Source organism: Papaver somniferum, chromosome 2 (assembly GCF_003573695.1).
Source record: "Papaver somniferum cultivar HN1 chromosome 2, ASM357369v1, whole genome shotgun sequence".
Taxonomy (NCBI): Eukaryota; Viridiplantae; Streptophyta; class Magnoliopsida; order Ranunculales; family Papaveraceae; genus Papaver; species Papaver somniferum.
The window spans coordinates 77974173-78117938 of record NC_039359.1 but is presented as its reverse complement, the minus strand read 5'-3'; the positions used below and the strand labels follow the sequence as shown (position 1 = coordinate 78117938).

The 143766-nt window shown below is 38.3% G+C and overlaps 3 protein-coding genes, 4 long non-coding RNA genes and 2 pseudogenes across 8 annotated transcripts; 7 read left to right on the top strand and 2 right to left on the bottom strand.

Moving 5' to 3' along the window:
- Positions 1–10289: 10289 nt before the first annotated feature.
- Positions 10290–11067, top strand: LOC113353590. Its single transcript, XR_003361392.1, has 2 exons — positions 10290–10432; positions 10733–11067. It is a non-coding gene; the product is annotated as an uncharacterized LOC113353590 (long non-coding RNA).
- Positions 11068–42321: 31254 nt separating this feature from the next.
- LOC113351437 lies at positions 42322–43826 on the top strand (annotated as a pseudogene).
- A 7202-nt stretch (positions 43827–51028) lies between these two features.
- Positions 51029–51943, top strand: LOC113351436 (cytochrome P450 76A2-like). Its single transcript, XM_026595422.1, has 3 exons — positions 51029–51168; positions 51384–51711; positions 51794–51943. Exons 1-3 carry the CDS (start codon positions 51029–51031, stop codon positions 51941–51943), a joined length of 618 nt encoding a protein of 205 aa, XP_026451207.1.
- Positions 51944–52013: 70 nt separating this feature from the next.
- Positions 52014–52379, top strand: LOC113351435 (cytochrome P450 76A1-like). The gene has a single exon (XM_026595421.1). It carries the CDS (start codon positions 52014–52016, stop codon positions 52377–52379), a length of 366 nt encoding a protein of 121 aa, XP_026451206.1.
- A 617-nt stretch (positions 52380–52996) lies between these two features.
- LOC113348120 lies at positions 52997–56417 on the top strand (annotated as a pseudogene).
- A 6070-nt stretch (positions 56418–62487) lies between these two features.
- LOC113353589 (WRKY transcription factor 71-like) lies at positions 62488–64369 on the bottom strand. The gene is made up of 3 exons (XM_026597140.1): positions 63748–64369; positions 63512–63655; positions 62488–63118 (listed from the first exon to the last, which is right to left on the bottom strand). The coding sequence occupies exons 1-3, from the start codon at positions 64317–64319 to the stop codon at positions 62695–62697; spliced, it is 1140 nt and encodes a 379-aa protein (XP_026452925.1). The 5' UTR covers positions 64320–64369; the 3' UTR covers positions 62488–62694.
- A 31795-nt stretch (positions 64370–96164) lies between these two features.
- On the top strand, positions 96165–99064 carry LOC113348119. 2 transcript variants are annotated; one of them, XR_003359502.1, is made up of 5 exons: positions 96165–96269; positions 96736–96820; positions 96910–97011; positions 97117–97422; positions 97527–99064. It is a non-coding gene; the product is annotated as an uncharacterized LOC113348119 (long non-coding RNA). The 2 variants fall into 2 exon arrangements; XR_003359501.1 differs by having other exon boundaries at positions 97117–99064.
- A 607-nt stretch (positions 99065–99671) lies between these two features.
- On the bottom strand, positions 99672–102824 carry LOC113353588. The gene is made up of 3 exons (XR_003361391.1): positions 102730–102824; positions 100367–102545; positions 99672–99815 (listed from the first exon to the last, which is right to left on the bottom strand). It is a non-coding gene; the product is annotated as an uncharacterized LOC113353588 (long non-coding RNA).
- Positions 102825–127562: 24738 nt separating this feature from the next.
- On the top strand, positions 127563–129916 carry LOC113348118. The gene is made up of 2 exons (XR_003359500.1): positions 127563–128660; positions 129048–129916. It is a non-coding gene; the product is annotated as an uncharacterized LOC113348118 (long non-coding RNA).
- Positions 129917–143766: the final 13850 nt, after the last annotated feature.

Sequence of the window (143766 nt, the reverse complement as noted above, 5' to 3'; positions counted from 1 at the left end):
TACTTCCTTGTTTTGCCTTTCCATCGAGGTTTCTACTTATCCTTCACTTCCCGAAGCATTTATAATACTCCCTCCGTCCCACTAATAAGTGACCTAGTTACTTTTAGATTTTGTCCCACCATTAAGTGACCTATATCACTAAATAAGGAGATATTTCTAAAATTATCCTTTTAATTGATTATAAGAAATATAAGAAATATGCATAATTTGATAGTCATGTTTATATTCGTTACATAGGTGTTTTAAAATGTTTTTCAATGGTACGAATTTTGCGAACATCCGTGGTGTAGTTTGAGAGATAAATCATTTCAAAATTTCACTATTTATTATCCATAAGGGTATAATTGTAAAAAGTGCTTAAAAATACTTTTCCCCTTGCTTGCCTTAAAAATTGTGCAAACTTGAACTAGGTCACTTAATAGTGGGACGGAGGGAGTATATGTTTTCAGCTGAAATTATAATCTGTTTAATAGAGCACTTTGTAAGTAAGCCATGTGCCTAGCTTTTCAGTGCACTACCCTGTCTCGGCCGGAATTTCGGTTCGTTTCCGCCTCATCTCAGCCGGAATTTCGGTTCGTTTTCGGGTACTTTCCGTCTCAGCGGAAAATTGTGTTTCGTTTTATGTTGGTCCGAAAACGGAAACTCCGCCGGAATTCCGGCCGAGATGTCCGAAATTGACTACATTGCTATAAACATAGTGTAACTATTCCCCCCATCAAACTGTTCAACTGTTTGAAGCTTGTCAAGGATTATAACTTTCATTTTTTTCCTTCAACATTTGATACCGTGGACTATGCAGTCCTTTGTAAAAATGTTTGCCAGTTGATCGGTGGTTGAAATGTAAGAAACATTGAAATTTTTTGCTTGAACCGGCATAAAAAAATGGAAGTCAAGATCCATGTGTTTAATTTTGCTATGAAATACATGGTTTGATGTTAAAGATAGACAACTAATGTTATCACATTAAAGTGTAGGTGGTACAAAAAAAATATAGGTCTTATAAAGCCACACTGCTTTGGTAGAAATTTGAGCAAGTATGCGACATTTAGCTTTAGTGATTGACCTTGTAACGGTAAACTGCTTCCTAGTAGACCATGAAATATGACTGACCAAAAAATATGCCAGGCCCATTAATAGATCTTCTGTCGTCTGGAAAGTCATCCTAATCAATATCATTATAGCCTTGTGGAGTATGAAGACCTTGGGAGAACAATAAACAATGGTGACCAGTCGATTTGACACATCTAATAATTAATAATCTTATAGAACAACAATTATATATGTTGTAGTAGGCTTATGCATAATTAACAAACTTGATTCATTGATAAACTTATCACTAATCTTATCCGAGTGACGTATTTAGAATCCCAACCAAAGAACTATACTATATATGTTGGAGTTTATGTGATAGAACATGTGAAGAACAACATTTTGCACCAACCATATGAGTCTTGTTCAAAAAATCCAAAGTATACAATGATTGACATAAGAACAAACCTGATGCATTTGTTTTGATCTCTAGAAAGTGATTTAATCACCGAGGTTTTTAACGGTAATTTATACCCAATGTAATGTAACGATAATTTCAACACAATATGAGATTGAGTTACCTGTAAGCAGTATGTCATCGTCATATACAAAAAGGACGTGCGAAGCTTACAAAAAAAATTTGGGTATAAAAATATCTATGTATCCTTACGTAACTGAGTGATAAACACATCCTCCTGCAGATCATCACGTAGAAAAGCGTTGCTGACGTCAAGTTCCTAAGTTTTTTTGTTGAAATGCACTACAAGAGACAAGATCAATTCGATAGTTGTTGAATTGGATACAAAACCAAATGTTTTTTTTATAATTAAGTCCTGCACATTGATGAAGTCCTACAACTACTAATCTAACATTGTATTTATCAAGAGATCCATCTGCCTCTTATTTGATTCTACAGACCCACTCACGACCAACTACATTTTGATTAGGAGCATAAGGAACCATATACCAAGTTCAGGTGGAAATAAAAACATTATATTCTGCTGATATTGCATTTCTACAATTTTCATCCTTTTGAGATTGAGTAAAGCATGTAGAATGAGAAATGAAAAAACTTAGAAATGCAATTGGTGGATGTTCAGTAGCAAAACACATCTTGGGTCTAAAAATACCAGATTTGCCTAATTATCATGGTATGTTCATTTTGCACAATAATTGTGATGCTTGTAGTGCTGAGTCTGAATAGGACAAGTAGATAAAACTAAACTTGATCAATGAAGATTCAGATATGACAGGAAGAGAGGGAATAATAGTCTTAGACTGCGTAACAAACCATTTCGCAACCAAAAGATTCTAAATGCATTGAAGGTGTAACCAGAGTAGTTTAACTCGTTCAAGGGTCCTACTCGGTTACGGACCTTAGAGCTTGGAACAATGAGTTTGGGCTTGGAACTCTCCTAATACTCGGATGAATTTTTTAGAGGCTTATTCCCGTTGATCATATATATTTTTACTAACATGACGTATACGTAACTAAAATCAAAATTTTAACGTTATCATGTATTTATTTAGTAACACATTTATAAATAAAATTATATATAAATTCATCATAACATACATCCCGCATTAAGGAAACTCATGAAAAGAAAAGACAAAAAACCGACTTGGAATCGACTAAAATATCGCCTGAAATTGTTCTTGGAGGCCTATTTAATCGCTCAAATTCGGATTTAGGTTGAAATCCGAAATCACCAAGGTCATTTAGCGCATACCGATTAATTGCTTGAAAATCAGCCTTGGAGAATTTGTTAAACTACTCTAGGTTTAACAGAAGATTGTGAAAGAATATTAATAGTATATGAAAAACATTCTTCATTAAACACTACATGTATTAAAATACACAAAATTGGTTAAAAAGATCAAAATCAACAATTCCTGGGTGAAATGGACAGTTAGATTTTGATATTGTTTAAATGGACAAAAATGTAAAAATAGGCAGGATGTAACCAGTTTAATCGTGCCCATTTTCAAATATTTTTTCTTATTTTTAATTTACACAAGATGTATCCAGTTTCATCCTTGCTATTTTTTAAATTTAAGCTAGGATGAATCCAGTTTCATCTTGCTATATTTTTTTGGCCATTTCACCCAAACTATTTTTTACTCGTCCATTTGAATCGTGATTTAAAAATATTTGGACAAATGACCCATTTTCCGATTAAAATATAATCTCCGCCCGAGATATGTTCCAAACACCTATAATTCTCTCGACGTGTACAATAGCCAATAAAGACATATGGAGTACTTTTAGGAGCCAACTTGTCTGAAACATATTGGTAACCAAATCCCTTTAGCATTGTAAAATCTGGTGATTTTCCAAAAGAATATCTAATGAAGATAAACAGTCAATACTTATGACACGTAGTACATTGATAATGTAACTGGAAATCATGAACGATTTTTACCCATAACGGAATCAGGTAAATAAGCCTTAATCGAATGGTTTAAAAATATCAATAATATGTATATGCTTAGATTCTGCAAGTTCATTTTGTTCAGCAGTGTAAGGGCATGTGTGTTTCATGTTTAATACCATGAGAGGTGGTAAAACCATCCAACTCCTTATGAATAAAATTTCAACCATCATCAGTCTTACGAATAGTAATATATTACGTTACATAACGGATTCTCTAATTGAATCTTTAAATTAAGGGGAAATTTGGGTTACCTTCCCTATAAAGATCGGTAATTTGCAGTACCTCCCCTACGGAAATAAAATTAACAAAACATCTCCTCGTTAATAATTTAGTCTATTTCAAGTTAGCTGACTTAATACTAACTTGCACGTGGTTTTTATATTTTTGGAGTAATTTACGTTACTTCCCTTGTAAAAATCAGTAATTTGCATTACCTTCTCTGTGAATATTGGTAATTTACATTACCTCCCTTATAAAAAATCACGTGTAAATTAATACTGAGTAAGCTAACTTGGAATAGAAAAAATTATTGATGAGAGGAGGTTTTGCTAATTTTAATTTTTATAGTGAAGGTAATGAAAATTACCTATCTTTACCATTATCCCTTAAATTAAAGTAAAATGCTTTAAAATTAGACTTCTCATGAAGTAGGAAAAGCTTAAAAAACATAAAAAAATACTTATTATAGTAACATAGCATAAGAATACCACTATTAGATATCATAGGAGACGGTTCCCAATAATCCATGTGCATGCAAGAGTTCATGTGGCTTTGTGAAAGATTTATAAAGGGGATACCATATCTCTAGGGGATGCCAAGTTAGAGATATATTGGTCAGGGTAATTTTATTTATAAGAACGATATCCCTCACAGAGACTTGGTTTCCCCTTTATAATCCCTTGTTGTAGTATAATGAGAAGAAACCGAAAACAGTAATTTGTGAGACCTTCCTAGTTGATAACACTCGGACACAATTGTTTTTTTTTTTTTAATTATAGATTTATCAAAAGAGTTATAGAGACTCTACACAAGGTTTGAAATGAAGGGTGAGCAAGTCTGTGATGCCAAACTGCTGGTAATGCTTTACCGATATGAAAAGCTCGATCAAAATGGAGGAGCAAATGTGACGAGGTCTCTGTAGTAAAATCTTCCCAGTGTGAAGATCTTAAACAGTAAAAACCAGTAGATGAAAAGGTTATAATATTATTTTTATACCTACTTCTATCGACATTTAACTTTATGTAATGTTGTGTATGTTTATCAATCCACTAATAACCTTCTTTTAGTCTATTAGTTTATTTCAAATAACTACTAATCCAATATAATTTTAGTTAATCTTCTCACAAATTATGCTCATATTTTCCAGCGTTCGGGTTCCCTTGATTTTTCCTAGTGAGGATTTTAATAGAGAAATACCCTATGAGAAGCAATTTGGAACCGCCATAATGACGTGGAAAAGTTTTTTTTTTCTTCGATTTTTTAAGGTCTTAGTCTTGCTTTTTTCCATCGACATGATGGCTGTAATCCAGACTAACTCTAGTGTTTCTCAGAGAAGTATTGAACAAATATAAACAAAAAAGGTGGAATCAATACTGGGGGTTAACTGATTTCTCGCTTCTCCATGATTCTTCTGGTGCTAATGGAGGTAATCGTGATAAAGAGATGTATTGACCTTCTGTTCTTTTTCTAAAGACGATCAGTGGAGATTGTTCACTAGATTATCAAGGTTCCACTTTGATTATAAATCCTAGTTATGGACATTTGGGTTTTAATTGAGGTAATCTAGAGAAATAAATGGATCCACATTATGTTTTTCTGCCAAAGACGATCAATGAAAATTGTTTACTAGATTATAAACCCTCTACTTTGATTGAAAGAAAATAAGTGGTCTCACTTTCTTCTATCAGTCTTAAAGAAGCAATCAAAGGTTGTAAGAATTTGGTTATTGGATACTTCATTGGCAAAAATATTTCCTTCCCGGAAGTTCAATATGCAGTTGCCAAAACTTGGAAGACAAAAGCAGAGGTACAAATTAATATCCATGGTAGTAATGATTTTTCTTTAAATTCTTGAATTTGGAAGATAAAGCTGTATCTCTAGATCATGGAGCTTTCTATACTGAAATAAACTGTTTGTGGTTAGACCTTAGACCACTTTGCTGGAAAAAACCACTCAGAGATGAAAACGATATCAATGTGGCTTTTGATTTATCATCTTCCTATTCACTTGTGGAACAAAGTGGGATTACTTCCAAATGCTTGTTTCATTGGTAAGCCCCTGCAGACGGATAAATATGCTCTCAAAAAGACTAGACTTACATATGCGAGAATCTTGGTTGAAATCAGCCTCAATTGCGGGACACGTCCATTTATAAGTTGATAGTAATTTCGTCCTGAATATTTTGGTGGGGTACCAACGGAGACCACCAAAGTGTAGTATTTTGCGTTTTCTATTTTCATTAGCAAATGCGCTACCAAAGGGACAAAGACTAGGGATCGTTAGACTCCAAAGAAAAATCAACAGTTGGGAGGAGTTGGGAAGACGTTATCAACAACGGAGAAGGGTAACGTGCAAGACCCTGTCGTATTAATTACATAAACACGACAACGTAGCTTTCAGTGTAAGATATGATACAAGGGAAATAATCATTACAAATGGCATAAAACCAATCATAACTAACTCCAGGGAAAAGTTAGGTCCGATGACTTCAATGTACAGATTTTGGGTAGAGATGGTGTCTCCAAACAAGAATTCGACCTACTTTAGAAGGAACAAGAAGTCATGGGGACTAGGAAAAGATGAAGCTTTTAATCAAACACATATCAGTTATTTGATTCCTTTTAATATATTAAGATATTCTTTTGAATTACCTTAAACGTTAGAAGAGGTGAGTAATGGGGAGCATGCCAGTGGTTAAACGCGTAGTCCGAAACATATTGATACAGCGGGAAAGGTTGTGAAGGGAGATGTGAATAATACTTCTTAATCTTTATAAGGAGTTTTGACGATCAGTGCAATGAAAAACGTCTGATTTATGCTTGTTTTTACGATGAAGAGTCAGAGTAGAAACTCATGAGGATGCGATGTCCGTGAAGTTTTAGCCTCTTGAGGTGGTATCTCGTAGTAAACCAAAGTCGGAGCAACAACTTATGAATGATCTTATGAACTTTAGTTCCAAAGTGAATCTTCCTGCTAGTAGTAAGAGTTTGGAGATGGAGAAGAGTTTGGAGGCATTGTTGAAAATTACAAGAAATTGGATTTGAGTACGGATTCAGTTCCTAGTAATGAGAAGTTGGGGCGTAGAAAAAAGACTCTTGCCAAGAAGAAATTCTAAGTTTGCTCTTTTTATTTGTGACTTTTAGTCTTTAAGATCTTTGCCTTTATCGTAGTTGTTTGCTCGGATGGGTGATAGGCATAATTATATTTTTTGTAATTATATATTGTAGGAATTACCAATAGGTACCATTATAGTGTTCTTAGTTAGTGGCAGGTCCATCCATCAAAGTCCAGTAATCAGAGGTCCATAATTAAAAGAAAACATGAAAATGGACCAAATTTTTTAAGCCCAGGTCCTGCACACGTGCGAGATCAGGTATACGTAATATGAAAATACCACAAATAACCTTTCCTATTTAATATGTTAAAAGTAGGAGAAATATTATTCACATTTCATATTCATTTTCTTCTTCTCTTTCCTCTCACCATTGCTGCAGATGAAGATGAAGATTTGTCTTTATTCTTTCTCGTTTCTACCGAATCAGATGATGAAGATTTTTCTATTGTAATGTTTCTTTTAAGGTTTTGGCGATCTAATCATTGTTGTGCTTGATTATGTTTTCGATCTCCATGGTTGATTTGTCGACTATATATTAGATCTAGATGAATAATCACATTTTTTGTTCATTTCGTTGCTAGATTCGATTGTGCCACTTCCATTTTAGATGTTTTAGACGTGTTAAAGTTCTTTTTTGTATATGAAGCAACAGTACGTATATCCCGTACTGATAGAAACTTAGTTTATTTTTGAGAAGAAGAAGAAGAAGAAGATGCATCGTTATGATTTACGACGAGAAGATTGTTTGTGTTTCCAGGTATGTATATTAACAATGATTTTCGGTTTCCATTCTATTTTTTTCATAGATTCGTTACTAGTTTTTCACATGCAGCTGAAGTTTAGATTATGAATCAGCAGTACATATATGATGTACTGAAAAATTATGCTTTAATTTTGTTATTTTTGTAGTTTTTGATATTTTTCTTCTTCGATCTAGAAGTATATATATGGAATATTGAAGAAAAAAAAGTGTTTCGATTCTGGTTTTTAGAGATTCATTACTTGGTTTTCACATGCAACTGATTTTAGTTTCATTTTTGTTGTTTTTGATATGCTTTTAAGTTGTTTTTGTGTATTAATCATCGGTACGTATATAATATACTGGTGGATTTTGATGGAACAAGTTCAGATCTAAATAAACAATCATGTTTTGTGTTTATTTCATTAGTAGATCTGATACTTTTATGGTTTGTTTTTCAGTTTTCTTTTGTTATTATCAATTGTTGATAAACATCACTGTCCAGAGTTCGTCCTAAATTTTATACTTCTCTTGCTGTTTTAAAAGTTTGTGGGGATATAATTGATGAAAAGAATGTACACAGTTGGGTTTTGCTTAGATTTTTTTATAGACCTTCTTTGATTCATATGTGTAGTATTTGAATTTTATGTTTGTTAGTGATGATGTGAAGTGTTTGATGAATAAGTGTTCTTGAAATGCATTAGAAGCGTTGGGTATCTTTAGAGAGATGAGAATTGAAGGAGTTAAATTGGAATTGCACGACTGTATCTTACTCATTGCTGGTGCTCCACTTGGTGAAGAATTGAAGGGGATTTTGATTCATGTGTATGTGCTCTTCCTCTTATGTGGTCTTCCTCTTTTCTGTATTTCCTTTTAAGATTCATGATACAATTTGTATCTTATCTATCACGGACAGGTGAAGGTGGGAACCCGTTATGCGTTACTCAACTTTGGATCACCAGTGGATGCATCTCAGCTATATAAATTACTCCATGCCCTTCATCCACATCCTCATCAGAAGAAAAATTAGCAGGCAGAGGTGCACCTGGAACATGTATGTTGCTCGGATTTTGTTGCTTTTGTCATACATACCAAAATAAATAGAATAGTAGCTTGGTGCATCTTCTCGATGTTGTTTACTGCTCTGGAACTGTTATCCTCAACTGGATAGATATACCTCACCCTGTGTAGTTTCTTAAATGCCAAATGGCCTAATGTAGGCTCATGGGCATGCGGATAAGTAAAAGGTTAGCCTAATATTTACAGTAAGATAATGTGATTTTGTTAACTGATACTAGTTTTTGAAAGCTTTATCGTTCTCCCAAAATCATGTAGACCTCTGAGGCAGAACAATTTTTTTTTCTACCACAAGTTTCCTGACTACCTGCTGTTGTGCGATATTGCTGTCTCACTGGAATACCCATTTCTTGCTTCATGCTACAAACAGACACCACCTGATACACAACTGTTTTTTTCACCCTTAGTCACTATGTGGAAATGATAATCTATAGAGTCACAAGACTCATAAATTGTTATTATCAATTTTTTTTCAGTTTTCTTTTGTGTATTACCTATCAGTACATATATGACGTACTGTTTTCTTTTTGTGGTTACTATGAATCTATAGGTTTTCTCTTATTTTTTTGGGTTTGTTATAGTTTGTTTTTGTGTATAAATTGACAGTACATATCTGGTGTACTGATATAAAATTCTTTTGATTCTGTTTGTTCAGTGTTTTGCCACTTTTTTTTGGTTTGATCCATTAGTACATATGGGTAATACTGAAATATGTGTATGAATTGACAGTACATATCTGGTGTAATGAGTTTGTTATGATTATTGAGCATTAAATTACTCGAATTGGTGATTAATTAAGAGTTGATTCTTTATTTTGTCAAAGCTTCAGAGTTGAGGTAATCTTCTAATTCAAATATTTTGGAAATTGATAACGGCAGATGTGATGATGATGATGGTTTACAAGACTGTGCTCTCAAAATTAATGCACCAAATCTAGTGTCATTTACCTATCATGGTTGGGTGGCAAAGGAATATTTTCTTTCCAGTTTTCAAACACTAGAGTCTGCAAGCGTTTGGCTTTGTGTACCAAGGGGGCGAAATATAGGTGCAGCTGTAAGTAAGTTTTTTCAAGCGCTTGCACATGTAAAAAATTTAACAATATGTGTTGCAACCCTACAGGTACTCTTCTTTCTTTTGCTCTCTTTAAATTTTTATGTAATATATGCTCAAGCAGATTCCTAAAAACTAATATACTTGCTAATGTTGCTTTAGTTGTGATGAATAAGCAATATCCGTTGCGGACGAGTTCGTAAACATTGTACCTATATTTCATAATTTGGAGAAGTTGTTACTAGAACTGGAAGTAACTATTGATAAATCAGTATTTCCACTGCTCAAAGCATCACCTAATTTGACTCATCTTGAATTTAATGAGGTAAGTACACAAAACTTGTGATGTTTATTACCCATCTTAGAAAAACAAGTCCTGGGTGTTGTTAAGCATATTTATGCCATTAAAAAATTTACTCTTTTAATGTTTATCTGTTTCTTTTTTTTTTCTAATCCCAGCCCAGAACATTCACGACAAAGTAGAAGATGAAGATTGGGATGGTCTTATGTTGACAACAAGATGTTTGTTTGAACACCTCCATTCTGCTTGTTTCATGTTTTTTAATGGAAATGCGAGGGAGATGAGGTGATTGAAACTAATTCTGAGGAATGCAAAAGTTTTGCATACAGTTACTGTTGGAAGTTACATCAATCCTATAATGCGAAAAACAAACAAGTACTTATGTCAGAGTTCCCAAGTCTTCCTAAAGCCTCCGGCAGATGTATGGTTGAATTCCACTAAGCTTGCTTGATGCTGTTTTTAAGCTGGTTAGTTTTCTATATCCTGGTATTTATTGTCAAATAGGATCTCTTCGGTGCAGATGAATTTGTGTACAATCTACCTAACGGGGATGATATTGAAAAAAAAATATCATCTCCCAAAACTAGGAAACTTATCAAGAATTTCTCGAACTAGTTCATCTACTTTTATGTCCTTGAGAACAGTCGATGGGTCTGTTATTTAGATTAATTCGTATCATCCTACAATATATGTGATGTAATACGTTTTCTAATTTATTTATAATTGATTCTAACATGTATGTACTTTACCTGGAAGCGGTGCAGCAGATAGGTACTCGAATTGTAAGCAGCGGATATATACTCGAATTTGTAAGCAGTGCAACAGATATGTACTCAGATTTGTAAGCAGTGCGGCATATATGTACTCAAATTTGTTAGAAGATATGTGATCGAATTTGTGAGCAGTGTGCCAGATATGTACTCAAATTTGTAAGCAGTGTAGACACACACGTTTGGTAGCAAGGGGTATTATGGTCATTTCTATGTTTTAATTAATTTTGGACCTCCGGATAAAAAAAAATTCGGTTGGACCATACTATAAATAACTATATGGGCCTATGGCCAAACAAGAAATTTTCCTTATATATTTTACCTTTATCGTAGTTGTTTGCCTTTATTTGTGACTACATTTTTAAACTCATAATTATATTAGCTAGTTCTTGTTATTTCTCTAATAATATTTTTTAGCAGTTGGATTTAGAGTAATAATTGTTCTTGAAGGCTGAATTGAGTTAAGGCAGATGCAACTTTCTATTTCCCAGCGATATCAGAGTTTGGGGATTTTAATGGGTTATGTCAATATAGTCTATTATGGGGTGATTTGTATGAGATGTTACAGTTGATAGAGATTGAAGGATGCATGTGTTGCTTCCATGGATAGAGAATTGGGATTTGAATTACAAGAAGATGACGGGAAAAACCTATAAATCTAATTGCAAAGTGGAGATGTATGTTAAGCTGGTTGCAAATAGTTCTTGGATGGTATGGAAATAATAGTTAACTGACAAAGATTGCGACAATCGGTAGTGTGGTGGCTAGACGTTCATAAAGTAGAAAATTGGTTTTGTGGTCGGATTTAGGAAAAAGTTGGGTTTTGGAGTTTGGTGTTGGTGTTTGAATAGGCCTTTGGAAAATTACTTTTCCGATCCAAATAGAAGCTTGAAAAGAACAGAAATGGGGGAAGAGCGGCTACAAACCCGTCAAGAGTAGAAAAGAAGGGTTTGCTGATTTTTTTTTTATTTTCTTGATAGTTTTCTAAGTTGCTTGTTAGGGTTTATAAAAAAGCGAGGGTACCCAAATATACCTCAAGCTAAAACTTTTCCTACCTATAAGTATTTTCTCCGAAAGTGATTGTCTATGGACTGATTTGAGATAATACAACTAATCGGTTCAACTTCGTGTGATCGTCTATCGGTACGAGATCGAGACAATACAACAACGAAGTATGTTTACTTGATACAAAGGTTCGGACTTAACCAAACACAATAGGATTGCTTATCAAGTAAATAGGAATTAACGTTTGTGTAATTTACTTTAATTATAATAAAACAATTATAATGCGGAATATAAAAGTAAATGACACAGCAAGATTTTGTTAACGAGGAAACCGCAAATACAGAAAAACCCCGGGACCTAGTCCAGAATTGAATACTCTCAGGATTAAGCCGCTACACAAAATTACACTAACTTCGTATTGATGAGACCAAGTAACTAACCCTATAGTTCAGTTAGTTCCTTCTGTATTCCCACGCCTCCAACTTATAAATAAGTCATGTACTTGGAACAATTACTTTGGTTCGTATTCCAAACAGTAAAGGAACAACAAATCTGTTTGGTATCAACTCCATTCAACCAAGTGATATGAGTCGGACAAAGGCTCTTCCGTTTATCTCAACATAAACTCCTTCGTCAGGTCCTTAGATCTATCTTATGTTCAATCACCCAAAGGTAATCGTTTAAGATTAAGCCAACAACACCTTTAATCCGAAGAATCGTGTTGATGACGATCTACTCAATTAATCAATCCAATCTACCACAAGGATAAACCGATTATTAATTGGATCCTCTTTTACCGAAAAAAGTATTGTGCACACCAAAGATTATAAAACCCAAGTCAGATCTTCAGTATCTTCTTTGTCTTCAAATCTTCTTAAATCTTCAATAAAAACCTGCACACAATCACTTGAATCTCTTGTGATCAATCATGCACAGAACTGAATCTGTTAACAATGGATTATCACAAGATCTTCTTTAGAACTAACAACAGTCTAAAGATCCCTGTCGAAACTCTGAACTAGTTTGAGTGAATCTTATATCAGAAGAGAAGATTCTCAAGAATCACTAGTACAAAAATGATGTTAGGTAACAATTACAAACCGTTACAGTAGCACTTCTGTAACAGTTTTGATTTTTTCCATGGTGTTACTAAAGCCCCTATTACGGAAAGCTTATAAAAACTGTTACAAAATATCACTTCAGAAATGTTACATAACGACTAAAACTGTCATTGTTCGTGGTTTTTCGTAGCAGTTTACCAAAAATATTTTTACTGAATCAGCACTAACGTAACATAATCTTCACAAAACTATCGCCGTTCACAGTTTATGGTAGAACATTTGGAAATAAACTGTTGCTACTATTAGAGCAGAAGTAACAGTTTTTAGTTAAACTGTATCATAATCCTGGGTTATAGTAACATATTATTATTAAAGTGTCATTAGATTTCCCTTTCAAGCTTCCTAGAGTAACAGTTCCCTCACAAAACTATCACCATAAGCCATTTGTGGTAACATATTTAACCACTGAGTTATCAACGATACGAAGCTAAAATGAACCTAAAATGAAAATCAGTGGTAAACAACATTAAAAGGATGGAACATCAACATCTATTAAATCTTTAATTCAATTACAGTACAACCTGAACTCAGTTGACATATAAAATCACTTGCACATCCTAAGTTAATTCAAAATTCAAATCACTATAATTTTCAAATATTCACAGACAAGTTTAATTCTTCAAAACAGATAAACTGAATCGGAGTTGCATATTCTGAAACGACACCTGCACATGGTATTGTCTATGGCTCACATAGATAAACAATAAAACACCAATATCTACATAAGAAACTTCCATGTCGGCAACCCTGGCCACAAAGATGTCCTTCAGTCTCCAAAGCCGATTAAATTTTGCAGAAGTTACAAAGAAGCATCTAGCCTCCTTGAAAATTAAAGAAATGAAAAGAACCTTTAGTATGAAGAAAAAAAAAACTAAATGTAAAAATCAAATATATATGTACTGAAAGCACAAGCATCTGCAGTTAATCAAGCAAAGAGATTTACTTGACTGGAGGAATTAATTTGACTAGAGAAACCACTGTAGTAAAGGACTTTCATGTACCATAATCCCGAATTAATAACTTACAGATAAGAAATATTTATTACTACATTAACTTCTTCCAAGGTTTTGCATCCCTTTAACCAACTCCTTGGATCCAGTAATATAATAAAATACTTCAGAAAGTTTTAAACAAGTTAGATGCTAAAACCAGGTTAAGCAAAAAGTTTGCAAACAATAAGTATATAAGATGTTTCCAGGACACAAATAGTTGCATACATATACTTTTAGTAAACTAGAACACTAAGAAGTGAGGATTTAGCCATGATATGATATGATTTCCCTTAGGTTGCCAAATCTCATTAGAATCCACCCATATGAAGTGCAAAAACACAAACACGTGCAAAAGTATGCACATGTTTCGGTTTAGATATAAAAGTGATAAATGTTTTTATCTCCTCAACTAAGATACTCCTGAAATGAAAGGAAGTAGACTTACTTGTACAGTAACGTCAGGATTTTAAAGCTTAATTTGAAAAGCCTTGGAGTCTCAATTTATAGAGTATTCTTTGGAAATATCAGGCATTAGATGCAACTTCTTATCAACTACGTGGGGGGTTCGATGATAATTTTTCCTTGAACTGATCACCAAGTAAAATTAAATCATTGGTTTAGTATTAGAAGCTTAATATATTAAACAAAGAAGCATGACTTGTATTAAAAAATGTACAGTGTATCATCATCTCCTGATTCGCAAAGGGTTCAACAACATTCTTATATCTGTCTTTGCTTGAGCTACGTAATTCTGGCAAATATATGAATCTTGCCACAGCAACCCCAGAGAGACACAACCTCTGACTTCTTGCGGACACATTGCAAAAAAGGTATAGTCTTCAAAATCGCATTCATGGGTCACATGAAAGGGGAAAAAAATTAAGAAAAATAACATCAAATAGACGCTATGTACATAATATATCAAGTAAGGTCTATAAACCAGAGTCCAGAGCCTAAACTTAATAATTGAAAAATGAGAAAAGAAGTTTAGGAACCAATTATAAAACTGGAAGTTGCACCAGCGTTCACTTAGATTAAGATGATTGGAATGACGAATACAGTACCTTTGCTTTAGCATTACCGAATGGTTCCTGGGATACTCCAGCAGAATTGTTCTACAAAATCGCTAACTACGAGACCTTCAGCTTGTTAAAAAAGAGAGCAAACCAACCTCAATAGAGAAAATAAGATAAAACCAAATTATAAATTAGGGATTTCACTAAAAACCCCAAAATCACGTACCTAGTAGTATATGAGAATCACATGTTTTAAATCCTTGGAACCAGCTTCAAGAGCACAATCAGGTGACGGAGGACCACAATTTTCCCTCAGAGGAAGAAATCAAGGAATTCTTCAAGGAAAATAAAGATGAAGTTCATGTGGTTTATAATTAGCACAGAGAGAAATCTTTGAACAAGAACAAAATCGAAAAAATTATGGTGTATGATCCAGAGCAATTGAAAACAAAAGATGAACCCTTTATCGAATCCAACTCAAAAAATCTCAGAGAAATAGAGATAGTGAGTGATCGAGATCCCTATGTCGAACCAAAAATAAAGACCTAGAATTTTCTAAGAGAGCGAAGCGTAAAATTAAAGAGATGGGATCTTCCTGTAGATAGATTAGGTTTTTTATTTAACGAGAATAGAAACATGGGTGATGAAATTGAGAGATTGGGTTACAGGTTCTTCTGGAGATTTCAGCGGAGCTGAGAGGCGAAGCCGAGAGGTTAGGGAGAACTGTATTTTTTATGGATGCCCTTGACATACATATCGATTCTCATTTAAATCATAACCGCACAGTAAATGGACGGCCGTAATTATAAGAATAGCTCCTAATTAGATAACAGGTTTATATAAAACCTGTTACAGTATCCCGAGAATAGTAACAGTTTGCAACTGTTATCATACACCGAGATATAGTAACAGGTTTCTTCAAAACCTGTCATTGTACGGCTGTTCAATAACGGTTTGAAAACGGTTACAGTTGTTGGTCATTAACGATGACAGTTTTGATAATAAACTGTTACATATGCTTTACCACTAACTATTTTGTAACAGTTCATTTGTGAACTGTCATCGTTTTTTATACTGAACTGTTACCAAATCCCTTTTTTGTACTAGTGAATAAACAAACTAGGTGCAATCAGATTTCAACCACCGTTGGTCAATCAAATCAATCGAAAACAAAATATAAACCGCAATTATCTAGTTTCCCACCAACGGTACAAGGTAGATTTTCTCAATCCCAAAGAAGACTTTAAACTGAGCGGCCGTAAGATATTTCTACTAATTAGGTTACTCTCCTCTCCGAATAGGCGACTACACTAGTAACAACAACAAAAGAGTAAATCTGTTGTTACGAAGGATTAGTTTGCTAGAAAGGCAAACTTTGAGTATTTATAGACAAGGAAGTTTGGACACCAAGGAATTTCCAAAACCGAAAATATTCTCAAGATATTCATTAAAGCACAGATTCGGTTTTCATAATTCCTGGAAATGCTCTGTCCAAAAATAACGATCGAAATCTCTCGGAAAATCTAATTAGTAAATGCACATTACTAATTGTGCAATTTCCCTACAAAATGAAATTAATAACCTTAATCAAAAGATTCTTAACTTACTTATGTTTCGATCCTGGGATTCTCTTCCCTTAGCCGTTAGGGAATATCTTTGAACAATTAAAGAAATAAACATTCACAACACGCGTTCAAAGTTTGTCGACATATTTACTTTGTAAGTTCTCTTTCACACTTACAACCTTGAAACCTATTTTCCACACTTCCAAATAAGTTTAGAATTGGTTCATCTAAGTTTCAAGAACTATGTGATTGATCAAACCAACATTAAATCACAATCATGGGTTTAAGGTTCTACCAAAACAAGTTTCGGTTCTACCTCCATGTGAGTACTGTGCATATTCACACTAGCTTTCCAAAAATTCAGTTGACTAGGTACTAGGATCGGTACCCCATATATATATGGTATCTAACTTATATGTGTTGCACATGTCCATAGGATCGGTTCCCCTTTGCCTAAAAACGTGTTGCACATGTCCATAGGATCGCTTCCCCTTTCTGCTATAAACCTTGCTGCACCCTATACAAGGATCAGTTCCCTTTGATGTACTGCACCCCTTACAAGGATCGGTTCCCCTTTTCTTTTAATTGTTCAGACATACAAAATCCGATCATACCACATGTGATTACTTAAGATCGGTTTTACTATTAAAAGTTATACCAATACATAAGTCAGGCCTTTGTGAATAGTTCTATCAAGAACACAACAAGTTGTGAGTGGTTATACTCTATCACACATATTGGTTGTTCATAAGATATGCAATGAATAACAAAACCAATAACACCTGGAAATTTCCTTTTCGGTCCACAAACAAGTTTATGAACTTACTTCTTTAGAACACATGTAAACATTATTCCTTAGGATGAAATCCTCACCTCATACCCATACATAATCACAATAGCATTCAAATGATTATGGCGATGTCTTATCTACAAAGTTTAATGGTTACGCAATAAACCTCGTATTGTATTCCTTAATACTATGTCTATCTAGAGTTCAAATATGCTTCGCAGTTATGTTTTCAATATGCACGACTTGAAAGATACGTTAGGGAATGAAACAGTTCAAGTAAAATATCACCAACCTCAAGTGGAAGGATGATTGTTGTCGTTGTAGCTCCTTGCTTCTTCACATCTTCAATACTTGTAATGTCTCATATCCTAATACTTCTATACGAAGTTGACTCTAGTACATAATCAAGCGACTCTTAACATGAGTTTTGATTCACTAAAATATGACAACCAAACTTGACATACCAACGCTTGGTGGGTTCAACCGAGCAATGCTCTAACAGTTTAGATAAAAGACAATTTAATGTATAGACTCTACAATGATATTCCTAATGATATTTGATTGAATAATAATTTCACTTCATATAGATTGGTACTTAATTGTTCATGTGATTTACTTGATTATTTATGCTTTTGATATTGTGTGCTTTGGTTAAGTTCTTTGACATGATATGCTTTAGGATTGACATGTAATGCTTTAAAATTATTATCCATGAAGCGAAGGAAAGTACAACGGAGAAATAATGTCTGAGAATTTAACATACCATCTTCTGAGACATGAGATTAATTTCGATGTTTGTCTCGAGTAATACATAAAGATTATTAGTGTTAATATGCTTGAATTGGTGGAAATCGAAAACTTTAATAACCCACTCTCATATTGTTTATTATTAGGATACTTTATTATTTTATTTTATTTTGAATTTCTAAAAACTCTTTTAAACGTTAGCTTGTTGATTAGTTAGTTTTTGATATTAGTTGGTAGTAAAATGTTATCTTGTTGATTAGTTAGTTTTTGATATTTGTTGGCAGTAGTATTTCACATTCCTGTGGGTTCGACTTATATTTTTCACTTCTACATTGTAGACGCCATGCAATTGCGGTTAATACATATATAACTGTATGGGCTTTACCAATATTGGTATGGAAACCTTAAAGTCAGGATATTTCCATATGTCCGACCAGACAAAATATAACATTTATATGGCAAAGAAACCAATCAAGCTAGAAGATGGTACTAAATACTCTCAGGAAGATATTGTTAGTACCCTACTTTATACCATTGGCCTGCACTTTGTAGGAAGTAATAGACAACAAATGGAAAGATCTAGGGAATTACTTATTAATCTTAAATGTCCTACCCTCTCCCATTATAGATGGTACAAGGATGTATTCTTCTCAAAATTGTTTAGCAGAGAAGATTGTTCCTCTAATTCTGATTTTTGGAAAGAGAAATTCGTCTCAGGATTACCCCCTTTGTTTGCTGAAAGGGTTAGAAATAGACTAAAATCAAAAAATATTCAACAACGTATTGAGTATGGCGAATATACTTTTGGACAACTATCTTCCGAAATTGTATGTGAAGGTTTAGCTTTATGCTCAGACATAAAGCTACATAGACAAATACAAAAGAATAAATTATCTAACAGGCAAGAGTTAGGTGATTTTTGTGAGCAATTTGGATACACTAATACACCATCCGCGTTATTATCTAGGAAGAAAGGTACTCGACCACCTTCCCATAACAATCCTAAGACTACTAGGTATACCAATAGGTATCCATTGAAATCTAAACGACCTAATTTTAGGAAAAACAACAATAAGACACAACAATTAAATAAAAAGACTAATAAGTCACTTTCGGTCTGTTACGAGTGTGGAAAAATTGGGCATTATAGTAATAAGTGTCGTACAAAACAAAAAATAAATGAGCTTAATCTAGACGAAGGTCTCAAACGTCAATTAGAACAAGTCCTCTTAATGGATTCCGATCTATCTGAAGAGGATGAATCATCCTCCTCAGAAAATGATTCAGGGACAATTTCAGGATTGGAGGATGATGAATGTACAGATGGTTGTTCTTGTAAAAATTGTTTTCATAAGCAAATATCTAGTCTAGGAATTAATGTCCTCACCAATGAAGAAAATTTTATATTAGAGTTAATTGATAAAATTGAAAATCCAGAATCAAAGCGAATAGCTTTAGAAAAATATGTTGAAGTAGATAAAAGAGCACCAAAACAAGAGAAAATCGAAACTTCTTACAAACCTTATAGTTTTAAGGAAATAATGGCAAGAGTAGAAAATCATCACATTAAAAAAGAACCATCAGTCAATGATCTTAGGGAAGAAGTTAATCAAGTTAAAGAAGAATTAAGAAGTCTTAAGCAAAGAGTCCAGATATTGGAACTTCATAAACCAGTAGACTGTGAGTACGACTCACAAGAAGAAAACTCTTTTGATGAAATTTTACAAAACTACCAGGCTCATATTACTACACATATAGATAAACCAGAATCACCTACTAATAACCAGGATATCGAAAACATGCAATTCATTAATATAATAGATAAAGTAATCACTCAAAAGTGGTACACCTTAGTCACCCTAATCATAGGAAAGGAATACAGTTTTGAAACTATGGCACTCATAGATTCGGGTGCAGATCTAAACTGCTTAAATGAAGGATTAGTTCCCACAAAGTATTTTAGCAAAACAACCCAAGTTCTTAATACTGCAGATGGAAACAAATTGATAATTAATTACAAATTATCTGATGCTGCGGTGTGTAATAATGGTATTTGTCTAGCGACACCATTTATCATGGTAAAGAATTTATCTCAATCCTGCATATTCGGGACTCCATTCTTGAATATGTTATACCCATTAAATATTAACAATACGGGCATTGAAGCCCTCATTCAGGGACATAAAATATTATTTGAATTTGTCTCTGAACCTAGGCAAAAATTTATTAACCAGGTTCAAGAAAAAATCAAGCACAAAGAAAATTTTTTGTTCTTCTTAAAAGAGGAGATTCAATATAAGCAAATAGAAGAGAAACTAAATTGCCTAAAACTCCCAAAAAAAATCAATGATTTTAATGATCTTCTAGTGAAAGAAGTTTGTGCTGAAATCCCAAATGCATTCTGGGAAAGAAAACAACATATAGTAGAATTACCTTATGAACCAGATTTTTCTGAAAAAATGATTCCAACAAAACCCATACCAATTCAAATGAACAATAGATTATTAGAAATATGTAAATCTGAAATTCAAGATTTACTAGATAAAGGTTTGATTAGAAAAAGTTACTCTCCTTGGAGTTGTCCTGCATTTTATGTAGAAAAAGCAGCTGAATTAGAAAGAGGAGTTCCGAGATTAGTCATCAACTATAAGCCTTTGAATAAAGCATTAAGATGGATTAGGTATCCAATTCCTAATAAAAATGATCTTTTAAATAGATTACATAATGCTGTCATATTTTCAAAATTTGACTTAAAGTCAGGATATTGGCAAATTCAAATCGCAGAAAAAGACAAGTATAAAACTGCATTTACGGTTCCCTTTGGACATTACGAATGGAATGTTATGCCATTTGGTTTAAAAAATGCTCCATCAGAATTTCAACATATTATGAATAACATATTTAATTCTTATTCAACTTTTACAATTGTATACATTGATGATGTATTAATATATTCTGAATCAATTGAGCAACATTTTAAACACTTATCAATATTCCTAAAAATAGTAAAACAGGCTGGATTAGTAGTATCTGCAAAAAAGATGAAAATATTTCAAACCCAAGTTAGATTCCTTGGTCACAATATTAATAAAGGTACTATAATACCTATAGAACGGGAATATCCTTTGCTGATAAATTTCCTGATGAAATCTAGGATAAAAAACAATTACAAAGATTCTTAGGAAGCTTAAATTATATAGCATATTTTATAAGGATTTAGCTAAGGATAGCAAACCTCTATATGCAAGATTACGGAAAAACCCTGCTAATTGGAGCAGTGAGCATACAACTGCTGTTATAAAAATCAAAGCTAAAGCTAAAGAATTTCCATGCCTAACTATAGCGAATCCAACAGCCTACAAAATAGTTGAGACTGATGCTTCAGATGTCGGATATTGAGGAATCCTTAAACAAAGGATTCATAATAAAGAGCAATTAGTAAGATATACCTCAGGTGTATGGAAATCGGCACAACAAAATTACTCAACCATTAAAAAAGAAATATTGGCAATAATTCATTGTGTTACTAAATTTGAAAGTGATTTGTTAAACCAGGAATTTCTTATTAGAGTGGATTGTCAGGCAGCTAATGAAGTATTGGTAAAGGATGTTACATATTTAGCCTCTCGGCAAATTTTTGCAAGATGGCAAGCCATTTTATCAGCGTTTGATTTCAAAATTGAATATATAAAAGGTGAAACTAATTCTCTACCTGATTTCTTGACTCGTGAATTTTTGCAGGGGAAGTATGGACTGCCAGATAACTAGGGGAAAGGATCCTCAATTTTCTTACCCATCTCCTAATAAAAGGAACAAAAGTAATCCTATTATGATTAAAGGAAATCCAAATAAGGGAAAACAATATTCTTCTTCAGAAGAAAAGTCGACATTTATAATGTCCACATCGATACCGCTTTTAGCGGTAGAAACAGAACATGCTAGCAGAGATCCTGCAGAAGTTGCAAGCATGTACTTAAAAGAGCATATTCTACCACATTATGGTAAAACTAGAGAGTTTTATGAAACAATACTCATAGAGACAGGATCTATCCTTTTAACACATAACACGGCCAACAGTAATGGTAATGGTCCTCCTGCGTTCTCCAAGCTTGTTATTCTTAAGGTATTATCATACCAAGATTGGGGAATGAACCCTCATGGGTTAAAAAAATTCAATGATCACCCCCATATCAAACCGAGATCATATTCTTATACTGATTATATTAAAGCATGGACACATATTTTTTGCTATCAAACTCAGAGATTCTCTCATTCCTGGTATATTGGATTTAAACTCAATACAATCAAAGAACTACCAAATTGGTTTAGAGCATGGCTAAGTATCTGGGGGCCATGCCCGGAGATTTTACCTGCATATATTGTAGATATGTTAAATAAGTTTATCAAGGCTAATAGCCAATCTTATGATATAAGAAGATTAATGCAGTGGTTCTTTATACTGTATGAAATCCCATGGATTCTAAGATGAAATTATTCAATTCCACAAGATAATGATCCTGATTGGGATTATATCCCTTATTTAGAAAGGCAATTATATATCAAATGGTGGGATAGATATAATGCAGCACATCTACAACCATCTACATTTAACATGCAGTTTGTTGCAGCTCAGCTTATGGTATCGGCATCAACCACCTCAATGCCGATGGAATTCTCAACCCACATACTCGCACTAAAAGCATAGGCACGGGGACTTGTCAAAGGAAGAATTTAAGAAGCAGATTTTGGAGGCACTTGATAACGAATATTTGGGTTCCCAACCGTCCTCGTCAAAAACCTTTGAGGAAAAAGAGATAAAATCGAAAAATACAGAAGACCTAAATGCAAATGGTGATGATTGCTTTGGAATGATTTAGGGTTTAAATGGTTCGAAGAAGATAGGAAAATTCTAATTATTTTCCGGCAAAAAAAAAAAAAAAAAAATGGTCAACTTTTCATCAACAGGAAGCAGGACCGACTCCACTATTCATCAAGGACACGTATTTGCTTCAAAATAGTAAAAGTGAAAAGTTTAATATTTTCCAAAAAACAAAAAAGGTAAATATTATCTAAGATTTCCACCTTAGGTATGTCTTCCACTTGTCTGCCACTTATAGGTTGTTGTAATTATAGATAGGATTCTCAAAAAAGAAAATCTTATCTCTTTTATTTCTTGCAAACTTTCCTTGTAAAATTTCATCAAAAGAGTTTTCTTCTTGTGAGTCATACTCACAGTCTACTGGTTTTATGAAGTTCCAATATCTGGACTCTTTGCTTAAGACTTCTTAATTCTTCTTTAACCTGATTAACTTCTGCCCTAAGATCATTCACTGATGGTTCTTTTTTAATGTGATGATTTTCTACTCTTGCCATTATTTCTTTAAAACTATAAGGTTTGTAAGAAGTTTCGATTTTCTCTTATTTTGGTGCTCTTTTAGCTACTTCAATATATTTTTCTAAAGCTATTCGCTTTGATTCTGGATTTTCAATTTTATCAATTAACTCTAATATAAAATTTTCTTCATTGGTGAGGACATTAATTCCTAGACTAGATATTTGTTTATGAAAACAATTTTTATAAGAACAACCATCTGTACATTCATCATCCTCCAATCCTGAAATTGTCCCTGAATCATTTTCTGAGGAGGATGATTCATCCTCTTCAGATAGATCGGAGTCCATTAAGAGGACTTGTTCTAATTGATGTTTGAGACCTTCGTCTAGATTAAGCTCATTTATTTTTTGTTTTGTACGACACTTATTACTATAATGCCCAATTTTTCCACACTTGTAACAGACCGGAAGTGACTTATTAGTCTTTTTATTTAATTGTTGTGTCTTATTGTTGTTTTTACTAAAATTGGGTCGTTTAGATTTCAATGGATACCTATTAGGATATCTAGTAGTCTTAGGATTGTTATGGGAAGGTGGTCGAGTACCTTTCTTCCCAGATAATAACGCGGATGGTGTATTAGTGTATCCAAATTGCTCACAAAAATCACCTAACTCTTGCCTGTTAGATAATTTATTCTTTTGTATTTGTCTATGTAGCTTTATGTCTGAGCATAAAGCTAAACCTTCACATACAATTTCGGAAGATAGTTGGCCAAAAGTATATTCGCCATACTCAATACGTTGTTGAATATTTTTTGATTTTAGTCTATTTCTAACCCTTTTAGCAAACAGAGGGGGTAATCCTGAGACGAATTTCTCTTTCCAAAAATCAGAATTAGAGGAACAATCTTCTCTGCTAAACAATTTTGAGAAGAATACATCCTTGTGCCATCTATAATTGGAGAGGGTAGGACATTTAAGATTAATAAGTAATTCCTTAGATCTTTCCATTTGTTGGCTATTACTTCCTACAAAGTGCATGCCAATGGTATAAAGTAGGGTACTAACAATATCTTCCTGAGAGTATTCAGTACCATCTTCTAGCTTGATTGGTTTCTTTGCCATATAAATGCTATATTTTGCCTGGTCGGACATATGGAAATCCCACCATCCTTTAAGTTGGCCAGTAAAGCCAGTAACTATGGATTCAACAACTTGTTTTTCTGGGTTTTTACTATTTTTCTTATGATATTTACTATTTGGTATTCTGTCATACCATCTATGTTCCACTCAACTATGGATCTTCCATCAAACGAAGTCTGATTCCAATTATAATCCTCTTCCAGTTGTAAATCTACCGGTGTTGGTCTAGGGTAATAATTTCTAGTAAGAACTGTCAGTGTAAATTTATTTTTTCCAAAAGATATTTTATTACTGTCATCAGAATTGTTGTTAATATTACCAGAATTTGATGAATGAAAAATTTCTTCAAGTTCTTCTATATCTATATCATTGTATTCTTCGTGTTTGGACAAAACATTTATTCCTTCTTTTGATTGTTTGGATGCTTTAGATGGGCCTGAAGCAGATAAGCTTAATTTTCCTAGCTTTTCTACTAGTTCATCTACAAAGCTATTATCTGGGTTGGACAACATGAAGACATTTGGATCTATTATTGGGTTTGGTTTAAATAATAATCCACTAGATGGTGCCTGATTAAGTTTAAGCTCATTAGGTTGTATATGTTGGATTTTATCCTTGTTTAACAAGCCTTCAATTCTTGTCGTTTGTTTTCCTATTGAATGTAAATATAAATTGGTGTAGTTATTTTGTTGTATTAACTGACCAATATCTTTATGGTTAGCTACTGAATCAGTTCCCTTATGTTCTAATTTGTATGGGGATTCTATAGCACCTTTGATATCAAGGACTACTTCTGGTGGATGGATTGACTGAATAACATTTCCATCTTTTGTCGTATAATATTGAAACTGGGTTTCCAACATATTAAGCGATCTCTTATATTTATTTAAATTGTAAGTTTTGGTAAAATCTGCAAACCAGGTGAAAAATGGGTTTGGATTTTTATCATGACTTAAGTATAGAGCATAAGTTTTATATATTCTTGTTCTTCTATTAGAACTAAAGTTGGATTCAAACCAAGCCCTTTTATTTGTATTTTCTAAATTATGATACTCTTTTCGAAGTTCTTGTAAATCCAATGATGGTTTTTGGATCACATTTATCTCAAATTCTAGATCGGAGAATGTCGGTTCTACTTGTTCAGGAATATTTCTAACCGTAGATTTTGGCGTTTCTACTTTATAATAAGGTTTATTAACCTGATGCACGGTTTGTTTAACTCCTTCTATAATAATATCATTTGGGTCATTTATAAAATTATGAATAGGATCTGTATAAGAAGAAGATGCTACAGATGGCCTTAGTGCACTTCCCTCGCCTTCTGATATCTTAAGCCTAGTTTTCCTGAAAGATGTAAACTGTATTTCCACATCTCCATCTTCATATTCAATTATTTGTTGGAGATTTTGGTTTTGGCAAGGCTTTGCTGGAACTTCTACCTGTAAAGTCCACTTTTCAGGGGCCTGATCCCACTTTATGGTTCTGGGAATAACTGTATGGGCTTTACCAATATTGGTATGAAAAAGAGTAGTCTGACCTTTTGTGTCATAAACTTGAGCATTAGGACATAAGGTATTCAATTCCTAATAAAAAAGATCTTTTAGATGGATTAAATAATGCTGTCATATTTTCAAAATTTGACTTAAAGTCATGATATTGGCAAATTCAAATCGCAGAAAAAGACAAGTATAAAACTGAATACTCTTAGGAAAAGGGGAGAGAAAACTTATATATATATATATATAAGTTTTCCAAAATGTTATGAGCCTATCAACGGCTCTTGTGCCTTTCATTGTTTTGCTTAGGCACCTACTTCTTCGTACTTCATTTTTTCCTTTTCAATAAAAATTTAGCTTTTTACTTGAAAAAAAAACTTCTCCAACGATGATTGTTGAGAGAGAAGAATTCCTACTATATATTTTCGCACTTATTTTCTTTTTTGGTTTTCCTGACAATGATTTTGATAACATAATACAAATTAGATAATATCAATAATGTGTTTTTTTTCTTCTTGTAATTTCTTAATCTTATACTGGGTATGTCAACTTGTATTGCGTATAACTTCTTAAATATAGTTTTCTTTTTCTCAATTTCTACAGTAGGGCCAAATTTTAAGCGTGTAACGATGATTCCTCCAGGTCTACATTTGGTTTATTTATAATTTAGTAATAAAGATGGCAATGCTTTCTCGTTGGTGGTTATTGTTCGTAAATGGGTTCACCAAGAAGAGCGCTTAGTTAGATTATTAGAGGAAGAAGAGGAATAAAGATATTGTATATTGCGAAAAATATGAAGTTTGATCATTTTCATGGTCCTTATGATTTAAAACAATTTAAGAGTAGTGAAAGATAAATGATTTAAGTAGATGTAGTAAAAACGCACACAAGGAAAGGGAGGTAGGGTTTTTTTATATAACATGAAAACCTAAGTACAAAAGAGATAAAATGATAAAGGCACACAGACTAGATAAACGCACCCGAAATTCAAGCAGAGATCAGCATCATCTGTTTGTTTGCAAGTGAATGGAAAATAGTAGAAGATAATCCCTTGGTAAATAGGTCAGATAACTGGGCAGAGGATGAGACATGTTCCACTATGGATTTACCAGAATCAACTAGATCTCTGACGTAGTGATGATCGATCTCAACATGCTTCATACGAGCGTGAAAGGATGGGTTGGAGGCCAGAAACTTTTCACCCATATTGTCGTAGTAAACAAGCATATGAACAGTTGGAGTGATGTGTAAGTCATTTAAAATTCCATAGAACCACATAACTTTTACCCAAAGCTTGGTACTCGGCTTCAGTGGAGCTCTTGGAGACAGTGGGCTGATTTTTGCTAGACCAGGAGATGAGTGTAGAACTTGGGAACAAACAATAGGCTGAAGTTGAACGTCTGATGTCAAGACAGCCTGCCCATTCCGAGTCTGAGTAGCTAGTGACGCAGAAAATATCACCAATTTAAATGGTAATTCTGATGTAATTTCAAAGTTGTTGTAGTAATATAATTCGTTCAAGACTTTTGAAAGCGGATGTTAAGATTTTTTAATAAATAAAAATAGCGACCTAAATTAAAAAGATGTTGTGAAAATTATGGAGAGAGTGGGACTAGGATTCCACCATTGGTTGATATTAGTGATTTAATAAAACAATAATTATGCAACTCAACATTCAAATTGCTTCTAATAGTATTGCCTAGACATGTAGATTTCCAAAAGAATAGATGTTAATCCAAGCATAGAATATCAAAACCCTAAAGCAAGCATATTCTATCAAGAGAAAATACACCTAACTAATCAAAATCATATAAACAATTTTTAGTTCAATGCAAAAATCATAATAGAGTTGTTGTAATTAATTAATAAAAATATATCACTTTTACCGAAACAACGGCTTCCTCCATAGCCCCAAGGATTGAGTTTATCTTATCATTGTGGAAACACGCTCAAAAGTTGATGTCATTGCTCAAAGTGTTCACAAATGATGAATTGGAGAAAAACTATTAAAAATCGGGTGTTTGCAACGTTTTTAATTGTTGCAAAACACTGTTACATAAAACGATAAAAGCGAACTGTCGCTGTTCAGCTTCTACGACCCCCGCCTCTGTGTCGTTATCACTATTGATAAACGTCTGTCTTCGTGAGTCTGTTCTTCGTGTTCTTCAGTTCTGCAGCAGCAGAAATGGTGTTCTCTACAACTCGATTTTTCGGATCTGTGATGCTCTGTAACTCACCCAAACTCTCTATCTCCTCACTGATACCCAAGACACTCTTATTTATATTGTGAAGCCAATCTTAGGTCGACAATCATCTCAATTACTTCAAAAGATCTTTGCAGTTAATGAAAGTATTTCACGAGAATATTTCCTCTCCATTTTCACACGTCTTCTGAGTTGTATGGTATATCCAAATCTTCTCATTTAATTGAGCCAAATAATGAAGAGAATATCTTCAATTAATTCCGTGAATAATTCCTTCCCTGTTTTCGAAAATATCCAAAAGTATACGGTTTCCTTCCATTCAAGACACGTACAAAATCTTACTATCATGGTAAGAAGATAATCATGTCTTAAAGACACAAATATCCCCATAATATCATGACCAGAATCTCACACAGTTGAGATTTCTTTTCCCGCCAAATATCTTTCCTGTGAAGAAGAAGATGGGTGCCCCCTATCCGGTCCTGGGGTGCGAATAGCAGATGCCATGAGGGGTGTCTCTGATCAGCTGCTTGGGTGAAAATATCCTTTGGGTACCCCTTATCATTTGGGCGCCCCTTATCCACAAGTGAGAGTCTGAATAACACGTTCCTTCCGGTGCTTTAGACGACTTTTTGAGCCGATTTTTCCAAGAATGTTTATTTCCAAAAATACCTAAAAACACATAAAATGCCATAATAAGTACAAAAAATCGAGTACCAACAATACATGAAATTAAGGACAACTTAGACACAAAATGTGTCTATCAAATACCCCCAAACTTATTATTTGCTAGTCCTCGAGCAAATCTAGAAAATAAAAATGACTACAGTTAGCACGTGCAACAAGCCGTTAAACCGCTAGGTGGCCCTAGTGGCGGAGTGTTGTCTTCGGAGGGTTTACCAGAGGTGTACCTACAAAACCTTTACTCCAGACCCTAACTATCTACGCAGAACCTTGGAAGGCACTAAAGAATCTCCTTGGTTGGCATACAATCATTGAATATAGGAGGAAGTACCCTGATGCGAAATTCCAATTGTTGTACACGAGTTTGCACTCAACATACTAAAATTCATATATAAGTGACAGAGCTCTACTCAGATAGTTTCTGTACATCATAACCGGAGTCAACCAATCACATGTAAAGATTAAGAAGATGGATAAAGAGATGGTTAAAAGTGAACGGTATTTCCCATATCTGTCTGAAGGCCTCTGCCAAGGTGAACATATCCTAATGGACTGAGATACCGGTCTGGCTAATATCAACACATCTTTCATATACAAGGGGACCAATGGTCGATAAACCTAACTCTAGGTCAACACAACTGGCATATACAAGGGGACCATTGGTCGACTTTATTGAATTTATTCCGGTTGGTCTAATGGTCTGATCTTTTTTTTTTCTCCATTTTTTTTGTTGGTATCTCAATCACTCTATTCCACCCTAGAAAAGGTAACAACTTGAATCGTGTGCCCCACCAAATCACTTAAAAAAATAAAAACAGAAGGATTAGGATTCAACGAGATATGGCGAAACTACCATGTTTGTTTTTTAATTCTAACACCTGAGCTCTGTACTTTTATGAAAAGACTCTTTAGATGTTTCCATCTAATCAGATTGATTCCTCAACTCCTATAACTAAGATGTTCCCATCCACTTAGATTGGTTAGTGCCAACCTTAATAAGCATAAATTTCTAGGCTCTAGAGTTTATTTGTTGCAGCTAAGAGCTAACAAAAAGTTTCTTCCCCACCCCCAAACTTAAATCTAACATTGTCCTCAACGTTCTAAAGATGAAATTAAAAGCATGAACAATAAGAAACTGTTACCACTTGATGGATGGAAAAAGAAATAAGGAAGGATATTACCGTAAGCATGAGTATCTTCCAGGAAATGCTAAATTTAAAGTCTTTAGCTAGACATCAAATACCTCAAAAAGGATTGTCACCTTCCAAAGTCATATATCAATAGTCGAAACAATTGTGGGTCCATAAGACCAAATAGAGCTGACACCAGTATGAGACAACTGCACTGATTCAAAAAAATGAAAAGAAGGAGCACGTCCTCATCTAAGGTTTCTGTCAAGACAACTGGGTTTTATATGTTGCGCGTAATTGAACTTCATATGTGTGTCTCGATAAATAGATTCATCCGAAAAACGGGTCTCTAATACCTGGGTTACCTCCTGGACAGTATCAGGAGGATCGGGTTGCGGAGTCTGAAAAGACTCAAGTAATATCTTAGATGTACAAGGCTCGAGTCCCAAGTTAGGGACTCTAATTAGGGATACGTTACAATCACAAGAACCATCACTACCCCAAAACTTAGGGTTCACAGACAAACCTCTAACTATTTCTTGAATTTCCGGATCTTGAGAGTCCTAAAAATACTCAAGAGATTCTTCTAGTTCTCTACCCCCAAACTTAGGGTCATCATTATTCTCAGAAAAACCTAAAACTATTGCCTGAATTTCTGGGTCCACAGAATCTTTAAAATACTCAAGAGCTTCTTCTAAAGATTGATCACATATCTGATCTAAGAGAATGGTTTCCTCAAAATCATCTAAAGAATCTACCAGTAAAGTGTCAAGCCAATTATCCTGAACTAAAGTGCTAATCATATTCACTTCTTTTTAAATCATCGTTCTCAGAAGGTTGTCTAGTAACATTAAAGACATTTAGTTCAGTGGTCATATTACCAAAGGATATGTTCATAAGCCCAGTCCTACAGTTGATGACAGCGTTAGCTGTGGCTAAAAATGGGCGACCTAAAATCACTGGGATTTGACGACTTGGGTCCTGAACAGGCTGGGTGTCTAGAACAACGAAATCCACAGGATAAATAAACTTATCAACCTCAATCAGAACATCCTCTATGACACCACGAGGGACTTTGACAGACCTATCAGCTAATTGTAGTGTCATTTTAGTCGGTTTCAACTTACCAAGACCTAGCTGGGTGTATACATGATACGGGAGTAAGTTAACACTAGCTCCTAAGTCAAGTAAAGCTTTATCGACCATGTGATTACCAATCGCACAAGATATGGTGGGGCATCCAGGATCCTTATACTTAGGGGGTGTTTGGTTCAGAAGAATGGAACTTACCTGACCAGCTAAAAAAGCTTTCTTATGGACATTAAGCTTACGCTTTCGTGTACAAAGATCTTTAAGGAACTTGGCATAAGCAGGCATCTGCCTAATTGCTTCTAATAGCGGAATGTTGATGTTCACCTGCTTAAATGTTTCCATTATCTCGTTGAAAGTCGACTCCTTCTTTGTTGGGGCTAACAAATGTGGATATGGGGCTCTAGGCACAAAGGTAGACCTATCAGGAATTTCTTGGGAATCCTTAGAGACTGTTTCAGTTTCCTCGTCTACGGGCTCCTCTTGGGAAGTAGAAGGTGGAACTACAGTATGTCCACTAGGCATGGCTACCTTATTGTCTACCGTTTTACCACTCCTAAGGGTTGTTATCGAGTTCACATGGTTTGATGATTTCTCACCAGCTAAAGATATTTGATGGACTCCCCTAGGGTTGGGTTGTGGTTGACTAGGAAACTTTCCTTTTTCTCTCAATGTCTCATTTATCTGACTAACCTGGGTTTTCAACTCGGAAATAGCCTGAGAGTTAGCTTGTACCATCTTTTTATTTTCATCTAATCCTTGTGCAACCGATTGCTGAAATTCTAAAGTGTTCCGAGTTAACAAGGCAAGAGACTCTTCTAAACTCATGATTTCTTATCTGAAGGGATCTGAAACTGTGCCGGAGCTGAAGGATTCTTAGTATAGCCAAAACCTGGGGGAACCTGAGCATTACTAGACTGACCTTGATTCTGGCCCTTGGACCAAGAAAGGTTTGGATGGTTTCTCCAGCCAGGGTTATAGGTTTCTGAATATGGGTCAAACTTCTGTGGTTATCAAACCTAGTGTTGTTATAAAGAGCATTGGCTTGCTCTTCAACACATGGCCTTCCCAAAAAGGCTCATTTCTTCCACTACTACCACTAGAATGACCTAATTCTAAGGCTTCTAACCTTTTGGCTATATGCTATTTTGGCATCTGACTCATAAGATCCTTCTACCCTATTAACATTTCCTCTACTTAGAAGAATTGTTTTCTGGGGTTCCCTACTATTTTCCCATTGTTGGGTCTTATCGGCGATTTCATTCAAAAATGTCATCGCTTCATCAACAGTTTTATTCTCAAACCCACCTGTGCATAAGGACTCAACCATGGTTGTTGTTGAATAATCTAAACCCTCGTAGAGGATCTGAACTAACCTAACCTTCTCCAAACCATGATGAGGACATTGAGATATCAAGTCATTGAACCTTTCTAAGTACCTATATAAAGATTCTCCCTCTTGTTGGGCAAAAGTACATATTTGTGTCCTAATAGACGATGTTTTATGCCTTGGGAAAAACTTATGTATAAAGGCAGAAGTAAGTTGGTCATAGGTTTCAATTGACTCAGAGTCCAAACTATACAGCCAAGATTTGGCTTTATCTTTTAAGGAAAAGGGGAATAACCTAAGTTTCAACGCATCATCACTTAGGTTTTTAATTTTCAGAGTACTACAAACTTCCTCAAATTCCCTAACATGAAAATAGGGGTTCTCATTCTCCTTCCCTAAAAACATTGGGAGCATCTGTAAAGTCCCAGGTTTCAGTTCATAATTTGCCTCGGTTTCAGCTAACTTGATACAAGACGGACGAGAGGTCCTAGTTGGGTTTAGCAAAGCTTTCAAAGTTGCCATTTCTGGCACTACCAAAGGACTAGGAGTACTAGGGGTACTTTCCTCAAAGAGACAGATTCTCAAAACTGAAGTTTCCAAAAACGGGGCTCTCAAAAGAAGAGTCTTCGAGCTCCCCGCCTTCACAAGAAGAACTACTAGGTTTTTCACTAATCAAACGACCTAGAGTGTTTCTTTTCCAAGCCCGTTTAAAAACTTCGGGCATACACTAGAAAAACAAAATCAAAAAGAAAAGTCCTAAAAAGGAAGGGATGTTCTATGCAAACACAATCAAGGCTGACTCCACCACAGCAAACCTACTGATTTCTAGCAAACAAAAAGCATGATGGCTCCACTTAGATTGTTTCTAGACCAGCTTCTAATCCTTCGAACGGGAATTCGTTACAATTTAAGCAAACCCCTCTGGAATCAATCCGAGTTAAAGTAAGTTGAATAGAGGCGAGGGAAGCTCGGTGGAGCTTTGATACCCAAGGCCTCACCGGTATTACAAGGCGGCACAGTCACGCATTCAACTTACAGAAACCTTCAAGAACTTCGAAGTATGCTTAAAAGAGTAACCAATATTTTTCGAATGACTTTCCTGTTAAGCTCGTTACCCTATCGGTCTCGTTCTAGTCAAAATTTTAGGCTTAGGTTCGCGTTTGGTGTCGTTTTCCTAAGGAGGGTAAGAAGAGAACGATGATGAAATCCGAACCCTTATCTTGTATGGCCAGTCCTTGCCCTTTACTAGGATATTAAAGAAGCCGTTTTCAAGTCCTCAACATATATGCATACGAAGGAAGACAGTAACTCGCTGACAGGGAATTCGCGAGTGTTTCGACAAACTTACCTCCCGTACCAGACGGGGGATGAACCTTTGTAGTCGACTCGGGCCATGACTCCTATGTCATGTACGAACCCGAGGGGCCGAGGTGATATCGTAATCACCGTCCTTCTCTGCAAACAGTTTATATTTAAACTACCCTTCCGTAGGGTTTAAAAATAATGTCCCAAAATTTAAAGTCCAAAGTCCAAAAATATAAAGTGCAAAAGAAAAAGAAAGTCTAAAACAATAAAAATCTACAAAAATAAAAATGTCTCTTTTTTTTTTCTCTCTTTTTTTCTATAAAATAAAAAAAATCTTCTTCTTTCGCTCCTTTCGCTTTGCCTTTCACTCGAAGTCTTTAAGTATTCACCAAAAGCTTTGGCAAAATTTTCTTTCGCTCCAAATTCCGAATTCTGTAAGAAAAAGACAAAAACCCAAAAACGTAAAAAAGAACAAATAAAATAAAAACCTAAAAAAAAATCTAAAAACTCTAGCCTAAAGACAAGTCTGCGTCGGCGGCGCCAAAAATTGATGTGATTTTCAATGTTGTTGTAGTAATATGATTCGTTCAAGACTTGTGAAAGCGGATTTTTAGATTTTTTTTAATAAATAAAAATAGCGAACTAAATTAAAAAGATGTTGTGAAGATTATGAAGAGAATGGGGCTAGGATTCCACCATTGGTTGATTTATTGATTTAATAAAACAATAATTATGCAACTCAACATTCAAATTGATTCTAATAGTATTGCCTAGACATGTAGATTTCCAAAAGAATAGATGTTAATCCAAGCATAGAATATCAAAACTCTAAAGCAAGCATATTCTATCAAGAGAAATTACACCTAACTAATCAAAATCATATAAACAATTTTTAGTTCAATTCAAAAATCATAATAGAGTTGTTGTAATTAATTAATATAAATATATCACTTTTACCGAAACAACGGCTTCCTCCATATCCCAAAGGATTGGGTTTAGCTCATCATGATATTGGAAACACGCTCAAAAGTTGATTTCATTGCTCAAAGTAGGTGTACAAATGATGAAATGGAGAAAATGATGAAAATCAGGTGTTTGTAACGTTTATAATTATTTCAAAACACTGTTACAAAGAACGATAAAAAAGAACTGCTGTTGTAGTATCTCTGCGACCCTCGTGTGGCTGTCGTTGTCACTGTTGATAAACGACTGCCTCTGGTGGTCTTTTGTTCTTTGTGTTCTTGGTGCAGCAGCAGAAAAAGAGTTCTAAAAAATCTTGATTCACGCCTCCTGAGCTCTCCTCTCGACCCCAAACTCTCCGTCCTCTCTCTCTGCAACACCATAACTCTTTATATATCCAGTAGCACCAAGAAATCTCGCTATAACTCAAGATAATTCTCTCTTAACTCGGCCTTGATGAAAATTATTCTGGGAATATTTTCTTCCCTGATTTAGCTTCTCACGCTGTTTCCCCACGCCAAATTACTCTCAACGCATCCAGTCATTGTCCAGAAGTGTTCCAACATGCAGCAGCCACGCGAAAATCTCTTGGTCACTCAAACAGGACTCGGAATGGAAAACCAACCCGTGATGCTCTGATTTCATATCTTGGGTTATCTAGCTAAATTTGATCGAAACAAACACCCATACCAGCTCTGTTAGGATATATCACAACTACCCATGAAGTTTCAGCGATTGAATCGCACAAAAACTCCTCCAAAATCCGATCGAAAAATCTTCATGTGAATGGAAATGTTTTCCCGCCAAAATATTATTTTGAAATGTTGAAGATGAAGTGCCCCTATCCTTTTCTGGGTTGCGAATAGCAGATGGGTGCTGAGGACAAATTTGGGTGCTGAGGATGAATTTGGGCTACGCATAACCTTGGGTGTCCCTTAGCCAAATCTAGGGTTGTATAGAAAATGTCCTCCAGGAGTCCAAATATCACTTTTTGAGCAACTTTTTCCGCACAAGTGTATTTCTCCAAAAACACCTAAACAAACATAAAAATACCATAATAAATACAAAATCAAGCACTAGCAATAGAGACACTAAGGACAATTCAGACACAAAAATGTGTCTATCATCAACCTCTTCGTCGATTTATTTGTGTTGTATGGTTTCTCGTTCCATCTTTTTCTCGTAGGTATTACTCGAATCATAGGCTTCGTATATTAGGAACAATCTTAGTGTTTAGTTAGTGGTGTTATAGTAACGTGTTTAGTTAGTGAAGTCATAAAAACGTCTTCAATTAGCCAGATAATAGTAGCTGATTTAGTGGCTCAACTTTTTTAGAGTTTTGTTTATTGTTCATTTGTTTGGTCGGTCGATCAGAATCTTTACATGTAATTTTAGTATGTCGATAATAGTCGGGAGCATACTTAGTTAGTCGCGCCATAGCAGAACGGTCCCAATATTTAATTGGTCGTGTCATATTATAGTGTGTTAGTTAGTCGGGTCAGAGTAGCGTGTTTAATTAGTTGGATCATAGTAGCCGGATGGGGTCGGGGCCGTAGGTCCCGGACGTTGAGAAAATTTAAAGGTAGATGCAGTGCCCACATCAAAATTATTGTGTTAGTTGGTCCTATCTATAATACTCGGGCGCATATTTAGTAAGTTGGGTCATAGCAGAACGGTCCCAATATTTAGTGGGTCGTGTCATATTATATTGCGTTAGCTAGTCGGGTTACAGTAGCGTGTTTAATTAGTTGGATAATAATGTAGGCCCCGGTCGTAGAGAAAATTTAGAGACAAATATAGTACCCACATATTTAGTTGGTCGTATTATATTATAGTGTGTTAGTTAGTCGGATCACAGTAGCGTGTTTAATTAGTTGGATCATAGTAGCCGGATAGGGCCGGGGCCGGGGCCGGGGCCGGGGCCGGAGAAAATTTAAAGAATAATGTAGTGTCCAATTAGTGTGTTAGTTGGTCCTGTCGATAATAGTCTGGAGCATATTTAGTTAGTCGGGTCATAGCAAAACGGTCCCAGTATTTAGTTGGTCGTGTCATATTATAATGTGTTAGTTAGTCAGGTCATAGTAGCGTGTTTAATTTGTTGGATCACAGTAGACGGATAGGGCCAGAACCTACATTCCCGGCCGTGGAGAAAATTAAAAGACAGATGTAGTGCCCATATTAAAATTAGTGTTTTAATTGGACATGTCAATAATAGTCGAGAGTATATTTAGTTAATCGGGTCATATCAGAACGACAAACATAAGGCTATACGTGTTTAGGATAATAGATGGGCTAAGATAAATGACCCCTTAAATTCTTTTGGGACAACGAATAGAAGTAGCCCGTATCGAGGCTCTTAGAAAATTAGGTTAGATTAGGAAACCTAATTATATATTAAGATTAAAGTGACACATCATTTACTCATTAGGAAATTAGGTTAGATTAGGAAATCTAATTATATTAAGATTAAGGTAACACATCATTTACTCATTAATAATGGATGAGTAATCACCGAGTCACAGTCCCATCTCCACAGTGTAAAATTCGTTGTAAACCTTTGCCCCGCTCTCATCTCTTACGGTTGTAAAATTTAGATCGGCATTAATAAGGAAAATCATTTAATAAGGGAAGTGGGGGTATTGAGTTTCAAATTCAGATGACTTCGTTAATATTAAAGATCCTTTTTTCTGTTTTTTTGCTTAGTCCTTGAAAGACCCCGCAATAGCCACGGCTAGGTTTAGTGGTCAGGTAAAAGTTAGCTTCGTTCTGGGCCGCGATATAATCCACGACATAATCCACACCGGAAATACATACCTATATATTGAAAAATCGACCTTAACAGATCAACTATTCCGTGAGACTGACTTCAGGCATGTACATCCTCACATAGTTTTTAATAATTTCCGTTACACAAATACAGGATATATCAGATCGGTCCTGGGGTGATCAGCAGCGTCAGGAGTGTGGTGAGTTACGTACTAACAAAATAATGTTATAGCCCGATATCTTTCAGGAGATGTATTTGGATATTCTCCTAAAAGAATGGCAACACATGTTACAAAGCAAACACTTGAAGCTGGAAGGTGAGGGAAGCATTCTCTTCCAATTCTGAGCACTTGTCCGTCGCAGAAGTAGGTCCAGTCGCTGATGTCGTATTAGCATGTAACCTCAGAGAAAGAGTTACAGGACGTCCTCCCGCAAATCCTGCCATATGCATAAGAGGAGCTTGTTAAAAAAAAAGATGGCCCCCGTAATAAAATTGTCATGCATATGGTGGTTTTAAACTCAATACTAAACATAGATCGAAAATAATACATGAAGATTAACCACCTGTCACCAAATTGCAAACTAAAACTAACATATGCAACAAATGGACAGACCAATATGCCATGTCCTCTTATTAACATACTAAATATCAGCAATTACCCCTTCTTATAGACATTTAAAATTTGCCTCCAGTTAAATAATAATGCTCAGCTAACTCTGTTCATCCATTGTAGTTAAAAGAAGTAAGGAGAATTTGAAAGTACAATTGAGTAACCAACCTTACATGCAATAAAGGAGGTAAAAAATAAGTCCCGAATCTGACCCACTTTAGACTCCAGCTTGCATAAGATGAATTTGATAACACCCCAGCAGAAACCGTGGTACTGTAACCACCTTGATCATTCTTGCCTTCCGCTTCTCAAGCGGAACATCCTCACTACGGAGTCACTATTTTGAAGATTGAACAAAAAGATGATTCACTGATGACTTGGACATCCTGTAAGCATTTATTTTAAATGTTCTACACCTTTCAAAACCCAAACTAACCAGGCTTTGTCCTCATGATTTATATCAACTAAAAGTCACCTTTTGTGTTATTTTTGGAAGAAACCCCCTTCCAAGAGCATTCCTTTATGCTCGAGTTAGTATTTAATTAAGATTCCTTCACATGTTACATGGGTACTTCCTATCAGTAATTTCCATTAGCAAACATGTTGTATAAAACATTTCGAACTTTTGGATGATGATGATTGATCTAGAATAACCCAACATGGTAAATTTCCCCATTATGAGTCAACAGAGTCTAATCCATACCCAGTTCCATGCTCGAGTTACTTTTCGGAATTAAATTAATTTAAAACAAATTCAGGATTTCCAATACCATACTGCGGCAAGGCTCCGTATCTACTACACAACAATCTCAAACATTATGATTTTATTTGTGCCTAAATTAGCAAATACGCAACATTTAAAAAGCGACAACAAAAACAAACATTAGGTATATCCACGAAAGTGAAAGTAATGTCAACTGCAAGATGAAACTTAGCTTATATAAAGACAATTCTCTTTATTGATGTTTAGAAAATCTCTCAAAACTAAACACAAGCTCTAATCTTGCTCATATGATCAACTACAACTTTAGTGATCATATATATAGAACTATGAATTCCTTTTCCTAGTTCTATTACCTTATTATATGTCTTTCCTTTTCTTAGAACTAGATGACTTCTAATTTCCTTAGGATTACATCAATTTCCTAATCTTGTCCTAACCAACTTGTTAGTGACTTCTATGTTGAAGTTAATCCAACATTCTCCCCCTTAAGCTTCAACTGTGCTTGTGAAAAATCTTGTACGTATGATGGTGCTCTCGTCTCCCATGGCTCAGTGTAGACAAGCTCTGATACCAATTAATGGCAACTGCAAGATGAAACTTAGCTTATATAAAGACAACTCTCTTTATTGATGTTTAGAAAATATCTCAAAACTAAACACAACCTCTAATCTTGCTCATATGATCAACCACAACTTTGGTGATCATATATATATAGAACTATGAATTCCTTTTCCTAGTCCTATTACCTTATTACATGTCTTTCCTTTTCTTAGAACTAGATGACTTCTAATTCCCTTAGGATTACATCAATTTCCTAATCTTGTCCTAACCAACTTGTTAGTGACTTCTATGTTGAAGTTAATCCAACAGAAAGCAGCACATTCAAATAATAGACGAATTGGTGATTCGTTACAAATAGTACCTTCAGCTTTGAAATTGAACAAAGAAACGTGTAATCAAAATAAAATATCCACGACCACACTGTTGAGAATAAGAAACATTAGCAAGAATCAAAACACTACAATTCATACAAACCCAAAATCTGTAAATACCAGTTAAGAAACTCATAATCAAAATCTAAACCACCAACACAAATAATTAAGAACATATAAACTTCAAGCAAGCAATGAGAGGAATAAAAAACCTAAAAATATGATTCTAGGGTTTTAATAAATATACCTTGTTCAATCCACGACCACATCTTTTTTCCATATTATTGAGCGAATTAGGATCACCAGATATCGACTGGACAATCTCTTCAGTTGCGTACCCAACCTAAAGAAAACAAATCAATCAATACAGGCACCTGATATAATAAGTCAAATACAACTATATTTACGGAAACCGAGTTATATGAAGAAACGTTAATTGTAAAGAACAAAGAACTGGAGAAGATACAGGAACAAACAACTGGAGAAGATTCCAACCAAACTGTAGTCGTACATGGCGAAGGCATCTTATCTTATATAGAGCGTGCACAAAGACGCCAGAAACACGGATTACGAAATCCAGTTCTATAAACGGAAATCCAGTTAAGAGACGGGATGTTCGATATTTGTTTTGGATAAAGTCGTGTAATTATCTTCTTAATTTTGGCGTTAGGAAAGATACCTATTTTAGGAAACATACTGGAATGGACGTTCAGATATATACCTCATGGAAGGGTCGATTTCGGCCAGAGGATGAGAATTTCGATGGTCAGATTTATCCGGTTATTTATAATATCTGCCGTCATTTGTCTGGTTATAAATTGGCCGATCCTGGCCATCTTTTTGTCTTTTATAGTCGATCTCAGCTGTCCTTGGTATTGTCACAGACACACACCACTTCTTTTTATAATATATATATATATATATTAGATACTTTTTTGTTTTATGAAATTCCTTCACTACCCTACGGTGCGGATAAATCCGCGGTATTACAAACCAATCGTAACAAAACTGCTAAACCTTGCGGATTTGAGAATTCATCCGTGACCGGCCCATAGACTCTTGCGGATTGGTTTTCACCCGTAATTTTACGGACGGTTGCGGATGAAATCCGCGGTTCCGGATTGTATGCACACCCTTATAGGTATGACTTATTATAGAAGTCATTTTTGAGATAGACACAAATCTTGGAAGATAAATATGGATCTTCCAAGGTAGATACACATCTTGAGAGATAGACATGGATATTTCAAGATAGCTACAAATGTTTTGGAGATAGACACATACAAGGATCTTCCAAAATAGATTCAAATCTGGGGAAGATATACAAGGATCTTTCGGGAAGATAGACATGAACCTTCAAAGATACGTACAAATTTAGATTATTATTTTGGATAAACACAAATCTAGATGGTTATTTGGGATAACTACAACAAGATTTAGTATTTACCTGTAAATAGAGGTCAAAATCCAACTCAAAAGTAAAAAATTTATAAGTTAACTAACCGTATATAGTAATTATAATCATCATATTAATAAAATCTCTTCCAACGGGATTCTATCAATGGATGCAGGTGCAACTTGTCGAACCACGTTAAATTCTTATCGACATCATTTATTTTTGTATCATTTTCTAAGCCTTATTCACATCATTAACACCAAACAATCGTGTTTAGTGCCTACAAAAAAAAAATGGGTACAAATAGCAAAAAAGGAAACCCAAAATTTTGGGTACAAGTAACGGAATGGGGCACTTTGATAAGGTTTTTGGGATAATCTCTTCCCTAACGTCCAGGGCATTTTCACAATTTTGGGGTTGATGTTGGGGCATGCCACTTAACCCTATTACTTTGTGAAAACAAAAACATTAAGAGCGCATTATAGTGTGTTTAGAATGCGGCCTCATCTTTAGAACCGGGAGATGAATTAGGGAATTATTACCCAACCAGTTTAGTCCTATTTTGCATGAAGATAATAGTGGTAAAGCATATTGGAGATAGTCTTTTGGGCCTTTCGTATTATAGAACTTCGATAAACTAATCCTTAATAAATTAATTATTTCATTAAAATAATAAAATTTTCTAGTCCGCCTAGACTTGTATAAGCCAAATTTTAACTTAATAAATTAATAATTTCGTTAAAATAATAATTTTTTTCGATCCTAAAACTATTAATTTATCGAAATTTTACTGCAGTGTTTTTATGTTGTGGTTTGAGTTTTCCTTAACCTCATTTTTGGCCTTCCAAAAAACAAAAGGAAGTTTCAATACAAATAAACAAAGGATGTTTTCTTTCTACCTCGCGTAAGAAAAGCCTCGAGAAAACGTTGGAGATGCTCTTACAACAGCAACAATTGATTGTGACCATAATTATTCGGGTGATACAGGTCCCATCCGTGTGATACGGGCGAAAGTGACAGAATTTTTTTTACGCCAGCACATAATATACCAATTCCTTTATTTTTCTTCTTTCTCAATACATCAATTATAATTCCAATCCATACTGATAAGAAACAATCTAACAGCTCGCTGCCAATCCAGATCAAAATCCAAAACACAAACCCCAAAGACTATATACATTCATAACTTTCCTCTTAAACTGCCAATAACAAAACAAAAGAACAGTACTCACGCTCCTCGTAAATTATGGGTTCACAAAATCAAAACCATTTTATTGTCATTTCTTTCCCGTTACAAGGCCATCTTAACCCTACACTTCAATTTGCGAAACGTCTCATCCGCACTGGTGCTCGTGTTACCTATTTCACTACCTTATCGGCTCACAAGCGAATGTTAGAAAGCAGCAGCAGCAGTAATCCTAACGCCTCAAAGATTCACGGCTTAACATATGCACATTTCTCAGATGGTTATGATGACGGCTTCAAACCTGGCTTAGATGACGTTAACCATTTCATATCTGAGATTGAATGCGGTGGTTCACTAGCTTTACGCGAACTCATTCAATCATCGCGTGCTAATGAAGGAAGCGGAAGTGTCACTTGCATAATATACGCCATCGTAGTTCCTTGGGTTGCTGAAGTTGCATGTGATTTGCAAATCCCATCATTTCTTCTTTGGATCCAACCAGCTACGGTCTTCGATATCTACTATTTCTACTACAATGGTTATAAAGAAGTTATCTCTAACAACAACAGTGATCCTTCATATCCCATAGACTTACCTAATTTGCCACTTCTTACTTGCAAAGACATTCCTACATTTTTCCTCCCTACAAATCTTGATACCTCTATACTCCATCTTTTCGGAAAACAGTTTGAAGTTTTTGAGGGAGAAAGTAAACCAATTAAAGTACTTGTCAACACATTTGATGAACTTGAATTAGATGCACTTAGAGCAGTTGATGTCAATAAGATTAATTTGATTGGAATAGGTCCGTTGATTCCTTCAGCTTTCTTAGATGGTCAACATCTTTTGGACAAGTCATTTGGTGGGGATTTAGTCAGTGTTACTACAACTGACGACTATAAAGATTGGCTACAATCTAAAGAAGAAGAATCCGTTATTTATGTTTCATTTGGAAGTGTTTCGGTTTTGAGCATCAACAGATGGAGGAAATTTTTCGTGGGTTAACCGAATGTGGCTTTCCATTTTTATGGGTCTGTCGCGAACTGAAATCAAAACAAGAAGGAAAAAAGAACACAGCAGAAGAAGAAAATTTCTTTAGTCGGATTAGAAGAGAAGGAAGTGAACAAGGGAAGATAATATCTTGGTGTTCACAAGTGGAAGTACTTATGCACCCATCAATTGGTTGTTTTATAACACACTGTGGATGGAACTCGACGTTAGAAAGTTTAGTAGGAGGAGTGCCACTTACAGGTTTTCCACAATGGAGCGAACAAGGAACGACTGCGAAGTTAATCGAAGATGTATGGAAAATAGGAGTAAGAATGCGGAAAAATGAAGAGACAAAGATTGTTGACAGAGAAGAAGTAGTTAGGTGTGTAAAAATGGTAATGGGAAATGAAGAAATGAAAAGAAACGCTAGAAAGTGGAAGGAGTTGCCTAAGGAAGCTGTTAAAAAAGGAGGTTCTTCCGATAGAAATCTTAGAGGGTTTGTGGAGGAGATTGGAGGACTAGAATAGATGGAACAAAATACAAGGTTGTGTTTGATTTTTTTTATTTTTTATCTGGAAGAAACTCTAGCTTTTGCACTCAACTTATCATTTCGATAATAGTATTCCATTAATATTTTAGATTAATTTTTTTCCACCATTATGTTGTCGTAGCTTGCTAAATATCTCTAGTTAATTCTCTTCTCATGCTTTTTGGATTGTAATCTTTTTCTTATTTCTAGTAAGCTTTTTCAAAATGAATGTTACCTTTGCTGATCAAAAAAAAAAAATTGTAAACTTATGCAGTAGTAAATCGATAGTCGGGCCAATGGAGTCACTCACCCCGGCAAATTTTTCGATAAAGTGAATTAACTTTGTGATACCTTGAAATTTACTATAATCGCGTATAAAATGGTTACTGGCAAACTACCTTCATCCTTATTCCACAAACTAAAGAACTACTTTAAAGTTTGACATTAACTACCACATTTAGAAACAATCTTCCTATATTTTCCGAAAACAAAATAATCCTTTTAGGTTAAAAATTCATATATGATCTACAGAAATTTCCATTTTCATTCGAAGTTTCGAACCGCCCATATGGTTTTAATTAGAATTACCATATGATTAAAGTTTCATACATGATTTATAAAATAATCTTTATCTATCTCATACACACTCTAGTTTAGGTATGGACCCATGGTGTTTTGTTCTTATACAAAAAGCTTCCCCTCAAAATCAAATCCCATGTCATATCTTTTTTTCCCCTCTTTATCCAAAGGTTTCCATCGGGCCAGACCAACTATTAGTTAAGACCGAGTCATACAACTTTAATGCATTTGTTAGACTAGTCATATCCGTACAGGTTTATCCGTGCAAGTTTTACGTCATGCAGTGCGGCATTTTACAGCTATTTAACAGAATTGTTTTTTGTTACAGTCTGCCGTAGTTCACCTCCTGTTATTTTCTGTTCTATTGTTTTACTCTTGAGTAGTCCTAGTCTATATAAAGGACTTGTCTTGTATCTTTGTTAATAAATCTAATAATCAGTAGAAACCATTTCTTACATGGTATCAGATACCAAAGGGGAATTTTGACTTCCTCCGATCCTACTTTTTTTACCCTAACTTCAAACCACCATTAAACCTGCAACTTCTTTCTTCAATAATGGTGAGAACCATCCGAAATCAAGTTTCTTCTTCTTCTATTTCCACTGTTCACAACAACCTATTGATCAACAATTCACAATTCTTTCCACCATTAATATCTTCACAACAATCACAATAACCTTTTTCATCTCAACCACCTCCACTACCATTAAATAACATCATCAAACACCACCACCTTCATCATCTACAACATACACCTATTCAGTTTCCACATCATACCTCTGTACCGCTGTTACGAAATCAAACACAACACCAACAACAACATCATCCTCAACATCTTCCACCGTTTATTTTTCTTCCATCATAGTATTCTTCTCAGTTTTATAATACTTTCAGTTTTCAAAGTAGATTTACAATTCCTTTTCAGAATATTTCAATCTTTGTTTCTGCAAAACTTGGTGCTTAAAGTTTTTTGGTGTGGAAAGATCAGATGTCTTCTATCTTGATATGTATAAACCTTTTTGGTTTTGTTGATGGATCTATTCCTCCAGAGTTACCTACGATCTTAATCAACATCACTCATATACCAAATCCACACTATCTTGATTGGTTACATATAGATAAATTTGTTGGTTCCTGCATCAATGCTACTACTTAATAATCTTTATCTTCAGAATTACTTGGCAACATTTCAGCAAGGGAGAAGTGGTTACATCTAGAAAAACTATTTAGTGAACAATTTTTTGCTCGAAAATCAATGCTTAGATCTCATCTTCACTCAATTAAGAAAGGTTCTTCTACAATCAGTGAGTTTTTACATTAAATTAAGACAATTGCTGATTTTCTAGCTGAGATTGGAGAACCTATTCCAGATGCAGATCTGGCAATGTATGCTCTTAAAGGATTATGCAAATACTATATTCATTTTGTGGTCAATGTGCAAAATAGGGAACCTCTTCTTCCTTTCTCAGAGTTGAGATCAAAATTGATTAGTCATGAGCAATTTCCAAAAGAACAAGAATCTGAATCTTATGCTTCACTTGTTACTGATCCAACCAACTCAACTTTCTATGTTAAGAAACAAAATTCTCCTTACAATTCATCTTTTAGAAAACCAAATCCCCAGCAATTCTTTCCTTATGGTTCTTCATTCAATTACAACTCAGCACCACCTTCTCCCTCACCACAATCTGGTTTCAAGAAAGTTGTTTCAATCCTGCTCAAAAACAAGTTTTGGATGAAATTACTTGTCAAATATGTCATAAAGTTGGTCATCTTGATAATAGATGTAGATTCAGATATGTTCCTTCCAAGAATAGTGGACCTCATATGCAGAAAGCCTTTCTAGGTCTCGATTTAAATGCAGGCAGCAGTAGTGATCACAATACTTGGTGGCTACTATCAGGTTGGTTCTCCTTCATTTGAAGTTGGTGGATACTGGGAACATAGTTCTTCTGGTACCATATAGATTCCTGATTCTGGTGCATCTAGTCACATGACAAATGATTCTACATTGCTGAATCCTTTTGCTCTATACTCTGGCTAAGAGAAGGTTATGGTTGGGGATGGTAAGATTCTTCCTATCTCTCTTACAGGTTCTACTATTTTATCTACTTCAACAAAAAACTTTGATTTACATAAAGTTCTTTATATTCCTCATCTTCAACATAATTTACTTTTTGTGGCTCAATTCACTCTGGATAATCATTGTGCATTTATCTTTTATCCATGGGGATATGAAATAAAGTCTCTGAAGAACAATCTTACTCTGGCTAAAGAAAAAGTTCAAAATTTTCTCTACCTTATAATTCCATGTACCAATTCTTCAAATGCTACCTTTTTTGCTATTGTGGCATCTTCAACTTTGTGGCATTCAAGGTTAGGCCATCCTGCTCAGAAGATTTTACAAAAGCTTGTTGCTGCTGAGGATATCAAGCTACCTGGTCATCTAATTAATTCAGTTTGTGGTTCTTGTCAATTAGGAAAAAAATAAATGCTTATCATTTCAGTCTACTGGTTCAGTCTCTAGCTCTTCTTTTTTGTTAGTTCACTGTGATATTTGGGGCCCTGCACCTGTTCAATCTCATCTTGGATTCATATATTATATCTTGTTTGTTAATGATTGTACCAAGTTCAGTTGGATATATCCTATGAAGAATAGAGCAGATAGTCTCAGTTGCATTAAAATGTTCAAGTCTCTTGTTGAGAACTTATTTGATGTAAAAATCAAACATTTTCAATGTGATGGTTCTTTGGAGTTGACAAAAGGTCCTTTTAGAGAATTCATTGATTCATGTAGCATTGCATTAAGAATCTTTTGTCCTTACTTACATCAACAAAGTGGTTCTGCAGAGAGAAAGCACAGACATATCACTGAAATGGGAAATACACTGGCTTTTAATGCTTCTTTGCCAAAGAAATTCTGGTTTGGTTCTTTTCTAGCAGCTACTTTTCTCATCAACAGACTTCCAAGTAAAGTATTGGATTATAAGTCTCCTTATGAAAGGTTATACAACTGCAAGCCAGCTTACTCTATCTTTAAAGTTTTTGGATGTCTCTGCTATCCAAATTTGGTTCCTTACAAGAAAGACAAACTTAGTCCAAAATCTGCACCATATAGATTCATATATGGATCTCAAATCTCTCAGAATTTATGTTACAACTAATATTGTCTTTGATGAAACCAAGTTTCCTTTTGGCAGTTCACTTCCTTCCTCAGATATATTTCCTCCTCAACATGTCTCTACTCATGATACTTTACCTGCTCAACTGCCATCACATACTGAGGTTTCTACACTGCCATCATCCACTGAGTCTTCTAGTACTACATCTCATGTATCTCAGTCACCTAATTCTGCATCAAATGTTTTATCATCTTCTTCTGGGATACAAACCAGATCCAAATCAGGTTTTCATGTTCCTAAACTTTTATCTAAAGATTTTGTAGCCAATAATAGTTTTCTTAAACATCCAGTTCCAAGTGCTCTTCTCAGTACCACTCAATCAGTTGCTGAACCAAAAACTTTTAAAGAAGCTATACATAATGAATATGGGGCTCTTCAAAAAAATGATACTTGGAGACATGTGCCTTATGATCCTTATATGAATGTACTTGGGTGTAAGTGGGTGTTCAAGACTAAGTTAAAGGAATATGACATTGTTGAGAGACAGAAAGCTAGACTAGTTGCCAAAGGCTATCATCAAGTTGATGGCATTTACTTTTATGAAACTTTTAGTCTTGTGGTAAAAGCAGCTACTATTAGATATGTTTTAAGTCTTGCTCTATCCCATAACTGGAGTATTAGACAATTAGATGTGAATAATGCCTTTCTACATGGCAATCTAACTGAGAAAGTCTATATGGAGCAACCACCTGGATTTGTTGATCCTCATCATCCTAATCATGTTTGTCTTCTACGAAATTCTCGTTATGGTCTTAAGCAAGCACCGAGAGCTTGGTTTGATAGGTTCAGTGGTTTTCTTCTCAAATTTATCTTTCAAAATTCTGTATGTGATACTTCTATGTTCATATTTCACAGTAATGGAGAGAGAATGATTCTACTGGTTTACGTAGATGGTATTATTCTGGTTGGTTCTTTTGATTCTTTACTTTCTTTATTCATTACTTCTCTGAAGACTGAATTTGTAATGAAATACTTGGGTTCTCTTCATCATTTTTTGGGTATTGAGCCCACTTTTGATGTTCCTTACAAGAAGCTCCTTTGACTCAGAATAAGTACTCACTGGATCTCTTGAAAAAGCATGATATGATGGGTTGTAAACCTTGTAGAACTCTTGTCACTCAGGGTCCAAGAGCTTCTATTCCAGATGGTGTTCCTCTTCCTGATGCTACTCTTTCTAGAAGCCTTGTTAATGATCTTCAGTATTTGACTCTCACTCATCCTGACATCAGTTTTGCACTTAACTATGTCAGTCAGTTCATGCACTATCCTACTGACATTCACCTTCAGTTAGCCAAGAGGATTTTGCGTTATATAAAAAGTTATTTGGGTCAATGTATTACACTTGGTGCTGGTAATTGTACTGAGCTTACTGCTTTCTGTGATAGTGATTGGACTGGCTGCCCAGATACATGCAAATCCACTTCTGGTTATTGTGTATTCATTGGTGGCATTGTGGCAATTTAGTTTCTTGGTCCTCCAAGAAACAAAAGACTGTCTCGCGCTCTTCTACTGAGACAGAATATAGAGGTCTGGCTAATGCAGCTGCTGAAATTTTATGGCTCTCTTATCTCTTTGAAGATTTATATGTTCACTTATCTCTGCCATATACGTTATATTGTGATAACATGAGTGCAGGAAATCTCACGGCTAATACGATCTTTCATGCTTGTACGAAACATATTAAGGTGGATTACCATATGATTTCGAGACTTAGAGCAACCACAGTCACGACCAAATTTGGGTACTAAACCCAAATGTGGTCCTAGAGAATGCCGCAGTGGTGAGGAGTAAACCCAAATTTGGTCGCCAAATTTAGGGTTTGAGACCAAATGTGGTCGTCTGTCCAGACTAAAGAAGATATAGTGGGACGGAAGTATTAGGAGCGTATGAAACCAGGCGTAAGTTTAATCACCGAATGCAATCAGGCGAGCATATAAACACCGTATGAGTCAGGCGCATGTATAAACTCCGCCCCTTCAAACGCATCTAATACATCCGCTCAATATCAGGCATAGTTTTATTGTGCGTCTGGATGAAACGTAACTTTAAGTTACGTATGAGATGGGCGTTGATTATATGTGCGTCTGGATGAAACGCAACTTTAAGTTACGTATGAGATGTGCAGAAGAATAGTGTGCGCCTGATACCAGTTTTAATTTTCGTTGATTATATGCACCCAGTTAACTTCCTCTTTCACCATAGCTGTGGTTGCTCTAAGCAGTTACGCCCCCCATCCATATCAACATCATAAACTACCCTCTTTGAGGAGGAAGCAAGAAACGAATGTGCAGTGCTCAAATCATTTACTTCTCACGGACATTTTTGATTTTTTTCTTTGGCTACCCAGACGCACCTTCTATGTCTGCCCGAGTCATACGCACTTTCTATCTCCGTATGTATCAGACGCACATAACATCTCCGTCCCAGTAGACGCACTTTCCATCGCCGTCCCATGTTAGGCGTGAACTATACCTGCGCCTCAATCAGGCGCACGTAATACCTCCGTTTCGTTCAGACGCATATTATAAAGACGCTCGGTCAAGAAACGTGAGTATAAGTTCCGTCTCGCACCAAGCGTTCGTATAAGTTACGGTTCACCAAATTTTGTTCGTCCCCCATTACGCTTGAACACCCAGAATACCAAATTTTTTTAGCTTTTAGTCTGGCTTTTGGTATTTGGTCCGTCTCATGACTGTGGTTGCTCTTAGTCAAGTCTGATTTTTCAAGGGTCTCTTACATTCATACTTTGAGTCAAGTGGCTGACTTATTTACAAAAAGATTGTCCAAGGTTCAGTTCACTACTTTTAAAGCCAAACTAATGCCTTATGTGAAAGCTTAGTTTGCGGGGGTTGTTAGACTAGTCATCTGTACAGGTTTATCCGTACAAGTTTTACGTCATGCAGTGCGTCATTTTAGAGCTGTTTAGCAGAACTGTTTTCTGTTACAGTCTGCCGTACTTCACCTCCTGTTATTTTCTGTTCTACTGTTTTAGTCTTGAGTAGTCCTAATCTATATAAAAGACTTGTTATATCCCTAATAATCAATAGAAACCATTTCTATCGTTTTAGTCTTGAGTAGTCCTAGTCTATATAAAGGACTTGTCCTGTATCCTTACATTAATTTATTGCGCCTGCATATTGTCATTTGAGTACTTGGTACGCGTTAGGATCTGCTATATAATTTTGCCTCAAGAGCAAAGAATTAGTTGTCCATGCTGAAATCAATCCTGCAGAATGAAAGATCCCATCTCCACAAATTATATTTTTGTCTGGACAGCAATTTCCCTTTCAGCGCAGCTCCGCTGTTACTCCTACTCCCCCACAGTTTTCTTAGCTGGAAAATTAAAACCCACCCAAGGCGGTTAGCACCGGGTCCTCCAAGTTGGCCATTGATCGGAAACCTCTTAGATTTAGGCTATCACTATAAGGCGCCACACAAAAGATTAGCAGAACTTCAAAAAAGATATGGACCAGTTTTCATGATACGTATGGGCGCTGTAAATACGCTAGTTATTGCTTCTGCAGATGCTGCTCTGGAGTTATTCAAAAGTCATGATCAGGCTTTTATCAATCGTCATCCAATCCAGGCGCTGCAACCATCAAATGAAGATAATCATGGGACTCCATGGTCTCCACATGGACCAATTTGGCGAATAATAGGCGACTATACGCAACTTTTTTCTCTCGTACGACAATGAAGAACACTTTAGGCAAACGAAGAAAATTTGTTGATCAGATAAAACAATGGATACTGGTGGAAGAGAAGGAAGGTAGAAGTGTTGAAATAAAACACTTAACTTTGGTTGCCTTTGCTAATTTATTAGGAAATCTCTTCTTTTCTAGGGATGTTATGGATCTTGAATCTGCAACTGGGAATGAACTCTATCAACTGCTTGAGAAGATTGGAGTGTTATCTACAATGCCTAATATAGCTGATTTCTTTCCATGGTTACGAAATTTAGACCCACAGAATTTGGCCAACCGGACGATGAATGCAGTCAACGCATGTGCAGACATTGTTGATGGCTTTGCAAAGGAGCGAAGGATAACGGATGCTATCCGCAATAACAAGGAGGAGAAGGATTATTGGGATTTGTTGATCGACTTCGAAGGCAATGGCAAAGATGAACCAAGGAAACTGTCTGACAGACACATTAACTGGTTTATAACGGTATGCAAACTCAGGGTGGATCGTACCACTATTGCTCAAATCTTGTATACCATTGCTAATAAACTTTTTTAATTTTATGTAGGAAATTTTTATTGGTGGAACCGATTCACTAATCAATTCCATAGAGTGGGTAATGTCAGAAGTTGTTCGCAATCCTGAGGTAATGAGGAAGGCCAAAGACGAGATTGGCCAAGTTGTTGGTTATCATAGAAAGATCGACGAAAGTGATTAAAGAAACACTGAGATTGCATCCGGCCGCTCCTTTCCTACTACCACGCACTACTGTTGAAGACACAGAATTCATGGGGTATATCATACCTAAGGGCACAGCAGTATTGGTTAATGTTTGGGGTATTGGAAGGGATCCAGCTTTATGGGATAATCCACTCTCGTTCTATCCAGAACGTTTCTTAGGAAATACTACGGATTACCGCGGACAACATTTTCAATATATACCGTTTGGATCTGGAAGACGCATGTGTCCTGGCCTCCCCATGGCGCACCAAGTTCTTCACATTGTGGTTGGATCATTGCTCCAATCATTTGATTGGACTCTTGAAAATGGCGTCACACCTGAATCCATGGACATGAACGAAAAACTAGAGATGTCATTGCAGAAGTCCACTCCTTTAAGATTAATACCAAGAGCATCGGGTCTTGCAGCGTGACTCCAAATACTAGACAACATCCATGAATTTGAAAGTTTAATTTGTCCTTTATCATTTACGTACGTGACTCTCTTTGTGCACGATTGTGTTTGTGAAAAATAATGCATTTTGCAGCTGATATTGTAGCCATGTTGTTCATGTACGTATCTGCAGTGCACCTGCAAGTATACAGCTGCTTAGTTCTTGATACCCACTTTGATTACGTTTCTCGTTATCCTTCATGTTTCACAATCGGATGTATGTTACTCTGATAGTGTTTTCTTGTCATGGTATAAAGAAGTCATTTGAATTGTTTTTTGCGTTTTCTACATGTTGTTCTCTGCTTTAGTAACTCAAACAATAGTAATTGTAAATTGTAATCAATATGGTGTTATGAGCGGACTATACCTCGCTGCTTATGACAGTCGGATGCTGAGGCAATGTTATGAAAGGCGCCCTAGGCTCCCTCTAGGCACACGAGTCGCCCAAAGGGCGCCTAGACAATAAATCGCCTTAGCCAGAAGGACACAGGGTCTCACGTGAGTTTTCCACTAAAATAATTCGCGTGAGATCACGTGCCTCCTAGAAACAAAATCCCTAAAATAGAAAACCAGAACTTTGAGCTTCTACTTTGTCTCTGGCTGGGAGGTGATCCAATTACAAAGGGGTTTTCTTCTTCGTTCCCAAGAATTGAGGTATGGACTTTTTAAACTCTAATCCAGTTTCATCATCTCTCAACTCGTATTGTTATAACTTGTAAAACTCTGGAAACACCGATTTCAAGTTGTTATTCTTTAAGATTTATCCTAAATTAGGGACTGGATTTTTTAACTTGTTATTATCAACTTAGAGATTTTGCTGGATTTATGTTACAACCTTACAAAATACTATTGAAGTCTGAGATGGGGCAGATCAGATGATGATCAATTGTTAGGAATGTTTACACAGATGTTGTCACTATCCGTCTTTTATTAGTGATTTGACTTCCCCATGGATATCCCATTATTCATGATAGTTTATCGTTGAGTGGCGGCTTATCAGCTGTAACAAGAAATTTATGCTTTGGTAGATTCAAATTTTAGCTTTGATAGATTGTAAAATCGTATTGCAATGGAAAATGATGCAGTTTGATTGATTTATTAGAATTTTTGAAAACATAGTAATCGAGAATCACTGTATTTGGAAGAAATAAGAAGAGAGGTGTCATGTGTTTGGAAGTTAAATTTTCGAAAAAGCTGAATTTTTGGTGACAAAAAGCGTGACTGACAGAAAACATTTTTCCATCCTATCGAAGGCCTCCCTTTGGTCTGGCCGATCAGAGAACAGAGAAGAAGAACCTCACACTTCCAACAGTCTGAGGTTGCAGCAGAAGCATAATTAAAAAGATCAGATTTTGGATTTGGGTGTTTGCAAGAATACCAATCAAAATGGCTATTGCTAGAGTTTTAGCTGCTGGTATGTTGCATGAATGCAACACTTAAAGTGCTTCTTTTCTTCTAAATATCAATTTCAGTAGAAGAGCTTCATCTAATCTAATGCAACACTCACACTGCTTCTTTTCTTCTAAATATCAATTTCAGTAGAAGAGCTTCATCTAATCTAATGCAACACTCACACTGCTTCTTTTCTTCTAAATATCAATTTCAGTAGAAGAGCTTCATCTAAAAAAGCTTTTACTTGCAAATCTCTTTACAAACCTGAAATTCAAATCAAACAAGAAAGTAAACATGGAAACCTAGATTACAGAGTCTTCTTTGTGGGGTTTTGTTGAATATTTTTGTTTCCTTTTTTCAATTCAATAGTGCATTGTGTTATGCTGCTTAAGTGATTTAGGGTTTTGATTTTATATTTGAAAAATTTATGTGCAGCTTTCACCTTGGCATGATGTACCATTGCAATTGGGTGATGGAGTGTTCAATTTTGTTGTGGAAATACCAAAAGAGACTAGTGCAAAGATGGAAGTTGCAACTGATGAGCCATACACTCCCATTAAACAGGATACCAAGAAGGGGAAACTTAGATTCTACCCGTAAGGCTCACCTTTTGTTTTTGCATAGTCACTTGTTACAGTTCTTGGGTTATTGCTATCTAATTTGACAAGTTGAGGACTGGTGTGCATTCCCCATTGAGATTGGATTGCAGGCGCTGAACACATTCTTCAAGGCCATTTGGTTCAGGCAATTCATGACTTATGAGTTGCAGAAATGCACAACCAAACAGAACTTTTGATTCATTTTTTCACTCGCCAGTTTATCTTTGCCTAAAAATGATATTCAGGCACAATAATCCAATGTATTTTTTTTTCAACTACAACATCAATTGGAACTATGGATTGCTCCACAGACATGGGAGGACCCAACAGTAGCTAATTCTGAAGTTGATGGGCCATTTGGAGATAATGATCCAGGTATGCTACCGCAGCATCCTTGGTTTACTCTGTTAAGCTGGAGCTTAATATTAAAAAGAAGTTTTGTATATGTGAATATTGGAGCTTCTTGCGAAGCATTTGTTTGACATGTCCTCTAATTTGCAGTTGATGTTGTTGAAATTGGGATAGGCAAGGAAAGATTGGCAAGATTCTTAAAGTGAAGCCTTTAGGTGCTTCGGCTATGATCGACGAGGGAGAATTCGACTTGAAAATTGTTGCATTTTCGTTGAGTGACCCAAGAGCTTCACTCGTCAATGATGTTGGTGATGTTGAGAAACATTTCCCGGTAATTTTCTGCTCATATTTTTTAAAATTGAGTTTTCTATGCATGCTGTATTTTTGGCCAAATTTTGCATGGCAACTTGAATTTGGAGTTTATGATAGAAACATGATAAAAGATCTGGGACAAACACTAGACTATCATTTCAACTTAATATATATTTTGGTTGTTGTGACCCCTATTGGGAAGGATGTTACTTGTAAAATTGTGTAATACATAGAGGTAACGATCAAGTTAAAATCTATCTTTCATCTTTTTAATTTATATGTCGAACACTTGAGTTCTGATAATCTGGACAAAAGAAAATCAGTGGTAATATTGTAAGAGATATATTATTTCATATCTTGCTTGGTCATTTGTGCAGATTTGGTGAGAGACTTAAGAAAAGTGACAGTCTTGGTTTGACATCTGCTGAGTCATATAATCTGCTTTCAAAAGATGAAGTACTAGTGATGTGCACATAGGAAATCATACTATGAAACAGTCTCCTGAGTCATTTAATTTGGTACAATTTTCAGGGCACTCTCACTGCTATAAGAGATTGGTTCAGAGACTACAAGATCCCAGATGGAAAGCCTGCCGATAAGTTTGAACTTGGGAACAAAGCAGCCAACAAGGTACTTCTATATTAATCCACCAGAGTGCTAGAATTATGACTTCTTCTCATATGTTATAGTTGGCTAAGATACTTAAACTATTAATTAACTAGAAATCCACATGCTCATCGTTCCTTTTGCATCGCAGAAGTTGTAAAGTTGTAATGTCTAGCCCGTGTTGGACATTTACGTTAGCTAAAAAGAAGAAGATAAAATGTACTCATTTGTTATCAAACCAGTAATCTGGATATGCTCTAAAACCAAAAACCAACGAAAATTTGTTCACTAATTTACTCTATGATTCCTTTTCAGCTGCATTAAAATTTTCATCCCTTATCCTTTGTGGTTTGATGGTTTAGGATTATGCTCTGAAGGTCATAACTGAGACCAATGAAGCTTGGGCTAAACCTATCAAGAGAACCGTTCCTGCTGGAGACTCTCCCTTCTGTAAATTTTGAATTTTAAAAGTTGAAGATAAGAGGCACCATGGCCCCCATTCTACACCATCTCTCTATTATTTTCTTTTCTACAATTTTTTGGGCGAAGGAATGATATTTTCTGGAATTCTAATGCAGTTTGGTCTATTTTTTCTTCTTGTAACAAATCTCCCAATGGCCTCCTTGTATATGTGTTTGGTTCAGCAGAAAGGTTGGGCTAAACCTATCAAGAGAACCGTTCCTGCTGGAGACTCTCCCTTCTGTAAATTTTGAATTTTAAAAGTTGAAGATAAGAGGCACCATGGCCCCCATTCTACACCATCTCTCTATTATTTTCTTTTCTACAATTTTTTGGGCGAAGGAATGATATTTTCTGGAATTCTAATGCAGTTTGGTCTATTTTTTCTTCTTGTAACAAATCTCCCAATGGCCTCCTTGTATATGTGTTTGGTTCAGCAGAAAGGTAGTGAGGATGCTATGTAATGTTTATGATCACAAGTTTGTCTTTCTCTCTCTCTATTAGCCATCTGTGCTAATCTCACTGTATTTCCAAATTCCAAAAAAGTAAAACTGCGTATATAGATACTGCTCTAGCTCATGTTCGTTACTATTACTACGAGTGCAACTTCATTGGCCAACCCTTTTGATGAGCAATAATTTCATTATAAGTCAAAACAAGTGGGGTTTTAACGAATTCAAATCCTATATAAACCTCACAATCAAAGTACAAAAGTTGAGCTATATTTGATCTTGAATAGTTAATCACATCAAATAATATTAATTGGATGACCCACTAATGCTTAAATATTAAGCTCAATTATAGCCTACTTTTAAGCAATTACATGACTTCCATTATTTACCATTTCTATCTATATATAGTGATGAAAACTTAGGTTTATAATTTATTTATTTTTATCCATAAACCCTATTAAGAAAAGAGCAGTGTGGGTAAGAACAAACATAGATCTAATTAATCTTGTATCTGTAGTCAACAAATGACTATTGCAAGCACTTGGTCACAAGTGACATTTTCTGGCCATGATTAATTAAGGAACCCTGTTTAGGCACAAACTTAAACTTATTTTGAAGCATGTTTACCCTAGATGTTTATAGTCCATCTCTCCATGCATCAAAACCTTAAAAACCTCCGTTTTAGCGTTGAAGTCCTTGTAATTGAGCATTAGAAAGAAAAAAAACCGTGTAAAATTGAAGTAAGACTTTAATCTATAATCTTAATACGCTGCAATGCTTGACTACTGTTGGACACTTCTTTTTTTTTTGTTAAGTTTTGGTAATTCTCTGTCTTTTCATTCATTCATCACGTCTTTACTTATACAAGACCAAACTTGGGTTACAAGACACAAACCCTATACCTACCGACTTGAGACCGATTACTTGGGTCTCAAGTTTGCTACTTACGTAAACAGACCATCTACATGGACTATCCAAGTTGGTCTCAGAATCCAGACCGAATACGTAGGGCTCAAGACACAGTCTTGAGTCCAAACACTACGTATCTCCTAATACCCCCTCAAGACGGAGCATGTAGGTCACAAATGCCCATCTTGGACAAAAGACCTTGAAATTGAGTTTTCCCTAAGGATTTGGTGAAGATATCTGCCAATTGCACCGCCGTAGGAGTGTAAGAAGGTGATATAATCTTCTTCACGATAGCATCTCTAACAACATGACAGTCCACCTCAATATGTTTTGTTCGTTCATGAAAGACTGGATTCTGAGCAATGTATAATGCTGATTGACTATCACACAGGAGCTAAATTCCATGCGTATGACGAACCCCCAAATCACCAAGTAATTGTTTCAACCACTTCAACTCACATGTTGCTGCCGTCATGGACCTGTATTCGGCTTCAGCTGAGCTCCGAGAAACAGTTGGTTGCTTCTTTGTCTTCCAAGACACCGGTGAATTCCAAGACGAACAAACCATCCTGTCAATGAACGTCTAGTCAAAGGACAACTTGCCCAATCTGAGTCACACCACCCTTGCAAACTTAGGGTACTATCAGAGCGCAACAAAATGCCTTGCCCAGGATTCTTTTTCAAGTATCTAACCACTCGAAGTGCAGCTTCCCAATGTTCTATTCTCGGTTTTTGCATAAACTGAGACAGCGTATGCACCGAGTATGTAAGATCAGGTCTAGTCACTGCCAAATAAATCAGTCTACCAATTAGTCTTCTATATTTATCCACATCATCAAACAAATCTCCCTGCGCCAAAGCAAGACGATGATTAGTCTCCATGGGAAACTCAGCAGGTTTAGCTCCTAATAAACCCGTTTCCATGATAATATCCGATGCATATTTCCGCTGGCATATATAAATACCCTGTTTACTGCGAGCTATCTCCAAGCCGAGAAAGTATTTCAATTTTCCCAAATCTTTCATCTTGAAACATTGTCCCAAGTATGATTTAAATTTATGAATCTCCACTAGATTATTCCCTGCAACAATCAAATCATCTACATATACCAAGACATTAAGCTGCATGTCTCCCTTGGTCATAGTAAAAAGAGAGTAGTCTGAGTATGCTTGCCGAAAACCATATTTCTTCAATGTTGTTGATAGTTTGGCAAACCAACAACGAGGAGCCTGTCTTAAACCATATAATGATTTCTTCATTCTACACACCATATTTGTCTGACCTTTGGCAAATCCAGGTGGTATCTTCATATACACCTCTTCCTCCAAGTCTCCATGAAGAAATGCATTATGTACATCCATCTTATGTACTTCCCAATGTTTAACTGCTGCGACATCTAGAAAAGTACGTATCGTTGTCATTTTTGCAACTGGTGCAAATGTCTCTTTGTAATCCAACCCTTCAACCTGATAATTCCCAAAGATCACCAATCGTGCTTTTAATCGTACCAACTTCCCATTTTCATCATACTTCTCCGTGTAAATCCATTTACTCACTAGTGCTCTCTTGCCCGGCGGTAATTCTTGCAATTCCCAGGTACCTTGTTCTTCCAAAGCTCGGATTTCTGCTTCCATGGCTTTCCTCCACCCTGGATGCTTCATGGATTCTTTAAAGTTGCGCGGTTCAGACCCAGCTGTTATAGCTGCAAGATATTTCTTATGCACAGCAGAAAATTTATCACAACTAACATAATATGTCAAAGGATAAGGCGTACCTGAGGATGATGATTGTGTAGAATGAGGATGAGGTAGACTATTTTCTCGAATGATGTGCGTCACAAATCCTTTTAGTCTGTTAGAAGGGATCTTCTGACTCTTCCCTTTACCCATGTCACCCTCAACTACAACATCATTGTGAGAAGCAATATTTTCTTCATGTTGTTTCGGAACATCGTATTGTATTCTCTCACCCATACCCTCGGACTCAACTGAAACACCAGCACCTGCAGTCTCAGTAGAAGCACCAGCATCCTCGGTCTCGGCTGAAGCACAAGCGCTATCTGTCTCAGTTGAAACTCCACCTTGAGGAGCTAATACTGCTTCTTCTCCGTTTTCATCCTCACTCCAGTACTCATCAGGACTGGACTGAACCCTCTCAGACGATACACCTTGCATATCAGTCGCAGATGAAACGTTAAATCTCGACTGCATCATCTCAGTCGCCATCTTACTCGATACACCATCAGTCTTAAACGGAAATTGATGTTCAAAAAACTTGACATCTCTTGACACCCAAAATTGTTTCGTGTCTAAATCATATACTTGCCATGCCTTTTTACCAAACGGATAACCAAGGAAGACACACCTTCTTCCTTTACTCGCAAACTTATCCCCTTTACTACTTTGATCATGCACATAGCACAGGCATCCAAATACCTTCAACTGATGATATGGAGGCTGTTTTCCAAACAAAAATTCATTTGGAGTTTTATGATCTAAAATAGGTGTAGGCGTACGATTGATTAAATACGCAGCCGTCAATGCGCATTCCCCCCAAAACCTTATTGGAAAATTGGCTTGAAATCTCAAAGCCCTTGCCACATTCATTATATGTTGATGTTTTCTCTCAACTCTTCCATTCTGTTGTGGTGTACCTACACAGGATGTCTCAAACACTATCCCATTAGTTCGAAAGTATCCACGCAATATATTGAACTCAGTTCCATTATCACTTCTAACAATTTTGATTTCTTTATTAAACTGACGCTTCACAAGAGCAATGAAGTTAAGAAATGTATGTTCAACTTCAGTTTTGTTTCGAAGCAAATAAATCCACACACCTCTTAAAAAATCATCTACTATTGTCAAAAAATAATGTGCTCCACACGATGACTGAGTCTTATACGGACCCCATAAATCTATATGAACCAACTCAAAAATACAACTGGATTTACTGAGACTACTAGCAAAACTACTCCTATGATGTTTTGCTCGTGGACAAATATCACAAGCATCATTATTCTTCTTTATTAATCTACTCACTCCTTGTAACTTCTGCAAAAATTTTTCTGAAGGATGTCCCATACGCCGATGCCATAGCTCATACGTATCTCCACTAACAGCCATAACTTCAACTTGAGTCACACCACAGAAAATATACAGTCCACCTTGTCTCTCAGCCACTCCAATCATCCTCCTCGTCAACCGGTCCTGTATAAGACATAAAATCTTAGTACATTGGATAATACATCTTTTCTCATCAATAAGTTGTGTAACCGAAATTAAGTTACAAGTTATCTGAGGCACATAAAGCACATTCTCTAGTCTCAAACCCCCAGGAAGGATAACAGTTCCTATCTTCTCAGAAAGTGCATACTTCCCATCTGGAAGTCCAATAGTGCATGCCTTAATATCTTTTATCTCTATCATGTCATACCTTTTATATGTGACATGATTTGTATCTCCCGTGTCTAAAATCCAAACAGTTTTATTCTTCTTACCTTGGAGCTGAGGCGTGGATTTTCTTGAGTTTAAAAACTCAAGCACCTGTTGAAGCTGTGTTGCTGTGACTCCGGTCAAACCTGACGCTTCTGATGAGGGCGCTCCACCTGACTTCCTTGTGTCTGATATATTAAGGTTGTGTGCTCGAACCTGGTTGCCTGCACCTTGTCCTCTACCACCGGTAAAGTTAGTGCCACCACGCCCTCTACCATTGGTTATGCCTCCTCGACCAGATCCTCTTCCGCCTATGGGTCTGTCTCCCCACCATTCTGGGTATCCAATACGTTGAAAATACCCATCCTCTGAGTGTCCATCTCTGGTACAGTACTTGCAATGCTTGTTAGGATCATACGTATTGTTGAGTTGACGTTGATCAGATTGTACTCTGAATTACATCACATTATCATGTACCTCCGTAGACATAGCTACTTCTCCTATACGTAGACGCTCCGAATTCACCATTGTATGGTATGCTACACCTGTTGATGGCAAAGGGTCTCTAGCCAACAGTTGTTCACGCACGGAACTATACATAGAGTCTAATCCAATCAAAAAATAATGCAGAAAGTCTTCTTCTCTCAACATACTTACTTGTGATGCGATATTACAAGTGCACTTACCACACGTGCACTGAGGTACCTTCATGTATGTTTCCATCTCATCCCATATCTTGTTCAATCTCCCAAAGTACTCAGCTACACCTTCTGCTTTCTTTTGTTTGCACTCACTTAACGAAGCTTTCAGCTGACAGATTCTTGTTCCGCTTACAACACAGTATCTTCTCTTCAACTGTGTCCACAGCAAGTTTGCATCATCATAGTCTCCCAAGCTCGATCTAATTGATGAATCTAACGTGTTGCTAATCCATGAAACAAGCATTGACTGGACATCAATCCACTCTTCCAACTGGTCACTATCTTCAGGTTTTGTGATTGTTCCATCAACAAAACCAAACTTCCTTTTAGCTATCAATGATCGTCTTATGGCTCTATCCCATTCATCATAGTTAGTACCCTTTAAAACAATCGGCGTGATGATGATACCTGGACCATCACTCGATCCTAGATGGTAGACTGGATTCTTCTTCTGCATATTACACTCTATATTTTTCCCTTTGGATAACTCTGTTTCACCATCCATCGTTTTCTTTTAGGGTTCTTAACCGGATCGTGATGCCATGTTAAGTTTTGGTAATTCTCTGTCTTTTCATTCATTCATCACGTCTTTACTTATACAAGACCAAACTTGGGTTACAAGACACGAACCCTAAACCTACCGACTTGAGACCGATTACCTGGGTCTCAAGTTTGCTACTTACGTAAACAGACCATTTACATGGACTATCCAAGTTGGTCTCAGAATTCAGACCGAATACATAGGGCTCAAGACACAGTCTTGACTCCAAACACTACGTATCTCCTAATAGACATCTTTCTCTATAACTTTTTTTTTTTTTTGAAGCATTCTCTATCAACGTCTATATAAAGATCAATTTGCAATACGTGAGAGATCAAGAAAATTTTATATAAATGAATTTGTAGAGTACTACTTATTATATCAAGTCAGATATTAAAATTAAACTCATCAACACTACTATATTTTATTATACATACAGCGTATAAGTACAGTAAAATATGTCCGTCGAGGGCAAGAACCGAAGAATGATACTGCATAAAAAGAAACGAGGATATACAAAGAGCTAGCGCCAGAAACTTTACGGATGTTGTTTCTGTTCATCATGATTGAAAGAAGGAACCATGTCTTGTAACAGACCATAATCAGCTGGAAGCTGTTGCTGATGAAGAACAGTAGTGGTAGCAGTAAGGTTATTTTGTGGGTACATATAGTTTGATGATTTATAATCATGAACTTGGTTATTGTCGTTTGTGAATGATGATGAGGGCATGCGAAGCATTAGGTCTTGATGACGAGGAGGAAAGCTGCTGGAACCAACAAATGGTGATGGCGATGTTAACATGGATGGTGCTAATAACCTAGCAGCATTTCCTCGAAGTGTTGCCGGACTTTGATGATTATGTTGGCCCTCATATGTTGTTATAACAACTGCTGGATCTTGATATGATCTTTCAACGCGTTTTTTCACCGTGCATTTCTGCGTGGTACATCGATAATAGCTTCTGCAATATATGAAAACTATTAAAAGATCCATATATGAGTAGTGAACAAATTTAACTACGAAACTAGCTAGTAGATCCTATGAACTCTGAAACTACAAGCTAGCTATTGCCTATCTGTTTTGTTTGAGACCTTCTCGACCAAAATGACGTTGATGTAAGACTATACATATTTCTTAAAGTAACTTGATTAAAGAAGGGCATCAAATTTTCACGTTTTCACTACTTGCAGTAATTTCTATAAAAGATTGTAAGTTTTTGACGAGCAGAGAAACACAAGCGCCTAAGTTACAGATTCTTATTGTCAACCGCGTAAAGAGGATATATTTCATAAATTCAAGATTCAAAAAGTTTAAAAGTGGTTCAAGTGTGTATGCATGTGTTCAGACTTCAGACCTCGGATAAATGCTATTCTTTACGGCCTTCTGCCCATATTTCCTCCATCTATATCCGTCTTCAAGATGATCGACTTCGCTCTTAGTCATGAAGGCGAAACGAGGTTCTCTTTGCTTTTTATCGACTTTCTTGTTCTGTTTGTTCCTATCAATTAAGGTACATCAACATGACATAATTAGTACATAATCGTGTATATATATATATCGACAAATTATTTGCATGGTTTAATAACTTACAGTTTATTCTTAGACAAATCATTTCCATCTTCAGACCCTTTGGATAATTGATTCTCATCGTTTGTTTTTCTTTTATTACAAGAATCATCATCACCGGCTGCTTCTGTAGATGAAGAAGAAACCGATGAAGAATTCGGTGTTACCGGATTATTAACAATATCACCAGTGCACCCAGCTGGATCCACTACTAAATTACTAATCTTACTTCCACCAATATGATTCTTGTTTTTATCTAGAACACCACCCACACCATCTAAAGAAGAGAAAATCTCTGGCGATGAACAAGGCAATAAGTTAAAATCTCTATCACCTCCTGTGTTATAATCCACCGAGGTGCCATGAAGATAGTCAGTGAAACTTAGTTGTTGCTGCGTTAATGGATCACTGCTACTACTACTACTGAGTAACCCATTTAGATCATTATGAAATGATGATGCCGACGATGATGAACGTGGTATGTTATTGTTACCGCTTTGGTGATTGAAAGTAGAACGATCATAGCTGTTGTTGTATAATTGATGATGATATTCCTGGTAGTATAGATCTCTAGCTGTAGATTTATCATCAGACATGGGTGGGTGTGTATCTTTAGCTAGGGTTTGTGAGAGAGAGAAGAGAAATAGATAAGAAGAAGAGACAGACAGAAAGTGAGAAAGATTGGACTTTCGTTTATTTAAGGTCTTAATTTTTGATTTTCTGTGAGTGAGAAAACTAGAAAGAGATGGACTTTTTGAACTTTGACCTTTGAATAGTATTTTGAATGTTCTTGGATTTCTTTTTCTACACCATGAGTTGGGTAAGTTAATAGAGATAGATTAAGAAGTGATTCAAGAATCAAAAGCTATTTCAAACTCAAAAATCAAATGAGCAGGCTTTTATTTCTTTTCCTTATTTTTCCATTTTACCAAACTTTTTGAGTATTCGACTAGTTTTGGAGTCCAAATCAACGTAGGTACGTGATTCCAAATTTCAGTATGTGTCGGTCCATTGAAACAACTTTATTTTGAGGAGATTCTCGATTAAACTTTAGAATTCCGTTTTCGAATTATATACATACGGTATATATATTAAAATTCAGAATTTCAGCATGTCTCGTTCCACTGGGACAATTTTATCTCGGGGAGATTCTCGGTTAAATCTCGTAATAACTACCGATACTTTATTTTCGAATTATGTACATATGGTATGTATATCAAGCATTTTTCAAACATCGATATAACGAAATACCACCAATTTTTAAAAATAGAAACAAATCTTCATTCAAAATATTAGAAAACTCAAGCTCCATACAAATTTTGAAAATTTCAACAAAGATTTCCTGTCAGTTTCAAACAATTCCGGCCGAGGCAACCGAGATTCAGCCAAGATTTCCGGCAAATTCCGCCAAATTTCGTCTAGGCGAAATCAAACATTTTGCTATCTTGAGTGCCATATCAGAAATTCCGGTGAGATTTCGACCGAAATTGTTATATTGGTCCAAATCCATATGATCACATTGACGATTTATTATTAACAAAAATCATTATTCACATATATAACTATTAAACCGATATGATTTCATATTCCGCGGATTATCCATCTAATGCATATTAAATTTACGATGATTTATTATTAACAAAACTCATTATTCACATATGCGATTTCATTAAACCGTTATGATTTCATACTCTACACATTATCCATCTAACTGCATATTTTATTGTGTTTTACACTTTATTATGCCAATAACTGACTCTTATGTTATGTATGGGTGCATAAAATAACAAAACTCATGATATATTGCTACAGTGCAAAGATAATATGGTTAGGTCATTATGACACAAATGATTTGAGTTCGAAATTTCTTAACACCAATTATTAGTCGACTAACTGAGATTTGGGACGGGTTCCTATGCAACGTAGAAAATAGTAAAGCTTCCATGTAGGATAGTAGCCTACTCAATTCCTGGAATACCGTAAGAGCATCTCCAACAGTAGGTCAAAAAAATTCTATGTGGATGTCATTGTTAGACCCCATTTATATAGATTATATTCCTGGATGTTAATAAGACCCTTTATATTAAAACTCATCTCCAGTAATTAAGGTTATACAATGTATTTTAGATTTAGATAAATATTAAAAAAATAATATTTAGCTTGATTCCATATTAAAAATTATTTTCTTAAAATAAAATTGATGACATGGAATTAATTAAGGGTCATCCCGAAGATGTAGTTAAGACTTTCTTTAACACCTTCATATTTAGTATTTGATCCCTCCTAGTTTGTGGGACCCAACTATTGGAGATGCTTTTATACTAAATGGGGGTCTAAAATCTTATGTGTCATTGAAAAAAAATATTTTCACCCTCTATTGGAGATGCTCTAACAGGTTACAGGTAAGAGAGTCAGCCTAGACTACCGGCTATAGAAAGTCACTGGTGTAGGATAAAGGAAGGTCAATGTTTCAGACAAAACCTAAACCAATCCGTTTTCGTTAATAAAGCTGGCACGTGTCCAGGTCGGGCACCGTCATTTGACTGTAGCCGATGTTTGACTACTGTGCAAGTCGTAATATATTTAAGTGGATTCTCACCTGGCTTTCTCTGCTGACCAGAATGTGATGTCAATATATCCTCGAATTCTGTGTCGCGTCAGTTGCGGTGACGAAACTCGTCAAAAGTTTCACCATCACATATGCTTTGCAAGTTGCAACCAGTCTTCAGACTTATTTTTTCAATCCGCAACCAGTCTGGCTTTAAAAAAAAAAAAATCCAACATTTTTACTACTATGGTACAGTAATATCTGTAACTCTTGCAAATGATTAAGTTATTTTTAAAAGAAAGGGATTGTTTTCAGCAATGGACCTCATTCGCAGAGAACCAAAAACGATTGATTTGGCAATCTCAGATACTCCTAGAAGTTATATCTTCATTGATTTTTAGCAGTTAGTTGTGAATGATAATATAAACTAATCTTGCAGAAAAATGGCTTCACAGGAAAGGATGCAATAATTTGAGGTTGACGCGTTGAATGAGTTAAGTCTATATTATATATTCCACAGTTCAACCACACTTGTTGTTGTCTTGTTGAAACGATTTTTGGTTTTGATCTTTCCATTTTTCTTTATTTTATTTTGGTACTCACTCGGGGTGGCTCTTCTAGAACCACTAATTGTCATGAACTGCTGCGCGGGACATCATTTGCATTGTTAATAATGCCATAATTAGGATTGAGCACTCGAACGATATGCATGCAACTAGGAGCTTGGCGCTAGAAGTTAGAAAATTATACTATATTAGCAATGGCGATAATCTGCAAACAAGCAACAGATCCACCCCAAGATATACAATAACGCTATAAAGGAGAAGCTAAATGGAACACACTGCTGGAGAACCGTAGCGCTAGAGTTCTATAGGTGGACATAGACAATGCAACTAGCGGCCTAGTGCTGGACTTGTATATATCCGCAAATAAAAAACAGTCAGTGAGGTTACCGGGTTATTCTAAAATCCTCTTAATAACCTTATTAGCTAGCATCAATTGTCATGGTCGAATTTGTCTTATCATTAGCTTTACGTCCCTTAACCTTAATGAAGTAATGATATTCATGAGGAAAGTAAATGTACGAAGAGTATGAGACTATTGACCAATTTCCATCATCGGCATCTTTTGATGTCCAAATCAACGAAAGTCGGGTTTCTTTAATTTGTTAGGTACGTGTAAACTGTATATTATGATGACTACTTTTCACCTAAGCCACCCTCTAAAAGTGAATGTAAACCTTAATATTTAGTCTTTCTTTCCTACCACGCAACAACAACAGCTGCAAACACATTCACACCTGCATCATGCCAAGGAACAATTACTTACGTTCATATATGGATTCACTTGTGCAAACAGGCTGAATGAAAATATTAAAATTAATGTCTACAACAAAAAAATGTTTTAGTTCAGAGCGACCGATATTGTCTTATAGCAAGAAGAATTAAACAAGTTATATATATATATATATATATATATATATTATATATATATATATATATATATATATATATATATATATATATATATATATATATATAACCTGGAACAAATTTTACAATGTCGAGAGGCGACAGTCTTTCTTGATTAGATTTCAGAATGCTCGTCAAGTTTTTCAACTGGCCACTGGTTCCAAGTTTGACCCTTGGGTTGTACTAGCATTGTCTTCCTCCGTAGGTGTGAATAATCCACAGATCCAGGTGGAGCAATCCTAGGTAGTAGGGCATCGATAACAGATAAAGCGTGAAGTACCAAATCATCCTACCCGGCCTTGGAGCGAGAAAAAAGACACCAAGGAAACCCGTGAAGACAATACGTGTAAAGATCGGAAGTGACTGAAGAGATAGCCATCGAGTACAAGAGCAATAAATGCACTGACGAGGTAGTTGAGAGGATAAGGAGAATCTGGTCAAAGTAAGACTCGTCTAAGAACATCAAGGGCGACATCGTCTACACTTGCTAAGCAATCCATATCGGATGTATGGATATCGGGAGAAGACATCACTAGGTTCGGCCCTACATCTTGGATGAGACATCACCAGCCACCCGAGAAGGACATCAAGGAAGATATACCGTGACACACAATGTAACTTGGATGCATCATCATTTGTAGTTATAAATAGAGAGCTATGTAGAGAGCTAGAGGGAAAGTAATCAGTGAGGTAAGAGAGAATACTAAGACCTTGTAGTGAGAAAAGAGAGCTTGCTAGTGATTCACATCCCTTGTAACCTTGAAATCGAGTAATAAGATCATCCTTTCACCTCCGTGGACGTAGGTAATCATACCGAACCACGTATATCTTGTGTTCTTGTGCATCCCTTGCTTGTTTACTTCATTGTGTGTGTGTTTATGTTTCTTGGATGTAGAGGTAGGGTTTTCCACATCTACATTCTGTCGCCGACTAAGGGGACCGTGTAACATCATTTGATACCTTGCATCAAAACCATTAAAGAGAGATTCAAAAGCTCCTAAAACATCTTTGGATGTTAGTTGATGCTAAGTGAAAGACTCTTATGTTTATGAGTTGATGGTTGAGTCTTATAAAAACCATTTTTTCTTGAAACTCGGGTCTTCTACACTTGTTTTTATCTAGTCTTTGTAAAGCTTGCAGAGGTTTCATTTTGAGTCGAAAAATCGTGTCAATGACATGAGCTGTTTTGTGAAACAAAATTTTGGTCGCCTGTCGAAAAAATATCTTCTTGTCTTACGACCTTGAGTCAAAGAAACTTGTGATTGGTTTTGCTTTGAAAACATTTTCTTTATATCAAAACTTTTTAAAATAGTTAAGATCTCAGGTTTGAGTTATGGTCGACTGTGTTTCCTTCCATGGCTAGGACGAGTTGTTAGAAAACTTCGAAGCTCCCAAAAAAATCATCTTTTTGATGCTTGGTAGAAGCTAGAACGAAACTTCATCTCACTGGTCATATTTCATCGTGGGTTAATTAAACACAACAGTAGAAGTGGAAAACTCAACTCACCATCGTTGAGTTAGGGTTTTCCAAAGCTATGGATAGAAAGGGTATGGTGAGTACTTTGATGACAGGCTCATCCGGATCCCATAACAAGAGCCTTACAGCACCGTTGGAAGGCCAAAAGGTCGAGAAACCTTGCTTTGGCAACTTGTGTTGTTGAGACACCGGCAAAACGATTGACGGAAGTCATCATTACAAACCCTAGCCAAGAAATAAATTTTTCGACCAAGCGTACCGATGGTTAATGATTTCTGGCATAAAGAATGTTAGGAAAAATAATGATTAAAAAATGGGAAAAGTACCGAAAAACGTAGCAAAATAACATTTCAAAAGGTTGTCTTGTCATTCAAAATCACTTGGTTTGCTGAGTTCATCATGTTGAAGTAAAAAGGAATCGTACTTGTTTGAACTTTTTCATTTTCTGAAATTCAGAACTGTTGTACTTCATCCTTAACCTTTTCGAAAACAGTCCAAAGTGAGGTGTCGTTTATTTTGCTGACGTAGGTGGGGGAGAGCGAACCGAAAAGTGTAAATTATACCTGAGCCGATGGAAAGTACTTCCGGGACGTGCAGGATTCTGAGGAATCGAAAGGTAGCAGGAACTAGCGCGCAGGAATGAGTAACAGGCTCTCGAAAAAAACAGCCGACAACATCAGTAGAAAGAATCCCAGGTACCAGGTGGAGGCATGCCAACTGTTGACGAGGAAGTCGACCTAGACCGAGACGATGATCCTTCCACGAAAATATTAAGGATCAACCCGAGCAAAATGAGACTAGAGGACATGAGAAATGGAATGACTGCATCAGACACAGAGGACGACGAGGAAGTGCAAATGATGCGAGAGGACCGTTGACGAGAATGGCAATGCGCGGAATACCGATTTTTCTTTGAACAAGAAGGCGAGAGGCTCATAGGGGTACACCTAGAAACAGGCGATCCCACCAGAGATATTCCACCAATAGAGACCGCTCCCCCTGTAGTTCCTCCTGCGGCACCACCGGTTCCACCACCCAATATGGTAGGGAACCATGCAAATGGTCATTCCAGTCACGAGAGTACTGACCCGACATTGCTAGGAATCCTGGCCAACCAGAGAAGGCAGGAAGACATAATGAGGGAATTGCAGAGAAGAAATCTGACACTAGAGCATGAAAACTATCAACTTCAAAATCAGAGGTCTGGGTCACGAGGGTCATCGAGTCGAGGAGATTCCAGCAGCCATACCCGATAAAGGAAAACCCAAACTCTACCCATTGTCCAAGGACGCATACCCGACCCTAACCGTACGAGAAGTGGGTACGGTCCTCCCGAGAACTCTTCAACTGATGAGGAAGTGCATAACGGGAGACCCGAGGCGGCGACTGAGGCCAAACTTATACAGCTTGAAGAGATGGTCAATAAATTGGCTGGAGGTGGCGAGGACGACAAGCTAGCAGAAGTGATTAGCGAAGCGCAGAAAACTCCATTCACCAAGGAGCTTGAGCGAGCTCCATTCCCCCCTAAATGGATACTCCCAACCTTTCCTTCCAGGTTCGATGGCACTGGCGATGCAGGGGAGCATATCAAGATGTATAGCATGTCTTTATTGCAATAGAAGAGTTATGACATGGTTATGTACAAGTTTTTTCCGGCAAGTCTGGAAGGCGAGGCAAAGAACTAGTTCTATACTTTGCCCGATGAGTCTATTGGAAACTATGGCATCCTAGTGGAAACATTTCTGGAAACCTATATGCATAACAGCATTGCTCGCCCAAGGGTAAATAAGTTGTTCACACTGGCACGAAGGTTCAGGGAACCCTTAAGATCTTTAATGGATAGATGGAGGAAGCTATGTACAGATATCAGAAAGGTCCCTGTCGATCAATAGATCTTCGGTTTTGAAAACTCATTAGGAAAATCCGACCCTATTTGGATAGCAATGTATACCGAGAAACCACAAACGTTCAGGGAGATGAGGAAGATGCAAGAGCATTATATCGCACTAGAAGAGATACAAGAGGGGGCACAGGATAGAGGAGTACAAGAATCCAGTACAGCAGTGGCGCCTGTCCCTCAAGGAGATCCAAAATGATCAGATAAAAGTCCGATGGCACCACAGCAAGTCTTGGGAAAGAAGAAATGGGTCGAGAAGGGAAAGAAGCCTCGTCACGAACCAAGAACTTACACGCCTCAAAACGCACCATTTGAAGAAATATTCAAGGAAGTAGAAAAGAGAAACGACATCAGATACCCCAAGACCAGGAGCATCCAATTTGACGAGACAATAAATTATCCCGAGTTCTGCCATTACCATCAGTACCGAGGCCACTCGACTAACAATTGTAGAGAGGTAAAAGATGTCTTCCATCATATGATCCGAGATGGGTATTTGCGACACTTTTTTAAGATAGCGCCGACACCTACCTAACCCTACGTACCAGTACACCAAGTGAGGATCGATCGCGGAATTCAGTTTATCTGCAATACCATATCGCACTCGGCAACTCAAGGGTTCGACTTAGGGACCAACATTACCTCTAGGATCCACAAGAGGGATCGAGCAGGAAAAAAGATCTTCAGTGTGGCAAAAACCTTACCTATGGAACCCTGGATGATGCAGCCGATCACCTTCTCAGCAAAGGATGTTCCCTCGAATGGCCAAGCACATGGAGACCCCCTGGTGATCACCTTGCTCATCGAATAATGGGGAGTCAAAATAATATTGATGGACAGTGGGAGCTCAGTTGAGGTCCTCTTTTACGACACGTTTAAAAGATGGAGATGTCTGATGACATTTTAATCCCGTCAACTTATCGAATTTACGGCTTCAACGGTACAGTGACTATACCAAAGGGAGAAGTCACTCTCACAGTTTCGGATGGAGAGGGGTACTTGGACACGCTTACCACCTTCTGTGCGGTAGATGTCGTATCGCCTTATGAGGATATCCTGGGCAGACCATGTATTGCAGGCATCAAAGGGGTGGCATCGTCATATCATCAAAGGTTAATATTCCCATCTTATGGAGGGGCGGTGGAAGTATTAGGCAACCCCCAATCCGCGAGACAGTTCATGAAGTTAGATATCCAGCAAAATGAAGAAAGACGATCAAAACAGCGCCGAGAAAAGAACAAATCCAAGGAGATAAAAGCAGGGGAAGAATTGGAAAAGCTGCTCTCACAAGCCATCACAGCTCACGAAACAGGCGAGAAAGAGATCTTATAGCAATCAAAGGAGGTGACATCGGTTGAAGGGAAAACCGAGCTTTCGAAGAATCCAAAGCCCAATTTCTCGGCCTTAGAATCTACCCTTCAGGTTAACCTAGGGACTAAGGAAGAACCGAAGATGGTAAGAATTGGAACTCTGCTATTGGACGAACAAACAAAGAAGTTAATAGCTCTATTGAGGGAACACATGGATGTATTTGCCTGTCAAATGCATGAAATTGAGGGAATCGATCCAGGGGTATGTTCACATCTTCTAAGGATAAATCACAAATTCAATCCGATCCGACAAAAGATGCGAAGGATTGCGCCAGAGCTACAAGCCGCAGTAGAGGCCGAGTTAAAAACCCTATAAATGGCTGGGATTATTCGAAAGGCGCAATGGATATCAAACATGGTGATAGTCCCTAAAAGAAATGGAGGAGTTAGGATTTGCATCGACTTCAGTGACTTGAATAAAGCTTGCCCGAAGGACAGCTTCCCTCTCCCCAGTATTGATCAACTAGTGGAATCCATAGTTGGATACAAAGCGGTAACACTAATGGACAGGTACTCGGGATACAATCAAATCCCCCTTTCCCCCGAGGATCAAGAACATACGTATTTCTTTACGCCTAGAGGGTTGTATTGCTACACTAAGATGCCATTTGGATTGAGCAACGTCGGTGCCACTTATCAAAGGTTGGTGGAAGATATGTTCGACGAAAAGATACACAACACCATAGAGGTTTATGTAGACGACATGTTAGTCAAAAGCAGAGATGCATCCAACCACATCGACGATCTTCGGTAAATCTTTCGAACGACGAGAAAATATAAGATGCGAGTAAACCCGGCCAAATGCACTTTTTGGGTTACCTCGAGTAAGTTCCTGGGATACATAATTACCGATAAAGGTATAGAATCCGACCCGGAAAAGATTAGATATTTGTTGGATATGTCATCCCCGGTGACCATTAAAGATGTACAGAGGTTAAACAGAAACTTGGCAGCACTAGGGAGATTCATCTCACGATCTTCAGATAAATGTAAAGATTTCTTCGGGACATTAAGAAAAGAAGAAAAATTCAAATGGAGTGAGGAGTGTGAGGAGGCATTCAAAAAAAAATTAAGCAACATCTAGCGAGTCTACGAGTGTTACAAAGACCCGAGCCCGACAAAGTGCTTACCCTATATCTCGGGTCAACGAGTTATGCCATAAGTGCGGTCTTAGTCAAAAATATGGGGGCAGAAGAGAAGCATGTGCACTTCATAAGCAAAACTATGAACCCGGCGGAGAAGAACTACACCAAAATTGAGAAATTGATACTAGCCTTAGTGTTTGCAACACAAAAGCTTCTAACGTATTTCCAAACTCACAGAATTCGAGTACTTATGAAGTATTCCATAGAATCAGTGCTTGATAATACAGCAAGGTTGGGACGGGTCTCTAAATGGAGTGCTCAAATCAAACAGTTCGATTTCTTCTATGAGATGAGAACGGCAAAGGCATAGGCAGTAGCCGACTTTCTGGCAGATTTCCCTTTAGACGATAAGGACGAAGTCGAAGACATTCCAGGCATGGAAGAAGACCGAGAAGATCCGTACGACCTCCTTGAAACCTGCAGTCCGGCGAGATGGGAAGTCTTCGTAGACGGGTCGTCGAATAAAGATGGGTCGGGATTAGGACTAGTCTTCACCAGACAAAAGAGGAAGAAGATGGTTCACTCTTTTAGGCTTGAATTCAAGGCAACAAACAATGTAACCGAGTACGAAGCTGTGATACATGCTTTGTGGCTGATAGTCGAAATGGGGATCCACGACATGAGGCTAACTAGTGACTCTCAGTTAGTTAATAGGCAGATCAACGGGCAGTACGCTATACATGACCCAGTATTGCAGAAGTATTGGGATCTCTCCCAATTTTATATCGGCCAAATACCAAACATCAAGTTCCGACACATATTCAGAAAATATAATCGACATTCGGACGCATTGGCATACATCGCCTCCATGCTAACAGACCCGAGCATTGAAGGCATCAGAGTCATGAGAATCCTGATGCCATCTGTACCTGAGCCAGTAGACATAAAGGTATATGTAGCAGTAACCACAGCCGATAAATATGAAGCCGGCGATTGGAGAAAACCCATTCACCAGTACTTGGAGACGGGAGAGTTACCCAAGGGACGACCTGATATCAACAAAATTAAAAGCAAAGCAGCGGCTTACGAACTAAGAGACGGTGTTCTGTACAGAAAGTCCTACCTAGGGCCACTATTAAGATGCCTAAGCAAAGAAGAAGGACACTCAATACTAAACGAGCTACATTACGGGGTCGCGGGAAATCATAGATCGGGTCGGAGCTTGGCAACCCGAGCCAAGACCATGGGATATTTTTGGCCCTACATGAACGAAGATGCAAAACATATGGCATTAATTTGCGATGAATGCCAAAAGTTTGGCAAAAAGATACATGCACCTGCAGTAACTCTAAACTCAATGATTAGACCTTGGCCTTTCGCCAAGTGGGGGATAGATATTGTAGGGCCCTTACATTTCGGGTCGGGACAGAGAAAATATTTAATTGTGGCTACTGACTACTTCACAAAATGGGTGGAAGCTGCACCACTGCGGAACATTCGGGATAAGGACGTTTTTCGTCTTATATGGGAACACATCATTTTTCGTTTTGGCGTACTAGCAGCAATCGTCTTGGATAATGGAAAACATTTATAGGGCAAGAACATTGACCTGCTATTTAACACCTACATCATCCGGAAAATCAAGGCAACACCCCTTTACCCCCAGAGTAACGGGCATGCCGAGATCACAAATAAAACCATAGCCGACAACCTAAAATAGAAGATGGACGGAGAATATGGCGAGTGGTGTGAGGAGCTCTACAACGTTTTATGGGCTTACAGGACTACTCGAAGGGAAGCAACCGGCTTATCACCCTTCATGCTAATATACGGGACAGAAGCTATTCTTCCAACCGAGTCAATGATACCTACAACAAGAACCTAGGCGTGGACATGGAATATCTCGGCGGATCTTATTTTATCCAAGCTCGATAACTTAGAATAAACAAGGGAAATGGCCTTACAAAAAATGGAAATTACCAAAGGAGATTACAACGTGAATACAACAAACGAGTTCGACGGAGAGAATTTGAACCCGGCAATTGGTACGGAAAGAACTACTCACCTACGAGCGTGACAAGAAGGGCGGTAAACTAGCGGCACGATGGGGAGGGCCCTATACCATTGTGGAAAAGTTTGGTGAAGGGGCGTATAAGATATTGAATCCAGATGGAACACCCGAACCACAACCATGGAACGCTAGGCGTCTGAAGTTATATCACCCATGAGAGGTGTGTAAACATGAATTATATTCTGTTATTTATTTCCTTAAAAATCCACGTGGGGTAGGGAATGTGAAAATTGCGTCTAATGGTCATTCGTACTCGGGGCGACGGCAGTGTGCAAGTGCCGAGGTGACTTACACTCGAATGGACATTCGTACTCGGGGCGATGGAAGTGTGCAAGTGTCGAGGTGTCTTACACTCGATGGAAAATGAGAAATCGGGGCAGTGGCAGTGTGCAAGTGCCGAGGTAGTCTAAGGGCCCTGGTGGTTGGAAACCAAGTGGCCGATTGTCGGGTCATGAGTACCCGATAATCAAGCATACAACATTTCTCCCCTCGCAAGTGGCCGAAATCACTTGCCCAATACAGTTAATTGATAACTCCTTGGGGATATCGAGCCAATAAAACCTAGGAATGACCAAATACCCTACCACTAGATCAGAATGACGTTGATGAGATGCCTCAATCGGGACATGGCATTGGGCCCAATGACCCTCCCTGTTGAGTGTGTTCGACAGAAATGGAACTTATACTAACTAAGTAAATCGTTTTTCATGCAGAGAAACATTAACATGTCATATAAAAACAACAAAGTACGGTCAACGCATCACAAATGAAAATGTCTGAAAACAACTAAAACAACCGATTGGCGACACAGCACCCCTTAAAAGAAAATTATCGGAAAAAATAATGGTGTTTAAGCGAATTATAGCCCAATGCAAAGGGCACAATAGTGACGCATACATACAAAAGATCTACCTATGCCTTTGGAGGAACTTATCCTGAGCCTGCCTTCTTAGCAGCAACATCGGCCCGCTTCTTCTCCATAACCGCCTTCACACCTTATTTTACTTTGGCGACAATCTCGGTGTTGAACTTCTCCTTCTCGGCAGCAAAATCCCGAGTCAGTTGAGTCGAGGCCTCCTCAGCAGTAGCCACCTTCCCAAGTAGTTGGGTCTCCCTCGCCCTTAGCCGAACATTATCTTTCTCCAAAGACTTCACCTTCCCTTGTTCAACTGCAGTTAAGAAGAGACGATTAGTGATAAGGGCAACAACATCATAACATTAAAATGCAAACATAACACAACGCAAGCATCAACACCTTCAAGCAAGGGAAAAACTACTTTAACGGTTTCATCGGACTTAAGCAAACTACACTCAAGGGCCGAGATCTTAGCAGTCAACTTATTATAATGTTGCTCGTTGAACTAATTGGTGGGGAAATATTTTTTGTGGTCGCTCCAGCTAGCCTTCTGCCGATCATGTGCCAACTGTAGACCCGATAACTGAGCCTGAACCCACTCCAAATTTTAGGATACCTGATCAAACTGTCGAAGTTTTTCCCTTAATTCATGGTTAGACCTTTCCGCAGTGTCTTTATATTTCATTATCCGTTTATGATCGACATGCAGGTCCCTAATCTGAAGTCTCGGCCTACCGCACTGACCCTCCAAGCTGTCAGCCAACAACGTCTTCTCGGAAGCAATTCCTTGGGCTCGAGACAAGTTCATCCGAAGATTTTCCATCTCGTCACGCACATACTCAAATCTCTGATATCGAAGTAGCTCATCTCGAAGTTGCTCGAGCTCGGCCGTTTGCCGATCTATCTTGTCGTCCTTATTCACAATTCTTTAGTGAAGATTATCAACATGGCTCAGTTTAATGTCCAATTTCTCTTCAACAAACGATATTCAGAAGCTGCGTCGGCATCTATACTAGACATCTCGGCTGACAAGATAATATTAAATTCAGGATATTGGCACCATGGAGTCAATCATGGCGACTGCTGTTTTGGATAAATACCTTGGGTCTCGGCTAACTTCTTCTCTAGTCCTCGAGCTCACTCCTGCTCTCGATGCAATTCAAGACGAAGGTTCTCCATTTCTGCTAATTCCTTCCGCTTTATCGCCGCATCTAGCAACTGCCTATTGACAGCCTGAGAACATCGCACTTCATATCATAAGGAACTAACCACATTACGACAATATGATTATAAGAAAGTTTACTCACGGCACAAGAACGTTCACTCACCATTTGATCGAAGGTGCCCTTCAGACCAACATAATACAAGGATACATCCTGGATTATCTCCTTGTCGGTTAGGGATCCAAAATCAGGATAAGTAAGAGCCCCTAGAGAATTGCACACCGGGCTCGAGAAAGTGAAGAAGGTGGTCTGTCCCGTACTCGGGGAAGGAACAACAGGAGGCACGGTTTCCAACAACTCTCCCCCAGGAGCAATGTTTTCCAAACCCTCAGAAACAACATTATTTTCATCACCAACGGACTTGTCTCTCTGCTTCGGATCTTCCTCACCAGCACCACCGTCCCCGTCCTCCTCGTCAAAGAAATCGACATCGTCCTCATCCTCACCAGCCGACAACAGAAGCACAACACCATCGGCAAGGACGACACCTTTATCAGCAGACTGCTGGGGCACAACTGTCTCTGGGGAAGACTCACCGACCTTCGGTTCTTTACCCTTCCCATTAGGCTTACCACCTACAACGGTAGTAGAAACATCAGAAGATTTTTTGGGGGACTTCTTCAGAAACTGAGACAAGGGAAGCCGATCATCGGGATCCTCACCACCGGCCCGCAGAAACACTCTCCACATTTCCCTTCTCATCTTTTTATCTCTGCACATGAGTCTTCATTAGATCCATGTAAGGAAACAAATAGGGGAAAGTACATGTACTGTGGGTAGAGCAGTATATTTGTTACCTTCCCTGCCTCTCCCTCGACTCCTGTGCCAGGACCTATATCCCTCTTCTTAGAAACCGAAGCCTTAAATTGGCTACTTTGAGACTGAGGATGCAAAACACGAAAAGATCAAAACATGACTCATCTAGATACTCGAGCCGACAAAGTAAAACAGACGAAGCAACTTACCCGATCAACGTTAACCACCCAAAATGGATAGGGCTCAGCTGGAGGAGGAAATCGTCCACTCAGAAGAGGACCATAAATATCAAGAGAGACCCGACCCCAAGCAACATCGCTAGTATGACGGGAATGTTTGTTAGAAGTACCTATCTCCGGATCCTCATCCAACAACAGCTTCTTAACACCCTCGGGGAGAGATTTATGGCGATGAGGGCTAGCAGCAAAACCGGCAAGATCACCATTAGTGGAAGTCTCACTTCGATAGTTGGTAGCAAAACTGGCAGGGGTATAGTCGCCTGCCTCAGAAGGATCATAGGTTAACCACTCAGTAGCAGAGCATTCGCCTCGTCCTCGCCTCTCTCACTCGGCCATGATACGGAAGGTTTTACCATTCCATTGGGCTAATGCACGAGAAGGACGAATCTTTTAAAGAGCTTCATATATGAAGGGACGGATAGGATCATACAGCGGGAAGCATAGCCCGAGATCCAACTAACCCTTGGTGATAACGGTCGCTTCGATGAGTGAGGAAAGTTCATGACATCATTCTTTTTCAAAACACCCTTTTGGCCCGATAAGAGTTTGATGTCATAACCGTGGAGATCAAAATCATCTTTTAACTGCTTAATGAACTGTTCATCAGTCAAATCCTTGGCAACCCTTTTGTCATTCCTACATGAAAACGAAGGAGAACCTTCAAAAAGGATAGAGTTAAGGGCGCGATAATCATGGTGGGAAGGGTTGTCAACAATAAACAAAGAATCAACGGGAACACCATCATCATCAGAGAAGGTATAACTGACACACCTCTTTTCTGTCATGGAGGGAGTGAAAGAAGACATGGAAGAACTGTTGGGAAGAAATCTCGAACTAAAGAAGATAGCAAGCGGCAAAAATCTCAACAGCAGCAAAGAGAAAGCAATGGAAGGATCAAAAGATGGTTGAACCTCTCAAAGAATCAGAAGACGAAGGGATATCAGAGCAGCTGTTGAAATAAGAAACTAAGGAAATAGAGTGCAAGTTTTGGAAAAGGGAAAAGTAAAAGACCAAGGGTCTATGATTTGAATTTATAGTCCCAACGATTGTAACCGGCAAAGAAGGTCAACAGGTCATAAAGATGAGTGTAGTGGGGAACAACATGACGTGAAACACGGCATGGCAGTGGACGTGGGAGACGAAGCGATTTCTTTCCCCCGTGTCAAACACACGAGTGAAAGAAGAGGCATAAATGTAGGTGTCAATAATCCACAGATCCATGTGGAGCAGTCCTAGGTAGTAGGGCATCGACAACAGATAAAGAGTGAAGCACCAAATCATCCTACCCGTCCTTGGCGCGAGAAAAGAGATACCATGAAAACCCGTGAAGACAATACGTGTAAAGATCGGAAGTGACTGAAGAGATATCCATCGAGTACAAGAACAATAAATGCACTGACGAGGTAGTTGAAAGGATAAGGAGAATTTGGTCAAAGTAAGACTCGGCTAAGAACATCAAGGGCGACATCGTCTACACTTTCTAAGCAATCGATATCAGATGGATGGACATCGGGAGAAGACATCACTAGGTTCGGCCCTACATCTTGGATGAGACATCACCAGCCACCCGAGAAGGACATCAAGTAAGATATACCGCGACACACACTATAACTTGGATGTATCATCATTTGTAGGTATAAATAGAGAGCTATGTAGAGAGCTAGAGGGCAAGTAATCAGTGAGGGAAGAGAGAATACTAAGATCTTGTAGTGAGAAAAGAGAGCTTTCTAGTGATTCACATCCCTTGTAACCTTGAAATCAAGTAATAAGATCATCCTTTCACCTCCGTGGACGTAGGTAATCATACCGAACCACGTATATCTTGTGTTCTTGTGCATCCCTTGCTTGTTTACTTCATTGTGTGTCTGTTTATGTTTCTTGGATGTAGAGGTAGGGTTTTCCACATCTACATCCTCATTGTACCTATCAACATTGTGTAGAAATATTCTTATCAACCATATAGCAGCAGCGACAGCAAAGATAGACGTGAGAATAAGAGCAGTCGTCCTCCATTTGTGGATGTGATCTTGGAGAAGTCCAACAATTGGAGAAGAAGGAACGTCACTAAAGATATGGATTGCTACTGTGGATATCACCATAGAGATTGGTCTTAAATTAGGCTTGACGCTGTGAAGACAAATAAAGTTCACTGGTGCTTGTGCACCAAACAGAAACAACTGGCCCAATACGAAAAATGCTAAGAAACTATACGTGCTCCAAGAGCTGTTGTTGTGGTAAGAAGCTTAAACCCGTTCTTGATTGAGCAATTTATGCGATCAAGGAGATGAGCGCCGTCCAACGTTCCACATATTCCACAGACAATTGTAATCCCTCCAAAGAAAATATCAGGATTAGTCATATGATAAATATCGGCACCATCCTTCGGCCCCCAATAGAATAAGCCCCTATTACGAAGGTATTTGCTACATAACCCAGAACGCCAACGACATACACCTTCTCAAACAAAAGAACTTTCATGTCTTTCCAAATCATGTCTTTGTAAAATCTTGAAATCCGTTTGATTGTGCACTTTAACAAATATATTTTCCTTGAGGTCTTGTTATTAGAATGGCCTTTTCCAGATGAGATGTCGAAAACATATTTGCCTTGATCAGAAACTTCTGTTATTTTCACTTCGTGCAGTTCAGTTTGCATAAATGTTAACGTTGCTTGACCAGATTCAAAACCTTTTAACTGCAAAGGCTCCATGAAAAAGCATAATAGGAAAAACGAGAACATTAGAATTGCTTCTCCAAAGAAAGCACAACGCCAGTTGAGATGACTGGCGACAAATCTACCATAAACATAGTTGAATGCAATTCCAACTGGTATACACATGTAAAAGATCCAAAGACATAACGTTTTCCTTGTGACAGGAGAATTGTCATCAATAAAGGGAGCCGCCAGACTCATGAACGAAGCCTCGCCAACACCAACTAACATCCGACAAACAGCAATATTCCAAAAACTAGACGTAACGCCACAACAAGCTGTAGCAATGGTCCAAATCAATAATCCTACTCCAATTAGCCTAAAGGGTTTGTTGTATCTCTTCTCTAAGTATGCAAATATTGGTGACGCTACGAGAAGTCCAACCATGAATGCAGTAGACAATGCACCATCCTGGAAATTTGTCAAGTTGAAAGCTCCCTGAATTCCCTTACCTTCTATACATTCACCACTTTGTTTGCATACCTTGGGCGTTCCATTCACAACGGTACTTGCAATAACTCCCCGATCAACATAATTCAACAAATTCATCTGTTTGAGGGTGAAAACAGTTCCTGCTGATTTTGATAATTTCAAGTGTGTGTGTGAGAAACGAGTCTAAACCCTAAACAATGTACTGCAAGGGAGTACTTTGATTCGAGAGATCAATCTGTACAAATCCGGCCTAAACCAAGAGATGGACGTTCCAGACTTGCTTCTATCACAAAGTGAATGAGAAGGGTTGGTCTAGGGAGGGAAGCGAAGAGAGTATTGAGACCAGAATAATTGATTCGGGAAGAGTAGTTGTTTGACGACTTGAATCAGAAAGTGGAAAGCTAACCGATGGGAAAGCTAACAAGTGATTTCTGAGTATTTTATTCTCCTGAACAAAACTTGTCCTTTGGTGGAAATAGGTGAGACCTATTTATACAAGTCGCAACAAAACATACCCTGTTCTCGTAAGAAGTGGAAACGGTTGAGTAAATGAAAGAAAGTGGTAACGGGTAATGCTTGGAACTGATGTTTCCATAATGAAGGAAACTTTTCACCATTACTTCCTTTATTTACTAACCGCCTCACTCTTATGACACTTTCTTGTAACGGGCGTAGTGTCGCCGCACGCTGTAAACCGCCAGACCAATATCCTGATGAGCATCCCCCACTTTTGTGACATTTTTTGATGTATCGAGTGTTTTCGTGGAAAACGTATAGAATGTTGCTATTTTTTGGCAAGTTAAGATTGAGAGGCTTTCCGGTTTGGTAGTGACTTTCGACGTCCGAGATTTTGCATCTTGAGAGGAAGGTTAGCCGTTGATTGCGGTTACCTTCCGTTTGGTAGCCAGTGGCATGGCCATGGTTCATGGATTGCGCATGCTCTTGGCGTGGTTGATTAGGGTTCGATGCCATGACCAAAGAATTGGCATAGCTAAGTGTGTGTCGTGTTCAAAGAGTTGGCAGTGTAACCAAGAGATTGTCACAAGTCGTTTGGTGGCAAGCTTGTACGGCTGAGATTTGCATCTCAGAAGGAGAGGTGTCCGTTGATTGTTGCAACCCTCCGTTTGGCGGCCAGCGGCTTGGAGGCATTGCCAGAACGGCTCGTGCATTCTCTTGGCGCGGCCCAAATTATGGTTTGGCACAAACGGTGGAACTTTGGCATCGCATCCAAGAGGTTGCCATAAATCGTTTGGTTTGGTGGCAACCTTGTAAGGCTGAGATTTACGTCTCAGAAGGAGGGGTAGCCGTTGATTGTTACAACCCTCCATTTGGCGGCCAGCGGCATGGAGGCATGGCCAGCACGGCTCGTGCATGCTCTTGGCGCGGTCCAAATTAGGGTTTGGCACAAACCGTGAAACTTTGGCGTCGTAGCCAGGAGGTTTCCACAAATTGTTTGGTTTGGTGGCAAGCTTGTACGGATGAGATTTGCGTCTCAGAAGGAGGGGTAACCGTTGATTGTTGCAACCCTCTGTTTGGTGGCCAGCGGCGTGGAGGCATGGCCAGCACGGCTCGTGCATGCTCTTGGCGCGGTCCAAATTAGTGTTTGGAACAAACCGTGGAAATTTGGCGTCGCAGCCAAGAGGTTACCACAAATCGTTTGGTTTGGTGGAAAGCTTGTACGGTTGAGATTTGCGTTTCAGAAGGAGGTGTAATCTTTGATTGTTGCAACCCTCCGTTTGGCGGCCAGCGACATGGAGGCATGGCCAGCGCGGCTCGTGCATGCTCTTGGCGTGGCCCAAATTAGGGTTTGGCACAAACCGTGGGACTTTGGATCGCAGCCAAGAGGTTTCCAAAAATCGTTGGTTTGGTGGCAAGCTTGTACGGCTAAGATTTGCGTCTTAGAAGGAGGGGTAGTCGTTGATTTTTGCAACCCTCCGTTTGGCAGCCAGCGGCATGGAGGCATGGACGGCATGGATTTGGCATGGTTTAGGCGCGGCCAAGCTAGGATTTTGGCATAGTTTTAGGCGCGGCCAAAATTAGGGTTTTGGCATTGTTTAGGCGCGGCCAAAATTAGGGCTTCGCATTGGGAAAAAAGTTGCCACGCGTTTGGTGGTGAACTTGGATGGCTGAGATTTGCATCTCAGAAGGAAGGGTGGTCGTTGATTGTTGCAACCCTTCGTTTGGTAGCCAGCGGCATGGAGGCATGGCCGGCATGGCTTTGGTGCGGAGGTATGGCTGGCATGGCATGCCATTGGCACTATGTTACGGCTGGCATGGTTGGTATTCCTTTAGCGTGGAGATGTTTCTTGCATGGCATGCCATTGAAAGGTGGTGCGGCTGGCATGGTTGGCATGCCTTTGGCGCAGAGATGTGGCTGGCATGGCATGCCATTGGCACGGTGGTGCGGCTGGCATGATTGGCATTCCTTTGGCGCGGTGATGTGGCTGGCATGGCATGCCATTGGCATGGTGGTGCCCCTGGCATGGTTTGCATGCCTTTGGCGCGAAGATGTGGCTGGCATGGCATGCCATTGGCACGGTGGTGCGCCTAGCATGGTTGACATTCCTTTGGCGCGGAGATGTGGCTGGCATGGCATGCCATTGGAACAGTGGTGCGGCTGGCATGGTTGGCATGCCTTTGGCGCGGAGATGTGGTTGGCATGGCATGCCATTGGCACGGTGGTCACCAATTGTTTGAGGGTGAAAACAGTTTCTGCTGATTTTGGTAATTTCGAGTGTGTGGGTGAGAAACGAGTCTAAACCCTAAACAATGTACTGCAAGGGAGTACTTTGATTTGAGAGATCAATCTGTAAAAATCTGGCCTAAACCAAGAGATGGACGTTCCAGACTTTCTTCGGTCACAAAGTGAAGAAGAAGGGTTAGTTTAGGGAGGAAAGCGAAGAGAGTGTTGAGACCAGAATAGTTGATTCGGGAAGAGTAGTTGTTTGACAACTTGTATCAAAAAGTGGAAAGCTAACAGATGGGAAAGCTAACAAGTGATTTCTGAGTGTTGTATTCTCCTGACCAAAACTTGTCCTTTGGTAGAAATAGGTGAGACCTATTTATACAAGTCGCAACAAAACGTACCCTGGTCTCGTAAGAAGTAGAAACGATTGAGTAAATGAAAGAAAGCGGTAACGCATGGAATTGATGTTTCCATAATGAAGGAAACGTTTCACCATTACTTTCTGTATTTACTAACCGCCTCACTCTTATGACACTTTCTTGTAACGGGCATAGTGTACGCCGCACGATGTAAACCGCCAGACCAATACCCTGATGAGCATCCCTCAGTTCTGTGACATGTTTTGATGTCTCAAGTGTTTTCGTGGAAAACGTGTAGCATGTTTCTATTTTTTGGCAAGTTAAGATTGAGAGGCTTTCCGGTTTGGTGGTGACCTTCGACGGCCGAGATTTTGCATCTTGAGAGGAAGGTTAGCCATTGATTGTGGTTACGTTCTGTTTGGTAGCCAGTGCAGTGGCCATGGTTCATGGCCTGCGCATGCTCTTGGCGTGGCTGATTAGGTTTCGGTGCCGTGACCAAAGAATTGGCATAGCCAAGTGTGTGCCGTGGCCAAAGAGTTGGCAGCGTAGCCAAGAGATTGCCACAAGTCGTTTGGTGGCAAGCTTGTACAGCTGAGATTTTCATCTCAGAAAGAGAGGTGGTCGTTGATTGTTGCAACCCTCCGTTTGGTGGCTAGAGGCATGGAGGCATGGCCAGAACGGCTCGTTCATGCTGTTGACGCGGCCCAAATTAGGGTTTGGCACAAACCGTGGAACTTTGGCATCGCAGCCAAGAGGTTTCCACAAATCATTTGGTTTGGTGGGAAGCTTGTACGGCTGAGATTTGCGTTCAGAAGGAGGGGTATCCGTTGATTGTTGCAACCCTCCGTTTGGCGCCCAGCGACATGGAGGCATGGCCAGCACGGCTCGTGCATGCTCTTGGCGCAGTCCAAATTAGGGTTTGGCACAAACCGTGGAACTTTGGAATCGTATCCAAGAGGTTTCCACAAATCATTTGCTTTTGTGGAAAGCGTGTATGGCTGAGATTTGCGTCTCAGAAGGAGTGGTAGTCGTTGATTGTTGCAACCCTCTGTTTGGCGGCCAACGACATGGCCAGCACGGCTCGTGCATGCTGTTGGCGCGGTCCAAAATAGGATTTGGCACAAACCGTGGAAATTTGGCGTCGCAGCCAAAAGGTTGCCAAAAATCGTTTGGTTTGGTGGCAAGCTTGTACGGCTGAGATTTGCGTCTCAGAAGGAGGGGTAGTCGTTGATTGTTGCAACCCTCCGTTTGGCGGCCAGCGGCATGGAGGCATGGCCAACACGGCTCGTGCATGCTCTTGGCACGGCCAAAATTAGGGTTTGGAACAAACCGTGGGACTTTGGCATCGCAGCCAAGAGGTTGCCACAAATCGTTTGGTTTGGTGGCAAGCTTGTACGGCTGAGATTTGCGTCTCAGAAGGAGGGGTAGCCGTTGATTTCCTCAACCCTCCGTTTGGCAACCAGCGACATGGAGGCATGGACGGCATGGATTTGGCATGGTTTAGGCGCGGCCAAGCTAGGATTTTGGCATAGTTTTAGGCGCGGCCAAAATTAGGGTTTTGGCATAGTTTAGGCGCAGCCAAAATTAGGGCTTCGCATTGGGAAAAAAGTTGCCACGCGTTTGGTGGTGAACTTGGATGGCTGAGATTTGCATCTCAGAAGGAAGGGTGGTCGTTGATTGTTGCAACCCTTCGTTTGGTAGCCAGCGGCATGGAGGCATGGTCGGCATGGCTTTGGTGCGGAGGTATGGCTGGCATGGCATGCCATTGGCACTATGTTACGGCTGGCATGGTTGGTATTCCTTTAGCGTGGAGATGTTTCTTGCATGGCATGCCATTGAAAGGTGGTGCGGCTGGCATGGTTGGCATGCCTTTGGCGCAGAGATGTGGCTGGCATGGCATGCCATTGGCACGGTGGTGCGGCTGGCATGATTGGCATTCCTTTGGCGCGGTGATGTGGCTGGCATGGCATGCCATTGGCATGGTGGTGCCCCTGGCATGGTTTGCATGCCTTTGGCGCGAAGATGTGGCTGGCATGGCATGCCATTGGCACGGTGGTGCGCCTAGCATGGTTGACATTCCTTTGGCGCGGAGATGTGGCTGGCATGGCATGCCATTGGAACAGTGGTGCGGCTGGCATGGTTGGCATGCCTTTGGCGCGGAGATGTGGTTGGCATGGCATGCCATTGGCACGGTGGTCACCAATTGTTTGAGGGTGAAAACAGTTTCTGCTGATTTTGGTAATTTCGAGTGTGTGGGTGAGAAACGAGTCTAAACCCTAAACAATGTACTGCAAGGGAGTACTTTGATTTGAGAGATCAATCTGTAAAAATCTGGCCTAAACCAAGAGATGGACGTTCCAGACTTTCTTCGGTCACAAAGTGAAGAAGAAGGGTTAGTTTAGGGAGGAAAGCGAAGAGAGTGTTGAGACCAGAATAGTTGATTCGGGAAGAGTAGTTGTTTGACAACTTGTATCAAAAAGTGGAAAGCTAACAGATGGGAAAGCTAACAAGTGATTTCTGAGTGTTGTATTCTCCTGACCAAAACTTGTCCTTTGGTAGAAATAGGTGAGACCTATTTATACAAGTCGCAACAAAACGTACCCTGGTCTCGTAAGAAGTAGAAACGATTGAGTAAATGAAAGAAAGCGGTAACGCATGGAATTGTTGTTTCCATAATGAAGGAAACGTTTCACCATTACTTTCTGTATTTACTAACCGCCTCACTCTTATGACACTTTCTTGTAACGGGCATAGTGTACGCCGCACGATGTAAACCGCCAGACCAATACCCTGATGAGCATCCCTCAGTTCTGTGACATGTTTTGATGTCTCAAGTGTTTTCGTGGAAAACGTGTAGCATGTTTCTATTTTTTGGCAAGTTAAGATTGAGAGGCTTTCCGGTTTGGTGGTGACCTTCGACGGCCGAGATTTTGCATCTTGAGAGGAAGGTTAGCCATTGATTGTGGTTACGTTCTGTTTGGTAGCCAGTGCAGTGGCCATGGTTCATGGCCTGCGCATGCTCTTGGCGTGGCTGATTAGGTTTCGGTGCCGTGACCAAAGAATTGGCATAGCCAAGTGTGTGTCGTGGCCAAAGAGTTGGCAGCGTAGCCAAGAGATTGCCACAAGTCGTTTGGTGGCAAGCTTGTACAGCTGAGATTTTCATCTCAGAAAGAGAGGTGGTCGTTGATTGTTGCAACCCTCCGTTTGGTGGCTAGAGGCATGGAGGCATGGCCAGAACGGCTCGTTCATGCTGTTGACGCGGCCCAAATTAGGGTTTGGCACAAACCGTGGAACTTTGGCATCGCAGCCAAGAGGTTTCCACAAATCATTTGGTTTGGTGGGAAGCTTGTACGGCTGAGATTTGCGTTCAGAAGGAGGGGTATCCGTTGATTGTTGCAACCCTCCGTTTGGCGCCCAGCGACATGGAGGCATGGCCAGCACGGCTCGTGCATGCTCTTGGCGCAGTCCAAATTAGGGTTTGGCACAAACCGTGGAACTTTGGAATCGTATCCAAGAGGTTTCCACAAATCATTTGCTTTTGTGGAAAGCGTGTATGGCTGAGATTTGCGTCTCAGAAGGAGTGGTAGTCGTTGATTGTTGCAACCCTCTGTTTGGCGGCCAACGACATGGCCAGCACGGCTCGTGCATGCTGTTGGCGCGGTCCAAAATAGGATTTGGCACAAACCGTGGAAATTTGGCGTCGCAGCCAAAAGGTTGCCAAAAATCGTTTGGTTTGGTGGCAAGCTTGTACGGCTGAGATTTGCGTCTCAGAAGGAGGGGTAGTCGTTGATTGTTGCAACCCTCCGTTTGGCGGCCAGCGGCATGGAGGCATGGCCAGCACGGCTCGTGCATGCTCTTGGCACGGCCAAAATTAGGGTTTGGAACAAACCGTGGGACTTTGGCATCGCAGCCAAGAGGTTGCCACAAATCGTTTGGTTTGGTGGCAAGCTTGTACGGCTGAGATTTGCGTCTCAGAAGGAGGGGTAGCCGTTGATTTCCTCAACCCTCCGTTTGGCAACCAGCGACATGGAGGCATGGACGGCATGGATTTGGCATGGTTTAGGCGCGGCCAAGCTAGGATTTTGGCATAGTTTTAGGCGCGGCCAAAATTAGGGTTTTGGCATAGTTTAGGCGCGGCCAAAATTAGGGCTTCGCATTGGGAAAAAAGTTGCCACGCGTTTGGTGGTGAACTTGGATGGCTGAGATTTGCATCTCAGAAGGAAGGGTGGTCGTTGATTGTTGCAACCCTTCGTTTGGTAGCCAGCGGCATGGAGGCATGGCCGGCATGGCTTTGGTGCGGAGGTATGGCTGGCATGGCATGCCATTGGCACTATGTTACGGCTGGCATGGTTGGTATTCCTTTAGCGTGGAGATGTTTCTTGCATGGCATGCCATTGAAAGGTGGTGCGGCTGGCATGGTTGGCATGCCTTTGGCGCAGAGATGTGGCTGGCATGGCATGCCATTGGCACGGTGGTGCGGCTGGCATGATTGGCATTCCTTTGGCGCGGTGATGTGGATGGCATGGCATGCCATTGGCATGGTGGTGCCCCTGGCATGGTTTGCATGCCTTTGGCGCGAAGATGTGGCTGGCATGGCATGCCATTGGCACGGTGGTGCGCCTAGCATGGTTGACATTCCTTTGGCGCGGAGATGTGGCTGGCATGGCATGCCATTGGAACAGTGGTGCGGCTGGCATGGTTGGCATGCCTTTGGCGCGGAGATGTGGTTGGCATGGCATGCCATTGGCACGGTGGTCACCAATTGTTTGAGGGTGAAAACAGTTTCTGCTGATTTTGGTAATTTCGAGTGTGTGGGTGAGAAACGAGTCTAAACCCTAAACAATGTACTGCAAGGGAGTACTTTGATTTGAGAGATCAATCTGTAAAAATCTGGCCTAAACCAAGAGATGGACGTTCCAGACTTTCTTCGGTCACAAAGTGAAGAAGAAGGGTTAGTTTAGGGAGGAAAGCGAAGAGAGTGTTGAGACCAGAATAGTTGATTCGGGAAGAGTAGTTGTTTGACAACTTGTATCAAAAAGTGGAAAGCTAACAGATGGGAAAGCTAACAAGTGATTTCTGAGTGTTGTATTCTCCTGACCAAAACTTGTCCTTTGGTAGAAATAGGTGAGACCTATTTATACAAGTCGCAACAAAACGTACCCTGGTCTCGTAAGAAGTAGAAACGATTGAGTAAATGAAAGAAAGCGGTAACGCATGGAATTGTTGTTTCCATAATGAAGGAAACGTTTCACCATTACTTTCTGTATTTACTAACCGCCTCACTCTTATGACACTTTCTTGTAACGGGCATAGTGTACGCCGCACGATGTAAACCGCCAGACCAATACCCTGATGAGCATCCCTCAGTTCTGTGACATGTTTTGATGTCTCAAGTGTTTTCGTGGAAAACGTGTAGCATGTTTCTATTTTTTGGCAAGTTAAGATTGAGAGGCTTTCCGGTTTGGTGGTGACCTTCGACGGCCGAGATTTTGCATCTTGAGAGGAAGGTTAGCCATTGATTGTGGTTACGTTCTGTTTGGTAGCCAGTGCAGTGGCCATGGTTCATGGCCTGCGCATGCTCTTGGCGTGGCTGATTAGGTTTCGGTGCCGTGACCAAAGAATTGGCATAGCCAAGTGTGTGCCGTGGCCAAAGAGTTGGCAGCGTAGCCAAGAGATTGCCACAAGTCGTTTGGTGGCAAGCTTGTACAGCTGAGATTTTCATCTCAGAAAGAGAGGTGGTCGTTGATTGTTGCAACCCTCCGTTTGGTGGCTAGAGGCATGGAGGCATGGCCAGAACGGCTCGTTCATGCTGTTGACGCGGCCCAAATTAGGGTATGGCACAAACCGTGGAACTTTGGCATCGCAGCCAAGAGGTTTCCACAAATCATTTGGTTTGGTGGGAAGCTTGTACGGCTGAGATTTGCGTTCAGAAGGAGGGGTATCCGTTGATTGTTGCAACCCTCCGTTTGGCGCCCAGCGACATGGAGGCATGGCCAGCACGGCTCGTGCATGCTCTTGGCGCAGTCCAAATTAGGGTTTGGCACAAACCGTGGAACTTTGGAATCGTATCCAAGAGGTTTCCACAAATCATTTGCTTTTGTGGAAAGCGTGTATGGCTGAGATTTGCGTCTCAGAAGGAGTGGTAGTCGTTGATTGTTGCAACCCTCTGTTTGGCGGCCAACGACATGGCCAGCACGGCTCGTGCATGCTGTTGGCGCGGTCCAAAATAGGATTTGGCACAAACCGTGGAAATTTGGCGTCGCAGCCAAAAGGTTGCCAAAAATCGTTTGGTTTGGTGGCAAGCTTGTACGGCTGAGATTTGCGTCTCAGAAGGAGGGGTAGTCGTTGATTGTTGCAACCCTCCGTTTGGCGGCCAGCGGCATGGAGGCATGGCCAGCACGGCTCGTGCATGCTCTTGGCACGGCCAAAATTAGGGTTTGGAACAAACCGTGGGACTTTGGCATCGCAGCCAAGAGGTTGCCACAAATCGTTTGGTTTGGTGGCAAGCTTGTACGGCTGAGATTTGCGTCTCAGAAGGAGGGGTAGCCGTTGATTTCCTCAACCCTCCGTTTGGCAACCAGCGACATGGAGGCATGGCCGGCATGGCTTTGGCATGGTTTAGGCGTGGCCAAGCTAGGATTTTGGCATAGTTTTAGGCGCGGCCAAAATTAGGGTTTTGGCATAGTTTAGGCGCGGCCAAAATTAGGGCTTGGCATTGGGACAAAAGTTGCCACGCGTTTGGTGGTGAACTTGGATGGATGAGATTTGCATCTCAGAAGGAAGGGTGGTCGTTGATTTTTGCAACCCTTCGTTTGGTAGCCAGCGGCATGGAGGCATGGCTGGCATGGCTTTGGTGCGGAAGTGTGGCTGGCATGGCATGCCATTGGCACTATGGTACGGCTGGCATGGTTGGTATTCCTCTGGCGTGGAGATGTTGCTTTCATGGCATGCCATTGCAAGGTGGTGCGGCTGGCATGGTTGGCATGCCTTTGGCGCAGAGATGTGGCTGGCATGGCATGCCATTTGAACGGTGGTGCGGCTGGCATGATTGGCATGCCTTTGGCGTGGTGATGTGGCTGGCATGGCATTCCATTGGCATGGTGGTGCCCCTGGCATGGTTTGCATGCCTTTGGCGCGAAGATGTGGCTGGCATGGCATGCCATTGGCACGGTGGTGCGCCTAGCATGGTTGGCATTCCTTTGGCGCGGAGATGTGGCTGGCATGGCATGCCATTGGAACAGTGGTGCGGCTGGCATGGTTGGCATGCCTTTGGCGCGGAGATGTGGTTGGAATGGCATGCCATTGGCACGGTGGTCACCAATTGTTTGAGGGTGAAAACAGTTTCTGCTGATTTTGGTAATTTCGAGTGTGTGGGTGAGAAACGAGTCTAAACCCTAAATAATGTACTGCAAGGGAGTACTTTGATTTGAGAGATCAATCTGTAAAAATCTGGCCTAAACCAAGAGATGGCCGTTCCAGACTTTCTTCGGTCACAAAGTGAAGAAGAAGGGTTAGTTTAGGGAGGAAAGCGAAGAGAGTGTTGAGACCAGAATAGTTGATTCGGGAAGAGTAGTTGTTTGACAACTTGTATCAAAAGTGGAAAGCTAACAGATGGGAAAGCTAACAAGTGATTTCTGAGTGTTGTATTCTCCTGACCAAAACTTGTCCTTTGGTAGAAATAGGTGAGACCTATTTATACAAGTCGCAACAAAACGCACCATGGTCTCGTAAGAAGTAGAAACGATTGAGTAAATGAAAGAAAGCGGTAACGCATGGAATTGATGTTTCCATAATGAAGGAAACGTTTCACCATTACTTTCTGTATTTACTAACCGCCTCACTCTTATGACACTTTCTTGTAACGGGCATAGTGTACGCCGCACGCTGTAAACCGCCAGACCAATACCCTGATGAGCATCCCCCAGTTCTGTGACATGTTTTGATGTCTCAAGTGTTTTCGTGGAAAACGTGTAGCATGTTTCTATTGTTTGGCAAGTTAAGATTGAGAGGCTTTCCGGTTTGGTGGTGACCTTCGACGGCCGAGATTTTGCATCTTGAGAGGAAGGTTAGCCATTGATTGTGGTTACGTTCTGTTTGGTAGCCAGTGCAGTGGCCATGGTTCATGGCTTGAGCATGCTCTTGGCATGGCTGATTAGGTTTCGGTGCCGTGACCAAAGAATTGGCATAGCCAAGTGTGTGCCGTGGCCAAAGAGTTGGCAGCGTAGCCAAGAGATTTCCACAAGTCGTTTGGTGGCAAGCTTGTACAGCTGAGATTTTCATCTCAGAAAGAGAGGTGGCCGTTGATTGTTGCAACCCTCCGTTTGGTGGCTAGAGGCATGGAGGCATGGCCAGAACGGCTCGTGCATGCTGTTGACGCGGCCCAAATTAGGGTTTGGCACAAACCGTGGAAATTTGGCATCGCAACCAAGAGGTTTCCACAAATCATTTGGTTTGGTGGGAAGCTTGTACGGCTGAGATTTGCGTTCAGAAGGAGGGGTAGCCGTTGATTGTTGCAACCCTCCATTTGGCGGCCAGCGGCGTGGAGGCATGGCCAGCACGGCTCGTGCATGCTCTTGGCGCAGTCCAAATTAGGGTTTGGCACAAACCGTGGAACTTTGGCATCGTAGCCAAGAGGTTTCCACAAATCGTTTGCTTTGGTGGCAAGCTTGTATGGATGAGATTTGCGTCTCAGAAGGAGTGGTAGTCGTTGATTGTTGCAACCCTCTGTTTGGCGACCAACGACATGGCCAGCACGGCTCGTGCATGCTCTTGGCGCGGTCCAAATTAGGATTTGGCACAAACCGTGGAACTTTGGCGTCGCAGCCAAGAGGTTGCCAAAAATCGTTTGGTTTGGTGGCAAGCTTGTACGGATGAGATTTGCGTCTCAGAAGGTGGGGTAGCCGTTGATTGTTGCAACCCTCCGTTTGGCGGCCAGCGGCATGGAGGCATGGCCAGCACGGCTCGTGCATGCTCTTGGCACGGCCAAAATTAAGGTTTGGCATAAATCGTGGGAATTTGGCATCGCAGCCAAGAGGTTGCCACAAATCGTTTGGTTTGGTGGCAAGCTTGTACGGCTGAGATTTGCGTCTCAGAAGGAGGGGTAGCCGTTGATTTCCTCAACCCTCCGTTTGGCAGCCAGCGGCATGGAGGCATGGCCGGCATGGCTTTGGCATAGTTTAGGCGCGGCCAAGCTTGGATTTTGGCATAGTCTTAGGCGCGGCCAAAATTAGGTTTTTGGCATAGTTTAGGAGCGGCCAAAATTAGGGCTTGGCTTTGGGCCAAAAGTTTCCACGCGTTTGGTGGCGAACTTGGACGGCTGAGATTTGCATCTCCGAAGGAAGGGTGGTCGTTGATTATTGCAACCCTTCGTTTGGTAGCCAGCGGCATGGAAGCATGGACGGCATGGATTTGGTGAGGAGGTCTGGCTGGCATGGCATGTCATTAGCACTATGGTGCGGCTGACATGGCATGCCATTGGCACTATGGAGCGGTTGACATGGTTGGTATGCTTTTGGCGCGAAGACGTGGCTTGCATGGCATGCCATTGGCACGGTGGTGCGTCTGGCATGGTTGGCATGCCTTTGGCGCGGAGATGTGGCTGGCATGGTGGTGCGGCTGGCATGATTGGCATGCCTTTGACGCGGAGATGTGGCTTGCATGGCATGCCATTGGCATAGTGGTGCGGTTGGCATGCCTTTGGCGCGAAGATGTGGCTAGCATGGCATGCCATTTGCATGGTGGTGCGGCTAGCATGGCATGCCATTTGCACGGTGGTGTGGCTGGCATGGTTGTCATGCCTTTGGCGCGGAGACGTGGCTGGCATGGCATGCGATTGGCAGGGTGGTGCGGCTGGCATGGTTGGCATGCCTTTGGCGTGGAGACGTGGATGGCATGGCATGCCATTGGCACGATGGTGCGGCTGGCATGGCATGCCATTGGCACGATGGTGCGGCTGGCATCGTTGGCATTCCTTTGGCGCAGAGATATGGCTATTTGGGTTTAGCGTGTCGACACCCTAGTTTAAAATATGTGGCACGTGTGATTGGCACGTTTGGATAGCATGCGCAGCTGGCATGTGTAGAGATGATGCCAGTCAGTACCGAGGGCTCTGCCGTGGAGCATGGTATTTGCATAAAAAAAAAGGTACCCCGGTAATTTTACGCATACATGTTGAATGATTTGATAAATGTGCTATTCAAGTGTGACGTCACTGTTTGACTAAGGTTTTACGATTTTAACCCTAAACTAAAAACCACATCATCAAACAAAAAATCAAAAGCAACACTTTTGATGAGCACCAAGTTGTTTTGTTCTTCGGAGATGAATCTTCTTTACCTGAATTGGTGCTACCTAATGTTGATTCTGTATTTTCGGATACAACCACTACAGAAATACTTTCAGATTCCTCTGAGCCAGCAGCAGGTTCTGCCATCGAATAATCTTCTCCTCCACTAGAACTAGAATAATCCCTTCCTGTACTGATTGCTCCTCTCTTCCTGTGATAGATAACACAAACTAAAACGCTGAATGCGTCTTCTTTTTATAGGCATCAATAGGGGTGACCGAGTGGGAATAGAAAACCAGATACGCTTTGGAATAGAAATGGGGTGGCCGAGTGGCAATAGAAAACCAGATACGCTTTGGAATAGCAATTGTCCGCAGAGCCTGTCCAGAGTGTGCGACGCACAAGGCCCGAACTGGGATGCACGGATGCTCCATTTCTTGAACCGACGCGTGTCTGACGCACCAATTTGCGCGTCCTGCGTGCGTCTGGTTTGGACGCACCGATGACACGTGTCCGACGCATTTTTTTTTCATTTTCATTTAAACTTCTTACTTTATTTTTACCATTATTAACCAAATGAAGAAACACAAACATCTAGATCAATAATTTAGGTCTTTATTAGGGTTTTGTAATTGGAAATGACATCACGTATACCCTTGGTTGGGCATGTGTTGTTCTAAGAATGCATTTTGATTGTGCGATATGTTTAATAGTGACTGATTGTTTGACCTTCAGCATGTATAAACAAACGATATCTTCTTTTCTCTTGAAATTTATACACATGTAGCATCATATTCTAATTTTTAAGATCGAAATACTTGACTTTATTGTATAAATACATGATTACATATATAAATAATATATAAATAAAATATGTATATACGTGTATGCGTCCTAGTTTTTTTTGAAAATTTTATCTCGTCCGCGTGTGTGCAACCCAGGGCCCGACTCAGGGAAAAGCCACGTTCTCACTTTACTCGAAATTGAATTTATCTTCATATTTGGAGAGCAGGAGGAAACAAAGAAGCAAATTGTTTCTTCATCATTTTAATGAAGACAGTGAAGATTCGTGAAAAATGTAAGAATTATGAACCCTGATCCATATGATTTCATGTTTTCTTTGTTTTCTAATTTTGGTTATTTTGAAGTTGGGTTCAAAATCATAAAACCCTTACTGATGAAGTGTCTGTGTCCGTTGCATTCGAAATTAGGGGTTGATTACTGTTTTAATGGTTAATAGAAATTCTATCTGATGATGGCTTTCTTTCAATTCAAGTTATTATGAAGCTGAGAATGTTTAATTTGATGGAATATTGCTCAATAATCTGTGATTAGGTTGTGTATGAATGATGGGTTCTTTTATGTAAGCACTCTATTAATGATTTTAAGCTGTTATGTCTGTAATATGTGAATGATTTTTTGATGTTGTGTAATTGTTGAGTTCATCAAGCAAAATTGCTTTGAATTCATTTTGTTTGTGAGCTTAAGAATATTAGCTTATCTCCCATGTCATTCTGTACTTATGTTGAATTTGTTGTCTCCAGACTAGTCAAGATGTTTACTGCTAGAATGAAGAGTTCGAAAGATAAGGGTGATGAACCAATTGAGTTTGAGGAGATTGTTGCTCTGGTAGGTATTTTATTTTCATTTGGTTATGCTTAATGTATTTGATTCAGTTGCTCAGCTTGTCTGTAATTTTAATTCTGCATCTTTTGCAGTCAATTATTCGCGACTATAGCAATGATAACAAAAATAAATAAATGGGAGGACCTAGTTTCATCCAAATCATCAACAACTACCAAGTTCAACAGGAAAAGATAGTAAGTGTGACTTACATTACTGAGAATTGAATTTTATCTCCTTTAAGAACATAAATCAATATCGTGTTACTATCATTACTAACTAACCCTTTTGTTTGAATGTAGAGGATCCCTCAAGGGTTTGTAACGGAATATGGAGATGATTTGCATGCGGTTTTATTGTTCCCGGTGGAATTGAGTGGTTTGTTGAAATTAAAAGAGACTCAAACTCTGATGATGGTGGTGTTTATTTTAAGCAGGGTTTAAGCGAACTATTTGAAAGTTACTCCACAACTTCAGGAACATTTTTGGTGCTTAAGTACGAAGGAATTTCTCATTTTAATGTTCGTATATGCCAAATGAGTGGTGAAGAGGTCGACTACTCATTCTTCCACGACAACGATACAGGTGATTATTACATCGAAGCTTCAGGTTAGTTTGTGTACTCTGAGTTGCGTACATATGAAAGTAAACTCGTAATTCACATGAAAATTGTTTACAAGTCAATGCAGTGCTAATAGAAGTTGTTCTTGTAGTGCTTGCAAGTCAATGCAGATGGTAGTCTAAGTCTGGTAAGTGCTGCATACGCAGTGTGGTTCATTACCTTCACCAAGCTGTAATTGTTACCAGCTGAAGGCATTATAGCCAGATTAGTTTCTGATGTGAGTTCCATGTAGTGAAGGCGGTAGTCCAAGTGTGGTAAATGTTGTATATGCAGTGTGGTTCATTACTTTCACTAGGCCTTAATGTTACAAGCTGAAGGCATTATAGCTGGAGTAGTCTCTGACCTGTAGCGTTAACTGATATTGAAGCAGCAGCAGTCATTGTTAGTGTTTGAAGAAAGAAAAGATAGTATTGTGTTTTTTATTGTTCCTTCATCAGATGTGGGTATAAGAATCCGCAGAATTGGTGTTTGTTAGTAGATATAGCTGAAGATCAACTTGGGCGTAGGACTACACCAGGCGGGATTGGAAAATGGATGTTATCATGATATTCAATTGAATATTTCTGTATTGCCTACTTCTTTTTGACCCTCTTGGAAGTTATCTTGTACAGAAGATGTTCTTGAACTGTACTGAAGGAAATGTTGAAAGTGTTGGAAAGCTTAACAGCAGGACAACATGGACTTATAAGTGTGCTAAACGAAGGTACTGTTAAGTTGAATAAGGGCTCAAATGGTCACCATGTGACTCAACATCACTTGAAGACTTTCTCAAACGAAGAGAATAAGCATCTTTTGCTTGCTTTAGCAAGCCACTATGTTGACATCGCCAGCCTCAGTGGGTGTTGTATTTTGCAGCAATGTGATGTGTACAGAAAACAGAAGGACATCTGCGAGACCACTTCGTTGGTGCAATTAACAGAAAGTGCACTGGTTCAGCATTAAATCCGCAACTTTGATGTGCAGTATGTAGTGGCATTGAGGATAAGAAGATCATAAAAGTCGTGGTCTTAAAGGACATTTTGAGACCCTATCGACTAACAAGTTTAGCGGCAATCCGGTGGAGAAGTTTCTGAAAGAATCTGGTGAGGAGGTTTTTATTGAGTTTGTCAATCTGATGCTTCTTCAAGATCAGTGCAGCAACTTTCTGGTCCACCAAATCCAGTTCTTTTGCTACTTGTAGTAATTCGATCCCTAAAAGTGCAGCTGTGGTCCTTTCTAGTCTCGGTTTTTGAGACAATTGTCGCTAGGCACTCCGTCATTGTGCTTCAGTTTGCAACTCCTTTCAGAGCAGTCTTTCTACCGTCGTTATCTTGTTGCTTCGTCAAGAGTTTTTGGTAGTGGAGTTTGAAATCTGACGGTCCTTATATAGGAAAGTCCAAATGGCAGTTCACATGTTAGACTTAGGTACCTGTCATTGAAATTTGAAATAGGCTTCTCCTAAATCTGATGCGGGTAAAACGTAATCTGCCAACTTGGTTCATAGTTCAGGCCCAACAATTGATGTTGTCTATCCATGAGTTTTATTAGCACAAAATGTTGCATTTACGAAATGGTTTTCACATGGATTTGTTCATTTTCTTATCACTAGAATATGACCCGTGCGGTAACGGTCCGGGCTTTGATATTTTAGGAGAAGGGCTTCTGAGTTTTTTTTAATTGTTTCTTTTTTCTATTTTCGTTATTGTCTTTAGACTACAATATGACCCGTGTCGTAATGGCCCGGGCTTTAAATTGATTTGGGGTAGTTATATACTTTTAGATTTCAGGTAAAAATGTACTATGGCATCAAAAAGTTCAAAGAGTTTAATTCCCTAGTACCAACGGATGAATGTAGGATTGGCACCAAAAAAAGTGTAATTAATTGAAATAACCTAGAAATTTCTAATTTGAGTAAAAATAACGCAAAACCTCTCCACCGTACTTTTCTATATTACAATCTCAATTCGTTCATCGACTCATCGTTTAAAACGTGCGGTCGTTTTATTAGCAAAAAAAAACTTCAAAACCTTTTTAAAACGTTTTGATATGAAAACATTCGGTCATTTTCATATCAATCTGCATCGGGGAATTCTTTTTTCATATCAATCTGCATCGGTTTTAAAACATATAGAAAATGTAAAACATCGAATTCTACGGCTTCCTTCGGTGAGAAATGATGAGAAAGATGAATCTGCAAACATCATGTCATTCCTTGCAAATTTCAGATCCAGACTTTCCCCCATAAGATGCCCTCGAACTCCACCTTCTCACCTCTTAACTGTATCAATAACTCATAAATAATAAAGAGTATTGATTGCTGCTAACTTGAGCTAACTTGAGCTAGCTTGAGCTCCAATGTTGATGCCAGCTAACGTTGATGGTATTCTATAAAACCATCAAACTGGAAAGAAGGCAGCAAATTAGCTAGGAATAAACAAATAAGTCAAGGTAATTAACTTTAATTAGAAAAAAGAACATCAAAGAAGAAGGTATATGAAATTTCCTAATTTGAATATCTTAGTCGAGGCCTTGCAATCAGTTGGAAATGTAGACTTTAGAAATTTAAAGCAACAAAGCTCTACTGGTTAAAGCTGCATGGAGTTTATATTAGAATACAAATCAGTTGTGAGCTAGCACTATATAAGTTTAAGTTTTTTTGATAATACTTCCCTAGTAAATTCTAATCTTTTTGCACAAAGTTAATAATGTGATCATTTTTATTAACTTTATACAAAATATGTTTCTAGGGAAGTTAATAATACTTTTTGCACAAAGTTAATAATATGTTTCCAGGGAAGTTAATAATACTTCCCTAGAAACAACTCCAACTGGTCTGAATCTTTTTGCACAAAGTAAATAATATGATCATTAAATTTAAAAACAAAATGACCCAGATGACCGAATATAAAACAATGCAATGCGCTCAGTTTGAAAATAAATATAAAAACGTACTGCATTTTCAGATAGGTGCCCATGACAATGCGATGTATCAAGACGCTGTGAAATCTACTGGACAGAAAGGAATTTTAGTTGCATTCTTCCTCTAGATGTTATCCCTCGACCCCGGATTGAAACATGTGCAATAATTCCAATATTTGAGTGCCAACAGTAAGTATACAATTATTGTTATTCGCTTCAGCAAACACATTACAGTCTGTTTAGCGGATTCTTCAACATTGGGTAGTATGTGATATACGGGTATGGAGTAGCCTTAATAATCCTTGCTCTTCCTTCTTCATACTGCTTCAGCAAAAATTTCATCCACAAACTTTTTCTCCTTTTCTGAAATGATAATCAATGATTTATTAGTAAAACTTTTGAAGCACTTAGCAGATATTTTAAGGAAAATATTATTCTCTGTGTGGGTTTTGGTGTCCTGATCTGCTAAAATAGATGTGCATTATGATGATCTTCTGAGTTCAATGAAAGTTGTAAGCAAACAAAAACTTTACATTTTTACATATGATCGGGTAAGAAAAACTCTTTAATACAAAAAAAAATTACTATGTCTGATCAATTTCAGCTTTTGGCATCATAAACTGACAAAAGTAGACTGACTTTTTTGTTTGGCCTAGCCTTGAATGTTTATCTTTTCAAAATCCTCTTACTCTAGCTATTGAGAAGCCTTTCCTCTGTAACAGTGGGCGGTATGGAGTGACGCGAGGTGATTTTAATCAAAAAAATAATTTTTGGAGTAAAGATACGCCTCTTCTTGTCACCATTATTCACCAGGTCCACCTTCACCACCACCAGTTGTTTCTCTCAATATTATTGCCTTAATTTTCCTAAGCTGCGTCCTAAAAGTTGATCAGTTGGAGTTCTCCCTTGCTCCAAGGGAAGACATCTTTTTCAAAGGCCTGTGGAATTCTAAAATGTTGCAAAAATGTAGCCTTAGTTGCCTAGATCACTTTGATCAAATAAATACATAACAACTCTTAGGTCAGAATTTCAAATTTCTCATATGTATGACAAAGTGGAATACTTGACCAAGAAATAGTCAGCAGAGAAGTTGAAAAGGAAAAGAAATTATAGCTAATGGTAGTAAGATCACATTACCAAGATTTTAGCATAACTATATCTTACAGTGCACAATTGTAAATCCAATCAATTAAAGTTGTATACCAAAAGCAAGTTATATCTGGTGAGAATAGAGACAACACCAAGAAAATAAAATTAAAAACATTCTTTTAATTATTCCACAACCAAATGGTCTAGGGGATAGCGATCGGTGAATGTTTATGCTAATGTTATAAATTGCAAATTCAACTTAACATAAAAGTAAAATTGGATGATTACCTTTAAGTTGTTTCAAGCCTCCCGGTGGAATCACTAATGCTACCTTGTGTACACTAATGATCGTATGAATAGATCATACGAAGAAAAAATCATTAATGCTACCTTGTGTACATTATCAGGGGATACCAAGAACCAATATAAGGAATAGATCATACAAAGAGTCTGCATCTTATAGCGAACCTTATACGCTAAAGATTCTAATTTCATACAGTTTTATTAGTTAAATACATCGGTATGCATATGAACATGAAGAATGATACACCCAATTTGAAACTGAAACTCACAAATAAAACAGAGGATATTAATCCCATATCAAAATAGAATTGTATAAAATTTATCACCGAGCAAAATATATAAAGATTCTTTCGGAATCAGATAAGGTATGAAACCTGAACCAAGTTAGAGGAAAATTCATAGCAAGCTCATGGAAATCTAGAGTTAGAACATCGGTCATTGGGATGTACTGTCAAACTGTTGGTGTGCAACTTACTCACATAGATTATTCTACATAAACAGATTCATGTAGTCCTGAAATTTCAATTTAAAGACATACTCCTAAATTAAAATAGACCAAGAATCATTAAAAAAAATACGGAAGTTGGATAATTGTACCTTAATCTCTACTTCAACTTCCTCAATTTCAGCACATTACTCACAGTTGTAAACTATCAGGGGATACCAAGAACCAATATAAGGAATAGATCATACGAAGAAAAAATCATTAATGCTAACTTGTGTACATTATCAAGGATACCAAGAACATATATAAAGAATAGATCATGTAAAGAAAAATTCGCTAATGTCACCAAATGTGGATGTACTGCGTCTCCATGTTCTGCAACCAAGATCAACCATCAATCACTACAAATTTTCACAAACTGGTTAAATTTCGACAGTAAAATTGTAAAAAAAATCAGTGAAGATGAGGGAAAAAAAAACCTTTGCAAACTAAATCAAACGAAAAATTAAGGAAAAAAAAAAGAAAAACGTTTACAGTAGTTTAGAAACATAGTGAGAACCTCTGGAAGATAGCTTCTTTTGAGATTTATGTAGTCGAACATAAATTAGTGAGCTGTTAATGGGGAGCTTCTTCTTTTCGTAACGCATGAAGTCATGAACAATCAATGGAAAGTAATGTCAAAAATCGAAGAGAGAATGAAATCAAGTAAGTAACCCCATCTGGGACGTTAAATCAGAGCGTAAAATAGGGAGGCATTATAAGCCACGATTTGTCTTTTGTAGTTTCACAACGGTGTGAGTCGTCGATCGTCTGAAAACACTCGTTTACAGCCGTCAGATGGTCCAAAAACCATTTGTTTTTGGTAGAATGACTAGGATATGACCCGTGTCATAACGGCACGGAATTTGGTATGTTTTTGTTGTTGGCAAATAATGATTCCTCAATGTATTTGATGCTTGTCCCATAACGTTTATCATGTAATCTTTTTTTTTTTTTGTAACATCGGTACATCACATAATTATTTCTTTTTTGTAACATATTTGAAATATGAGATCTTCAGTTCTCTATCCGTTAATGGTTGATATAATTTTCGTGGCACGGTTGCTCCAAATACATCGTAATTGCTGACGAAACGGAGATGAAGCCTAAGCTGCACGGTTTCTTTTGTGAGTACTATCAAAAGAAACCAAGTAGTTTGGTTGCCTGCACTTAACTCGAACACAAAAACCGATCACAACAAAGTAACGATTCTCTTAATTAGATTTTTTGTCCACCAGCAATTGTCATGTCATGTTTAATTTTTCGTTGCACCAAAAGGTAGACTTCGGAAGGTTGGTTGGAAGGGGAGACCTGACTTGCTCCACTTGGATAATTTCTCAAAACAGTTCTGCCCACCATCCATCAGAATGTTTGGCACTCCACTGCCACAGTATTTCATGTCTTATTTCTAATGCAAAGAGCGAGATGAGATCAGTCCGAGTTTACAATGAGTTAATGAAGGATTTTTTATTTTTTTTAACTTATGATGGTATTCAAAAGAAAATTCGGTCTTTTCTGGAAAAAATTAACTTTTATCGAAAAAATAAAGAAATAAAAGGACGGGACAAAACACCAAAAGCATACAATAAACATTTAAGCCCAATCAAAAACAATCCAAAAATTAATCGTTGTCACTTGATTTCTTCCGATTCGCAATACGGATTAGGTAAGTCTCTTGATTTTTATTATGATCAACAAATCCTTCTATGTGATCTTTTTGTTTGCCATAACTCTTCCTCCCCGTAAGGCCTAGCTAATCGCAAATGGTACAATGAACCATACTTTTTTAGCTAGTTTTATTTTGCAGGACTTAGTATGCCAAAGCTGAACCCATGAGTTAGTCCACTGAAATGATTCCAAATGTCTTCGGTTATTTTTTAACAGTTTGCCACCCAGGTTATTTTGCAGTCTACAAACCTTCATATATGTGTTGTATTTAGCTATGATGGATATCCTAGGCCGAGAATAATAACTTGATCATACACTAAAACACACTAATAAGAAATGCATTGTTGAAAATGCAGGGAGGATTATATTTAGTCACCGCTTTTCTTATTGGAATATATGCAAGGCCAATGGTAGTCGATAACTGGATATACTGTTACAGCTAGCCCCACAATCACTTATATTCATAATCTTATGTCTAGCACAAATGTTATTCCTTTATTCATCTATTTTACAGTTATGTACAATAGTGACATCACAAAGATTGAGCCCTTCTACCAAAAAGTAACAGTACCTAATCTGATACAGATTCATTCCATAGGCAGCCACTTCTTATGTCATCTTTAATTGGTGAAATTCTTGATGTTAAAATTTTTCATTAAGGTTGATTTAAATTTAGGTTATTCGCCTTGTTGTCTACTACGTTTTGGGCCCTGCACATGTCAATGCAATCAAATCATAATCATATTCATGATAATTACTGTGTACACAATTAAGTTGAATAACCAAAAAACATACATTGTATGGAAAAGAAAAATCCCTTCGATTATGACAACATGACAGTTTCTTTCCATTCATTCAATACCATGTTTTTTCATTTGAAGATTAATATTTCAGTGAACTACTCAAGTCATGGAAGACTTTAAAGTTCAAATTCAACCCTTATCTCGTCTGATCACATTTCGTTGGATACATCATAAACCCATCAATCCCATAGAAGTCCGACAAATTTTGTAGACCTGATAATACTCAAAACAAAAATAAAAGGCTGGTAATGTTGTGACCAACAAATATGCCAAAGTACAACGAATTTTATGAACTTCCATGGGTGTTTGAAAAGAGTTAATGGTCCTGGAAAATGTGAAAAAAACATGCTCATATGAGTCATATATGGGTTTGCAAATGTTTTCGTGCACGGACATGGACATTAAATAAACATGGACGGTTTCAGGAGTTATATTTTCCCAATTAGTTTCTCGTTCCATTAATGTTTTCATTATAAGAGAACTTATTACAAAGACTTGGTGGTTGCTTATCCCATTAGATATTCACAAGTCTTTGTTTTTGGTCATCTCTAAGCTTATAGATCCGGTCCTTGCTTCCTATGCGAAGCTTTAGATCTATCCTTCACATTTTTGGCCATAAAAAAAGTACTATAACTCATATGCAGTTTTACTGATTATAAACTCCTAGTGCCAACTGTGTGTGCATAATGTGAGGATTTGTGGATGCCTTTGTATGTTAAATTGTACCACGTTGTTAACATTATCCTTTTTATGTTTAAATATTTTTCGAGGAACGATTGTCAGTTGCCCATACCTTTCACTTTGCTTTATGCTAATCACATTAAGTTTACTGCAAACCTTGTTGTACTCGGCTATATGCACCTGGAAAAAAGTAGGGTAGAAAATAAATTCAAATACGAAAGATGAGGCATTGATCCAATTAAGTGAAGCAATAGACAATTTGCAGAACTAAATTGTTTTATTTCTGATGTTTTCGTCAAGTTATTTTTTAATCAACGAAAATTGACACCTGAAAGATATTCTTGATATCTATTCAGTTTCTAGATTGGAGGAGACCTCACAATAGAATAGAGTTACCACCAACGAAAATGGAGGAGACCATACAAAAGGAGACCTCAACTACATGCCACTTATGGATGAGCCTGACTTGAATCTGGCATGGTTTCCCTTTGTCATATTCTTGCATTTCTCTATCCACAAAAAATTAAACCTTGAACTTCTCCAACTTCCGAACATCCGGGACTTGTTAAAAGCAATGGTATTCTAAACCCGATTTGCATGTCTCTTTCATACCAAATTTTTGTTTCAGAAAATCTCATACGATGAATCAGAAATATGGTGGATGTTAATACCATTGAATGAGGGTTTTTTACTTTCGTTACGGAAGATCAATCAAAAACCCTAATTTTGGCATATGGAGATGGAGGAACTGGAGTGGTATGAATAAATTTCTTATTGTAACCCTGGCAAATGAGTTCATCCAAAAGGAAGTGCCCTTCGAAGAGAAGTGATCAATCAAACCTTAAAGCTAGGAGATTTGGGTTGCAGAAAGTGGATCAAAACTGAAAACCTAGAAGGAAGAAATCATTTTGACATCTCATCTGTATTTCAGTTTTCGAAACGTTCGTTGTGTTGGGTTAATAGCGAGAGAAAAGGGTAGGATTGGTTACAGACATGCGTTACGTTTTTCATATATGAATCGTGCGAAATACTTAGGACGGTGGTATATTATTTGGAGGGTTCATCCGACTGTCCTTTATATTACCAAAATGTAAATCTCCCAAATTCTCGAAACTTAGGAATTATGATCAATTTGTACCGTCTTTTATGTGTCCAAACTGTAGAGAACCGTCGATGTAAGAAAACAACATTGTCGCTTATGATATAGAATCTTCGTAATTATATAGATGCTTTAGATAATGCGTTTTTGGGCTAATTAACGAGCTGAGACTCATAAACTAGCTCTGCCTCCGTTGTTACCTATTCACTTAACGAGCTGAGATGCAGTCGTATTCATCGGTATATTGCCTACCATGCCATAAACCTTCTCACCTGGGTTTACACCCAATCCGAAATGCATATTTGTTCGGCTCAGAACAAGTCAACGGATTCCGGCTTCGGACAAAATCCTTCCTCTACGTTCTCAAATCCTGGTGTCCCTTGCACAGTTCATAGATGAACAACAAAGTACCTAATGCAAGTAGTAATTTCGGGATCCTAACCAACCTGTAATACAGAAATACTGGGGTTCAAGCATCATGTCTTAAACAATAGTTTATGAGACAAAAAAACAGAAAATCCAATGTCTTTGGATACTTTGGCTGTAAGTACCTAAACGCTAAACCACTTGTATAATCAATAAGTTTACATTGTCACTAGTGTGTAGTGTACTGTACTAAATCATATGAAGATTTTTGATTGGTTTATTTTCTTTTGTTTATTATCAAACCTGAGGTGTTTGATTCTCTGAAGATTGGACATTAGTGGAGACTAAGACTATAACTTACTAATTCATCCACATGATTATGAAGAAAATCTCGCTATTAGATACCTTTACTTATTTTTGTGAGTTGTCTTTTGATTTTTCTTAACACGATATTTTATTTATTTTAATTTGGACTGATATATGCATGATGCACATTCTTAGGGTCCTTAATGCCATAATGAGTCATGGTTAGTTGGCTTGTCAACTCTTTATTTTAGTAGAAAGTTTCTATTTTAATCTTAAGATTTTTAGCTTTATTTTTAGATAATACTATCACATAACTAACTTTTTGAGTTTCACACTGTTGAGTTTGATTAGAGATGAAAAGGGGCCAACATTGTCGGCCTTACCTAGTCGGAAATTCACAACCCCGCTTTGTCTTTGTTGGACTTCAAAAAGAAGATCGATCATATCTCTCAATCATGGAAATTTGTGGTTGTACCTACAATTATCATGCGTGTGCAAGGTATTCGTGCTGACATATTATCCATACGATCCTTAAGATAGGCGAGATTGTTCAGAATGGTGATAGCTTTAAGTAGAAAGGGACAACCTGTAAAAGGAAAAACAAAATAGAGATTCTATCGCGAAGAATTTAATGCAAATGAGAGATAGTTAGTCCAAGCATTGTGGTGTGTCATTTTCCTTAGGTATAGCTTATTTGAAGCCACGAGAAATGGGTCTCAGGGAAACCTCATTATGGTGTTGTGTTATTCATGGTTTTTAAAAGCGTAGGTTTCACGTTTCGGAGCGTACGCTTCGCTTCAAATTTCAATATTTCGCTCTGAAACGGTCATGTGAAGAGCATCTTTCATGAAGCGTACGCTTCGCTTCAAATTTCGGCAATTCGTTCCGAAACGGTCATGTGAATCGCATCTTTCATGAAGCTTTAAAATTTCGGAAAATGGGTCATTTGTCCAAATATTTTTAAAACTTCGTTCAAATGGACGAGTAAAAATTATTATGGGTGAAATGGACACCAAAAAAATAGCAAGGATGAAACTGGATTCATCCTGCCATAAACTTAAAAAATAGCAAGGATGAAACTAGATGCATCCTGATGTAAATTAAAAATAAGAAAAAGTATTTAAAAATGTGTAGGATGAAACTGCTTACATCCTGGCTATTTTTACATTTTTGTCCATTTAAATACTATCAAAATCTAAATGTCATTTTCACTAAGGAATTGTTGATTTTGGTCTTTTTAACCAATTTTGTGTTAAAATTTTCGCCTAATTTTTAAAGATTTTAAAAGAAAATTTTGAATGTGAACACCCCACCTCCCACTCGTCTGGAGTAGGTTGAACTGGTGTACACACGCTTTGTTTTTGATAAAAATTAGACTTATATAAAATTTATATAGATATTATCTTTCTAATAAATTTATAATTACTAGTTACAATTAATTTATAAGAAAACATATGCTTCAAACATCAACCATGAAGCGACGCTTCACGCTTCGACATACACATCGCTTCCTAAAAAATGAAAAACGCTTCATGCTCCTCTTCACGCTTTCAATACCTTGGTGTTATCCCTTAGTTTTACTGCGCGTAAACCAAGTTTTCATGTAAATAGTACAAAACGGAAACTAAATTTCAGTTTTTTTCCCCAAATTTTTTCCGGTAGAAGTATTTGTGTATGTTAAAAGATAATTATTTTTTGTATAAAGAACAAGGTATGCAATAACTTGTAAATTTAATCCTTACAAACCTTTAGTTGGTTTTTGTGTTCATTTTAGAGAAAAAAAAATCATAAATCAGAGTATATAACAGGGAAAATCATAAATTGACATTTAGTTTTTAGTAAAGAAAAGAGTTTTAGTAAAAAAAAATTAGTGAAAAAAAGAACTTTAGTGTAAAACTCGGAAAGTCATAATCGGATATTTAGTTCTGTATAAAATGCAACAGGTACTCAGTATCTATTTCAACTTAAAAACGAAAACTAAAGTGAGAAAACAAAAGTTTCCATGTTATTTCCCTTAGCTACAAAGCTCATCAGATTTGTTCAACTTTGTAGAGTAGTTAAGGGATATCGCTACTCTAAAGCTATATGGAAGACTATGATGACTTTCAAGTGGCCAAGTGAAAATGCGCAACTGTGATGCATTATCAGTGGCTTGGCCAAAGTGTCAGATATGCGGAGTGCATGTCTGAGTTGCAGCTAGACAATGGCATGTGCCAAATAGCGTTTGGACATGGTCAAAGATGAGAGATTAGCATCAAGAGATGCCAAATGAGTTTGGCAAGTAAACTGTATGCATGAGGCGCTCAGGCATGTAAGCAAGACTTGCATTGGCACACTTGCATCATTAGGAGAATGATGCTCAGCAATAATTGCGCTACTTTGGCTGGAACACACAATCATTATGCAACAAGGCTAGATGACATGTGACGGACACATGGCCTTGATGGTTTCGGGTTTGTTACACGGAAGTTGAGTTGATTTATGCATAATTGAAGGCTAGGACTTGTTTGTTTAGCTTTAGAGTGTGTTGGAGTCAGTTGGCACGGTTGGATAACTGCTTGGCATAAAGTAAATCTGTAACTTCCTGATAGTTTACTTGTACATAGATTTTTGTAAAGCTATTTAAGCCTGATCTTGTGAAGGGATTGGGTAATACGGAACAAGAAGAGTGTGTAACCATAAGTGTGCAATAAATAAAAGGCTACGACCTAGTTTAAAGCTAAGTTCTGTTGGTGCATTTATCCCTTTGTTTTGGCTTATGTTTATACATCAAGCGGAGTGTGTGTATTTGGTTGAAAGCTTGGAAGACCTGTGAGAAGAACCTCTATTTAGTATGGGATTAATAGAGAATTAGTCAAGAAGTTGAAGTATTGGCTAAGTGTGAGTTGGCTGAAATTGTGCTGTGGAGCATAGTTGCAATTGTCAGAGTTGGTTTTGCATTTGGTTATTGCAAACCTGTGACAATTCGGGTATCAGAGCCCTGGTTAAGGGTCTCTCTGTTCACATTGAGATATAGAAGGTTGATTCAGTTCGTTGCTTTCTTGAAGTTTGTCGATAATTACATTTGAAGTGAAGGATCCACATTGAGAGTGTAAGGCATGGAAAAGTCAAGTCGAAGATCACGCCAAAAGGTCATATTGAGGATATGTGATCGTTATATTCAACAATCTGCAAGCAATAACCATACGCGAAGGATGGCCTCAGAACAACTTGATGAGAGTGAAACAAGTTGTTTTACATATCATAACTGCACTAAGGGTACCGGAGACGCTGCAAGTGCTGATAAGAAACAGCACGACGCTGGGAAGGCTCGGCATAATGTTGGCAGGGGCCAACATCGCAGCATCAGTCGTTTGCTAGGGAGAAAAGCACACACAAAGAAGAAGACGTCTTCTGGACTGATGTACATTGATGTGAAGATCAATGGAGAGTGGGTATTAGCAATGGATGATACTGGTGCTACGAAGTCTTTCATTCATCCAAACGTTTCCATGGCATTGAACTTAACAGTTACTAACGCGGCTAGCACCATCAAAACTGTTAACGCATAACCAAAAGCCAGTCGAGGGAAAGTTCACAATGCAGATGTGCAAGTTGGAGAATGGAAAGGAAAACTAGATTTTCTAGTAACAGTCATGAATGATTATGACCTGATTTTGGGCATGGATTTCTTTTGTGCGCGAAGGCGTCGCCATTACCTCATAGAAATGGGATATTGATATAGCACCCTCAATACCCATGTTTTGTCACTATGGTGAGGCAAAGTGAACCAGACAAGATACTTAAGCCATATTTTTCTGCGATTCAGGTGAAAGAAGGTATGCGCCAAGGCTTGGATACTTTCCTAGGAGTGTTGGTTGAGATCAACCCAGGAAAGGTACTAGAAGTTGAGGATAGAATAGCTGAGGTCTTAGAAGAGTTTGCAGACACGATGCATGTAGAACTGCCTAAGACGCTACCACCGCGACGTAGGATCGATTATATGATTGAATTCGTGCCAGGGGTGAGGCCGCCTGCAAAAGAACCATATAGTATGTCACCGCTAGAACTTAAGAAGATGCGCAAGAAAATTTCTGTACTGCTGTAGGAATGTTACATACAACCGTCTAAAGCTCCATTTGGTGCTCCGGTTCTGTTCCAAAAGAAGCAAGATGGCTCGCTTCGTATGTGTGTTGATTACAGGGCTTTGAACAAGATAACTGAGAAGAACAAGTACCCAATTCTGCTAGTGGCAGACTTGTTTGATCGGTTGGCCAAGGCTAAATTCTTCACCAAATTGGATTTGCGCTCAGGTTATTACCAAGTGCGCATAACAGAAGGAGATGAACCAAAGACTGCAATGGTAACTAGGTATGGATCATTTGAGTACCATGTAATGCCATACTAGGATGACGTAGTCATTCACAGTGAGACTTCGGAAGAGAATGCGATGCATCTTCGTAAAGTTTTTGCAAAGCTTAGAGAAGCAAGTTTGTATATGAAGGAGGAAAAGTGTGAGTTTGCCCAGACCACAATTACTTTCCTTGGTCATGTGATATCGCAAGGGTGCGTGCATATGGACCAGAAAAAGGTAGAGGCCGTTATGGATTGGCCTGAGCCAAAGAAGCTAGGAGAGCTTCGTTCTTTCTTGGTTTTAGCAAACTACTACCGGGGCTTCATAGTTGGCTATTCAAAGAAAGTAACCCCTTTGACAAGTTTGTTGAGGAAGGACAAATCATGGGCATGGACTGACGAGTGTCAGCGGTCATTCGATGCATTGAAGGAAGAGGTCTCGACAGAACCAGTTCTTCGCTTTCCTAGCTTCGATTTACCATTTGAAGTGCACATTGATGCTTCAGACAGGGATTTAGGGGGAGTCTTGGTGCAAGATGGCCATCCAGTGGCTTACCAGAGTCGTAAGCTTAATGATGCTAAAGGGAGATACACTGTGCATGAGAAAGAGATATTGGCAGTGATACATTTCCTAAGAACGTGGCGCCATTATTTTTTGGGAACTTATTTCATCATAAAGACGGATAATGTGGCTCAAAAGGCGAGGGCACCCAAATATACCTCAAGATAAAACTTTTTCTACCTATAAGTCCTTTCTTCGGAAGAGATTTTTTATGGACTGAGTCGAGACAATACAACTAATCGGTTCACCCTTCGTGTGATCGTCTATGGATACGAGATCGAGACAATACAACAACGAAGTATGTTTACTTTATACAAAGGTTCGGACTTAAGCAAACACAATAGGATTGCTTATCAAGTAAATAGAAATTAACGTTTGTGTAATTTACTTTAATTATAATAAAATAATTATAATGCGAAAAATAAAAGTAAATGACACAACAAGATTTTGTTGAAGAGGAAAACAGCAAATGCAGAAAAACCTCGGGACCTAGTCCAGAATTGAATACTCTCAGGATTAAGCCGCTATACAAAATTACACTAACTTCGTATATTTGAGACCAAGTAACTAACCCTATAGTTCACCTAGTTCCGTTTGTATTCACACGCCTCCAACTTATATATAAGTCACGTACTTGGATCAATCCCTTTGGTTCGTATTCCAAACAGTAAAGGAACAAGAAATCTGTTTGGTATCAACTCTATTCAACCAAGTTATATGAGTCGGACAAAGGCTCTTCCGTTTATCTCAACATAAACTCCTTCTTCAGGTCTAGATCTATATTATGTTCAATCACCCAAAGGTAATCGATTAAGATTAAGCCAACAACACCTTTAATCCGAAGAACCGTGTTGATGTCGATCTACTCAATTAATCAATCCAATCTACCACAAGGATAAACTGATTATTAATTGTATCCTCTTTTACCGAAACAAGTATTGTGCACACCAAAGATTGTAAAACCCAAGTCAGATCTTCAATATCTTCTTTGTCTTCAAATCTTCTTAAAATCTTCAATAAAAACCTGCACACAATCACTTGAATCTTCTTGTGATCAATCACGCACAGAACGGAGTCTGTTAACAATGGATTATCACAAGATCATTTTTAGAACTAACAACAGTCTAAAGATCCATGTCGAAACTCTAAACTAGTTTGAGTGAATCTTATATCAGAAAAGAAGATTTTCAAGAATAAACAAACTAGGTGCAATCATATTTCAACCACCATTAGTCAATCAAATTAATCGTAAACAAAGATAAACCGCAATTATCTAGTTTCCCACCAAAGGGTCGCGCTAGAGATTCTCAATCCCAAAGAAGACTTTAAACTGAGCATCCATAAGAGATTTCACCTAATTATATTACTCTCCTCTCCGATAGGCGGCTACACCAGTAACAACAAAAGAGTAAATCTGTTATTACGAAGGATTAGTTTGCTAGAAAGGCAAACTTCGTGTATTTATAGACAAGGAAGTTTGGACACCAACGAATTTTCAAAACCGAAAATATTCTCAAGATATTCATTAAAGCACAAATTCGGTTTCCATAATTCCTGGAAATGCTCTGTCCAAAAACAACGGTCGAAATCTCTCGGAAAATTTAATTAGTAAATGCACATTACTAATTCTGTAATTGGTGTGGAAATGGGGTTGCACACAAAACTTGCAAGTATACAAGGCCAAGTTTTATAGTATAGGGATGAGTAGGGGTTAATCCACAGGGAGTGGGAGCATACAAGAAGTTTTCCTAAGCTAGCAATGGAGACAAGGCACTATGGCAGTGAGCAGTGATGGATGAAGGCAGTGAATAGCACTAAAACAGTTAGCAAAGCAAAGCAATTAACACAAGATGGCAGCACAACAAAGATTAAATGGCATAGGATATAAAATAACAATAGCAGGGAACCAAGGCTGTAAGCCAAGGGCAGGGCGAGTTTGTGCGCTGATTTCAGTGCACAACAGCTACAAATTGCAAGGAATTAAACAAGCAAAACAGGTAAGGAGATAAACTGAACATGAAGCAAAACAGAACTGAATTTAAGTGACTGTAAAAAGGGTTGTGGCTAAGCTAAGGCCTAGTATCCACCTTTGTGTCCTAGCCAAGCAGTGTGATCCTAGGTTGAGTTGAAAATCCTATGCATACATCTAGAATGGGAGGAAAACTAATTTGCTCCCTAGTTTGCCCCTAGCAATGACTGTCTTTTGACAGAACAATCAATCACAGGCACTATAAGCATTAATCTCTTCCCATTGCTCAATCAAAACATACATCAGGATAACTATCCTAGCAATTCACCATTTGACAGTGCATAAGGCTTCAACTGAGCCTTAACTTAATGCTACTTAGCTCATGCTCAACATATTACAAACACAAGCATTCATCATACAAAATAATTCAAACACAACATACACATAACATTCAACTGTTAACTGCATAAGAAGAACAGAAATTGGAATTGCATAAAATTTGTTTCAATTCTCTACTGGCTAGTCCAGAGATCATCCCCCTTGATACCCCCCCCCCCCCCCCCCCCACACACACACACACATCCCCTATTTATACATATAAGAAAAATCCCCAAAAATCAGTGAAGTTAGGGTGTACCCAAAAATCCAAAATTCACTCACCTAACACACTGATAACAACCCAATCAACCAACCCATGCTTCAATTAGACGTACAATTGATTTCCCCCCAAAGGTTCCCAAATCAGAAAAATTAGGGTTTTAGAAATTAAAATTAGAAATTTACCTCATCTCTGACTCCAATCAAACTTCGACCCATGCTTAGAATTAGTCTTCTCTTGCTTCCCATACCGTCAATTTGCCTCTAGATCAACCTAATTTACCTAGTTCACACTTTAGGGTTTCGGTTGAAAATGTGTGAAATAAGTAAAGTAGAGGGACTAGGGAGAGGGGAACAATGATGGGTTATCATTGTTTGACGCTGTGGTGATTATGGTGGTGATGGCGGAGCAGTTGGGAGAGCAGGTGGAGGAGCAGGTGGTGGTATGGCGTCTGTAGAGGAATGGAGAAGATGGAGTCGATGGTTTTGGGAAGAAAGGTGCGTTTGGTTGGGTATAGGGTGTTCGATACTTGGGTGTTAGGCGGGTTCAGCGAGGTTTGATGATCTACGACATGGAGCGATGGATGGGAAGATGGTAGTTGGATCCAACGGCGATACAGAGGTAAGCGTGGAGCGACCGTCGGATGAAGGGATGTAGCAAAACGGACGACCCAAGATGGAGATGGGCGTTGCGATGTAAAGCGGGGGCTTCGGAGTTTGATGTGCGATGATGGAGCGACCGTAGGATGCTGAAATGCTTCGATCTGACGGCTGAAATCCGAGACGGGCTTGGATATAGAAAATGGGTTTGGGTAAGGGTTTTGGGCCTTGGGTATGCCAAGCCCATATCTTCTTTAAGAACAATTCTTCCTCTTCAAGCCCACTTCTAGCCTTTTGGTCTTGTGCACGACATTCTTCGCGGCTTCCTTGTGTAACTCCTCCCGACTTTTCATTACTTTTCTTCTCTCTTCGCTCCGCAATTCATCCAAACTTTATTTACAACCTAAAAATGCAAAATTAATTAATAAAAATATTTATTCGTGAAAACAAAGAAAATACAGAATATGGGATAAAATGTAGAATTAATGCACAAAAGATGAGTTAAATGCCAAGAAAAATATATAGAAATATGCACTTTTTAGCACTCATCAGTAATTTCCCTATAAAATGAAATTAATAACCTTAATTAAAAGATTCTTAACTTGCTTATGTTTCGATCCTGGGATTCTCTTCCCTTAGCCGTTAAGGAATATCTTTGAACAAATATAGAAATAAACATTCACAGCACATGTTCAAAGTTTGTCGACATCTTTACTTTGTAAGTTCTCTTTCACACTTACAACCTTGAAACCGATTAGCCACACTTCCAGACAAGTTTAGAATTGGTTCATCTGACTTTCAAGAACTATGTGATTGATCAAACCAACATTCAATCACAATCATGGGTTTAACGGTTCTACCAAAACAAGTTTCGGTTCTACCTCCATGTGAGTACTACGCATAGTCACACTAGCTTTCCAAAGATTCGGTTGACTAGGTACTAGGATCGGTTCGCCACATATATATGGTATCTAACTTATATGTGTTGCACATGTCCATAGGATCGGTTCCCCTTTCTGCTATAAACCTTGCTGCACCCCATACAAGGATCGGTTCCCCTTGATTACTGCACCCCTTACAAGGATTGATTCCCTTTCCCTTACTAGGATCGGTTCCCTTTCCCTTATAAGGATTGGTTCCCTTTCCCTTACTAAGATCGGTTTCCTTTCCCCAAGGTCAGACATAATCCGATCATACCACAGGTTATTGCTTAAGATTGGTTTTACTAATAAAATTTATACCACTACATAAGCCAGGACTTTGTGAATAGTTCTACCAAGAACAGAACAAGTTGTGAGTGGTTGTACTCTATCATACATATTGGTTGTTCATAAGATATGCAATGAATAACAAAACCAATAACTCCTGGCAATTTCCTTTTCGGTTCACAAACCTGTTTATGAACTTACTTCCTTAGAACACATGTAAACATTGTTCCCTAGGATGAAATCCTCACCTCATACCCATACATAATCACAATATCCTTGAAATGATTATGGCGATGTCTTATCTACAAAGTTTAATGGTTATGCAATAAACCTCGTATTGTATTCCTTAATACTATGTCTATCTAGAGTGCATATATGCTTCGCAGTTATGTTTTCAATATGCACGACTTGAAATATACGTTAGGGAATGAAACAATTCAAGTCAAATATCATTAACCTCAAGTGGAAGGATGATTGTTGTCGTTGTAGCTCCTTGCTTCTTCACATCTTCAAGACTTCGCAATACTTGTAGTGTCTCATATCCTAATACTTTCAAGCTAACCTATACGAAGTTTAACTCTAGTACATAATCAAGCGACTCTTAACATGAGTTTTTATTCACTAAAATATGACAACCAAACTTGACATACCAACACGTGGTGGGTTCAATCGATCAATGCTCTAACAATCTCCCCCTTTGTCAATTTCAGTGACAAAACTCTTACACGATATGGATAAACAAATTACAAGAATTCATACACTCCGCTTGATTCCCGATTCTACAGCACAGCAAAACTGCTTACATTCAATCCTTGAAAATGCCGTTGTTGACATTATAATAACAAAGAAAATACTCCCCCTAAGGAGGATCAGTAGATATTTAATACGCACGTCTTTGTTATACCAATCTATATGACATGTTACTCCCCCTTAGTTTGTGCTTTCACTCTTTCGTTAGATAAAACATTCAAGTACCAATGTTCTTTTCCCTAGAGATGCCAATCAATATAAAATCAATACCAACACCACCTGTTTATTCCATATATTTCTCCCCCTTCTCTTCACAAAAATGACAAAGAAACGAAAAAATAAAGGACAACACGAAAAGAATCTTACAAATCTCAGAATAGACTTGCAAACCTGTAGAGTTAGGAACGAGGGTTCCACACATCATGTTCTGATAACCACTATCAAAACCGAAACTACAAGTAGTCTTATTTTGATATGTTACCAAGGAAAAAAATTGTCCGAAACAATTTCTCCCATTTAGTTTATCAAACCAAAAATAACTAATCACATTAGTCCCTTTGCTAAACCGATTGTTCAAAAAAAAACCTCTTAATTCGATAAGACCAAAATAAAGATAAACTCCATTTTTCTCATCAGGTTCTAATTATCCATAAACTTAGACCTTTCAATTTTAAACAAGCCAAATACTAGGTTAGTTAACTAGCATTTCCTTGTTTAGGCATTCGATTAGACTTGAATAACTGAAACCTTACTTTGATAAGACAAACTAAGATCATAATTAACTTAGTTTCTTATCCGGAATTGAATTGGACTAAACAACTCATCCTGTTCACAAATTATTTCGCTAAGCCATAAAAAATTCATACAAACCAAAATAAATCAACTTGCATAATTATTCACCTCAACCGGAAGCAATTGAAACAACATAGACATTAAAAGCACCGCAATTGCACCGTAATTTTGTAAGCCTAAACAATTGACACCATACAAAAGCAAGATAACAATAGTTTTTCTTAACCGGAACCAATTGAATCACACGCACACCAATTGTACCGAAATTTTGTAAGCCTAAACGATTGATACCACACAATAAAGCAGGATAACAATAGTTTTTCTTAACAGGAACCAATTGAAACACACATCCACACACACATCATGGAATAAATATCAATTGAACCTAAATTTTGTTAAGCAAAAGCAACAAATATATATAATATAAATTCAGGCTTTTCTTAAACAGGAAAACAATTAACTAACAAGATTGTTACCTCAAATTTCGCATCCACTTCTCCAATATGATAGCATCTTCATCCAGGGAGAATTGATATCGAAATATCACCATGTTGTCATCTTTATGCATAAACAAAAGAATAACAACACACCTCAACCTTTACCAGAGAAAAGTTGAAAACCGGTTTTCACATTTGCAAGCAAAAGTTGAAAACCGTCGAAACACATATGCTTTTATGCAAACCAAAACCGATTCAACATATTGTGACTTTTTCACATATTGTTTCTATTAGAACCCCTCATGATCCTTTGATAAAGCCTACCTACTAGGGCTAGAACTTAATCCCCCTAAATCAAAAAGTCACCTAAACCATAAGGGTTCACAATATATAAGATCGAATATTAAGGTGGTAAAACCGAAATCAAACATCACATAAACATACATAGTAATAAGATAAAAACAATTAAGCACAGGTTATGTAAACCGAAAACTATCACAAGAAAAAATTACCAATCAAATAATTTTATTCATAATAGTTTCACTCATAATAGACCAGTACAATCAATGAAAGAAATCACAAATTGATCTATTATACAGGATTAAATAATACAGCAAATAACTTAATCTCTAATGACCTTCTGACAGGAGTTTTTCAGAGGTCATCCTCAATTTCCTCAAATTTTTCAGGATCTTCATCAACAACATCTCGACTGACATCTCGGATTCTGCACACAATACCTTGGTTATGTTCACAGGCTAAAGCATTAACCTTCCGATTAATATTTCTTGCATACTCCCTATTACCGATTCCAAGTTTAATCAGTTTCCTTTGGTTATGGATAACAGTTCTTAGTAATGGTGCCTGTCTGTGATGAGTTTCGATGGTACTGAGAAGGACTTGTCGAAGATTGATAATATCAACCTTAGCATCCAAACTGTTTTGGACAAGGAGATGAGTCATATCATCTTTTTCATTATCGATGTTTTCATAACCAGATTTCTTGAAGGTGTTATCAAGATGTAAATTTTCCGTAGAAGTCATTCTACTCAAGGCTTTTCAGAAGTTGTGCTTGAGATATTGTTTGAGAGTTCATTCTTTTGTATAAGTTCTCTGACACCTTGAGTACTAATACAAGGAATACCTTTAACACATTCCTAACTTAGATATCATCCTTAAATAAATAATTCTGACAAGATTTGAAAAAGATTTTCACATCTAATGTGTTACAGCAACACAATATTTTTTTTTAAAGAGATTATCTCCAAAAATCGGTATCAATAGATACTAGCTTATCCTTTTTACACAAGTTGTTGTAAGACAACCTTTCTACCAAACAGATGATTAATATCTTTAAGGTAGATTGTGTAATCTCTCTATGTTGAATAAGAGATATTAGTTGGATACCAGCTTCCCAGGTATGTGTACTTCCTTACATCCGAGGATTGGGAAAGGTAAGGATGCACACTCCAATGCGGTTAAGTACTGGGATGAAGATAATCCTCATCATACACTTCAGGAGGAGATCTTTCTCCCTTTTGAACATAATCATGTTCTTCTTAGTGGGTTCTGAACCCATCCTTTTTGTTAAGGGAATTGTGAGATACATTAGCCTTAATTACATTTTTCTCCCAGGATGGTATGTTCCTTGAACTTGAACCCGTTTCGTCTAGATCTTCCAGTCGACAGTTTGCTAACGTCTCTTGTTCAAGACGTTCTATATGTCCTCTTAAGGTTTTCATTCCTTGTTGGAAATTTTTTCTAAACACTTGTTCATATATACCTCTTGGCATATTACTATAGAGAAGATTCTCAATAAGGGCCTTATTCCTTATCTGTGAGTGTTCCAGCGAATGAGTAAGGTTTTCACACTCTATAGTTTGTTGACGAACTTCATTGCATAAAACCAATTTCTGTTCCTCATAATCTATTAGATTATTTTGAAGACTAAGTGTTTCTCACTTTCCTTCACATATTATTACATTCATTTGAACAATAAGTTCTAGGACATCATCTAGACTGTCAACGGATTTACCCTTTTCTGAAAATTTTTCAATATGTTTGAAAAAGCTTTCCATCATTTTAGCAAATTCAGAACTCGGGAAAACAAGTGAATCGAATCCCTTTTCAGAAGATTTCTCACAAGGAATTGGAGATGAGTGCAAACCATGTTTCTTGAGTTTCGAACTCACCCCTTTTTGATCAGGAACCTGATTCGTAATCAAATTATTAGTCATGGACTTTTTCTTTGATTTTCGAAAAGACTTTCGAGACCAATTTCCATTGGTTTTCCTTGAGATCTTGTTCTCATTATCTTGACTTACGTTAACTGAATCATCCTTTGGATTCATTCTTATAGGTTGGATCGCACCAAAGACAGATTGTTAGATCTTTTCGTGTTTGCCTGCTCTGATACCAATTGAAAAGGCGAGGGTAACCAAATATATCTCAAGCTAAAACTTTTCTTACCTGTAAGTCCTTTCTCCGAAAATGATTGTTTATGGACTGAGTCGAGACAATACAACTAATCGGTTCACACTTCGCGTGATCATCTATGGATACGATATCGAGACAACACAACAACGACGTATGCTTACTTGATACAAAGGTTCGGACTTAACCAAACACAATAGGATTGCTTATCAAGTAAATAGTTATTAACGTTTGTGTAATTTACTTTAATTATAATAAAGAAATTATAATGCGGAAAATAAAAGTAAATGACACGGCAAGATTTTGTTGACGAGGAAAACTTCAAATGCAGAAAAACCCCGGGACCTAGTCCAGAATTGAATACTCTCAGGATTAAGCCACTACACAAAATTACACTAACTTCGTATAGTTGAGACCAAGTAACTAACCCTATAGTTCACCTAGTTCCGTCTGTATTCCCACGCCTCCAACTTAAATAAGTCATGTACTTGGATCAATCCCTTTGGTTCGTATTCCAAACAGTAAAGGAACAAGAAATCTGTTTGGTATTAACTCTATTCAACCAAGTGATATGAGTCGGACAAAGGCTCTTCCGTTTATCTCAACATAAACTCCTTCGTCGGGTCTAGATCTATCTTATGTTCAATCACCCAAAGGTAATCGATTAAGATTAAGCCAATAACACCTTTAATCCGAAGAACCGTGTTGATGCCGATCTACTCAATTAATCAATCCAATCTACCACAAGGATAAACCGATTATTAATTGGATCCTCTTTTACCGAAAAAAGTATTGTGCACACCAAAGATTGTAAAACCCAAGTCAGATCTTCAATATCTTCTTTGTCTTCAAATATTTTTAAATCTTCAATAAAAACCTGCACACAATCACTTGAATCTCTTGTGATCAATCACGCACAAAACAGAGTCTGTTAACAATGGATTATCACAAGATCGTCTTTAGAACTAACAACATTCTAAAGATCCATGTCGAAACTCTGAACTAGTTTGAGTTAATCTTATATCAGAAGAGAAGATTCTCAAGAATAAACAAACTAGGTTCATTCAGATTTCAACCACCGTTAATCAATCGAAAAAAAAGATTAACTACAATTATCTAGTTTCCCACCAACTGGTCGCGCTAGAGCTTCTCAATCCCAAAGAAGACTTTAAACCGAGCGTCCGTAAGGAATTTCACCTAATTAGATTACTCTCCTCTCCGATAGGCGGCTACACCAGTAATAACAACAAAAGAGTAAATATGTTGTTACGAAGGATTAGTATGCTAGAAAGGATAACTTCTTGTATTTATAGACAAGGACGTTTGGTCACCAAGGAATTTGCAAAACCGAAAATATTCTTAAGATAATCATTAATGCACAAATTGGGTTTCCTTAATTTCTGGAAATGCTCTGTCGAAAAATAACGACCGAAATCTCTCGGAAAATCTAATTAGTAAATGCACATTACTAATTATGTAATTTCCCAACAAAATGAAATTAATAACCTTAATTAAAAGATTCTTAACTTACTTATGTTTCGATCCTGGGATTCTCTTCCCTTAACCGTTAAGGAATATCTTTGAACAATTATATAAATAAACATTCAAAGCACGTGTTCAAAGTTTGTCGACATCTTTACTTTGTAAGTTCTTTTTCACACTTACAACCTTGAAACCGATTTGCCACACTTCCAAACAAGTTTAGAATTGGTTCATCTGACTTTCAAGAAATATGTGATTGATCAAACCAACATTCAATCACAATCATGGGTTTAACGGTTCTACCAAAACAAGTTTCGGTTCTACCTCCATGTCAGTACTACGCATAGTCACACTAGCTTCCCAAAGATTTGGTTGACTAGGTACTAGGATCGGTTCCCCACATATATATGGTATCTAACTTATATGTGTTGCACATGTCCATAGGATCGGTTCCCCTTTCTGCTATAAACCTTGTTGCACTCCATACAAGGATCGGTTCCCCTTGATGTACTGCACCCCTTACAAGGATCGGTTCCCTTTCCCTTACTAGGATCGGTTCCCTTTTCCTTATAAGGATTGGTTCCCTTTCCCTTACTAGGATCGTTTTCTTTCCCCAAGGTCAGACATAATCCGATCATACCACAGGTTATTACTTAAGATTGGTTTTACTAATAAAAGTTATACCACTATATAAGCCAGGACTTTGTGAATAGTTCTACCAAGAACACAACAAGGTCTGAGCGGTTGTACTCTATCTTACATATTGGTTGTTCATAAGATATGCAATGAATAACAAAACTAATAACTCCTGGCAATTTCCTTTTTGGTTCACAAACAAGTTTCTGAACTTACTTCCTTAGAACACATGTAAACATTGTTCCCTAGGATGAAATCCTCACCTCATACCCATACATAATCGCAATAACATTCAAATGGTTATGGAGATGTCTTATCTACAAAGTTTAATGGTTAAGTAATAAACCTCGTATTGTATTCCTTAATACCATGTCTATATAGAGTTCATATATGCTTCACAGTTATGTTTCCAATATGCACGACTTGAAAGATATGTTAGGGAATGAAACAGGTCAAGTCAAATACCACTAACCTCAAGTGGAAGGATGATTGTTGTCGTTGTAGATCCTTGCTTCTTCACATCTTCAATACTTCTCAATACTTGTAATGTCTCATATCCTAATTCTTTCAAGCTAACCTATACGAAGTTTAACTCTAGTAAATAACCAAACGACTCTTAACATGAGTTTTGATTCACTAAAATATGACAACCAAACTTGACATACCAACGCTTGGTGGGTTCAACCGAGCAATGCTCTAACACTGGCCATTACGTTCTTTTCCAGCCAGAAGAAACTATCGCCAAAATAAGCAAGGCGGCTTGACTTTTTGAGCGAGTTCGACTACAAGTTCGAGCATAAGCCAGGAAGGCTTAATTCTGTGCCAGATGCGTTAATCAGAAAGTTGGTGGCAGAATATGTTGCGGCATTGACCACGATTAAGGCAGAGTTGCTTCCTCGAATCAAAGAAGAGATGAAGAATGATCAGGCATGTGTGCGCCTGACTAAGCAGATCAGTGATGAGATCTTTCATCGATATTGGCTATATGATGGGGTCATTTACGCCAAAGGAAAAAAAAATTTGTACCTATTTAGGTGGACTGAGAAGGGAACTCTTGCGAGAGACGCATGATTCCATTTGGGCTGGTCATCCAGGAATGAAACGAACGCATGCTTTGATAGCTCATTCCTATTACTGGCCTAAGATGGAAGAAGATGTTGAATTGTATGTGAAGACATGCTTAGTGTGTCAACTGGATAAGACGGAAAGGAGAAACGTAGCAGGATTCCTACAACCTTTGTCGATTCCAGACAAGCCATGGCAGTGCTTGTCGATGGACTTTATTAACGGGATGCCAAAGGTGCAAGGCTTTAGCTCGATAATGGTCATCGCTGATCGCTTTTCGAAGTATGATACATTCATTCCCTGTCCACATTCTTGTAATACAGACGTTGCAGCAGATCTGTTCTTGAAGAATGTAGTGAAGTATTGGTGACTTCCTTGAGATATTGTGGGTGATAGAGACTCACGGTTTACAGGCAGGTTTTGGACCTCCTTGTTTGGAATGCTTGGTTCCGAACTAAAGTTTTCTACTAGCAATCACCCCCAAACCGACGGTCAGGAGGAGCGGATAAATGCATTGCTATAAGAGTACTTGCGTTATTATGTGACGACAAGCCAGGTAAATTGGGTGGCGTTGTTGGATACGACCCAATTTTGTTACAATTTGCACAAGAGTTCATCAACATAGTTGAGTCCTTTTGATTTAGCGACAAGCCAGCAACAATTAACCCCTCATGAGGTGCCAAAGGCTAAAAAGCAAGGTTCCTGTCCAGCAGCTTATCGTTATGCAAGGTCAAAGACGGAGATGACTGAGCAGGCACGTGATAGTTTATCCAAGGCGCGGAGACGAATGAAGAAATATGCTGATTTTCATCGCAGAGATGTGGAATTTGAGGTGGGAGACATGGTGCTGCTAAATCTAACGCCCCAAATTTGGAAGAATATTTCTAGCAAGACAGTGCATAGAGGCCTAATTCCAAGATATGATGGTCCCTTTAAAGTGATAAAAAGAGTTGATAAGGTGGCTTACAGACTTGAATTTCCGAAAAGGTTGAAAATGCACCCCACTTTTCATGTCACCTTCTTAAAGAAGTACCATCCTGATTTGCTGGACACTTCGAGGCAATAAGCGAAGCGTGCACCACGGGTAATCAGATCACAATTCAACAAGCAAGTTGAGGCAATACTTGATGATCGAGTTATGGGGCAAAGTAAGAAGAATAGGAGAACTTATTTTCTGATTAAATGGCAAGGGTTGCCAGACTCCGAAGATTCTTGGGAGAAGGATATTACATTGTGGAAATTTGAAGAACAAATTCAAGCTTACCTACAACAAAAGGAATAAATGAGGGCGTCGAGTTTAGCTGGTGGGAGAGGTCTATGACATGGATGTCAAGTTTCCAAATGAAAATGCGCAACTTTGGTGCATTATTAGTGGCTTGGACAAAGTGTCAGATATGCGGAGTGCATGTCTGAGTTGCAGCTATACAATGGCATGTGCCAAACAGGGTTTGGACATGGGAAAAGATGCGAGATTAGCATCAAGAGATGCCAAATGAGTTTGGCAAGTAAACTGTATGTATGAGGCGTGCATGCATGCAAGCAAGACTTGCATTGGCACACTTGCATCATTAGGAGAATGATGCTCAGCAATGATTACGCTACTTTGGCTGGAAGACGCAATCATTATGCAACAAGGCTGGATGGCATGTGTCTGGCACATGGCCTTGACGGTTTAGAGTTGGTTACACGGAAGTTGAGTTGATTTATGCATAACTGAAGGCTAGGACTTGTTTGTTTAGCTTTAGAGTGTGTTGGCGTCAGTTGGCACGGTTGGCTAACTGCTTGGCATAAAGTAAATCTGTAACTGCCTGACAGTTACTTCTATATGGGTTTTTGTAAGGCTATATAAGCCTGATCTAGTGAAGGGATTGGGTAATCCGGAACAAAAAGAGTGTGTAACCCTAAGTGTGCAATGAATAAAAGGCCGCGACCTAGTTTAAAGCTAAGTTATGTTGGTGCATTTATCCCTTTGTTTTGGCTTATGTTTATGCATCAAGCGGAGTGTGTGTATTTGGTTAAAAGCTTGGAAGATTTGTGATAATAACCTCTATTTAGTATGAGATGAATAGAGAATTAGTCAAGAAGTTGAAGTATTGGCTAAGTGCGAGTTGGCTGAAATTGTGTTGTGGAGCATAATTGCCATTGTCAGAGTTGGTTTTGCATTTGGGTGTTGCGAACCTGTGACAAAGACCATGGTAGTTACGTTTTGCTACGATTAATCTATAGCGCAACGAAATCATCAACCAGTGCTTGGACTTAGAGTTCAGAATGTGCACGGTATAACTCACTTCTGGGGAGTTCAGTATCGATAAAAAAAGATCACGCGAGTATACAAGGTTTTGGAATTCTGGGAGGTGTTGATGGTGATTTATAATCAAGGGGAAAATGGTCATTTTATGGATGTGGGAAAAAAGGTCATTTTCTAGATAGTATGACTTAACTAGAGATTGAATATCTAGTCGAATCATTATCATTTGAACTTTAAAGTGGCTTGAATTAATTGAAGAAAATAAGGTTCAAGATAGGTGTTGAGCCTCGTTACCCTTGTTAATTCTTCCTCCCCCTCCGAACCTTGCTGCACCAGTTGAGTCTTGCTTTCTTTGCAAAGCTATGCCACCCTTATAGGGCCTCACAACCTCGATAATCCCGATTATACCTTACCACCGGCTTTACAACCAGGTTCGTAAACCAAGCTCAAGACTCCTTAGCGTTATATCGGTTCTTCACACAAACCCACAACACCTTCTCAGACCTGGTAATTTCCATAACTCCCTCTCAAGGATGGCCCCCATCACAGCGCTTTATGAGGCCCGACCACTATCATAGCACCTTCTCAGGGCCGGTCATATCTTTGTACCGTCATAGATGGACTCTCTTGATTCTAACTGCTGGACCAGGACGCCTTGAGCTCTTACAGTTGGACTACAACCATCATAACTCCTAACTGCTGGACTATGGCTCTCTGCCTAGGCTCATCAATTGGATTACGACTCTCATATAACTCATAATAGATGGACTATGACTCCTAGCCTAGGCTCCTACTGTTGGACTACCGTTCTCATAGCTCCTAACTGCTGGACTATGACTCTCAGCCTAGGCTTCTACAGTTGGGCTACGACTCTCATAGGTTCTAACTGCTGGCCTATGACTCTCGGCTTGCTCTTAACATTTGGAAAAGTAACAAATATGCCTTAACCTCTTTACATCACTGGTCATGCCTCTGCTCAGCTAGTCGGAGGACCGCCATCCAGGGTCATACATACTTGATCTCAGCTTAGCTAGTGCTTTTTTCATGCCACCCACGACTACAACAAGCCTCCTTGAGTTCTCCACAAGACTCAGGCTTGCCTCCACACAAAAATATGAGTATTCCTCCATCCAAGTTACCATAACTAAAATACTACCACGTCACACCACACATCACATATAAAGGTTTATTACGTCACAAATGGGCGGATAAATTTCACTTTTGGTATGGAGGGTCTTCGCCACGTGCGGGTATCAACCTACTCATACGAGGAAGGGATAATCAGTCTCAAAGAATCAACTACGAAGGATAGACTCAATCCTTGATCTATCTTTAACTATTCACGGGATCAAGGAGGAGTTCTTATCTTACTTCTCATCCTTATTTCATCGATTAGAGATCATGGTTCTGTAGATCCATGTGTACAACAACTCTTGGTCATTCTAGAAAAAGAAAAAAAATATCAGACTAATATTTATTGGTAACTCTATCTCTCTTTGAAAGCTTCTAACTTTATAACTCTCCGCAATTAAGAACTCTAGTCTCACCCCTCTCATCTTCCTTACCTAGATCAACCTTGCCTCTCTATCTTGTGACTAAAACATCCCTTGAACGACCATCTTCTTGGTTTATAAAAAGGTCATTCATAATCAACCTTCTGCATTCATACCACTACCATCTTTTACCTCTTTAACCCTATCCCAGCTTTCATCATCTACATTTTAGCAACCACAGTGGGAGGTGGTTATTCAGTCACAGTAGATAATCATGGTTTTCATCAGGGAGGATATTGATTTCCAACCACCAACCAACACAAAAATAAAAACTCATAAACCTAGATCTGAACTTTAAAGGAAGGTTTTTTTGCCGACTTGCAGAATACTTTCATATTAATGAAAGAACGGGGATAATGAGGTGCATCTTCGCAGCACGCGGACAGCCACACATCTATCACAGACATGTTTAAGAAGAGAATTCTATATTAATGTCCCTCTCGTTAGTCGAATGCTCATCTTCAGTAAAGTATGATACTCTAAGTCGCATAATCTCGTCCTTCATAGCAACATCGTCCGAGTGGTTCCGTTTTTCTGATACCCACTATTAAATCTCGATAATATTGGCTAAAAATTTATACAAGCTCCGAAAGACTCAAAACAATCTTACGAGAGCTCATTTCGACATCCTGACTCATCTGAAGACATTTGCTAAACAACCATTGGAGTTAGATCTTAAAAATCTATTAAATGAGATTACTTGAAATTACAAAATTATTGATCTTTACTTTTCTCTCTTTATCTTTTCCCTTTCTAAATGAAGACCTTACCCTCCATTGTCGCCGCCTGCTTAAACCGGCTTCTTTGGAAATGATCTGAGCAGTTCTAATACTTTTTCGATCTACAACCTCTGATAATCTTAAGGTTTAACCTTGATTTACCTTTAAGTCATGTTCTTATTTTATATGTTTTGTTTTTGGTATTGTGCAATTTTGGGTTTGTTTATTGGGGATTGGGTTGCGAGCGGAAGCATGATTTTTGATCTGACGAAGAAAACAGATCAAGGGTCACCAATTTCAGCACCGATTTATACACAAACAGTTGTTTCTGCAGCATTTCCGGCTACTACAGTCTGTGATCTTCAACTATAGATATCCTTTAATCATCTTTTATGGTTTATGATTGAGATAGTGTCAAATAGATCATATTTTCATTCGGATGTTAATTTTAATTTTATGGTTACCAGGTACGCTATGTTGCTATCATTTTTGAGTCTTCTAAGTTTCTTTGTGATGGATTTCTCATGTTCAGGTCATTATCTGAGCAGCGCGTGCTCCAAGTTTGGTGATGAGATTTCCAGCCGGGTCGACAGCTCCGACAAGTTTTCTGGCGAGTTTTTAATATTTCGGCCGGTAAAGATTTTGATAAATCACACTAATTATAAGAGATTTGAGAAAATCACTCATATTTTGGGAGACAAACTAAATGATTGGATAGTAATTCCAGCAAAAATAATTCTTCCTCAGATTTTAATCGGATCTTATTCATACTTGTATTTATGTTACTCTAGTAATCCTTCTCTTTCTTTTATCGGATTTCTCGGTATTATACTTTTACGGTATGTTCTTGTTAATCTGAATTCTATTATTCTTTATCTTAAACTAGTTATAAAAAAAAAGAACTTTGTGTTCCTTGTTTATAAAAGAACGCGCGATTATGGGATAGAGGAAAAGGATAAAAACTGGATTAAATATCAAATCAGGATCACTCCTTATCTAAGTATTTTATATAATTCCTAATCTACCTCTCACTAATCAGGTTTAATGTTTAATTATAATTAGGAAAAATCTTAAGTATTTGTTAAATGATTAGTGTGTATTTTTATTTGTATTTGGGTGAGTGATGTGAGAGTAGAAGGAGGGAAAAAGTATTTGAGAGGGAATTTTTTTTGGTGAAATGGAGGATGATTGTAATCAGTGTCTCGTAGAAATTTTTTCTGGTTTTGAAATTCAAAACCTATTCCGTTTTGATTTTTTCTGGTTTTAATTAGTCCACTGCCGGCACAGTTAGTTAATTCTCGAGCATGCTGGTACTGCTAACGGCATAATATGTTGCTTAAATTTCTTTGCCGGCACATGATGTAAAGTATCCAGAAAATTATAAAAAATTTCACTTGACTACCGGCATTGATACATTTCTATCGAGTATGCCGGCATTTATTTACGACATTGAATGTTAGTTACCAAGTTTTCTGGCACCATTTTCCGGCATGGTCTTCATCACTATCGAATGTAAAAAAAAAATCGATTTCAAAGTGAGGAACCGGCAGAGAAGGAGAAGAGAATTTGAAAGAGAATGGGAAATATTTAGATTTCAAAGAGAGAGATTAATAAGAGGTGAAGATGGAAATGGGGGATATGATTTTGTTTTTTGATTTTAAGTTTTTTGATTTTTATTTTGAGGGAAGGATATTTTAGTATTTTCCCCCTAAAAAACACTGTTTAATAGACATTATTAGTTGAGGGAAATAATTTATATAACCCAAATTGGTTCAAGTATCACGACCGCGCTTTATTATAAAAGGGCCTTTGAGGTGGTTTCTTCCGAAAGAAAGAGATACGGGGATTTACACATTTTATTTATCCGTTTTGACGTACCTACCCCTTCCTTTTGCTAATTATTTTAAAACAAATCCACACAAATATGTCATTTTACATGATTCTTTGGTCTTGGCTTTCCTATCATTTTCCAAAGGAAAGACTCTGCTAGCTTGCCGTACGGCCGGCCCTGAATCTATATGTACCATTGTATTTTATTGTCTGAAAACAACGGTGTGATAATGTGAACGAGTTAAAAGCCATCACAAACGTTAATCAGAAGTTCAGAACGATCACATGATACGAATAGATATGATAGGTATGAACAAGCCACCACAAATGCTAAAAGCGTGTTCAAGCGAGGAGAGTACGATTTAATTTCACGCCTTTTCTTCGTCTTAGCTTACAAGTTAATGCACGACCAAAGACAGGGAGATGCAGCCAAATTGCCAAACAGCGAAAGGAATGGGTCTCCCAAAAGCTGAAAGGTGCACGAGCACAAAAAAAAAGAGCATAGCGACATATCACTATGTGCACGAGTGAGAGCCGCTGCTTTTATTAACCTTTTCAGTTGTCTTGTCCCCTTCACCATAACCCAAACCTCAATAGCCACAACTCCCAATACGGATCCACAATCTCCATAGCTATGAAAACTTAATTTATTCAGAGACAGAAACTTTTATCACAGCCAGTACCGTAGTAATATCTTATCTTTCGATTTGCCAGGGAACACAAAATAAATTATTTAGAAAAAGAAGAAGTACCGAACCCATATCCTCTTTTAAGTCCATGTTTCGGGTGTAGTCTTGTTTTTTTCCGGACTGAAAACCTGTATCCTCCCTGATTCCCCCGTATAACTGAGTAAACGTAATCACCACAGCTCCTCCTTTTAGGGGGTCCGAAGGTATAATGTTTTTCTTTTTTAGTCAACTGCAGAGACAGAGAGTGTATTTTTTGTATGTTTTCGAGCAAGAGCCACTGTACATAATGATACGAGAGATATTTCTGTTTTGGCGAGAGATTTCGCAGTCCGGGCAACAAAATTTGGAATCGATAAAGAAAATGTTAAAATTTGGGTAAATCTCTTTCTTGTTTTCATTCATGCATTGCCATAGATTTTTATACAAGACCATATTTGGTGTACAAGTTATTAATCCTAGACACCAATTTGAATCCTTAATTATCGGTCTCAAGATAGCTAACCCTAGACACCAACGTGAGCCCTTAATTATCGGTCTCAAGATAGCTACTTCCCAACACAGACTCGGAAATACTTGGGACTCAAGACACATTCTTGAGTCCTACACTACAACGACACTTACCATATAACGTATTTCCTAATACCCTTCTCAAGACGGAGCATGCAGGTCACAAATGCCCATCTTGGATAAAAGTCCTTGAAACTGTGCTTTCCCCAAGGATTTGGTGAAGATATCCGCCAACTGCACCTCCGTAGGTGTGTAGGAAGGTGATAGAATTTTCTGTACTATAGCATCCCTGACAAGATGACAGTCTACCTCAATATGCTTGGTACGTTCATGAAAAACTGGATTCTGAGCTATATATAATGCAGACTGACTATCACAGAGAAGACTCATTCCGTGTGGATGATGAACTCCCAAATATCTAAGTAATTGTTTCAACCATTTCAATTCACATGTAGCTGCAGCCATTGATCTGTATTCTGCTTCTGCTGAGCTACGTGAAACAGTTTGTTGCTTCTTTGTCTTCCATGACACCGGCGAATCTCCAAGAAGCACAAACCATCCTATCAAAGATCGTCTAGTCAAAGGACAACTAGCCCAATCTGAATCACACCAGCCTTTTAAACTCAGGCTACTATCAGAGCGCAACAGAATTCCTTGCCCAGGATTCTTATTTAAATACCTCACCACACAAAGTGCTGCGTCCCAGTGATCTACTCTCGGCTGTTGCATAAACTGTGACAACGTATGAACCGAATAAGTAAGATAGGTCTGGTTACTGACAAATAAATCAGTCTACCAATTAGTCTTCTATATTTCTCCACGTCTTTGAACAACTCTCCCGTCGCCAAAGCAAGTCTATGATTAGTCTCCATTGGAAACTCTGCAGGTTTGGCTCCCAATAAACCCGCTTCCATGATAATATCCAAAGCATATTTCCGCTGGCATACATAAAAACCTTGTTTATTGCGAGCTATCTCCAAACCCAGAAAATATTTCAACTTTCCCAAGTCTTTCATCTTGAAACATTGTCTCAAATAGGTTTTAAATTTATTAATCTCCTCCATATTATTTCCTGCAACAATTAAATCATCTACATACACCAAAACATTAAGCTGCATCTTTCCCTTGATCATAGTGAAAAGAGAATAATCTGAATATGATTGCCGGAACCCATAATTTTTCAAGGCTGTTGATAGTTTTGCAAACCAACAACGTGGAGCCTGTTTCAAACCATATAATGATTTCTTTATTCTACATACCAGATTAGAATTACCTTTGGTAAATCCCGGTGGTATCTTCATATACACTTCTTCCTCCAAGTCTCCATGAAGGAAAGCGTTATGCACATCCATCTGATGTAATTCCCAGTTTTTAACTGCTGCAACAGACAGAAAAGTACGTACCGTTGTCATCTTTGCTACTGGTGCAAATGTCTCTTTGTAATCCAACCCCTCAACCTGATGATTTCCAAAGATCACCAATCTTTCTTTTAGCCGTACCAACTCCCCATTTGCATCATACTTCACCGTGTAAATCCATTTACTCCCAAGTGCTTTCTTCCCCGGTGGCAATTCTTGCAATTCCAACGTACCTTGTTCTTCCAGTGCTCGTATTTCTGCTTCCATGGCTTTCCACCACCCTGGATGCTTCATAGCTTCCATAAAATTCCGAGGCTCAGACCCAGCTGTTAATGCTGCTAGATATTTCTTATGAACTGCAGAAAACCTATCACAACTAACATAATATGTCAAAGGATAAGGCGTACCTGAGGATGGTGATTGTGTTGAGTGAAGATGAGATGGACTATTTTCTCGAATGGTGTGTGTCACAAAGCCTTTAATCCTACTAGAAGGAATCTTCTGACGCCTTCCCTTGCCCAACTCTTCCACAGCTGTAGTATGATTGCTAGGATTGACATCCTCTACAGGTTGTTCCTATGTGTCGTCTTCATTAACATCAACACTGCCACAATCGTCGCTGTTCTCAGTCCTTCTCAAGACACAAGGCATATCGGTCTCAGTGTCTGCAGTGGACTCGGTCTCAGCTGGATCATCAACAACAGTCTCAGAACCTTCAGAAACCCAACTGATCCTTCTCAGTCGATGGATCTGACCCCAACTGTACTGTCTTGGTCATATCTCCCTTCAAATCAGTCTTATACGGAAACTGATATTCACAAAACTTCACGTCTCTTGACACTAGAAACCTTCTTGCATCTAAATCATACACTTGCCACGCCTTCTTACCAAAAGGATAGCCAAGAAATACACATCTTCTTCCTCTACTCGCAAACTTATCTCCGTTACTACCTTGATCATGTACATAGCACAAGCATCCAAACACCTTCAACTGATTATATGGAGGTTTCTTTCCAAATAATATTTCATATGGAGTTTTATTTTTTAGAATGGGTGTAGGTGTACGATTAATTAAATATGCAACAGTCAAGGCGCATTCTCCCCAAAAATATATTGGCAAATTGGCTTGAAATCTCAAAGCTCTTGCCACATTCAGTATATGTTGATGCTTTCTCTCAACTCTCCCATTCTGTTGAGGTGTACCAACACATGATGTCTCAAACACTATCCCATTAGTCCTAAAATATCCACGCAATGCATTAAACTCGGTTCCATTATTACTTCTAACAATTTTGATTTCTTTACTAAATTGACGTTTCACAAGAGCAATAAAGTTAAGAAATGTCTGTGTAACTTCTGTTTTATTTTGAATCAAATATATCCACACACCTCTTGAAAAATCATCTAGTATTGTCAAAAAATATTTAGCTCCACAAGATGACTGAGTCTTATAAGGTCCCCATAAATCTATATGAACCAACTCAAAAATACAATTGGATTTATTCAGACTACTAGCAAAACTACTCCTACGATGTTTCGCTCGTGGACAAATATCACACTCATCATTATTCTTCTTTAAAAAATTACTCCCACCTGGTAACCTTTGTAACACTTTTTCTGATGGATGTCCCATTCGTCGATGCCACAGCTCATACGTATTTCCACTGACATCCATTACTTCAACTTGAGGCACACCACAGAAAATATATAGTCCACCTTGTCGTTCACCCACTCCAATCACCTTCCTCGTCGACCGGTTCTGTATAAGACATAAGTTGTTATTACATTGAACACTACATTCCAACTCATCAATAAGCTGTGTGACTGAAATTAAGTTACAAGTTATTTGAGGCACATAAAGCACGTTTTCTAGTCTTAAACCACCAGGCAGAATAACGGTTCCTATTTTCTTAGACTGTGCATATTTCCCATCTGGGAGACCAACTGAACATGCCTTAATATCTCTCACATCTATCATGTCATCCCTTTTACACGTGACATGGTTTGTAGCCCCTGTGTCTACAATCCAAACCGTTTTCTTACCTTGGAGCTGAGACGTGGATTTTCTTGTATTTAAAAAATCAAGCACCTATTGAAGCTGTGTTTCTGTTACTCCCGTCAAGCCTGAGCCATTTGATGAGCACGCACCACCTGCATACTTCTTTTCTGATATATTCAGATTGTGTGCTCTGACCTGATTGTCATTTCCTTGTCCTCTACCTCATCTGCCATTGGCAAAACCAGCTCGGCCTCTACCACCTGCTCTGCCTCCTCTACCATTTCCTCTTCCCCCTCTAGGTCTGTCTCCCCACCATTCTGGGTATCCAATGATATGAAAACACCCTTCATCTGAGTGTCCTTCTCTGCTACAGTGCTTGCAAAACTTGGCAGGATCATATGTATTATTGAACTGACGCTGATCAGACTGAACCCTGAAAGCCATCACATTCTCTTGTACTTCTGTTGACACAGCTATATCACCTATCTTCAGACGCTCTGAATTCACCATTGTATGGTAGGCTACGTATATTGATGGCAATGGATCTCTTGCCAACAACTGCTCACGCAGTGAGCTATACACAGAATCTAATCCAATCAAAAAATAACGTAGGAAGTCCTCTTCTCTTAACGTACTAACCTGGCTTGCTATATTACAAGCGCACTTACCACACTTACACTGAGGTACCTTCACATATGTCACCAACTCATCCCATATCTTGTTTAATCTCCCGAAGTAGACAGCTACACCTTCCTTATACTTTTGCTTGCACTCACTCAGAGACGCTTTAAGCTGACAAATCCTTGTTCCGCTTACAACACAGAATCTTCTCTTCAAGTGTGTCCACATCAAGTTTGCATTATCATAGTCACCCAAACTTGATCTGATTAATGGCTCTAACGTGTTGCTGATCCAAGATACAAGCATCGACTGGACCGCAATCCATTCTTTTAGCTGGTCACAATCTTCAGGTTCTGTGACAGTCCCATCAACAAAACCGAACTTCCTCTTGGCAATCAAAGATCTTCTTATGGCTCTAGCCCATTCATCATAGTTAGTGCCTTTTAGAACAACCGGTGTGATGATAATTCCTGGTCCATCACTCGACCCTAGATGATATATTGGGTTCTTCTTTTTCATGTCATACTCTGTACTTTTGCCTTTGGTTGATGATTCCGTCTCATCACCCATCTTGTATAGCTTTACGGTTTAGGTTTTTTTTTTCTTTCGGTTTCTCAACTGGCTCGTGATGCCATGTTAAGATTTGGGTAAATCTCTTTCTTGTTTTCATTTATGCATTGCCATAGCTTTTTATACAAGACCATACTTGGTGTACAAGTTATTAACCCTAGACACCAACTTGAGCCCTTAATTATCGGTCTCAAGATAGCTAACCCTAGACCCCAACGTGAGCCCTTAATTATCGGTCTCAAGATAGATACTTCCCAACACAGACTCGGAAATACTTGGGACTCAAGACACATTCTTGAGTCCTACACTACTACGACACTTACCATATAACGTATTTCCTAATAGAAAATTACATTAGTAATGAAATTTTTTTGAATTTCTTTCTGAAGGCACCAACATACTGCAAAATCTTCATTAGATTGGTGATGAAACTTTTTTGAGGCTTCATTAGTGTTTCTTGATGCATGAAAACGTCAGCTCAATTTCTTATAGAAGTTGAATTAACTTAATGCAAAATTGTGTAAATCAATAATAACAAGGCTGAATTGGGGGCCAGGACATATTTTATACCCACACCAAAAGATATATGGGGCTTCCAAAATGATGGTGAGATAACAATTTTATCCTTCTCTAATAACTTCTTCTCCTCCCATTCTTCTTCTCCTCCGCTGCCTCTCTCCCACTGTTTCCCATTCCATTAACGGCTTTTGAGAAAAAAAATTCTCACCGATTCATCGTCGTAAGTGAACTAAAAAACATTAGGTTTTCAACTTCAAAATTGATGTTACAGTTCTAGGATCGTTAACCACGGTTTTTTATTGCTTAACGATTTTTGATATGCATGTTGAATTGATATAAAATCGTTAACCATTAGGGTGTAGTAGATAACGACCCTAAACCTGGTTTTCTGCCCTAGAATAATGTCGTCTATGGATTTCTAAATCGCTAACGACTCTGTATGATACAAAATTTGTTCCCTGTTCAAAAAATAGGAAGGGTCGTCATGTCAAATGCTTGTAGTCGTTAACTATGTTGAAGGGTCGTCATGTGAAGTCGTTAACGATGTTTAAGGGTCATTTTGTTTTATAAATTTTGCTTGCCGACCCTTGATCTATGAAATGGCTCGCTAGGGTCGTCAGTATATAGGAATGCCTAATTAACGACCCTAAGAGTAACATCTTCAGAGAGTAAAAAGTTTTCGAGTCGTTGGGTTCTAAACATATTAAGTTAACGACTCTATATGTCCTAACTAGCTGGAGTCGTCAATTATATCACACTTGGTTGACGATTTTTCATAACCTGCAAAAGTTGCAGGTTTGAGTCGTCAAAGGTTGTGTCAAGTAATTGACGACTCCTTAGAGTCGTTCGTTTATTACCCTCTCAACTTAACGACCCTCACTCTGAGTAGTTTCATAGTGTACATGAATCGACCACTTGGGGCATCATTCATACAATTTGAAGAGTACTGGAAGTTTACCTGATTGTTTTGAGCTTCGGGTTCTTCTTTTTGAGGATTGGTTCCTTCATTTTGAGCAATATGATTCCTCTACTGGAATCCCCCAAAAACTCAACTTCTTCCTCTCCACAACACAAAAACACAATTTTTCTTTTATCAAAATTTTATCCCTAAATATGATTTTAATCTAATTAAACTAATTAACAATTAATTAACTTAATTACCACTAATGATTTGGGGTAGTTTAGCCATTTAAAAAAGTTGGGAATAAGGGATAACTCCCAATTAATATTTCATGACCTTTTGTATCCTTTACCTAGGAGTCCCCAATTATTTTTCCAGGACCCCCAATTCAGCCCTGAATAATAAGTAGACACAAATTTAAAATAATGTCCTTAAGAGCAATTTTTAAAGAATAAAGAGTACTTTTTCAGTTCCTTTTTTTTTGTACGTGTTTAATTGGAATTTATTTGTACTCCCTACATACCAGGTATAAATTTGAGTAGTTTTGGATTTTGGTTGTCCTATTAGATAAACGAAATTCTATTTCCAAGATGAGTTTCTGTTATTTATTTATCTTTCTTGGAAAAACAGTAAACACACAGAATTAGCTGCTCCGGTTTGAAATCGAAGGAGCATTTGGTCTAGTTACAGGATTACAAGTATTGAAAGTGCTAGCAGTACTATCATCCGTAGGAGATGCTGCTGAGGTTGTAGCTAGGAATATAAGTTTTGGCTGCAGATCAAGCCTTAGGGGAATACAAGTAAATTTTCTGAAATAAGTAAACAAATCTAAGGCATCATCAATCATGATATCATTAGAGGTTTTGGCTGGATGTCTCCACTTCACCAGGGGTTTACCTTGAACTTGCATGTTGCATGTTTGGTTTTTCCCCTGTTTCTGCCATTTGATAGCCTCGATTTCCCCCAACGTGTTGCTCTTCTCTAAGGAGTCTACTTCGCAGTTGAATCGTCTCTGTCCATATATTTGTCCTTCATCATCTGTAACAACAATTGTGACACTTGCAGTGGCTAGTTATTAATCAAATTGTTGCAACATATCATGATTTTTTTGTGCTTGGGGTTCTGTCAACAGTTTGACTGAGCTGGTCAGTGTTTGGTTCCTATTGTGGGTGTAGTTCGAAGGGCTGGTATTAAGAGAATTTAGATGGCTATGGATAACTTCTGGTGATGGAGTAATATTTTGAAAACATTTTAGGCATCAGACCTTCCATATGTGCCAGGTTGTGGTACCACACAATTGATTCCAAGTTACATCTTTTACTAGACCGTGTCGAGTGTTATTACTCCAAGATTCTATATATTGTTTGATGTTGCTAATATTTTGATTTCAAATCCTACAATTTAGACTAAATCAGACGCCTTGCTAAAGGCGCAAAACAACATGGTATGGATATATATTTCAGCACAGTTACCGCACATCCTGCATACCAGTGATACAGAGTGATCCCATTTGCTTATTTTGTCACTAACAGGAAGAATTTCATTGTAGCATTTCCAAGAAAAAAATTGAATGCAGGGGATAAGTTCTATGTTCCATATATGCCTTCAGACAATATTAATTTGCTCATTTTCATGGCCACATACAAGATAATCATGAACAGATTTTACCGTCTTTTTCATTACTACTTAAATAGACCAACCTATCGACTAGAGCATTATTATGGTCCAGTTCAATGGAAGTAATGTTCTGGACAATGCGAGGGGCTAGAATCTGTTTTAAAAAGTCTTGGTTCCAAATCCTAGTTTGTGGGTCGAAAACTTCACAGGCCCCGGTGATAGTGTTAGAAATTAAAGGTTTTATTTCAGTCCACTCAATAATGTTTGGGCTATGGAGAGGGATACAATTATGGTTCCAAACTTCAATATCCTCTCCATTTCCAATCTCCCATATAACAACCTCATGTATGTTTTTTAAGCCATTCCACAGACTCTTCCAAAGAAAAGTGCAATTATTTTCTGGTTTCTTAGTGGTAAGAGGTGAGGAATTTTTGAAATATTTCCCTTTCTTAACATTTGTCCACATAGCATATGAGTTTTTTTTTTTTTTTATCATTCTCTATGCCAATTTTTCCAGCACACCATGGGTGAAGTATTCAATTTTTTTGAACCCCATTCCTCCCATAACTTGCAGACAATGCCCCAAGATTTTGGGCACCATCCTTTGCTTTCAGAGGCATTACTCCACCATAAGGTTCTATTCAGTCTATTCATTTGTTTGGTTATTGTTTTTGGTATTACAGAACATGAAATTTGGTAAGTACACAATGAATCAGATGCATGTTTTATCATGATTCCTCTCCCTGCCAGAGAGAAGCGTGCTAGACCAAGCTTTCAGTCTGGCCTTTAAATTGTTGATAATTGATTTGAAGCATTCAATTTTGGATTTTTGGGTGAAAAGTGGGACACCCAAATATTTGTCATCCATATTCTAACCGTCCCAACTTTTCGGATTTGAAGGATCTCTCTAGCATGCATATATGATACCGAATTGCTGAAGAAGATGCCAGACATGTCATAGTTGATTAATTTGCCCGATCCCTGACTAAAAAGATCCAGAATCTTAACAAGGTTTTTGCGCTCCTTTTTTCCAACTCTGGTGAAAATGAGATAGTCGTCAGCGAATTAGTGTGATACCCCGATATTCGACAATGGTGGGCCAAATGGAATATAAGTAATGATTTGTCATTCCTTAACACCTAGGCCTTTTCAGCACAATTGGCTCCAGAGTTGGCAGAAAACTCTGCAGTTAAGCGTGCTCGGGCGGGAGTAATCCAGGGATGGGCGACCATCCGGGAAGTTGCTGCTGGATTACCGCAGCGATGCCCGTTGAAAACCCCACACTGCCGGATAACCGCAGTGGCTAAGTGGGGACATCATCGGTGGAGGAACGGGTCATTACAAATGGTATCAGAGCCTACGACGGTTCACCTGCCGAGGATGGGAAGGTAGGCTGGACGGGGTTGGTGCAGATGCTTCTCATGAGGGGCAGGGAACGTCAAAGATCTGGGATTGTATATATATTCCGGAGCCGAGGACGGCTCCAATTTAAGGTGGTGGTATTGTAATACCCCTATATTCGACAGTGGTTGGTCAAATGGAATATAAGTAATAATTTTTGCTTCCCTAACACCGAGGCCTTTTCAGCACAATTGTCTTCAGTTAAGCTGCTCGGACGGGAGTAATCCAGGGATGGGTCACCATCCGGGAAGTTTCTGCTGGATTACCGCAGCGATGCCCGTTGAAAACCCCACACTGCCGGATAACCGCAATGGCTAAGTGGGGACAATATCGGGAGGGACGAGTCATTACATAAGATGTGAGAGATGGAGGGAGAATCTTTACCCATTTTAATACTGTTATTTATAGACAGAAGAAAAATGGATATTTATGAATTAAATAAAATTCTAAAACTACGATTTCACATTTTTCGCCTGTGTATGTGGTATGGTGGGAGTACATTTTTTTGGTTTCTGAAATAGATAAAGTAGGTATCAAACCTGAAGTTACAGGACACCACAAATTAAATACAGCTGGACTAACTGCAAACAACGTTCAAACATGACTAAGTGACGAATCTCAGGTAACAAAATTTCAGTTAATAGTATACCCCTAATCTCTAATAATCAGTAATAGTAGTAAAACATCCACTTAAATACGAGGTAACCTAGATTGATGAACCATGACCCAAAATCTAAAGTAGTTTTTTTTAATATTTCCGACAACTACCTTTTTTCAGAGAGAACTATTTAAAGCTGGATGATCTGAAAACTTTTCGCTCGAAACGTAAAGAACTTGCCTGATAACTCGTCGACGTTATACCTGCGGAGAAAAATAAGAACGAAATTAAACCAAAAGGTAACTTGAAACAAGATCAAAAAAAAGAAAAGAACAAGAAAACTAGCGCAACAAGGTGAAAAATAGAGAATATGATGAATGATCAGTTCAAATATGACGATCAGTGTTTCTGAGTATTTATGGGGTTGTTTTAGGAGAGAGGGAGGAGCTCTAATGTCAACAAAAAAGTTTACAAGACGCATTAAAAATGCAGTTGACCAGTTATTGTTTTCAAGCTCCACGTTGACAACCGCTCTTTGTAAATTTGTAGGTGTTTTTTTTTATTCCAAAGTTCTATCTTACAGATCAATACTTTGCCTCCTCAGAAGAGGAAAACAAACAATCTAAACCCGTCGTTAACATTCTTCTCATCTGATCCGAGAAAGCATTTATGCTTATTTTTTCCTTTTTTGATTTTACTAATGTTGTTTTTCAATGCAAGTTTTTGCTATTTAAAGTTTTTAGGTTGATTTTTGTTCTGTTGTAAGGGAGATTCACTCGTTGTTTCACAATAATTCTATTGAATTGATTTGTAGCTTTGCTATTTTGAACTCATTAAGAACAATGACGATTTTACTTATTATCTAACTCAGGGTTTGTTGGATATACAAGATTGTTATGGGCAAGTCATATTTCTCATCTCAAGCTTTTTATTATTTAAGGAAACAAATACAATTACGTTAAATATTCAGCGTTGATTTTGAATCCTATCACCATTTCGCATTACTATTTATACATGATTACCGTTTTTTATCGATGATTCTTTCGATCTTCGATATACTTGTAAAGGGTGGATCCATTCACACTATTCTTTTGGCACTATCTCACACTTTAGATGTCATTTTTTTTATAAGAAAACTAAATAATGAATTTGAGGCTAATATCTCGTGGATATATTGCTCTTACAAATATCTACATGCTTATCAGAAATTAATGCACTCCAAAATATCAAACTTTACTATCTACCAATCTTGATTAACAATATAAATTCTGTTGATTTTCGACGGCTGATTTTCAAAGTAGTAGATGATGGTGCTATATCTTTTGGAATGTAATTATTTTTAGTACGAAGATAAAACATTATAAGGAGAACATGTATCCAATTAGTAGCTTTATACGAGTCCGTTATCGCTTAGGTTTTGTAAAAAAAAAATGGTGTACAAAATGAGATTATCTTGTGTGGTTTGACGTTCCATGCAAAGAAAAATTGACTCAAAAAGGGCAATATATTAAGAAAAACAGTTCATCACCAAGAGAGTAATGAAGCCGTGGAGAAACCAAAAAACAAAATACTCGAAATTGGAGTACAGAAAAGAAAAAAGAAAAAAACAAAATCAAATACACCCAAGGCTAATTAGAACATAACAGTCTCCCAATTATTCAAAATCATATCTAAGCTCACTCCACTAAAAATCTTTGTCCCTGAACACCAATTATAGATTAGCACCTTCACATTGTTTATGATTTCTTCCGAGGCTTATACTTTCCATAAAATATCGTGAATTTCTCTACAACCACATAGACCACCAAATTGCAAACGGGATAATGTTCCAAATCTGTCTCCTTAAGTTAGAGCTTGAACCTTTTTTTTTTTTTCTGTTCTACTCTCAGATGGTCTGCTGACTGATTCTCGAAAAACCCATTACAATTTATACCCTTTTTAAAAAAAAAACAAACCTCTCTACTGGTCTCACACTGTAGAAAAATACGATTGTTTGGTTCCATGCCATCACTTGTGTGGGTTGATGTTTGAAGGAAGCGTGTGTGTTTGAATTACCAAAAAGAAAAACAAGAAAGAAGGGCACATGATCGTTATATGTATGCTTCTAACAAGGTATCTCTCTCTTTTCTTACCAATACACCAGGAATTAAAAGGTGGGAAACGACCATTTTTACAAAGTGCTTAAGCCAGACCCATATGCAAGACTTTTAAACATGGTAAGTTGGTATTAGGTAATTCAATTATTATTATGATTATGATTCATCTGGGAAACAGAGAAATACGTCCACTTGTTTAATCTTTTGACTAATTCTTCTGTTGTTGTTGTGGTTGTTTATTTTTCTTATATTTTTTGGTTGGTAGAGAAGACCAATTTTTTCTTTGATATAGATAATTATCGTGGAAAATTAAGTGACTTGCTTGGACTTTTAAGGCACTACTGTAAAGGTACGTCACAGTGTCAGACGTACAATCGACTACTTAATGTTTCATCGCAGGAGCTACAGTGTGTAAAGATGAAAAATCAGCTTGAAAAATTTACATCTTGAACCCGCCATTGTTGCCTTTAGATGTCAGAATAGATTTCAAATTTTAGCCGTATTCACTGTGCCATATTTCTCGTAAGAGCATCTACAATGGCGAT

What these genes read in the sequence shown, in the direction of transcription:
- LOC113351436 (XM_026595422.1), top strand. Translation starts at nt 51,029, where the DNA reads ATGGGCGCTGTAAATACGCTAGTTATTGCTTCTGCAGATGCTGCTCTG. An exon ending in GATAATCATGGGACTCCATG is followed by an intron (nt 51,169 to 51,383) that starts GTCTCCACATGG and finishes CTTCTTTTCTAG; the next exon opens with GGATGTTATGGATCTTGAAT. An exon ending in ACATTAACTGGTTTATAACG is followed by an intron (nt 51,712 to 51,793) that starts GTATGCAAACTC and finishes AATTTTATGTAG; the next exon opens with GAAATTTTTATTGGTGGAAC.
- LOC113351435 (XM_026595421.1), top strand. Translation starts at nt 52,014, where the DNA reads ATGGGGTATATCATACCTAAGGGCACAGCAGTATTGGTTAATGTTTGG.
- LOC113353589 (XM_026597140.1), bottom strand. Translation starts at nt 64,319, where the DNA reads ATGTCTGATGATAAATCTACAGCTAGAGATCTATACTACCAGGAATAT. An exon ending in GATTTGTCTAAGAATAAACT is followed by an intron (nt 63,656 to 63,747) that starts GTAAGTTATTAA and finishes CTTAATTGATAG; the next exon opens with GAACAAACAGAACAAGAAAG. An exon ending in AAGAATAGCATTTATCCGAG is followed by an intron (nt 63,119 to 63,511) that starts GTCTGAAGTCTG and finishes CATATATTGCAG; the next exon opens with AAGCTATTATCGATGTACCA.